The sequence below is a fragment of the Pan paniscus genome, chromosome 13 (assembly GCF_029289425.2).
Source record: "Pan paniscus chromosome 13, NHGRI_mPanPan1-v2.0_pri, whole genome shotgun sequence".
NCBI lineage: Eukaryota > Metazoa > Chordata > Mammalia > Primates > Hominidae > Pan > Pan paniscus.
The window spans coordinates 121536177-121676689 of record NC_073262.2 but is presented as its reverse complement, the minus strand read 5'-3'; the positions used below and the strand labels follow the sequence as shown (position 1 = coordinate 121676689).

The window sequence follows — 140513 nt, the reverse complement described above, 5'->3', positions numbered from 1 at the left end:
TAAGGCCAGCTGGTGTCCAGCTCACAGGTCCATTCTCATGCTCATAGGTGCACACACCTTCCCAATTGTTAAGTATTTTGATTACACTCCTGTTTGTTCCCATTTTACAGATGAGGAAAGTCAGGTTTAGGGAGGTTTAACCATTTTCCTGACATTGCTCAGTTATTAAAAGCTGGAACCAGGATTTGAACTTGAGTTTTCTGAGATTAGACTTCATGTAATTTTTCCTCCTTCCCCCTACTATTAGCTTGTATGTCTTTCTACCCTGTGGTGGAGACAATGAATAGAGGGAGAAAGTTATCTATGGAGCCTGGTTTGCATAGGAGAGTTAGAAAATCCTGGCCGGGCACAGTGGCTCATGCCTGTAATCCCAGCACTTTGGGAGGCCGAGGCGGGCGGATCACGAGGTCAGGAGATGGAGACCATCCTGGCTAACATGGTGAAACCCCGTCTCTACTAAAAATACAAAAAAAAAAAAAATTAGCCGGGCGTGGTGGCGGGTGCCTGTAGTCCCAGCTACTGGGGAGGCTGAGGCAGGAGAATGGCGTGAATCTGGGAGGCGGAGCTTGCAGTGAGCCGAGATTGCGCCACTGCACTCCAGCCTGGGCGACAGAGCGAGACTCCATCTCAAAAACAAAGAAAGAAAGAAAGAAAGAAAGAAAGAAAGAAAGAAAGAAAGAAAGAAAGAAAGAAAGAAAGAAAGAAAGAAAAGAAAATCCTATAGGGGTCCCAGGCAGAAAGGAATGCTTTCCTTTAAATTTTCTTGCCATTTGGCAGTCTATCCCCAAACCCTGACAGTTTTGGGTCCTGGCAACCCTTTCAGGCTGGAGTTGCAACCAGTCTCTTAACGCCCTCCAATACAGTAGCTGCAGGGGACCATGACCCTCTAATGCAGAGAATGTCCTCTGTCTGCTCCTAGATCCAGCCCTAAACTACCCAGTGGCCCTCTTAGCTACAGCCTTTTCTCACTCTCTATCCCCCACCCTAGACTGGGCTGAGAACACTCACCTCACTCATTGCTGAGGACAGGAGCTTCTGTGGGAAGGCCCACCTTCTCTTTTTCTGTTTTTCTTTAAAGGTATACCTTTACATTTTATTTTATTTTATTTATTTTGTATTATACTTTAAGTACTAGGGTACATGCGCACAACGTGCAGGTTTGTTACATAGGTATACATGTGCCATGTTGGTTTGCTGCACCCATCAACTCATCATTTACATTAGGTATTTCTCCTAATGCTATCCCTCCTCCAGCCCCCCACCCCCTGACCGGCCCCAGTGTGTGATGTTCCCCCCACTGTGTCCATGTGTTCTCATTGTTCAACTCCCACCTATGAGTGAGAACGTGAAGTGTTTGGTTTTCTGTCCTTGTGATAGTTTGCTTATAATGATGGTTTCCAGCTTCATCCATGTCCCTGCAAAGGACATGAACTCATCTTTTTTTTGTGGGGAGAGCCCACTTTTTCACCTCCATCCCTCAAGTACAACTTGAATGCAAACTGATTCCAGAACCAACACTCAAAATGGAGTCAGAATCTCAGGATGGAGAAAGGCAAGAGAGGGCTTTCTAAGTGCTGGATCTGGGTGGACTTGTAACTGGATAGCCAGGCACCCTGGTGTCTCCTTTTGTCTTTTTCCACCCAGAGCAGCAAGGTAGGCTCCTTGTTGGAGAAACAAAGGAGGAGGACATGGAGATGGCAAAAACTTCCCACTTCTCCAGCATGCAGCCAAGAGGCTGGATGCTTGTAGGAGGCGCAGGTGTGCAGAAGGCTGAGTGGCTTACTTACAGAGACCTCCCATTTAGTGAATATTCTCTGTGTGCGTGTGTGTGTGTGTGTGTATGTGTGTGTGTGAGAGAGAGAGAGAGAGGTTTTGTTGATTGCCTACCATGTGTCAAGTACTTTACACATACCTTATCACCCAATTTTCCCACCTGCCTTTTGAGAATTATCCCCAGGTAACAGATGAGGAAACTGAAGCTCAGAGAGGTCATGTGACTTGCCTAAGGTCACATAGGCAGTTAGTAATAGAGTTGGGATTAATCTCAGGTCTGCCTGATTTCCCAGCCCTGGGTCTTCTCTATATGATGGGGGGCATAGAGGTGTGGGAAGATATCTGGGAAAAAGAAGCTTAGAAAACGTGTTTGTATGTGTGTCGAAGTTCAAATCATGGAGTGTGCTTTTACCTTTATTATTCCTCACACCAGCTTCCAGGCCAGGAGGATCTGAGGCCATCTCCCTTCCATCCTTCCTCCCTTCTCCTACATCCTGATAATCAATTTTCTGTATTGTCACCCAGCCTTGAACCAAACAGCAAACCCTCCCCAGTGATTTTTTTTTTTTTTTTTTAGATAGAGTTTCGCTCTGTCACCCAGGCTGGAGTGCAGTGGTGCTATCTCAGCTTACTGCGACCTCCGCCTCCCAGGTTCGAGCAATTATCTTGCCTCAGCCTCTCGAGTAACTGGGATTACAGGCATGAGCCACCATGCCCGACTAATGTTTATGTTTTTAGTAGAGGCAGGGTTTCACCCTGTTGGTTAGGCTGGTCTTGAACTCCTGACCAAACTCCTGATCCACTAGCCTCCACCTCCCAAAGAGTGGGCATTACAGGTGTGAGCCACCGCACTTGGCCTCCTCTCCCATGATCTATTTTTGGGTCCAGGGAAAATATGATCAACAGGTCCCAGGACCCATTATTCCACTGGTTCTAGGCTCCTGGAAAGGGAGAGTTTCAAAGCAAACTCAGCTTCCTCTTTTCCCTCCTCAGGCTCAATCCCTTGTGAAGCCTCTTTCCATGTGTGTGCCTCCCTGGGCAAAGTCCAGCACACAGGCTTCTCCCTGGGAGTCCACTGATGTCAGCTGTGGTCACTAGGCATCAGGGCTTCTAGGAGGCAGCTAGACGCCTACAGAAGGAGAGGCTACAGGGGCCCTGCTAAGAGGAGGAACCATTCCCTTTAATTTTTCCAAACCCAGAATCCACCATTGAGCAGGCAAGAGCTCAGGAAGGAGACTCCCCGGTGAAGAGGCACGAGGATGCCTTTAGCATGAGCTGTTCTTCCTCCTTGGGGTTTTCCCACTGAGATTCCTGGGGCCAACACCAAACCCTGCCCCCAAAGTCCCTATTTCATTTTCGCCTAAGAATGAACCAGTTCCTTTCCTTGTCCCTAAGGTCCAGCTGAGTCAGGCTGACCATTTCAAAAAGAATTTGGGGAAAAACAAAAAGGAAATAATTATAGAAACTACAAACAGCATAAAAGTCGTCATGTCCAAAGTACAGGTTTCAGATTCTGAGAATCCCGTTAAATCCAGGGAAAAGCTCACTGAGTTCCACATTCTTTGATTCCCGGAAAACTCCTGATCCTGCTGGCGTAATTTACCAGGCGCCCTGCCTGCCCCTTCCCTCCAGCCCTGCCAGTCTCTGGCCATGTGATCTCCCAGGCCAGCTCAGGCCACTTTGCCATCTCAGTCCATCTTTCACCTTTCACAAGTCAACTCCAGCTCTCCCAAAATGATAGCTTATTTTCTGTGTTTACCCCTAGACTCACTAAGCTCTCTCCCCGTAGTCACATCCCCCCTTCCATCTGAAAGGAAATAGGTTCACTGTCTTGAGGAGCAAAACATCCTTAGTTACCCAAGAGTGAACTTTGAGACTTTCAGCTTCACCTACTAAGGAGTCTTCACAAAATAGGACCCTTCCTCCAACACACATACCAACAAATGAACCAATGGGCTTCCGAAAGTCTACATTATGTATAATAATTCCTTTATACGTTAACCTTCCGATCCCTTCAAAAGAGTTATTTTTCTTGTTGCTGACCAAGAAGAAATGCCGGGAGAAAACGCAGAGGACGCATTCCCTCTCATCAGCAAAAGGGATCTATTTGCAAAGCAATATTCAAATAAGAAATAACTGCGGGCTGCTTTTAAGTTAACAATTGCAATCACAGAGAATGAGCTTCTGTCTCTATGCATGTCAGAGTGCCAAGCCCACAGAGTAGCTTCCTGTGAATTTGGTCGTCAATTAAAGTCATGATTGCTGGAACGTCACGACAACTAGGAGGCTCTACATTACCATGTCGCGACAGGTAGAAGCCCACAGTTACTACCAGCAGGAAAAGTCAGGGAATCAAAACTGAATATAGGAAATAAAATTGGGCGGCGCATTCGCCTTCTATGAATCTTGACTCACTCGGGCTGCCGTCGTTGCCCTGGGATATCTGAAGACGCCGTTTCCTGCGCGTCCTGTATCTATGGAGACGGCAATATGGAGGCGATGTAAGTTCTGAGCGTTAGTCCCAAGGTCCCAGGGTCCCAGGGAGCGGCGCGAGTGGCCAGGGAAGCTATCTGTCCCGGGAGACCCTATCCTTCGGGAAATCGTGGCCAGAGGTCCCCTCCATGCCCTTCAGAGAGCCCCATGGGACTGAGTCTTGGGCGAGATCAATCAGACTAAGGATCCCGAAGAGAAAGAAGAAACAGCTCTAAGTGTATTTTGTCCCCGTTTGTTTCATCTGTTTCTTTCTCCCTCGACTCCATACGACGACCTGCCACTTTTTCTAGTGGTCATCTTGGAGGTTTTTAGATCAGCAATTAGGCAAATAAAGGAAGCTCATGATATATATTTTTTAAAGTCCTCGAAATTGGAAACTTCAATTTAAAACAAAACAAATCCAAAACAAAACAAAAAACCTCGCTTGCCCAGTCTCTTCACAACGACTGCAGATGTGTGAGTCTTTTGGAAGAATAGTGCAGGCTAGTGGGAAAGTTATGGTTGTTAATTACTATAACATGGGTTTGTTTAGTGCTTTTTCAAATCCTCTGTTTCATTCGAGCTGCACACCAACTTTGTGAAATCGTCAGGATAACCCACATTTTACAGGCGAGGAGGCTGAGGCTCCGGGAGATGGAGAAATTTGCCTATCCCCGTAGAGTCTGAGAAGATTCTGGCACCCAGCGTCCCTTGCCCTGGGACCACTTCCCTAGCCCTATGACCTGTGTTGGACCAGCTTTCTACCCCATCATCTCTCATCTCTTCCATGCACTCTCTGGAATAGTTTCATGTGTTGAGTGGAGACTTTTTCAGAGCTCTGAGGCAGGAGCTGTCTGTACAGTCCCCTGAGGTCAGAGGCATTAATGAGTCAGGACAGGGCTGCAAGACCATCCCGTGGCAGAAAAGTAATGGACTCTCTCTGTGTCTCCTCAGCTTACATTTCTTTGATTTCATCTGAACGTGCAGTTCACAATTGGAGGTAGGAGCCTTGCCTGCCTTGTCTGGTGCCTAGCACAGTACCTGGTACATAATAGTAAGTGCTTTGTGAACTTACTATTTGTGAACGAACGACTGAATCTAGATAGTCCCCTCCAGAGGGTTTAGACATGTTGCCAACTAGGAAAACCAGGGTCAACAGAATCTTCTGCTTTGGAAGGGTGTTGGTGGGTGGTGGGGGAGGGATAAGAGAGTGTCTGACAGAACTGTATAAATTCCTAAAGGGTGATCATGAAATTGTTTGCTAAATCTGAACACATTAAAATAAGGAACTGAACGACAAACTTGAAAAAGGATCATTTTAGGCCAAATAAATGGGCAAGTCACACGTAATCATAAACTGTTGTAAGAATTAAAATACCTGTAAGGGAGAATTGCTTGAACCTGGGAGGTGGAGGTTGCAGTGAGCCAAGATCTTGCCACTGCACTCCAGCCTGGGCAACAGAGTGAGAGTCTGTCTTAAATAAATAAATAAATAAATAAATAAATAAATAAATAAATAAAATCCCTCTAAGGACTTTACAACACTGCCTGGCACGTGGATTCTCAGTACATGTTAATAGACATTATTATTTTTGAGATTGTTATTTGAAGAAGTGAGGGAGGATACTGAGTAGTCTGAAAAATAAACATATGTTCAAAAAAGGTATTAAAGTGATGCTGTCCAATGTGGTAGCCAATAGCCATATGTAGCTATTCAGCACTGAAAATATGGGTAGTCCAAATTGAGATGTGCTGTAAATGTAAAATGCACACCAGATTTCAAAGTCTTAATACAAAATAAGAAGGTAAAGTACCTCAATAATTTCATATCGATTACATATTCAATGTAGTATTTTTGATATGATGGGTTAAATAAAATATATAATTATAATTAATTTTACCTGTGTCTTTTTACTTTTTTTAATGTGGCTACCAGAATGTTTTAAAGTACACATGTGGATTGCATTATATTTTGGGGGGCAGTGCCATGTTCTATGATTTCATGCATGATGGCTTCATGTCAAGTGTAAAGGGAAATCAGAGATGAACCATTTGAGGTAAGTCATTATAGGGATCTGCAAACCACTTCCACATGTGCCTGAGTGGGGCTGGCTTAGTCTTGGTGTGTGAGTGTGAAAATTGCTGTCCTTTTGTCGAGGTAACAAAGTCACACTTGCGTGTGTGTGCTAAAGGAAGAGGGGATTCGAGGTGATGGAGCCAGAGCTAGTCTGAGATACTTTGTGTCCCTTAGATCGAGGTCAAGCATCCTCTTGAGCATTTGGTGAAAACTGTGGCCATTCCTCCTGGAAAACAGACATGTATGCATACATAGCATCTGGCATATATACAAATATATGTGTCACATATATTTGCATATGATTTCAGCTACAGTCATCGAGGATCCCTCTGCTCTAGAGATGGATTGACTTATGCTTTGATTGATTTATTTCAGTGATGTTTACCTTAACCGGTTGTAGACTGGTGGAGAAAACCCAGAAGGTAGAGAATCCATCAGTCTCATTTGCCTCTTCTTTCCCCCTTATTCCTCTTCTCACAAGAGGCAAGAGTGTTCAGAAGAAACAAGCAGAGAGTAAAAGCCAGATAAAGGTAATGCACACACTTCAGTAACACCCACTGGAGCTTGCTGAGCAGTGCCAAGTGTGGCCATGGAGGGGCATAGTGGGGTGGGCCTTGTCCCCAAGTCCCTCTTTGGAGTGCCTTTCCTGATGGTGAGTCCCTAGGCTCCCAGGCAAAGCCCTGGATCTCGTGTACAGCCTCATTCCTCATGGTGCCAGGTAGCACCTGTTGCCAGAGCTGGGAAGCAGACCCTCTCCTCCATGACAAGGATGGCCATGAGAGTGTCCTCCCTCAGCCTCTCTTTCTCATGTCACTCCTGTCTCCCCTCCCCTCTGCTCTCTTCCCAGCTCCATACTCAGAGTGCTCCCTTTGGACTGTGTCCCAAGGGCCTGATGCTCACCCAGGCTCCAAGCTCCATCGTGAGGTCCAGGAACAGCAGGAACCACACCATGAACTCTGGTGGATCCTGCCTGAGTGCCAGCACAGTGGCCATCCCTGCCATCAACGACAGCAGTGCAGCCATGAGTGCCTGCAGCACCATCAGCGCCCAGGTAAGGATATGGCCAGGGCAGGCAGAGCAGGGTGTGGCAGGGCCAGGGCGGGGCATGGGTGGCAGGGCAGTGGGGTGGGAATCTGAGAGGCCCTGACTCTTCCCTCTGCATCTTAGCACTAGACCTTGTCTAGACTTTCCTTGTCACCTTTCTTCCATGAGTCACTCAGAAAAGAAAATACTATATTGGCCATCGAACACACTCAGTAAATATTGAAACTGAGAATGTAAGCTCCAAGGGAAAAGGGATTTGTCAGTCCTGTTCACCATTGTTATCACCAAGCACACTGGAGTGCTGGGAGCAGTGAGTGCCTGAGAGGCCGTGGGGTAGGAGAGTGCCAGGGAGGAACGAGTCAGAGGCTGGTTGGATAGCCAGGATTTCTCTTTCCTCAGGAAGTTCTTCCGGCCTTGACCCCTAGGACTTTCTGTTTGACCAATAATGTATGGATACTGTTTATTTTTTGCAGCTCTGTGTAGTTCTCTGTATGTGATGATGCAGCTGTCAAGGGGTTTGACTATGGGTATGGCTTTGTGTATGATGCAGTGTGTGTCTGTGTTGTGTGGTGTATGGTGCCCAGCTCCTCAGGTGTGCTGCCCTTGCCTCCTGTGGACAGACCCTGTGGACTGAGGGTCATGTTTTAAAAGACATCTCTGTCCTCTGTGCCATTCTGGGCCTGTTTGCCCTTGGATTCACTCACTGCCCTTCCCTGCTCTGCTCTGAGCTAGGAGGAGATTGGAAGATGGGATGAAGGGAGAAGCCAGGGCATTTCTCTTCCTCTCTCTGTTGTACACAGTGTCTCTGTCAGCAGCTGCATTTCCCCTGTGGCTCCAGTTCCCACCAGACAGGCCTCAAGGCTGTATTGACCCCACCACTTCTAACCTAGGTGTGGTGGCAGCTTCTTGTTGCCAACTCCCAGGTTCCTTCACTACTCATGGTTATGCAGTAAATTTCCTTGTTGTTGTTGTTTGTTTGTTTGTTTTTCTTTTTTTGAGACGGAGTCTCGCACTGTCACCAGGGCTGGAGTGCAATGGTGCAATCTCAGCTCACTGCAACCTCTGCCTCCGGGGTTTAAGCGATCCTGCTGCCTCAGCCTCCCAAGTAGCTGGGATTACAGGCGCCTGCTACCATGCCCGGCTAATTTTTTGTATTTTTAGTAGAGACGGGGGTTTCACCATATTGGCCAGGCTGGTCTTGAACTCCTGACTTCGTGATTCACCCACCTCAGCCTCCCAAAATGCTGGGATTACAGGTGTGAGCCACTGCACCTGGCCACAGTAAATTCCCTATTTTAAACATTCAGAGTGGCTTCCGTTTTCCTGCCTAGACACTGACTGATGCACCAACTGATATTATAGTAAATTACCTCCCATCATGCATGTCACCTTTCTTCCATAGGTGACTCAGGAAAGAAAATAGTATATTGGCCATCAGACACACTCAGTAAATATTGAAACTGAGAATGTAAGCTCCAAGAGAAAAGGGATTTGTCAGTCCTGTTCACCATTGTAGTCCCAGCACCTAGCACAGTGTCCGGTGCATGATAGGTACTCAAAAAATATTTGTTGAATGAATGACTATATCCTTATATTATGCAACAATATAAAAGCAATACTTGGTCAAAGATAAAATAAAATGCTGGCCGGGCATGATGGCTCACACCTGTAATCCCAGCACTTTGGGAGGCCAAGGTGGGTGGATCACCTGAGGTCAGGAGTTCAAGACCTGCCTGACCAACATGGTGAAACCCCGTCTCTACAGAAATACAAAAATTAGCCAGGCATGATAACGGGTGCCTGTAATCCCAGCTACTCGGGAAGCTAAGGTGAGAAAATCACTTGAACCTGGGAGGTAGAGGTTGCAGTGAGCCGAGATTGTGCCATTATACTGCAGCCTGGGCGATAAAGCGAGACTCTTACAATTAAAAAAAAAAAAAAGATAAAATGCCAATGAATTGAGTGCTCATGGCAGTGACTGTGGTAGGAGGAGGCATCCAGTTCATCCTCCCTCAACCTTACTGCCCCAGGGGGGTTTCCATGCCCCCTCCTTCTTCATCTAGAAGGGGTGATGGATAAGCCTATGGAAAGATTTTCCATTATAGTTGGAAATGCCGCACATGGCAGCACTAGCATCAATCACCAGGAGCAGCACTTGGAGTGGCCCCAGAAGGCAGGGGATGGGTGGGGTGAACAGCAAGCAAATTGGCTCCTCCTCTGCCCCACCAGCCAATTGAGGAATGGGAGAGGGAATGGTGCAGAGGGAAATGTGTTCTGGAAAAGGGCCTGGGATAGACTGCTCTAGCTAGGAGAGGCATGTGTAGCAAGGGGCAGGACTGGGAGGAGGAAGAGGGGAGGAGGCACCTGATGGGGTGGTATCTGAGGGTGCACTGAGGAACAGAACAGAAACCTGCATTTGTGTGTTTGCAAAGAGTGGCTGACGGAGCCTCCCAGGGAAGGCTTCAGGGGCAGGGGCTCTAGTTGCAAAACAGTTCCAGTCTTGGAAGAGGTGATGTCTGACTTCAGGGCCTACCTGCCTCTCACCATCTGTCTCCAGACCATCCCCAAGGGGTGAGGGGTGGTGTCAATCATCGTTTTTCTTCTTGTCTTTTATTTTCTTGGTGGTGGAGGAGGAGGACCTTCACCTGTTCTCTAGGTCTTGGCATCCCACCCTGCTGATACATCCTTTCTGCTCCCCCTTCTCCCTGCCACCTGAACAGCCTGCAAGCTCCATGGACACTCAGATGCACTCCCCAAAGAAGCAGGAGAGAGTGAACAAGAGGGTCATCTGGGGCATTGAGGTGGCTGAGGAGCTGCATTGGAAAGGCTGGGAGCTAGGAAAGGAGACCACAAGGAATCTGGTTCTGAAAAATCGATCCTTGAAACTCCAGAAGATGAAGTACAGGTACCAGTATAAGGGATCAAGGACCCAGTGCCACAGCCTTGAGCCCCGAAAGCAGGCTCTCTTCAAAACAAAACAAAACAAACAAAAAAACCTTTAACATGCCATATAAAAGCCAGTGAGTGTTTAAAACACGTGCAGTATGAATAATTATGCGGCTATAATCCATTATTTTTCATTGTGGTATAGTGTCCCAATGTGTGCCTGTACCATAATGTATTCATCCAGAATGAAGGAAGTTTGGGCTGTTTCTATTTGGGACTGTTACCAACATTCATGTATATGTGTCCAGTTACATAAGTACAAGAGTTTTTCTGGGGAATACCAGGTACTATGAAGGCTCACATGATTTTGGAGTCTTATGAAGGTTTTTGTTTTGTTTTGTTTTGTTTCTGCGTAGTTGTTAAATTGGTGACCTTGCGGGATGGAACCTTCTATTCCACCACCTTGCTCCACCTTCTGTCTTTTCTGGGGAATAGACGCAGGAGTAGAATTGCGGAGGCTTGGGCCATATACCTGTTCACTTGCTATAGATAAACCAAACTATTTCCCAAAGTGCATGGATTTCTTTAGACACCCACCAGCAGCATTAGAGAGTTCCCTTTCCTCCACATCCTTACCAATAACTGCTATTGTCAGAATTTAAAATTTTTGCCAATAATGGTAACTTGTGGTTTTAATTTGCATTTCCCTGATTACTAATGAATGAGGATGAGTGTCTTTTTGTCGGTTATTGACACTTTGCATTTCTTCATGTGTGAAATTTATGATCAAGTCTGTGGCCATTTTTCTCTTACATTATCTTGTCTTTTTTCTGTTTGGTATAAGTTCTTATCCCAATTACAAACTCTTTGCCAGTTATGTGTTGTGGATATCTTCTCTCATCTTATGATTTGTCTTTACTCCCTTTATTGTGTCTTTTGAAGAATAAAAGTTCAAAGTTGAATTTTAAAGGTATCAACTTTATCAGTCTTTTTATTTTATGATTGGTGCTTTTTTATGCTTCTCCTAAGAAGTCCTTCTCTACCCCTAGGTCATTAAGATATTTTCCTCTAGTATCTTCTAAAGACTTTATATTTTTGCCTTTTATATTTGTCTTTTGTCTATATGGAATTGATTTTTACGAATAGTAAGTCTTGATAGCTGGTAGTATACGTCCTCCTACTTAATTCTTCTTCAAGATTGTCTTGGCTATTCTTGGCCCTCCCTTTGATCTTTTATATAAATATTCAAATCAGCTTATCACACATGCACATAAAACACTTCTTCAGATTTTGATTGGGATTTAATTGGACCTATAGATGAATATGAGGATAAATGATATCATTATAATATTGAGTCTTTTAATCCACGAACATGGGCTATTTCTGTATTCATTAGGTTATCTTTCCTGTCTCTCAATAGAGTGTAAAGTTTTCTCCATAGACATTTAGCACATCCTTAGTTAGATTTATTCATAAGTATTTTATATTTTTGCTGTTGTTATATATGACATATTTTTTAGTTGTTTTATTTCTGTTTGTTGCTAGTTTTTAAAATGTCATTTTTATATAGGTATTATGTTCAGTGATCTTGGCAAATCCTCTTATTCTAATAATTTATTTGTTAATATTCTTGTTTTTTCATGCACACATTTGTATTTTAAATGGAAAATGACATTATTTTTTTCTTTCTAGTCCTTACACCTTTTGTCTTTCCTTACTGCATTGTTAAATAGAAAAGTGTTGAACAGAAGTGGTTATAGAGCCATCTTTGTTTTGTTTATCATCTCAGAGTAAAGGACTGCAATGTTTCACTATTAAGCTGTCTGGTAGGATTGATTTTCTGTAGGGTTTCTGTAAAAGTGTACACCTTGTCAGATTATGGGAATATTCTTCTATTCCTGCTTTGCTGAGAGTTTTTCTCATAAACACACATTAAAGTTTATCTAATTTCTTCTTTCTTTTTTTTCTTTCTTTTCTTCCTCTCTCTCTTTCTTTCTCTTTCTTTTCTTTCTTTCTTGTTTTTTTGAGACAGGGTCTCACTCCCTTGCCCAGGCTGGAGTATAGTGGCATTAACATGGCTAACTGTAGCCATGACCTCCTAGGCTCAAGCAATCCTCCTACCTCAGCCTCTCAAGTAGCTGGGACTATAGGCATGCACCACCATGCCTGGCTAATTTTAAAAAAAAATTTTGGTATAGACAGCGTCTTGCCATGTTGCCCAGGGTGGTCTCAAACACCTGGGTCAAATGATACTCCCGCTTTAGCCTCTCAAAGTGCTGGGATTCCAGATGTGAGGCACTGTCCCTGGCCTGTGGAAAGATTTTTGACCACTCATTCCATTTCTTTGGTGTTTTTAGGCAGAGCAGCCATAATATTTATTGTACAATTCTTGGGTCAGTTTTGGTAAATTATATTTTATAGCAATTTTTTTCATCTAAATTTAAACATTTGTTGGTGTAAAGTTGCTGACAATGTCATTGTCTTATTAATGTTTTGAAAGTCTGCAGCAGCTGTGGTTCTGACCCACTGTGGGATGCTACAGCTCTGCTGAGGTCCCTGGAAAGGCATCCCCGGTCCCACCCTCCTCAGCCTTGGTTCCCCCACCTCAGTGCTTGCGGACTCTTTAAAATCCGGGTAACCCTTCACTGTCCCTGTCCCTCTCAGGCCTCCATGCTCATCAGAGGTACAAACACTACTCCCCTTTTGTTCAGAGTGAAGATCTCTGAGAGTAGGAGGGGGAGGGGGAGGGTGGGTCCTCTTGTGACCAAACCCCTGAGTTTCCATCTCCACGTGCTCATCTCCTGAGCTCTTTCTCTGTTGTCCCAGGGACTCAAGCTCCCTTGGCTGCAGGGCTTCCCTCATTTCCTGCCTCTTCCAGTTGTTCTGAGCCCTGATCTGAGGTGCTCCCCCCCGGCTCTCTCCTGCAGGCCCCCCAAGACCAAGTTCTTCTTCACGGTCATCCCTCAGCCCATCTTCCTGAGCCCAGGCATAACCCTCACGCTCCCCATCGTCTTCCGGCCTCTGGAGGCGGTAAGGTCTGCCACAGCAAGTGAGGGCAGGGAGGTACCTGGGAGCAGTGACCTCAGAACAGAAAACAGGACAGAGCAACCAGGAGCGCCCCGGCACACACACATGCTGCCCACTCCAGCAGCAATCCAGTTTGGGAGGCCCCGTCAAGGGCTTAGCCCCTCATCTCATTAGACAGACGGCGTTCCCCAGGAGATGCTGGGGGTAAAGGCTGCGATATTATATTGGCCATCAGAAAGTCCTACATTCTGTGGCCGGGGACGGTAACTCACTTCTGGAAACTCAGCACTTTGGGAGGCCGAGGCAGGCAGGTCACTTGAGGCCAGGAGTTCGAGACCAGCCTGGCCGACATGGCGAAACCCCACCTCTACTAAAAAATACAAAAGTTAACCAGGCATGGTGGCACATGCCTGTAGTCCCAGCTACTTGGGAGGCTGAGGCAGGAGAATCACTTGAACTGGGAGGCGGCTGTTGCAGTGAGCTGAGATCTCACCACTGCACCCCAGCCTGGGTGACAGAGCGAGACTCAAAAAAAAAAAAAAAAGAAAAGAAAAGAAAAGAAAAGAAACCCCTTCTACATTCCTTGGCCTCTTCCTGCCACTCCCCACCCACATTTCCTCAAAATACTTTTTCCACAAAAGAGGCTCTAATGTTTGAGACCAAGACAACATAGGTGCCCAGCTCCCCTCAGAGTCTGACGTGGGTGCCATGGCCTGGCCCTCCCCTCAACAGTTGTGTTGGGGGTGGCTGAGGGTGGGCGGGATGTGCAGTCCCTGAATGCCACTGATGGGTGACTGCCCCTGCCCCGCCTCACACTGCAGAAGGAGTACATGGACCAGCTGTGGTTTGAGAAAGCGGAGGGGATGTTCTGTGTGGGCCTACGGGCCACCCTGCCCTGCCACAGGCTGATCTGCCGCCCACCATCCCTGCAGCTGCCAACGTGTGCTGTGGGAGATACGACTGAGGCCTTGTTCTGCCTGGATAATGTGGGGTGAGGAAGAGGCTGAGGTGCGGCGGGGAGAGCAAGAGCTGTGAGGAGGGTGTCTGGAAGCAGGAGAGACAGGCATACCCTTGTGGGGGTAGGGTAGTCTGAGGTTCTGCCCAGCATCCCTGACTTGCTACTGCAGGAGCAGGGGCCGGGAGCCCAGTGCCCTGACCTGCCCCCCACCCCCAGGGACCTGCCCACCTTCTTCACCTGGGAGTTCTCCAGCCCATTCCAGATGCTGCCCGCCACGGGGCTCCTGGAGCCAGGCCAGGCCTCTCAGATCAAGGTGACCTTTCAGCCCCTTACAGCCGTCATCTACGAGGTACAGGCCACGTGCTGGTACGGGGCGGGCAGCCGGCAGAGGAGCAGCATCCAGCTGCAGGCTGTGGGTGAGGCCCAACCTCCAACCGTCCCCAGACTGGCCCCTCCTGCACCTTCTGGGTCCTCCAGGCCTCAGTTTCTTCCACCTCCCATCTGGCCTGGCCCCCGCCTCCACCGGCCTCCTGCCCTCCCCCAAGCCCCGAAGGCTTTGCCTTTTGTCTTCCATGATGTTACAGGCTAAATTTTCCCTGGGGCCACCTGCCTTCTTTGAGGGGCTGTTCAGCTGGGGCCACAGAGGCCCTGGTGGGTTCCCCCAAGGTTCCCCCAAGACTCCCCCATCTCTGCCCCCAGCCAAGTGCGCCCAGCTGCTGGTGAGCATAAAGCACAAGGGCCCGGAGGACCAGGATGCCGAGGGCTTCCAGAAGCTGTTGTACTTTGGCTCTGTTGCTGTGGGCTGCACCTTGGAGAGGCAGATCAGGCTACACAACCCGTCGGCGGTAGGCACCAGGCAGGAGGGGTGGCAGGACTCACGCCCCCAGGATTGGAGTTTCCTAAAATCACCGCCTTGCAGAATGCCCCCCTTTCTCTCTACGCCTTTGGCCCCAAGCCTCATGTAACCCATGTCAGCTGTCAACAGGTGTGTCCTTCTCCTCAGCTGGGGGCTGGGCTGGGGTATACCCTGGCTCCCCAGAGCCACGAGCAGCCCTAAGACTGTCCTGACCCCAGGACCACAGTTAGCTGTGATGGTACCCTGGGGAGAATTAAAAGGTGCCCCCTTTGGGCAGGCCCAGCGCAGGGCACATGACTCGGTCCCTTCTCTCCTCCTGGTGGAGGCAGTCTGGCCAGTGGGGCACAGGCTGGATGCCAGCTGCCCCCACCCCCTTGGCTGGGCACACCAGTACAATGCGTAGACTGTCCCATCATACAGTGCTCCGCTCTGTGACCTGACCCTTTGTCCTTCTGCTTGGCCCCACAGGTAAATGCCCCCTTCAGGATTGAAATTTCCTCAGATGAACTGGCCGAAGACCAGGCCTTCTCATGCCCCACGGCCCATGGCATCGTGCTTCCGGGAGAGAAGAAATGTGTGTCAGTGTTCTTCCACCCCAAGACTCTGGACACCAGAACTGTGGACTACTGCTCCATCATGCCTTCTGGCTGTGCCTCCAAGACCCTGCTTAAAGTCGTTGGTTTCTGTAGAGGTACTGGTGACCCCAGGGGCCTCCCCTGGGGACAGGAGCAGCCCCTGCTGAGGATTCTGAAGAGCTCCTTCCCTGCTCCTAGGAGGCGGGGCCACCTTGCCTCAGCCTGGGTGTCTGCTGCCCCCTGGTGGCCCTATGGGGAATCATCTGTGACTACCTGGAGATCTCAGTCCCACCGGCATCCAGTGATGCTGGAGTTCTGCTCAGGCTGCCAGGGCTCTGGGCCTGTAGCCTGGCCCTGAGAGTACCACCTCCCTTCAGTGGGACTTTGTCTAAGACATCCTTGGGGAAGCTGATACCCCATATCCTGTGTCCAGGCCCTGCCGTGTCCCTGCAGCACTACTGTGTCAACTTTAGCTGGGTCAACCTTGGGGAGCGCTCCGAGCAGCCCCTGTGGATTGAGAACCAATCAGACTGCACGGCCCACTTCCAGTTTGCCATCGACTGCTTGGAGAGTGTCTTTAGCATCAGGCCTGCCTTTGGAACCCTGGTGGGCAAGGCCCGTATGACCCTCCACTGTGCCTTCCAGCCCACTCACCCCATCATCTGCTTTCGGCGTGTGGCCTGTCTCATCCACCACCAGGTGAGTCGGGGGGAGAGCATGAGGCTGAGGGAGGAGGGGCTCCCCTGGGGCCCACTGATGATGACAAGGCTTGGTGGGCACTCCCCTGTATTCTGGAACTTCTAGGGCTCTCTGCCTGGTGGTCTCCCACTCCTGGGCCCCAGCCCTGGCTTTTGGAGCCAGTGTGCAGCCTGGGCACAGGGCAGAGCACTCTGTGCCAGTCTTGCCCTGCTACCAGGCCAGGCGCTTTGCTACTGCTGTGCTCATGGGCTGGGAGAGGGAGGCTTGGACTCGCAGCCTCCCACCCTCCCGCTGAGCCCTGCAGGCTTTGCCTTTTCTTTGCCTTCCATGACTTCACAGACTAATTCTTCCCTGGAGCCACTCCACATAGCATGCATAGGGCAGAGAGCTTTCAAGTTAGACCCCAACCCTAGGCCCCTGGGCATGATCAGACACATTGTGCCCTGACCAGCAGATGCCTGGCCAAGATGGCAAACGGGGCTGAAATGTAACCCATGATCCCTCCCTGAGCTGGTGCCCAGGCTTGGGCTGTGTCTGTGTACCTGGAGGAATGGGTGCCTTTCTCTAATTCTTGTGACAGTTTAGTATGGGCTGGGGGAGGCCTTGGAAATGGAGGAAAGAACAGAAGCCCAGAGGGAGGCCTGATGAGGCAGCCCCCATATTCTCCTCCCTTGGGAGGGCCTGAATTCTAGTTTGGCAGGCTTCTGGGCTGGCAGTAGGGTGGGTGGGAGAATGCCCAGGGGCCATGGCAGAGAGGAAGCGTGGGTAATGGCTGAGTGTCCTAAGGACCGGGGTGCTCTCTCCTGACCTTCCCTGGACTCCTGCTGTGCCCTGGCTGAGCCAGACCACTGCTGAGTGCTTGCTCACTGGCCACCTAGAGCTTCTGCCCCACTGCCTCTCTTATCCTGTCTGCCCAGCTTTTGTCCTCAGTTCAACCCCCAGCACCCCCCTTGCCCTACCACCCCTCCCATGCCCCATCACACACAGACAAATGTCACAGGACCCGCTGTTCCTGGACCTGATGGGGACCTGCCACTCGGACAGCACCAAGCCAGCCATCCTGAAGCCTCAGCACCTCACCTGGTACCGCACACACCTGGCCCGGGGCCTGACGCTCTACCCCCCTGACATCCTGGATGCCATGCTGAAGGAGAAGAAGCTGGCACAGGACCAGAACGGGGCTCTCATGATTCCCATCCAGGTACAGTGCCCTCCCCAGATGCATATCCCTTCTCTAGTGATTCTTGGGCAATCCCATGCCCCCAGGGTCCCATGGGCACCATTAGTAGTCAGGGCGACTGGTGCAGCCTTTCTAGACAGGAGTGTGCCCAGGAGGGGCAACAGCAAGAGGAATGGCGGTTGAGCCCTATCCACCTGTCTTTCCCCATGCAGGATCTGGAGGACATGCCAGCCCCGCAGTACCCTTATATCCCTCCCATGACCGAGTTCTTCTTCGACGGCACCAGCGACATAACCATCTTCCCCCCGCCCGTCAGTATAGAGCCTGTCGAGGTAGACTTCGGTGCCTGCCCAGGGCCTGAGGCCCCCAACCCTGTACCCCTGTGCCTGATGAACCACACCAAGGGCAAGATCATGGTGGTCTGGACGCGAAGGTCTGACTGCCCCTTCTGGGTGACTCCAGAGAGCTGCGACGTGCCCCCACTCAAGTCCATGGCCATGCGCCTGCACTTCCAGCCGCCTCACCCCAACTGCCTTTACGCGGTGGAGCTCGAAGCCTTCGCCATCTATAAGGTGTGTGCACGCAATGAGAGGGAGGAATGCGGGGTCTCTGCTAGGAGCCTGAGTGGCTGGGTGGGGTGGCAGGAAGTGACCGAGGGCAGCTTCAGGCTCCATCCTCTGCGTGCCAGGCTTTCTCTTGGCTGGACAGTGACCCCTATGGGTTTGTCTCCTCCAAAGCTCCTGGCCTAGCTCGGCCCATCTGATTTTCTCATTCTTATGTAAGTCTCCCCTCCCCTCCAAGGGAGAACTCAGCTGAGATCAAGCTGTTTGGGAAAATTGGGTGCACAGGGAGATTCTCCCTGGGGCTCCTGGCTAGGAGGCCTCCTAGCTTCTCTACTAGTCCTTGAATTAAGAAGTGGTCACTCTAAAGGAGCTTTGAGCGGGCAGGAAGCTGGGCCTAGAGACAAAGTCAGCAGCACCAGATAATTGTGATGGAAAGGGCTTCTGACTCAGCTTCCCTGGGTCGGGAACTCCGAGTGCCGGCTGTCCCCAGCCCTGCTGTTCTGGCCCCAGATGCGTGGTGCCCCCTCCTCATCCTTTAGTCCTGCCCATCCCTTCCTTCTTGACTCTGCCCACCCCACTGCCCTTGCCCAGAGGCCAAGGTCTTGGGACCCAGAGAAAAGTAGGGCTGTGCGGTCAAGATCAGGGTCACTTACCAGCTATGTGACCTTGGGCAAGTTCCTTAATGTCTCTGAGTCCTGATCTTTTCATCTGTAAACTTGGGACCACGTCCGATCTTTTGAGGAGGCTTTCCAAAGTGGAGGCTTTAGTTGCCCCCGTCCTAATGCCTTGGCAGTGGGGTGATGTCGAGGTTTGTAGGAATAAGGTTGTAGATGCCTGGCTCTGCTGAGGCTGAGCCTGTCAGATATTTAGGTTACAGGCTCTAGACCTGCACAGTCCAGTACAGCCACTGACAGCCACACGTGGCTACTGAGCTTTTAATATGTGGCTGGTCCCAATTGAGACGTGCCGTGAGTGTAAAATGCACCCTGGATTTCAAAGACTTAGTATGAAAAGAATGTAAAATATCTCGTTACTAATTTTATATTGGTTATATGTTAAAGTGATAAGATTTTAGATCTATTGGGTTAAATAAAATATACTATTAACATTAACTTCACGTGTTTTACTTTTTTAATGTGGCTACTGAACATTTAAATGACATTTGCGGCTGGCATTTGTGGCTCACATGATATTTCTATTGGCCAGCGCTTCTCTAGGCTCATTCCTACAGAATGAATGGTGCTTTCACATCCCAGCCCCACCCTCCTCCCGGGTTGTGAGGCCTAAAGAGAGCATTGCTATATGGATGCAGGGCCTAGCTCCCCGCAGGAGGGGCTGGGTTGGGATTCTTGTTCTCTGCACTGTCTTCCCAAGGAGGCCCTCCTGTCTGTGTCCAATGTCGGACTCCTGCAGCACAAGGGCAAGGAGGGGCAAAATGGGGTGCCCCACAGGGCAGACACAGGACTCTGAGCTTTTCCGTGGGTCTGGCCCCCCTGCAGGTCCTGCAGAGCTACAGTAATATTGAGGAGGACTGCACCATGTGCCCATCCTGGTGCCTGACGGTGCGGGCACGAGGCCACAGCTATTTCGCTGGCTTTGAGCACCACATCCCCCAGTATTCCCTAGATGTCCCCAAGGTAAGCGTGGCCCCAACAGCAGTGGGAGGGAGACAGGAGAGCCGTAGCTTCTGCCTTGGCCTGCAGATCCCTCTCCCATTCTCTGATGGCCTCAGAAACACATCTTTGCACCCTCCCTGGCTGTCCCCACGTCCGCTGTGCCAATTCTGGGTATCTGGGCCGGCTGAGGACTTGCTCCTGGGCCCCGACACTGGGACTGGGGAGAGTCTGGATCCTGGACAGCTGGCCCCTTGCTGCTCCATTGGAAATACTCACTGGCTCCTGTGACTCTCAGGTTCAAAACCCTCCAGCTCCTGCATTTGTTTGTGTCCTGTTTACTGAATGCCTGGGTGCCCCAAGTCCTGGGCTCAGGCCCAGGGATATGACAGCCGCACCAGCAGCCCCTGCCTTTGGGAAGCACCCTGCCCTATGAGAGGGAGAGCCAGCCCCATCCTCAGGAGATCATAATTCCCAGGCCACCCCAAGGCCCTTAGAAGCCCTGCCTGACCTGACAAGCAAGAGGACATAGGGCTGAAAAGCACAGAGCCTGGGGCCAGACCGCCGGCTTCCAATCCAGTTTCACCTTTGATGTCTCCTCCAGTCTCCATCGCCTGGAGGTTTTGCATTAGACTTCTGGTTGCTGGAAAAGCACCACTTTGGGACAATGTGCTTTGGGTTGATTCTGCTCTCCCCACCACCTACACTTCTGCCCTCCTACCCCAAACCTATACCACCCCAAGATTCAGCTTGGAGGCAGCTGCTTCCCAAAGGCCTTCCTGCCTCGCAGAGTCCCCCTCGATGTCTCCCTCGGCCCCCTTCCCTTGGCAGTTCCTCCTGGTGGGTTGTGGCCTTTATGCAGCCCAGAAGATCTGGCGTCACTCCCTCACTGGCTCACACACAGGCACTGTCACCCCAGCTTGATGGGGACCTCTGGTCAGGGATTGCAGGTTTTGTGTTTTGCAGCCTGCTCAGCTCTCAGCTGGTGCTGGCCACACCCTGGATACCTGAAGAGTGTTGGGAGCTGAGATTATCTGGGCCAGTTTCCATCAGTTACCTGCATGAGAATCATCTAGAAGGGGTTACTTACTTTTTTATTTTGTATTTTCTGATATAGAATTTCGCTCTGTCACCCAGGCTGGAGTGCAGTGGTGTGATCTTGGCTCACTGCAACCTCTGCCTCCTGGGTTCAAGCGATTCTGTAGCCTCAGCCTCCCATGTAGCTGAGATTACAGATGCACGCCACTAAAACTGGCTAATTTTGGTACTTTTAGTAGAGATGGGGCTTCACCATATTGGCCAGGCTGGTCTTGAACTCCTGCCACAAGTGATCCGCCTGCCTCAGCCTCCCAGAGTGCTGGGATTACAGGCAGGAGCCACCACACCCAACCCGAAGTGGTTACTTACTGCAGCCCCAGAGCTTCTGGACCAGGCTCTCTGAAAATGAGTTCTCCAAAGAGTGATGCAAAGACACCCTAAAATGAAACAACTTCTACTTTATCCTTGAGGAGCGGCCTTGGAGGCCTGAGTTTCCCAGGGGCCTGTGGCCCCGGCCCCCGCCCCGCCTCCCCGTCTCCCTGTCTGGAGGTCTCTGGAGAACAAAAGCATTCTTTGGTGTCAGCTCGTGGCCTCCTTCAATTCCCCGTTCCCAGGGCGTTGACTGGGCTGCAGGGCAGCACCTCAGATCTCCTTGGAGACAGCTCCTCCCAAGCCCCCATAGGGCCCTGAGTGTGTGTCCCAGGGTGGAGCTCTGAGCGGGGGGCCGCTTTCCTCCTCTCCCACCCCCAGCTATTTCCAGCAGTGTCCTCCGGTGAGCCCACCTACCGCAGCCTGCTCCTGGTCAACAAAGACTGCATGCTGCTGACCTTCAGCCTGGCCCCCCAGAGAGGCTCAGACGTCATCCTTCGGCCCACTTCGGGCCTTGTGGCACCCGGGGCCTACCAGATCATCCTCATCTGCACCTACCCTGAGGGCAGCTCCTGGAAGCAGCACACTTTCTATCTGCAGTGCAATGCTTCCCCCCAGTATCTCAAGGTAGAAGGCAGAGGGAGGGGACCTGGGTCCTTGGGAATGGGCCATAATCTTGAACCACCCTTTTCAAGGGCATATTCTGGGGTTGGCCCCTAAGATTTCCAGGGGGCTAATTCTCCTCCAGGAAGTAGCATAGTAGGGAAAGAACCTGCTTGACCACTTCTGTGAACAACTCTCCCACCCCTGAGGGCCTTGCCTGTCCCCCTTATGGGGTCTGAGGCCAAGAAAGAGGGTGCAGAGAACCCAGAGGAAGGATCTGGGGGAGGCAAAAGACACCTGCAGGTGGTAGAGGGATATTTGGGTCCAGGCCAGCAATAGACTCTGAGATGGTGGGCCCATGTCTGGCCCCGTGAAATGGTCTATAGATCCTCTCTCAGTCCCTGAGTTCTTTTCAAGAATTATCTCCTGGGCCAGTCACCATTGACTCTGCTTTTGACAGAAACTGCCGGTACACGGGCTGGCAGAGGGCCTTTGACTGCCCGCTCCAAGTGGGGAAAGCTGCCTAGCCATGGCTTCCTGGACATGTTGTGGGGGGCTGGGACTGCAGAGTGAGGTCAGGGCACTGCCCTTCTTCCTCTGGCTCCAGGAGGTGAGCATGTACAGCCGGGAGGAGCCACTGCAGCTGAAGCTGGACACCCACAAAAGCCTCTACTTCAAGCCCACCTGGGTGGGCTGCTCCTCCACCAGCCCCTTCACCTTCTGCAACCCCTCGCGTCTGCCCCTGCAGTTCGAGTGGAGGGTCTCTGAGCAGCATCGAAAGCTGCTGGCTGTCCAGCCCTCCAGGGGGCTAATCCAGCCCAACGAGAGACTTGTGAGTGGCTCCCCTCCTGCCGAGTGACGGCAACCTTCACTTCTGTCATCTCTTATTTGTGCCCATCATAGCCCAGACTTGCCATGTGCAGCCCCCAATTCCATCCACAGTAACTTCCCCCACCTGGCGATGAGGTGTTATTATTACTCTCACCATCCCCCCACCATTTTACAAATAATTGAGGCTTGAGAAGGGGAAGCCATTTACTAAGATCATAAGTTAGGCCGTGCAGGGCTGGGACTGGAACCAGTGTTTCTGATGCCAGGCCCGAGAGGCATGTCACCTCCCCATCCATGGTCCCCAAAGCTGGGAGGTCATTGGGAGGGTGGGTTGCAGCAGCTGGATTTGGGCCCAAATGGCCAGCCACCAGTGAGGGTGAGGAAGGGGACTGTAGTCACAGTGGGGGTGCTGGCTGGGATTCAAAATAGCAGACCCCTGTCCCTAGTCTAGAGCCTTACCGAAGGGTTGGGGAGGCCAAACTTGGGACAAGAAGCACCAGCACAGGCATCTGTAAGAGCCAAGGGGACAGTCCCTCGGCGGGACAAGAGGCCTCATAGCCTGTGGAGTTGGCCTGGAATGTTGACATCCCGCTCCCACCCTCACTACTGTCTGACCCTGGGCAAGGGACCCCACTTCTCTGAACTTTCAGTTTCTCATCAGAAAATGAGGCATGGAAATAATACTACTGACCCCGTGGGGATATAGGATTGAGGGGCTTGGGGAGACTCCATACATGTGCCGTGTACAATGCCTGGCACAGGGTAGATTCTGAGAAAGGGCTAACGTAGCATGACGCCCTGCCATGGGGCCTCGGATGGCCAGGTACCTGTGGAGGGGCTTCCAAAGGCCACTGCAGGGATCATTTCTGTGACCCCAGACGCTGACGTGGACCTTCAGCCCTTTGGAGGAGACCAAGTACCTGTTCCAAGTGGGGATGTGGGTCTGGGAAGCCGGCCTGTCTCCAAATGCCAACCCCGCTGCCACCACCCACTACATGCTCCGGCTGGTGGGCGTGGGGCTCACCAGCAGCCTCTCTGTGAGTGGGAGGGCTCTGGCAGGAGGGGGCTGGGGGAGAGGCCCGGACAGGTGGGAGGGAAGGCCCCAGGGAACCTCCCAAGGTGGGAGGGAAGGCCAAGAGGGCAGAGGATAGGAGTCCTCTGCCCTGGACACCCCAAACTTGCCCTTCCTTGGGGGATGCTCTGAAAATGGGGCTGGGAGAGTGGGGCTGTGGGCCTGGAGGAGCTCCCACTCCCGGCTGGCTGACTGTGGCCTCCAGGCAAAGGAAAAGGAGCTGGCCTTTGGGAATGTGCTGGTGAACAGCAAGCAGTCCAGGTTCCTTGTCCTCCTGAATGACGGCAACTGCACCCTCTATTACCGCCTCTACCTGGAGCAGGGCAGCCCTGAGGCCGTTGACAACCACCCCCTCGGTACTTGGGCCTGAGCTGGGACTGGGGCCAGGGGAGGTGGGAGGAGGTACTGGTTAAGACCGGTTAACCTGCTGGGCACACTGGCACGCGCCTGTAGTCCCAGCTCTTCAAGAAGCTGAGGTGGGGGTATTGCTTGAGCCCAGGAGTTCCACGCTGCAGTGCACTATGATCACAACTGTGAAGAGCCACTGCCCTCTAGCCTGGGCAACATAGCGAGACCCCACCTCTGAGCCTCAGCTTCCTCATCTGTTAAAAGGGGCACCAGGTGGCACCTACCTCACAGGACTGCTAGGTGGGGAAAAGTGCTTAGCAGGTGCCAATGACACAAAGTTAGGTGTGGTCCCTCTAACCCAGGCTGGGAGGAGGGGCTCCACTCCCTGTTTCCTGCCTCAGGGCCTGCTGTCCTCCCCTGGTGCCCAGGGAAGGGTATCTACAAAGGAGCAGGAGGAATGGCTGGGCCTCCTCTACCCACTGACCCCCCGGCATCATCCCTGAGCAGCTCTGCAGCTGGACCGAACAGAGGGGAGCATGCCACCCCGGTCCCAGGACACCATCTGCCTGACTGCCTGTCCCAAGCACCGGTCCCAGTACTCCTGGACCATCAGCTACTCTCTCCTTTCCCGCAGAGGTACCTAGACTGCCTGGCATAGAGAGTCGGGGCCGGGGAAATGCAGGATGAAGGGGGAGGGCTATGTGAGGCAGTGGATGCCGAGCGTCAGGCAGAGCTGGCAGGGTGAGTGGGGTGTGCTGAGGTGTGCCTTTGGTGTCTGGCATAAATGCCACACACCAGACATGTCTGTCCAGATGAGTGTCCATATGTGCATGTGCCCAGTGCAAGGAGTTAGGAGCTGTGCTGACTTTTTGTGAAATCTTAGCCCCCAAGCCTCGCTGGGCCTCATCTTCCTTCTCCGTAAAATGGAGTACTTACTAGCCTGCCCCAGGCAGGTTGGAAGGAGTCCAGGGCAGCACAGAGAGGAAATTAAGAGTGTGGACTGGGGCCAGAGGCTCTGGAACTGGATCCTGGCTCCAGCACTTGTAACCTTAACAAGTTGCTTCACCTCCCTGTGCTCAGTTTCCACATGTCTCAAATGGGGATAATAAGCTGGGCATGGTGGCTCACACCTGTAATCTCAGCACTTTGGGAAGCTGAGGTGGGAAGACTGGTTGAGGCCAGGAGTTCGAGACCAGCCTGGGCAACATAGCAAGACCCCACCTCTACAAAAATAAAAGTGTTAGCTGGGTGTGGTAGCATGCACCTGTAGTCCTAGCTACTTGGGAGGCTGAGGCAGGAGGATTGCTTGAGCCCAGGAGGTAAAGGTTGCAGTGAATAAGCTGTGATTGTGTCGCTGCTCTCCAGCCTGGCAACACAGTGAGACCCTATCTCAAAAATGAAATGAAATTAAATAAATAAATAAAAATGGGGATCATAATGTCACACAGGCCAGAAAAGGGAAGTGAAGTCAATACCTGCCACCACTTGCATGAATCTTGAAAACATTATGCTAAGTGAAAGAGGCCAGTCACAAAAAGCCACATATTGAATAATTTCATTTATATGAAATGTCCAGAATAGGCAGAGAGAGACAGAAAGTAGATTAGCGGTTGCCTGGGGAGGGTGAATGGGGAGGGATGGCTAATTTGTACTAGGCTTCTATTTGGGATGATGAAAATTTTCTAAAATTAGATAGTGGTGATGGTTGCACAACTCTGTGAATATACAAAAAAAAAAACCTGAATTGTGTGTGTTAAAAGGGTAAATTACCCAGTATATACTGGTGTCTCAATAAAGCTGTTATTAAAAATTAGTTTGAAACCAAATCACGGTACACATTAAGTGCAGGCATGTGTATAAGGCACTGAGGACAATGCCCAGTACACAGAAAGTGTCAGACAAGGGCTGGCTGTTGTTGGAAATGCCCTAGAGCCCGAGAGGGGTCCACTGCTCCTGATGAGGGTCCTGGGGCCAACTGCCCAGGACTCCTGCACCTTTGGCCTGCATGCCCCCTCCAGGGAAGGTGGGAGGCAAGCCCACTTCTCTCTTTCTCACCCCCCTCCCCAGATAACAAGGCTGGGGAGAAGCAGGAGCTGTGCTGCGTCTCCCTGGTGGCCGTGTACCCCTTGCTTTCCATCCTGGATGTCAGCTCCATGGGCAGTGCTGAGGGTATCACCCGGAAGCACCTGTGGCGCCTCTTCTCTCTGGACCTGCTTAACAGTTACTTGGAGCGTGACCCCACCCCCTGTGAGCTCACCTACAAGGTGCCCACCCGGCACAGGTGAGCTGAGCCTGGAGTGGGGGTGGGGGCTGGGGTCAGGGCCTATCTAGGGATGTTCATGGAGCTTTCTGCCCAGACTCCCAGAACAAGGAAGCTGTTTCCCATCTCTTTGAGGGAAGAGCTCCCCAGTTCTCGCCCATCCCTGGAGGGGCCCAGGGAAGGGAGGAATTGCCTTGAGGTCTGAAGAGCCAGCCCACCCTTGCCCCTGAGTCCCAGATTCTCCAGTTCCCACTTGGAGGGAGGGGAGTGCCCAAGCCAGCCATCCCTGGGAGGGCCCTGCCCTGGCCCCATTCCCATCTCTGAACCCCTTTCTCTGTTCCTCACAGCATGAGCCAGATCCCCCCCGTCCTCACCCCTTTAAGGCTTGACTTCAATTTCGGGGCCGCACCATTCAAGGCCCCACCTTCTGTGGTATTCCTGGCCCTGAAGAACAGCGGAGTGGTGTCCCTGGACTGGTATGGCTTGAAGGGGGCCACTGGGGGGCCTAGGAGACAAGTGCCTAGAGGCTGAAGGAGAACAAGAGCTGCACTCTCTTGCCCGTGGTGGCCTGGCTGCTTGCTGTCTGTGAAGAGTGGACCTCACATTGACGGCTGTAGAGGTCAGGGTGGAACTGGGGTTGCCAGCAGGACTCGGGGCCTGTCACCGGCTGAGACACGGTGATAGGCTCAGAAGCGGTGGGACTGCCCTGATGGAGCCTGGGCATAGTGGCCTTAATAACTTAACAAATGAGACACATTCACTGGGCATCTGCTGCATGCCAGGACCTGCGCTTTACAAGTCTTTTCTCCTCCAATCCTGTGGGAAACTCCTCCTCTCTAGACTCTTTCACGGACAGGGAGGCTGTGGGTCAGCAAGGTTAAGGACTCAGCGAAGACCATTCAGCCATGAATGGACAGATCCAGGTTCAAAGCTGAATTTGTCCAGTCCAGAGCCCTTGCCTACCCCAGTTAGTCAGCAAGAAGACTGAGTTGCTTCTACATAGTACGCACTGCCTCGTTGCTGGAGCCCGCCTGACGGAGCCCCAGCTTAGTGGAGGCTGGGCCTGAATGGGGGCAAGTTGAGGGTCTCTGGTGGGGAAGGACAGGGACCTGCTGCCGGGGACAGAGCTGCCCCCGAGGGTCCTGGCTGAGGGGCTTTTCTCCCCCAGAGGCTCAGAACTTGTGCCCAGCAAACATCCTGCTTCCATGCATGGACTTTTCCTCTCTCCACCATGTGCCTTTGTTTCCTAGTAAACTCCTTTTGATGACTTCCAACTTTGCTTGGCTAAAGAGAGGTGGAAAAAAAAGTGTCCCCATCTGGGTCAGACTTAGGAGAGGGATCCAGGGGTCTGGCCAGGGCATGGCAGTGAGTGGGGGAGAATGAAAATATGCAGGTGGGGGCTTCTGTGATCAGGAACTCGCTGGCCTGAGCAGAGAGAGCCTTGGGGAATGTGGAGTGAGAGGGGTGGGGTCTGCATCATCAGATGGGCACTAGCAGCCCCTCACTCTCTGACTGTCCCCTTTCTCCTCCATGGTGGAGGAAGATGGGGAAACTGGCTCTTTAGGGGGCTCCTGTCTGAGAAGGGCCAGAACTGTGAGTAACTGAGGGCTTCTAGCTCTGAATGACTGGGAACCTTGGCAGAGCTGCCAGCCTGGTGGGGAAGGCCAGGGCCTGCCTTGAGCTCCAGACCTGCCATTCACTGGGCTCTTTGAGTGGGCCCGGAGCCAGGCCCTACAGGGCTCCAGGGAGAGGGGTGGGGGCAGAAAAAGCGGTGTTGGCCTGTGTCCTGGCGTGGACTGCGCGCTGGTGTTTGGGTAGGAGCAACCAGCTCACACTCTCTGTGGAGAGGGTCCAGGCTGCTGGAAACAGAGGCGGGGGAAACCCAGGCAGCATGCCCGGCCAGCCGGGCCCATCCATCAGGAGATCATCTGAGGTGCAGGAAGGCAGTCCGTGCCTCTTCCAGGATTCTAAGCAGATTGACTCTCCTATGCTTTTTTGTTGTTGTATTTCCTTTCAATTTCTTAGAAGGCTATTTTTGAAAATTCTAGTCCGTCTCTTCTGAGCTCATAAAGAACAGACGGAGGGTTTTATTCCTGCCAAGGCCTGTCAGAGAGGGCCAGGAGGCAGCAGCAGGCAGGAACCCCAAGTGGGAGGGGGAGCTCCAGGGGAAGCAGGGAACCATGCAGCTGCCCCACTCCCTCCACGCCTTCTCCCCTTCGCGCCTCTGCTTTACCTGGCCCTGGCCTTCGTAGGGTCTTGCATTTAAGGGGAGATTCTTTTCAGATGTCAAATATGCTGGTTAACATCATTTGTTCATTCATCCAGTCTTTAATTCATTGGCCACACCTTTACTGGGTGCTTCCTAGATGCTGGCTCTGGGCTGGTCTTCAGGATAGAAATGTGGATGGGCCCAGTCTCTTCCCTCGAGGCGCTGCAGACTAGCCTCCTGTTGCGGGGTCATATGTGCTGTGAAGGAGGTGTGTGCAGCATTTCAGAAGGGCTTCCTGGAGAAAGCTACAACTAAGCTAGACCTACAGCCTCGCGGGAAAAGGCAGAAAGGTTGTGAAGCGCCTTCCAGACAGAGGGCCTGGTGTGTACACCGCATGGCTGGAGCAGCGGGTGGAGAGTCTCAGATGAGGCTGAGGAGGCAGGCAGGGGCCAGGACATACAGGGCCTTAGAATCCTTCTTCAGAGAGTTTGGACTTCTTCCTGAGGACATCATGGGATGGGCATCGGGGAGTTAGGAGCAAAGACAGGATCAGCTTTCAAGACCTGTCACACTGGTCTCTGGAGGAGAATGGGTTAGCAGCTTGAGGCAAGGGGACATGTTGGGAGGCCGTTGTGGTTCTCCAGATAGAGGGGTGCAAGATGGCATAGAAGCCCACGCTAGAGGGCTGGAAGGGAAAGGGGTTGGAATTATTTACAAGGGAGACTGGGCCAGGCCTGGTGGCTCACGCCTGTAATCTCAGCACTTTGGGAGGCCGAGGTGGGAAGATCACTTGAGGTCAGGAGTATGAGACCAGCCTGGCCAACATGGTGAAACTCTGTCTCTACTAAAAATACAAAAATTAGTCAGATGTGGTGGTGCACACCTGTAATCCCAGCTACTCAGGAGGCTGAGGCAGGAGAATCGCTTAAACCTGGAAGGTGGAGGTTGCAGTGAGCCGAGATTGCACCACTGCACTCTAGCCTGGGTGACAGAGTGAGACTGTCTCAAAAAAAAAAAAAAAAAAAAAAAAAAAAAAGGAGGGAGACTGGACCAGGGCAGAAGGCAGTGAGGACAAAGGAGAGGCTGAAATATGAAAGGACCCCAAACTAGCAAGGTCTCCAATTTTGCCACTGCTGAATATCCCCAATAAAATGACAACAGTGGTTTACTCACTGGTAACAAGTCAGACAACATAGGAGATGTGGGAAAAAAGTCAGAAGCTCCGCAGCCCCCTCTCCAAGTCCAGCTGCTAGGGTGATGAGGACTCGGAGTGTGCCTTTCACACTCAGGATTTGCACAACATACAGACACGCACATATTTACAGAGCGGTTCTCTTTCTTTTTTTTACAGTAATGGCCCAATACTATATCTGTTACTTTCAGGAATAATGATGCTTTCACTCAGCATTATATCAATAACATCTCCTTTAGATCGATACATATATCTAACGCATTCTTTTAAATAGCTGTATAATATGCCACAATATGGATGGACTTTAAATCGTTAAATCACTCCTCTATTGGAAACTCCAATTGTTCCCAGCTGCTTTTTTTTCATGACCACTACAAAGAAAGTGGTGATAGACATCCACACAAAGGTGTGCGTTGCGTGCACATAAGCATGCACACATATGTGCTTTTATTCCTATGAATTGGTTTCCCAAACAGACACTTCTGGGTCAAAGGGCATATGCTGCCAAAATTCCGTCCAAGAGGTTGAGCAGTTCCCTCTCCATCCACCTATGCTTGAGTCTGTTCTTTCTGAACTTAGCAGTGTTGAATGTTACTATTCTGCATGCTTCAGATGTGAAAAAAGTTAAGACTGGTTCCTTCTGAGGGTTTGGACTTAGGCCTCCCTGACTCCTACTGAGGCTTCCAGGCCCGTGTTGCACGCTTTCTCTCAGGTGTGCGTTGTGTGCTTTCTCTCAGGTGTGTGTTGCGTGCCTTCTTTCAGATGTGTGTTGCACACTTCCCGTCAGGTGTGTGCTGCATGCATTCTCCTCAGGTGTGTGTTGCACGCGTTCTCCTTAGGTGTGTGTTGCGCACATTCTCCTCAGGTGTGTGTTGTGCACTTCCTCTCAAGTGTGTGTTGTGTGCATTCTCCTCAGGTGTGTGTTGTGTGCTTTCTCTCAGGTGTGTGTTGCACGCGTTCTCCTCAGGTGTGTGTTGCACGCGTTCTCCTCAGGTGTGTGTTGCACGCGTTCTCCTCAGGTGTGTGTTGCATGCATTCTCCTCAGGTGTGTGTTGCATGCTTCCTCTCAGGTGTGTGTTGTGCGCATTCTCCTCGGGTGTGTGTTGTGCATTTTCTCTCAGGTTGCTTTTGTGCACTTTCTCTCAGGTGTGTGTTGCATGCATTCTCCTCAGGTGTGTGTTGCGTGCTTTCTCTCAGGTGTGTGTTGCATGCATTCTCCTCAGGTGTGTGTTGCGTGCTCTCAGGTATGCATTGCACACTTCCTCTCAGGTGTTTGTTGCGCGCATTCTCCTGGGTGTGTGTTGCGCACTTTCAGGTGTGTGTTGCGTGCTTTCTGTCAGGTGTGTGTTGCGTGCTTTCTCTCAGGTGTGTGTTGCGTGCTTTCTCTCAGGTGCACGTTGTGTGCTTTCTCTCAGGTGTGCATTGTGCACTTTCTCTCAGGTGTGTGTTGGGCACTTTCTTTTCCTTTTCTGGATGCTCCCTATCGTATCCTCCACCCGGTTTGCAGCTGGAACCAGTTCTGTGCTATCTCCGAGAGTGAAATGGGTTCTCCTTTCAGATTGTGACCTCAGGACCCTTTGTCACTAGTTTTGTCGGCTACTTAAGGTGCATTATCTACTTTACCGCAGTCCTAGGCATGTCAGGGGCATTAACTCTGTGCACAGCCTTGCTTCTGTTTCAAGAGTGCCAGCCCTGCTGGGGCATCTGTTCTCCACCCTGTGCCCAAGTTGGCCTGGACACCCCACTCCCTGGGGCTGCTGGTTGGTGCTGCCAGCCTTCCTAGGTGTCCCAAATGGCCCTTTCCCAAGAGCTTTGTCACAGAAGGGTTCATGGCCAGCTCAAAGTGGCCCCCATATTCAAGCAACACCTTGACTCCTGGCATCCACAGTGGGAGCCCCACTCTTCACTTCTTGAGTTGCCGTGGCCCAGAGTCTGTTCCTGGGTTTTGGGGCCATTATGAAACAAGAATCCACAACAGCCACATTTGCTCAGGCACACATGGGACAGTTTGCCAAATGGGTGCATGAAGTGCGGGAGTCATGGAAGAAGCCTCCACCTGCCCATCAGGGTCTCAGAGCCCCTGCCTCTCTGTTCTGCCTGACCAGTTTCTTTGTATGGCTTTGCACCCCTCTCCCAGGGCCTTCCTCTTTCCAAGTGACCAGCGGATTGATGTGGAGCTCTGGGCAGAGCAAGCAGAGTTGAATTCCACTGAGCTCCACCAGATGCGCGTGCAGGACAATTGCCTCTTCTCCATCAGCCCCAAGGCTGGGAGCCTGAGTCCCGGGCAGGAGCAGATGGTGGAGTTAAAATACAGGTGTTCCCCACCCCCCAAACCCCCTGCACTTCCAGTCATAGAGGCCCCTACCCCGGGCATTTCATTGTATGACTCCAGGGCACCCCAAATGGCCATTCCCTGGGAGGACCACCTTCTCACCTGCAGAGGAGGTCTAATTTCCTTCTTGCCCCATCCCAACTCAAGGGCGAGTTGCTCCCAGGGGCTGGCCAGCTCAAAGCCCCAGAAATGTCATGTCCATTTGCTCTCCTACTTGTACCAGGGCTCCAGAACTCACTCCCAGACTTATCTGTTTCTTTCTAGCCACCTGTTCATCGGTACTGATCACCTCCCAGTGCTCTTCAAGGTGTCCCATGGCCGGGAGATCCTGGTGAGGCCCCAGCACACTGGCTCTGCCCTAGTTTCAGGCTGGAGGAGGGGGCTGGCTGGACAGGAGCAGGGAGCTGTGTTCTCCTGGGGAACTGGGGTCCAGATCTCCGCTGGCTGTGTCAGTTCCTCCGGGGGAACTTTTATTTCCAGCTAAATTTCATAGGTGTGACAGTGAAGCCGGAGCAGAAGTATGTGCACTTCACCTCTACTACCCACCAGTTCATCCCCATTCCCATTGGTGACACGCTACCCCCACGGCAGGTCAGTGGTCCACATTGTCCTGTTGACCAAGAAGGCCTAAGTGTTGATCTCTAGGTAGGAGTGTCAGCCCTTGATAGGGTGACAAAGACATGGCCCTCTGGAAGCATTGAGGGGCTGGGCCAGCAGGTTGAACCCCCAGACTGGGCAACTGGGAGAGACTTGAAGGGAGAGGCTGCAGTGTCCTAGTGCCTGGTGCTACGCCCTTTGCCAGGCCCAGTTCCAATTAAAAAATGAGGATTTTTTTTTCCTTTAGCAAAATGTTCTTCAAACTTCTTTGACCATGAACCATACTAATATATTTGATGTTATATATGCTTACACCCCAGTATATACATAAACATACAACCAAAGTAGAATTGCTGCAAATTGATAATTATACTACTACATGCAAAGTATACTGATATTTTCTTTTTTGTTCTATTCTGTCCAATTTTTTAAATGCTGGGCATGACCCACAACATTGATTTAGATCTGCTCACCAGTAGGTCTTAGCCACAATTTGAAAATCACTGCTCCAAAAAGGATGTCCTTCTGGAATGTGAAGAACTAGAATGTGAATTCTTGGGAAGCTTTAGACCTTTCTTTCTTTACTGATTGAAGGCAATACAGTTTCCTTGCTCTGGAAATGTAGATTGGTAATCTCCAAGAGGGGGACATAATATTTTCCCAAACATTTCACAGCTGTGCAATTTCTAATCATTTAGAAGCCCATGTGTTTCTGAGCAGGGGCCTCCAGCCATTCACCCTAGAGGCCAAGGAATGGGCTTCCTGGATCTAGAGGGGAGTCTCCTATCCCCAACTCTGTTCACTTCCATACCCACCCGCTACCCCTCTGCCTTCCCAGCAGCCCCACTAGGGTCTGTGACAGTGAAGCTGGTTTGAGCTACTGGGAATACATAGTGCCATTTGCTAAAAGGAGATAAACTGGGAGCAGGAATAGGCTTTAGAATGAAGAGTTTGGTTCTGGCCAAGTTTGAGATGCTAATGAGACAACCAAGAGGGCTTGCCAGGTAGAAGGTGGACACCAAGTGTCTTAGTCCATTCTGGCTGCTAAAACAAGTTACCATAGAGTGGGTGGCTTATAAAGACCACAAATTTATTATAATTTATTGTAATTTAATTTATTATAATTTATCTTAATTAAAAAGGCTGGGGAGCCCAAGATCAAGACATGGGCAGGTTTGGTGTTTGGTGGGGGCCCACTTCCTGGTTCAGTGGCTTCTTGCTGTGTCCTCACATGGTGGAGGGAGCAAACGAGCTTCCACAGGCCTCTTTTATAAGGGCACTAATCCCACTTGTGAGGGCTCCGCCCTTGTGGCCGAATCACCTCCTGATCATCTCTTAATACTATTGTATTGAGGATTAGGTTTCAACATATGGATTTTGTGGGGACACAAGCATTTAACCCATAGTACCAGGTCTGGAGCTCAAAGGGTGGTCCAGGCTAGAGAAATAGAGTCAGCATGCTCAGGAGTGAGTGCTCAGAAAGGGGAAAAGGGGCTGGGACTGAATCCAGATGGACTCTATTCTCTCTGGCTTCAATTTTCTCATCTCTAAAAGGAAGGATTGGATCAGAAGATCTCTGGTTTCTTCTAGGACATTCTATGATTCCCAACCTTTGGAGTTGGTCTTTAGTCCCTCAGACTTTTCCGCCCCCTTACTTGCCTTTAAGCAGAACTCCCTTGGCCAGGCGCAGTGGCTCAAGCCTGTAATCCCAGTAATATGGGAGGCCAAGGTGGGAGGATTGCTTGAGGCCATGAGTTCAAGACCAGCCTGGCCAACACAGTGAGACCCCCATCTCTAAAAATATATATATATTTTTGAAGCAGCTGTGTGTGGTAGTGCATGCCTGTGGTCCTAGCTACTTGGCAGGCTGAGGTAGAAAGATTGCTTGAGCCCAGGAGGTCGAGGCGGCAGTGAGCCATGATTATGCCACTGTATTCCAGCCTGGGTGACAAAGTGAGACCTTGTCTCAAAAAAAAAAAAAAAAAAAAGAAAAAGAAAAAGAAAAAAAAACTTGATGAAGTTAAATTGAAGACAAATAAAATAAGCTACTCCTTTACAAATAAGATTACAGATTATCCTAAAATATCACCGGCTGACCATACAGTTACATACTTCTCGGGTGATCAAGCCACACGGGAGCTCAGACTCAAAGGGTGACATCATGGAGATCAGCCTGCCCTCCCACAGTGGGCACAGCATCCCAGGCTTTCTGATTTGCAGTGCTGAGCTGATGTGGCAATTTTCCTATTCCTGCCCCCTGCAGATTTATGAGCTGTATAATGGTGGCTCAGTGCCCGTGACATATGAGGTCCAGACCGATGTCCTGTCACAGGTTCAGGAAAAAAATTTTGATCACCCCATCTTTTGCTGCCTCAACCCCAAAGGGGAGATCCAGCCAGGCAGCACTGCACGGGTCTTGTGGATCTTCTCACCTATCGAGGCCAAGACCTACACGGTGAGCAGCAACCTGGATGACGTGGGAGGCGGGGTGGTGCTGGCTTCCTCAGCAGGCCTCCCTCTGACCAGTCCCTACCCCCACCCTCCTAACTCCCCAGGTGGACGTGCCCATACACATCCTGGGATGGAACTCGGCCCTCATCCACTTCCAGGGAGTGGGCTACGACCCCCATATGATGGGGGACACAGCCCCATTCCACAACATCTCCTCGTGGGACAACAGTTCCATACACTCTAGGCTGGTGGTGCCTGGACAGGTGGGGAAAGGGGAGCTAGGAAGGCCTGAGGCCTTGGGGGAGAGCCTCAGAGCCCAGGGTGGCCAGACAGAAGGATGGGGAGGCTGGGAGGGACATGAGATGTAGTTGAGGAGGGACAGAGGCAGAGATGAGACCTTGGAACTCACCCTCCTCCAGATTCAGGAGGCGGCACCAGCTCCATGAGAGGTCTACCCTGCCACCTAGTGCCCACAGGTGTTCCTGCTCAAGCCGCTCCACCTGCCTCAGGGCCCTCCATCCCACCCTCTTCACTGGGATGAGGATGTTAAGAGATGGCATAGGAGTGGGGGTGTTGAAAGGTGTCAAAAGGGCCAGGCACAGTGGTCTCGATTTTCTGACCTCGTGATCCTCCCACCTTGGCCTCCCAAAGTGCTGGGATTACAGGCGTGAGCCACCATGCCTGGCCGGTTCTTATTTCTTTACCTCCGCTCTCCACCCACAGAATGTCTTCCTGTCCCAGTCTCATATTTCCCTGGGAAACATACCTGTGCAGAGCAAGTGCAGCCGCCTGCTCTTCCTCAACAACATCTTCAAGAACGAGGAAATTGCCTTCTCCTGGCAGCCAAGTCCTCTAGATTTTGGGGAGGTGAGAGTCCCCTGAGCCCTGGAACTTCCATCAGAGCTCCAGACCCATCCAACCCCACCTGACCCCATCCCATACCACCCCACTCCATTCCATCCCACCCCACAAAACCCCATCCCATCCCATCCCCCCCACTCCATCCCATCCCACCCTATCCCACCCCACTCCATCCCATCCCATCCCACCCCACCCCATTCTACTCCATCCCACCCCACTCCATCCCATCCCACCCCACTCCACCCCACCCCATCCCATCCCATCCAATCCCATCCCATCCCATCCCATCCCGTCCCATCCCATCCCATCTTGTCCCATCCCATCCCATCCCATCTTGTCTCATCTCATCTTATCCTGTCCCATCTCACCCCATCCTATTCCGTGCCATCCTATCCAATTCCATCCCTGTGAATCTCCAGAGACTCCTTCCCCAAATCAACAGGTGTCTGTGAGTCCCATGATAGGGGTGGTGGCTCCTGAAGAGACGGTCCCATTTGTGGTGACCTTGAGGGCCTCTGTGCATGCCAGCTTCTACAGTGCAGACCTGGTATGCAAGGTAGGAACCAGCCCCAGGGGTAAAGTGGGATGGAGGCATGGCTCCCAATGCTGGGGTGGGGTGCGATGGGCTGTGAGATCCCCAGACCCCAGCAAAAGGCAGAAGTCAGCCCTTGGAAGGGAGAGGGCTCACAGCATAGGCCCCGGGCAAGCTCCAGACCTTGGCCTTCTCTCTCTCTGTCCTGGGCCATAGCTGTACTCACAGCAGCTCATGAGGCAGTATCACAAGGAGCTGCAGGAGTGGAAGGACGAGAAGGCGCGGCAGGAAGTGGAGTTCACCATCACCGACAGGAAAGTGAAGGTGAGGAGGGCTGAGTAGATCTCAAACACCCAGATCTTTCTGACTGGCCTTACCAGAGGGGACAGAGGTAGTGGGCCAAGGTGGCCCTCCAGGCCAAACCAGCCAGCCTGCCCTAAGAGATTACATTTCATTCACTGGACTCAGCTTAGCATCTCCACAGCCATCCGGAGAGGCTCTCTGGGTAGAGAAGGCTGGCTGTCCATTCCCTGCCTCGTGTAGCCAGCATTTAATGAGTGGCTACTGTGTGCTGCACACTGGAGATTTAGGGGAGACAAGCAGAGCTCACATTTTATTTTTATTTATTTATTTATTTTTTGAGACAGAGTCTCACTCGGTCACCCAGGCTAGAGTGCAGTGTACTGTAACCTCCACCTCCCAGGTTCAAGCAATTCTCCAGCCTCAGCCTCCTGAGTAGCTGGGACTACAGGTGCCCACCACTATACCTGACTAATTTTTGTATTTTTAGTAGAGATGGGGTTTCACCATGTTGGCCAGGCTGGTCTCGAACTTCTGACCTTAGGTGATCTGACCACCTCGGCCTCCCAAAGTGCTGAAATTACAGGCGTGAGCCACTGTGTCCAGCCTAGAGTTCACCTTCTGGTGGAAGACACTGTGGCTTCGGGGCAGGCTCTGGAGACAGATTGCCCAGGTTTCATTCCTGGAGTTAATGATTTCTAGCTCTGTGATCTCAGTCAACCTATGTAACATCTCAGTTCCTTCAGCTGTAAGAAGTGGGGGTGGGTACTGTGACATCTGGGATTTGCTTCATTATAATCCAGAGGTGGGGCATAGCTGGGACCAGACTGGCTATGAGGTGCTAGTTGTTGAAGCTGGGCAATGGGCAACGGAGAGTTCTTTGTAGCATCCCCTCCACTTTTGTATACGTTTGAAATTTTCCATATTAAAAAGGTTAAAGATAAAAGTCTAGGCTGGGCATGGTGGCTCACACCTGTAATCCCAGCACTTTGGGAGGCCAAGGTGGGTAGATCACTTGAGGTCAGGAGTTCAAGTCCAGCCTGGCCAACATGGTGAAACCCCGTCTCTACTAAAAATACAAAAATTAGCCGGCCATGATGGCGGGTTCCTGTAATCCCAGCTACTTGGGAGGCTGAGGCATGAGAATCGCTTGAACCCGGGAGGCGGAGGTTGCAGTGAGCGGAGATCATACCACTGCACTCCAGCCTGGGCGACAGAGCGAGCGAGACTCTGTCTCAAAAAAAAAAAAAAAGATAAAAGTCTAAAAATATTTTTTAATGTGAGTGAGATATCTGCTTTGTAACGTTGTGAGGATTAAGTGAGTTAATACCGGTGAAGTGCCTAGAACAGTGCCTGGCGCCCAGGAAGCGCTCACTGAATGGGAGCTATTAGTATGTGTTTTGGGAGGGGGAGGGTCTGATAATAAACACGAGACAACACTTCCATCTTGGTTCCTCCCCCAATTTCACAACCTTCCTACACTGGTATTCTTGCTCCTCAATCACCTTGGTGTCTGCCACACTGAACCCCCAGAGACTCACTGCTCCCCTCTGAAGCTGTGGCCCAACTGTGGATACAAATTACTTCCTAAGGCCAGGCGCGGTGGCTCACACCTGTAATCCTAGTGCTTTGGGTGGCCAAGGCATGAGGATTGCTTGAGCCTAGGAGATCAAAACCAGCCTTGGAGAACATAGTGAGACCCTGCCACTACAGAAATAAAATTTTAAAAACTGGCTGGGTGTGGTGGCTCACACCTGTAGTCCCAGCTACTTGGGAGGCTGAGTTGGGAGAATCACTTGAGTGCAGGAGTTTGAGGCTGCAGTGAGCTATGATGGGGTCACTCCACTCCAACCTGGGTGACAGAGTGAGACCCTGTCAAAAAAAAAAAAAGAAAAAGAAAAAAACAAAAACAACAAAAACAAAAAAAACTGTTCTTGGGGGCATGAGGGAAGGAATTTCTGAATTAAATCTTAATGAGGGAGACTGATTTCTCATCTCACTGAACCACAAAGCTCCAGGGCACCAGGGCAAGCTCCCTTGGAGCTGCCCGCCTACATTTGATGGCATTTCCTTCACTCAGGAAACCAGAATTTCCTGGTCTGCAGGCAGCACTTCTCTAGGGAAGGTTCTAGAGGAAAATGTGACTGGGAATTGGGCAGGACCAAGAGGGCAGCAAGAGGATCAAAATGGGGGAGTCTCTTTAGGCCTCTCACATCTTTTTTTTTTTTTTTTTTTGAGACAGAGTCTCGCTGTGTCGCCCAGGCTGGAGTGCAGTGGCGCCATCTTGGCTCACTGCAACCTCCACCTCCTAGGTTCAAGCGATTCTCCAGCCTCAGCCTCCTGAGCAGCTGAGACTACAGGCACATGCTACCGCATCTGGCTAATTTTTGTATTTTTAGTAGAGACGGGCTTTCGCCATGTTGGCCAGGCAGGTCTCAAACTTCTGATCTCAGGTGATCCGCCCACCTTGGCCTCCCAAAGTGCTGGGATTACAGGCATGAGGCACCACCCCCGGCTGGGCCTCTTGTATCTTAAGCAAGGATCTCTCTTCTTCCACAGAAGAGAACATGCTGCACAGCCTGTGAACCTGCGAGGAAGTACAAGGTGAGGTGGCGAGCCCCAGGCCCATCTTCTTGGGACAACTTGGGAGGGTCTTTGCCTGCTCCCAGAGAGACCTCCAACCCCTGGACCAGCCTCCCAGAAAGGAGGGATGAAAGTGCCAATGAGTGGGGTCACACGCCTATGTGGCCCAAAGAGCCTGATGGGGGAACTAGGTCAAGGGACCCCATTGGTGATGTGAGTGTGGTGCCCAAACCCTTGTCATCCATGTCCCTCCCTTCCCAAAGACACTGCCTCCCATCAAGAACCAGCAGTCTGTCAGCCGGCCTGCCAGCTGGAAACTGCAGACCCCAAAGGAGGAGGTGTCCTGGCCCTGCCCCCAGCCACCCTCGCCAGGCATGCTCTGCCTGGGCCTTACCGCCCGAGCCCATGCCACCGACTACTTTCTGGCTAACTTCTTCTCAGAGTTTCCCTGCCACTTTTTGCACCGGTAAGCTCTTGGGAAGGCAGGGGTCACCTTCCTCTTCTCTCTGTCCCCTCTTCCACTCCAGAGCAGGGGCTGCCCAGACCCAACCCATGGTGAGGGGTGGAGCATGGGCAGCAGCAGTGGGGCTCATTGAGCGCCTCTGGGCCCAGGATGCCCCATTACTGCTTAGGCCCTTTTAGGAGGGGGACAAAGCAGCCAGAGCCCCCTGGGGAACACACCTAGGCAGCCCCTACCCCTCTTCGTTCCTTCTTTTTCCAACTGGGAGTCTCTCTAGCTCCCGTGCTAACTCTGAGGGTTTGAGCTTGGTTCTCTGAACCCAGTAGCACTACATTTGGGTTAAGGCTGGGAGTGCCTCAAACTCATCTGTGTCCTCATCACTGGGCAGCTACCACCACTGCTTGTGCCCCCAACCCCAGCATGGTGGCTTGCCCAGGCCACTCAGAATGTCATGGCTGCCACAGGGAGCTGCCAAAGAGGAAGGCCCCCAGGGAAGAGTCAGAGACTTCTGAGGAAAAATCCCCTAACAAGTGGGGCCCTGTTTCCAAGCAGAAGAAGCAGCTCCTGGTTGACATTCTCACCACCATAATCAGGTACCAGCTCACACCCTGGGCCCTCATTGCCACCTTCGCATCCCTCCAGCTCATTCAGCCAGAGCCCCTTACATTCCAGCACTCTTCCTTTCTTGAGAAATAGAACTTGGTGGGGCATGGAGGTTCTTGCCTGTAATTCCAACACTTTGGGAAGCAGAAGTGGGAGGGTGGCTTGAGCCCAGGAGTTTGAGACCAGCCTGGGCAACATAGCAAGACCCCATCTCTACAAAAAAATACAAAAATTAGCTGGACATGGTGGTGCATGCCTGTAGTCCCAGTTACTTGGGAGGCTGAGGTGCGAGGATTGCTTGAGACCATTAATTAGCTTAATTAACTGGGAGGTTGAGGCTGCTGTGAGCCATGATCACACCACTGTACTCCAGCCTGGGAGACAGAGCAAGACCTTGTCTCAAAAAAAGAAAAGAAAAGAGAAAGAAAGAGACAAAGACAGAAAGAGAGAAAGAGAGAGAAAGAAAGAAAGAAAGAAAAAAGAGGAGAGAAAGAGAGAGAAACAAAGAGAGAAATAGAGAGAGAGAGAAAAGAAAAAAAGAAACAGAACTTCTTTGCAAGATCCCACCACGGTCCCCCCACCCCGGCCCCCCCACCCCAGGACAGTGGGGCTCTGATGGAGCTGGCTGGAGGGATTCTCAGGTCTGGATCCTGAGTTCTGCCCCATTCCAGGGCTGGCAGATGAGTCTGGAGCCAGTCCACTATCTTCCTAGGGTTCCTGCCCATCATGTGTGTGAATCTGACCTGCCCTGCCTCCAGCATACCATGTTCGCTTCTAAAAATCCATGAGGCTCAAAGATGTCTTCCTTGAAAGAAGGGACAGGAGGAACAACTGACGAAGGGCTCCCCTCTCCCCACCTAGCAGCCCCTTTCCCACCTAGAACCTAGCTCTGAAGCCAGGGCTCCCCAGGGGCTTCAGGGACCATCAGCAAGGGCCTTCTCCTTCTCCCTGCCACCTAGGGGCCTGCTGGAAGACAAGAACTTCCATGAGGCTGTGGACCAAAGCCTGGGGGAGCAGGTGCCGTACTTCCGCCAATTCTGGAATGGGCAGTCAACTAAGTTCATGGACCAGAAAAACAGCCTGTACTTAATGCCAATCCTGCCTGTACCCTCCAGCAGCTGGGAGGATGGGAAGGGCAAGCAGCCGAAGGAAGACAGACCAGAGCACTATCCAGGGTTGGGAAAGAAGGAAGAGGGGGAGGAGGAGAAGGGTGAAGAGGAAGAAGAAGAGTTGGAGGAGGAAGAGGAGGAAGAAGAGGAGACAGAAGAGGAGGAGCTGGGCAAGGAGGAGATAGAGGAGAAGGAGGAGGAGAGGGATGAGAAGGAAGAGAAAGTGAGCTGGGCGGGCATCGAGCCCACACCACAGCCTGAGTCCCAGGAGTCCATGCAATGGCAGTGGCAACAGCAGCTGAAAGTCATGGTGAAGGAGGAGCAAGAACAGGATGAGAAGGAGGCCATCAGAAGGTGAGCAGCCAGGCCCCAGTGAGGATGGGAGGGAGGCGAAGTGCAGAAGGTTCCTAGGAGGCAGTGGGATGCCAAGGATGGCTGCTGCCTGTATGCACATCTCATCCTAATTCAGTGCTTAGTGAGATCATGTTGGTAGCTTAAGGCCTCTGTGGGAGTATCCGCCCGGCACCAACACTGAAGTTTATTCTTTTTTCTCTGAGAACTGGTTGTTGACATTTATCAACTTACCAGGAGAATTGTTATAGTCTGCAAAGTCTTGTAAATGGGCTTCTAGAGCCAGAAAAGGACCACCTGTCTTGCAGGTGGGACTTCCCACCGGGGCTGCCCTACAGATGATTTATGTCATTGTAGGGATTCCCTAGGCCCCACCCAGTCCCTTCTGCGCCCTCTCATCACTTCCCTACCTTTCTCTAAACTTGGCCCTGAGATGCCTACTACATCGCCTGGGTTTGAATCCCACCCCTTAAACCAGCAGCATATTTGGCAACTCGGAATCTTTTAGCCACACTTGGAACGTCCGTGACATTGAAACAAGAATGCCCCATAGTGTAGTGGATGAGGGGAGTCGAATGAGAATCTCCGTAGAGCTCGCGGCACACTGTACCGCACGGACAGGCGAGCCAGGAGGCGCGCGGGCACTGCGGCCGCGCTCATGCTAGCCCCCGCCCCCTCGCAGGCTCCCGGCCTTCGCCAACCTGCAGGAGGCGCTGCTGGAGAACATGATCCAGAACATCCTGGTGGAGGCGAGCCGCGGGGAGGTGGTACTCACCTCGCGGCCACGCGTCATCGCCCTGCCCCCGTTCTGCGTGCCCAGGTAGGGGCGCCGGGGCCAGCGGCCGCGCAGACCGCGCGAGAGGGGCCACGGGGGCAGCCAGGCTCTGCCCGAAGCCTCGCCCCCACGCCTACCTGGGACTTTTTGTCTTCCAGGAGTCTGACCCCGGACACGCTGCTGCCGACGCAGCAAGCAGAGGTACTCCACCCGGTGGTGCCACTTCCTACCGACCTTCCGTAAATGCCCGCGCCCAGCCTCTCCGACATGCCGCCCTAGGTCAAGCCTGGCCCCCTCTCCACCGCCAGTAAAAGCATCTAGTCTTTTTTCTGTATCTACCTTGACTTTATTTCCCCGACGAGGGGGAACGCGCGCGCGAGCTCTGAGAGGCAAGGATGGCAGGGAGCAGCCCGGGCGGACTGCAGAGGCGCGGCGGGAACTTAGGGCCCGGGAGGATGCACCTCTCCGCCCACACTGCAGCTGGACTGAGACCTGGCCGCTAGCTGCCGGCCGCTGGACCGGGTCTGGCCAGTGGAGGGCGCTCCGGGTGGGGCCTGGCTGGCCTTTGCCCCAGCGCACCTTGGTGCACAGTAACTGAGTGCCAGGCCTGGCCAGCGAAGCAGGTGTCCACTGGGCAGGGCGGCCACCCCTCACCTTTCCGCGCCGCGCCTGCTCGGAGGCTTAGCACCCCCAGGGCCAGCCCCTTAGCATTTGCCGAGCTCCGAGTGCCCAAGAGGCTGGGGAGGAAGAACTGAGGCACGCCGCGGAGGGCCAGGAACTAGGCTGGGGCGGGTCGAGGTCACCACTGGATTTCGGGCCACAGACCCTGCTAAGCGACTCCCACTGTGAATCAGTCCTCAGACGAGGATGGATACCCACCTCTCGGTTCCTCCTAACCCCCGCCCGGGAGCTTCTGTCCTCTGCTTCTCGGCTCCTCCCTCCCAGAGGCAGGTGGGTGGAAAAGTGACATCTGGTGTTGTTCCAGAGGCGCCCAGGTCCCCAGCACCCTCCCCTCCGCCCCCGCCACCAAGGCCTCGGAGAAGCTCCGGTCTCAGAGCCCGGGCGGGAGAGGGGGGGCGCTCCGCCTCCATGAGTCAATATTTGCCCCGAGCAAACGGGCGCCTGGACAGGTGTGAGTGTGTGTGTCTGGGGGCGGGGACTGAACAGGCAGTATAAGAGCACACGGAGCCCGGGCTCCGGGACAAGCTCCAAGGCGTGGGCTGGGGACGAAGCCAAGCTAGGCTGGGCCGGGCGGAGGGGCCAGGAAGGCCGGGCGGAGGGTGGCTGGGAAAGGAGGGGCGGGCCAGGTGCGCACCTGCGGTGGCCGCCGCGGCCGCCGACGTGTCAGCCACAGATGCGTTCAGGTGAGGGCGGAGGCTAGCGGGGCGCTGTGCAGCACTGAGCTCGCGGAAGACCAGGACCAGGAGATGACCGAGAGCGACCGCCAGGCCCCGGGCCCTCCGCTCCCGCCCCGCGACGAGCCCCTCGCACAAACCGGACCTGAGCGTTTTGTTCGTTCGGCTCGCGTGAGGCAGGGGCGGCCTCTCAGCACCAGCCCGGGGGCCGGCCTGATCGCCACGCAGGCACCTGCCGCCGCCACCGCCACCGCCATCTCAACCATACGGGTGGGAGAGGCTGTGCGCCGCTCCAGTGGAGATCCGGCTCCCATCCGGCCCCACCCGCCCTGCCTTGCCCTGCCCGCAGCTTCTGGGCTGCCAGGCTCCATTCTGCGTCGTAATACGGGCTGAGCTGGCTCCAGCGGGTGGCGAAGGGGGCCGTGGCCCAGAACAGAAACCCTTCTGGAGGTGGAAACCGGATTCTAGTCCGCCTCTGTCCCCGCGACTTCTATGGCCTTGGGCAAGTCATTTCCCGGCCTCTTGGTTTTCCTATTTGCTCAGTGAACGGTTGGTCTGGCCTCCCGCAGGGGCTAGGGCCTCCCCAGCCTCCTGTCCCGGTTCCTGGGTTCCTGGTCATGCTGGGGAAGATGCAGGCCCTCACGGAGTTGGAGCCAAGGCTGAGGTGTGGAAAATCTGGGCGAGGGAAGCTGAGGGCCGCCATGGAGCCTCAAATCCACTCCTCGGATCTCTTTGGTGCTGCTGACATCCTGAGATGTCACTCCCTGACACTCCCTTGGTCCCTCTTTCAGTCTAACCACGTCTGAGACAGTCAGACTGACTGAAAAGGACAAGCCCCCAGGCACAGCGGTTCACCACCTTCCTCAAACCTCAGAATCCCACATCCTCGCTTCCATCAGCTGGGGTGGGGTAGGTAGGTAGCCCTCAGCTCAGGCAGAGACAGCCCTGGGAGATGGGAACCAGGGTCAGAAGTCCCTCCAAATTGCATGTTCCTAGAGGTGCTGGATTGTCCCCTCCACCACCACCCGCTCTAGTGCCCCTATGTCACCCAACTACCCAGAGGCCCCAAAGGATCTGCTGAGCCCGAGTCTGTGGCACAGAGAGAGAAGGGGGAGGGGCGAGATGGCGTTGGACAGATCCCAGGCAGGTTTGGGGAGACGGTGGACTACAGCGGGGCTCTTCATGGAGCAGCCCCAGGGGCAGGGGAAGGTCCTTGGGTCCTGGGCTGGGGTGTGTGCAGCCCTCTCCTGGCCCCCCTGACCAGGCTCTGTCCTGGGCCAGCCCTTTACTCTGCCTGGCACTGAAAGATTTGCCTGTCAGGGGCCTGGCATGGTCCTGGTGCACCTTCCCTGTGTCTTTGAGGGCTTCCCCTTCCCTCCCCAACCATGACAGGGGCCAGGATTCCACATCCTGGGTCTGCACAACAAAGAGATCTCTGCCTGGAATGACCCCCTCCCAAACACACACAAACACACACACACAGCCTTGAGGGGAGGGTGGTGAAAAGGAGGCAGCCACCCAGTGGGCGGGGATCTTTCCTGGTGACTGAGAATTACTGCCCCTTCACCCCAGGGCCTAATTTCCCCAGTCCCCCACCCACTATCCATCCCTGGCCATTACCAGGGATCTGGCCTCTCATCCAGGTCCCTCCTCCGCTGCTCCGCTGCCACAGGGCGGAGTCTCCCAGTGCCGGGCAGGCCTGCAGGTGCGGGGCTGCATGGGGAGGGGGGCACTCAGCAGCTGCCATGCGAGGCAGGCCCCCTCCCCCTCCTGCTCAAAGCTGGAGCCTGCTTCCTGTCGTCCCTGTCAGCACCCTGGGTGGGGGAGGGACCAGGTAGTGGGGGAAGTGGAAAAGGGATTGAGCGGTTGGAGTGCAGCAGCTGAGAAACAGCAGAAGAGAAATGGAGAAGGATGAGAAAGAGACCAAGAGCATAGGCTGAAGGAAAGAGGGGTGTGAGAACACAGGGGAGATCCCAGGGGCTGCAGAGGCTGCAGACCCTAGACTGTGAGAGCGAGACCAGAGGCAGAGATGACCAGAGAGAAACCAGAAACCAGGGAAAAGGAACAGAGAGAGACACATGGAGACAATTCAAGATAACAAGAGATGTACACTGAGAGAGATTGGGGATGTGGATTCATGGGGCTAGGGCTCAGGGGACCAGAGGCACGAGGCATTGTGTGTATGGAGAAAGGGGGAAGCTGCAAAACAGCCCCATCCCACCCCAAACTAGGGTGGGAATTAGCCCCAGCAAAGGATAAAGAGGTGATTTCTAGGTGGCAGACAGGTTTGGAGGTGGGGGGAGGGTGATACCCTTATCTTGGAAGCCCATCTCCTCCCATTAAAGGACAGAATGTGAGGGAGGGGCAAGGCCCAGGCCGTGGCTGGACACCAGGGGCCAGTGAGGGGCACAGATCTGACTCCATCTCTCTGAGTTTCCCTCTTGGCCACAGATGGACAAGCCAACAGCTATGGCAGCTGCCCTGCCCCCACCCACCCCAATTATTCTGGCCTAGCCTTGGAATTTCTGGGCTTAGAGGCCGCCCAGGGTCTGTGTGACAGTGGAGGGACCTGGGAGTGGAAGCACTGGCTGGCAGGGGGGAGGCTCACACCCAGGTGCTAATCCCCATCCGGCCAAGGCAGTACCAGAGCCTCACTGACCTTCTTGGAGATTAGTCCCCATGGAGACCGTGGCAACTCGCCCCCTCATTCTGGCTAGGCCAGACGGGTGGGTGGGTGGGGCAGGCTTACGCTGGATAGGGAGGGGAAGGAACCTTCCAGAGGCATCACAGGAGTCAAGGCTGGGAGGCCCCTCCAGGACCCACAGCCAGCTTAGTTTATAGGTAAAAATCAGAGGCCTTAAGAGGGGACTGACTGACCAAAATCCCCAAATGGCGCCAGGACAAGCACCAACACCAGAAGCCAGGTCCTCGGCTCGGTTCCCAAGCATTTTTTCCTAGAGAGCAGAGGCCTGAGCAAGAACAAAGGAAATTGGCACACTCCTCTCTGACCCTCCCAACCTTCCCAAACTGAGGTCATGAACTGAGGAGTGGTTCAAATACGGTGAGGCAGGAAAGCGCTCCGTCCTGAGCACTAGGCTGGCTTCTGCCAGGAACCAGGGTGAGAAGGAGGGTACAGCTCCCAGAGCCATGCTTGCAGCCTGACCACCCACCAACCAGGCCAGCCCCAGGGGTGGTGGGAAGCAGGTGCATCAGAGCCAGTTATAACCACAACCACAGCAACAGCGGCGGCGGACATTTATTGGGTGGACACTGCAGGCCTGTTCTGTTTTACATGCATTTAAATAATCACAACAGCCTCTTAACCCACTCTCTTCACCCTTCAGTGTCTGTATGACCTTGCGTGGGTGGCTGAGCTGATGCCTTCCTGGGTGACTGTGAAGTGGGTATGTGCACGTGTGAAAGTGATGGGGCATATTCGTGTGTGAGTCCAGTGCCCAGTACAGTCCGTGGCACATAGTACATCGTATTAAATCTTTGAGGAATAAGTGAGTGACCAAGTGTCTGGCCATACATGAACATGACATTGAGGTTTCTATGGAATCCTAGAATGAGACTATTCACATGCGAAGCTTGCGGGATCACATCTATGTGCCTGGAACTGTGGATGATTCTGTCTCCATCTGACTGAACATGTGTCTGTGTGTGCCCTCTCCCTGTCACCCTGTGTCACCCCTGTGGCTTTGTGTCTGGGTGTGTGAGTGATGGTGAAAGCTGCCTGCCAGCTCCCTGGATGGTGGCCAGTTCTCTAACCCCACTGAGGGGCAGAGGAGAGGGGCTCTGTTTCTAGTGGGATAGAACAATGGGTCTGTGTGGGTGGGATTCCTAACTGGCCCAAACTGGGCTGGTCTCTGTACCCGTTATCTCTGTCTCCCAGGAGACCAGTCCTGCACAGCCCCAGGGAAGGTGCTCATCTGCTGATTCTGGGCTCCAGACTGGGGGTGGGAGCTGGGGCCAGAGAAGCAGGGGTGGAAAGGAGGGGCTGGTGATGGTGGCAGGGTGAGGGAAGGCACCCTTCCCTGAATTTGCATCTTCAGTACCCAACCCCTGGATGATTTCCCAGTAAAATGAGGGGGGAGGGCTGGGAGGCAACCCGCTCGAGGAGGGGACATTGACCACCAGCCCCTCTCCGCTGCCCAGCAGTACTGAGCAGTCAGGCTGTTCCTGGGGTGGGGCTCTAGGTGAGAGAGGTGCCACTTCTTTGGGATTCTCGGGGCCTTTGCCTAGGACGGAGATTGGGCAGGAGCTTAGGAGTGGGTTTGAGGGCTTCCTTGCGGGATCTATGTGTCCCCACATGGGATGGGAGTCCGGGTGGGATGTGAGGGCCTCATGGAGGGGACTTAGGCTCAAAGGATTCTCTGTGGGATCTTATGGGTCTGTATGGGATGGGGGTTTCGGTGAAATCAGAGGGCAGGAGATGGTGGCTAGGGATGGGGTGAGGTCCTGAGGATTTCCTTGTGGGACTCAAAGGTCCCAGTGTGAGATGGAGAACTGAATGAGGTCAGGGTGGGGGCCCTGAGGGTGATAAGGTCTCTGTGAGATTTTGAGGGCTCTGTGAAGTGTCGACTGGGGTTTCTGGGTTTTGTCTACCTAATTCCCCGCTCCATGCCCCAAGGCCAGGCTGTGGATGTGGAGGGGGTAGGGGTGACTGTGCTGAGCTGGCAAACAAAGCCACCTGGGCACCCATCCTTCAGGAAGCTCTGGGCGCAACTGATCTGGGAAAACAAACAGGAACAGCTGTTAGGGGTGGGGGGGGGCACGGCAGCTGGGGAGAGGAGCAGAGCTGGACCAGCCTGGTAGGGAAAGGAGGAGACCAGTAGGGTCCGTGGTACCCAAGGGGGGTTATCGATCCCAGAGTCCTCTCCTGGCACAGTAGGCAGGGCTGCCTCGAAGCCCCTTCCCCTCAGTGGTTCTTCTCTTTGGTGATAACTGTGAGGCCTAAAGTCAGGAGGGGCCTGAGGGCGTTGGGGAACCCTGAGATGTTTAGAGGTCTTCTGGGCCAGTGACTATGGGTGGCGGTGGTGAGTATGCCCATTTCTGAGAGAGCTGGTCGCAGTTACTAGAACTAGAAGTCATGGGTGAGGGGGTGGGGGGGGGGTACCTCCATACCATTTCCACGGGGAGGGACAAGGTAGAGAAGGGGAGAGGCTGGCTGCCGCCAAGACCAGAGTTTCACACTGGAGGAGGAGTAGGGGCCCTTCTCACACACGGGGTCCACTCCCCAACTCCAAGCGGGACTCCTAATTCCAACCTGGACCTCGGCTGGACGGCCTCCCCGCTTTTCCTCCTCCCCTAACCCCGGAAAAGGCGCGACGCACCACTCCTGCAGAATGCCGCCGTGGGACCCACACGTGGAGCCCGACCCTCGAGAGTACGCCCAGCCCCCAGCCCCGCTCGGTGCACAGTGTCCAGTCTCCGACAGACACCCCCACACCCTCTGACCAACACTTGGCGCCCGCGTCAGGGACAGCGCAGACGCACAGCCTGACGCACTAGCCACCCGGGCCCGCGGCCCCTCCCGATCTGGACCTCCCCTTCCACCCCGCCCTCCGCGCCAGCTTTCGGGCCAGCGCGGCCTGCTCCTGCCCTCTGGTGGCCGAATCCAGAATTGTCGGATAGAGATGGGGGAAGGAGGGAAGGCGAGATCTGATTCTTCACCCCTCACCCCTGCCCGGGCTGGTGACACTGAAGGCAAAGACTGGGACACCAAGGGTCCAGAACTGGCTCGTGCCCCACTCTGTAGTTTGTATTCCCTCCTTGAGGTTTGTGTTTGTTCAAACCCCCGCTAGGTAGGGAATCAGGACACTGTTCTGACCTCACCCCCAGTCAAACCTGCCTGAGGTTGTCCCATCTCTGACCCATATCCTCCTCACTCGGACTCTACCGCCATGCCCAGTTCTAGGGCCCTGTACTGTTGGCACCCATCTTCACACACACTGCGAGCTCCAACAGTAACTCCTCACCAGGGAAAAGAGAGCCCAAGGGATCCTCTGTCTGCCCCCAGCGCCTGCTCTCAGCAACCCAGAACTTCAGAGGTGGGAGAGCAAGCTGCCAAGACCCCCCCCCAACTTCCATTGGAGAATTTTCTCTACACCCCTTTTCCCGTGGACATTTTGCCCACGCCTGACCACCTTGTTCGTTCACTCGTTCAAGAAGTTTTATTGAGTGCCTACTATGCATCCAGCACTGTGCTAGGTTTGAGGATAACAACTGAGAACAAAACACAGTCCCTGCCCCTTCAAATGGAGCTTACACTCTGGTAAGGGAGATGCTGCTACACCCATAAACACAAGATGAAAAAGATAACTTTACAGCGTGATAAATGCTAGAAAGAAAAAGGCTGATGTGATGGATGGAAGGGTGCCTAGAACAGCATCACCGAGGAGGTGACACAGGAGCCAGCCATGCCACGATCTTGTGACCAAGACACTCCAGGTAGCTGGAACAACAAATGCAAAGGCTCTGAGATGGGCTGAGCATGGAACACTGGGAAGAAGGCTTAGAAGGCAGGCTGGTGTGGCAAGGCTTCTGGGAGCTGGGGTGTCCGCAGCTGGCCTGTGAGCACTTTTTGGCACGGGAGCTTCAATGGACAGCGGCGGAGCACAGGCTTTGGCTTCCAAAGGTCTGAGCTCGATTCTTGCTCTGAAACTGGCTAGCCATGTGAGTTTGGACAAGGCCCTGCACCTCTTTGACCCTCCGCTTCCATAACCGTACACACAAACCTAACTCGCTGGACTGTTGTGAGGACCCATAAGGGAAGCATGTGACTCATGGAAGCAACAAAATATTAGCTCCCTTCTCACTCGCCCCTCTCACCTCTGCTGGAATATCCCCACCCCCACCTACCACCATTAAGGAAAACCTACAATTTTGCAAGAAGCCTTTGTGTCTCATTTGCTGTGGTTAGAAAATTCCACTGCAAGTGGTGAGGAAATTTCCTACCTGGAGCTACCCCTTGGGACTCCCAACCTTTTTGGAGCTCCCAACCTTTTCCTCTTCCCCCTCTACCTCCCCTTTTCTCTACACCCCCCACCCCCACCCCCACCGCCGCCTTTTCCCAGCTCACTCTGTCGCCCAGACTGGAGTGCAGTGGCTTGATTTCGGCTCACTGCAACCTCCACCTCCTGGGCTCGAGCAATTCTCCCATCTCAGGCTCCCAAGTAGCTGGGACTACAGGCGCATGCCAACACGCCCGGCTAATTTTTGTTTGTTTTTGCAGAGACGGGGTTTCACCATGTCGCCCAGGCTGGTCTCAAATTCCTGGGTTCAGGAGATCCTCCCACCCGGGCCTCCCAAAGTGCTGGGATCACAGGCGTGAACCACTGCGCCCGGCCCTGGGAGATTTCTTAGCTGTGACCCCTGCACCACATTCCAAAGCCCTCTGGGCCTCCACTTCTTCATCTGCGAAATGCAGGACAATAACAGTATCTTCCTAGCAGGTCAGTGTTAGAATTGATGGAGTTCACGCACCCGAAAGCCTGAGCAGAGAACTCGGCCTGAACAAAGCGCTTCATCCTCAGGGGCTAACTCTCAGGCAGACGTCGAGGCTGGAACCCTTACAGCCTGGAGCTTTGTGGGAGACCCGCAGCGGCACCGGTTGAGCCGAGCTAAAGCCCAACATTCTTCCTACCTCCCGCGGCGAGCCACTCCCTGGGGGGCTATTATACCTAAACACTGAGTAAACCGCGCGGCCCTCGGGGCGGTCGTTTCCAGCGCCCGGCGCCGCCGCGTGGCGAGTCCTGACCACCGCCTCCTCTCCTTCCCGGGCCCGAGGACACCCCGGGGGCATGGCGCAGGATCTGGGAACGCACGCTTGGGAGGAAAGGGGCCGCGATGGACCGATCCCCCAGGAAAAAGAGGACTGAGCACATGAAGCGAATCCTTTGGGCAGAGCCTTCTCTACCTCCGCCTTAGCATCGCCCAAAAGAGAGGCCTGGACTAGGGCCGAGGAAGGCTGGCGATTAGACTCTGGGAAGAACTTCCGCTCAGCGAGTCAGCAGCGCGGTCTTAGCCCGAGGCCCCGGGGAGGCCAGGTCCCTTCGTCCCCGAGGGCCGGGACAGGGAGGGCGCGTTCTGCCCCGAGGCCTGGCGTGCCCTGCCTGGCTCAGGCTGGAAAGAAAGAAAGCGCGGAGTCAGCCTGGGCTGCGGCGGGCGCGGGGTGCGCGCCTCAGCACTTTCTGTTGTCTTCCCCGCGGGCTGGGGCCACAGCGGCGGCTGCGGGAGAGGCCTCGGCTCCCCAGCGGAGACCAGAGCCGACCGCAGCCTGCCTGCTGACTCAGCGACCCCACCCCCGAGGGAAAGGGTGCGGGCAGGGGGACAAGGCCCAGGTATAAAGCTCGGCCCGCCCGGCCGCGCGCAGCCTCGCAGCCCATCCATTTCCCTCGCGTGCCGCGCTCACCCACCCGGTGAATGCCCGCTGCTGGGGTGGGGAAGGGAGGGGAGCACGGGAAGACTGCGAGCCCCTGGCAGCCGGGTCCAGAGCTAGGCCGGGTCCAGCCCCCGCGTTCTTCATCCGCTACCCAGGTTGGGCAGGCTGTGTGTGGCTCGAAACGGGGCTCTTGAGACGCTGAGCGCGTGGTTCCACCCTTCCTGTCCGCAGCGGCATGAGCAGCGCCACCGCGCCGGGCCCGGCGCTCGCTAGCCTCACGCTCTGGGACGAGGAGGACTTCCAGGGCCGTCGCTGTCGGCTGCTAAGCGACTGTGCGAACGTCTGCGAGCGCGGAGGCCTGCCCAGGGTGCGCTCGGTCAAGGTGGAAAACGGCGTGTGAGTGATTGCCTGGCCGCGGCTGGGCTGGGTTGAGGGGCACTGGGCTCCACCGGCCTAGGCTCAGAGCCTCAGCCCCCTGTCCTGTGAGCCCTGGAGAGACCTGCCAACATGGGAAACCCCATAGCCTCCCCAAAATTCCCCACCCATCGCAAGATAAATCATGGGAAACTGTGTATTTTTGTGCTAGCTAAAGAGACACAGGCGAGAAGCGACCCCTTGAGGGTCCCTATGGGACCCCACCGTGAAGGGGTTTCTAGTGTACTTACACCCTTCCCAGAGTTTTTCTCTGTGCAAAATTAGAAGGCTCTGCACTTGGCTTAACAAAAGAAACCCAATCCCTTTCCCTGGCCCCACCCTGGTCTCCCAGAGCCCAGCTTTTCCCACCCTGCCGCCCCCTATCCCTGCCCCAGCTGAGGTCCCAGTTTCCGCTATGATATTCAGGAGGGGTCCTCCAATGTGTCCCCATGCAAAGGCCTAAACCCTTGAGGCAGGAGCACTGGGTCGGGAGATCTTCATAACCAGGAAAACTCTTTCCCAACCTGGGGTCCTTGAGGGGGAAGCCTGGGCGCCTCAAACCCCAGAAAGCAGCAGGTTTTGGACCTTTAGTTCCGAGAGGGGCTGGATTGTCATACAATGGGGGTGTCAGGGGAAGAGTTTGGGGTTGGAGAAAAACATTGTGCTTCTCAGTCTTTTCAATCATGGCCGGCAAGGGGGAGGGCAGAGAGGGTGCGGCTGGGGCAGATACCTCCCAGCTCTTCTCCTTTTCCAGTTGGGTGGCCTTTGAGTACCCCGACTTCCAGGGACAGCAGTTCATTCTGGAGAAGGGAGACTATCCTCGCTGGAGCGCCTGGAGTGGCAGCAGCAGCCACAACAGCAACCAGCTGCTGTCCTTCCGGCCAGTGCTCTGCGCGGTGAGCACAGCCCACTTCTCCTCCCCTGCCTCCTAGCTCCAGGCCCTGGCCTCACCATGGCACCTAGAAAGGCTGTTCAAGCCCTGCATGGGGGGTGTGTAAACAAACTCCGAGATGGGTGGTAGTAGCATTATTTCTCAGAATCAGAAGGGTGTCTTCAAGACAGTTGGGATTGTGGGCGTAGGCCCGGAGCCCAGAAATCATCACCACGGACAGCGCTGAGGCCATCCCAGTCCTGAGCGCCCAGGGTTCCCCCACATTCCATCGTCCACACGTGTGAGTGAGTGCCTCTGTCGTCACACAGCCATGTGAGGTCAGGGTGACTGCTGTTAGCCCCATACACAGGTGTGGAAACGGGGCTCAAAGGGACAAAGTGGCTTGCCCAGGGTCACTGAAAAGAGTCAGTCTCAGTGTGTTTGTGTGTGTGTTATTGTGTGTGTAAGCGTGTTGTTAATGAATCAAATACACCGAAAGAGAGGACCTCATTTTCCATTTGTGCCGACCTGGTTACTAGTAGGGCTGGGAAGTGGAGAGCAGAGGACCCAGCCCAGGCCAGCCCAATTCTTCTGTTCCAAGAGGCTGAAGAACCCTGCAGTGGGAAGGCCGGAGCCAAGATGCAATCAGTATTGATGCCCTGACATGTCTATTCTGATTCTACCACCCAGTACCTCTTAGCTGGGCACTAATCTGTGAGAGGCTGTGCGAAGGGGCTGGGCAAGGGATTGGGTAGTTAGTCAATGAGGACCTCAGGGAACTGTTTTGGTGAATGGGACAGATTTCTCTAAGGACCTCTGATTTTTCTCCTGCAAAATGGGCCCATGTCACAAGATGCTCTCTAGTCCTGACCTGAAAGGGTCTCTGGAAATCCTATCCCCCAATCACCTCCTTATCTCAAAGTCATGGGAGGGGCCAGGTTTGGGGGAGCCTCTGAGCGATCCATTTCCCAGACTGCCAGGGAGCTGATGGGGTGAGCTCTGGGAGTGCCTGTGGGTCCTAGACAGCTTCACAGCTTGTGTGGTGCAGTGGGTGGGGGAAGTGAGGCAGATGATGTATCCGTTAACCCTTTGGAAGCCCTGATCTTTCTGTCCTGACCTTGCTGTGCCTCAGAACCACAATGACAGCCGTGTGACACTGTTTGAGGGGGACAACTTCCAAGGCTGCAAGTTTGACCTCGTTGATGACTACCCATCCCTGCCCTCCATGGGCTGGGCCAGCAAGGATGTGGGTTCCCTCAAAGTCAGCTCCGGAGCGTGAGTTCTAGAACTGGAACCAGGGAGACAGAAGAGCAGGGAGGCAATGGGGACCAAGGAAGAGGGTGGAGAAAAGCGATGTGGAGAGGGCGCTAAGAGAGATATTGGGGACTTGGAGGCAAGGGGAGGTGAGATGATGGAGTCAGACTGGAAGGGAGGAAATGTGGAGGTCCTAGGAGAATGGGGGGCAGCGGGCAATATGGGCACAGATGAAGGGCTGGAAAACCTGAGGGGGTGGAGGAAATAGGGGGTGGATATAGAAGACTGGATGAGAACAGTGATAGAAAGACTGGAAGCAGTGGGCAGGGGAGGGAGAGAGCCACGTAGAGAAAGTTGAAGCAATGATTTTGGAATTGGGGGTTGGGAGCTACAAAAGGGGGGCTGCTGGTGGAGAACATAGGGTGGGGGTGGGGTCAGAGCTTACTCCCCGCCTCTGTACCCTCACTGGCCTAGGTGGGTGGCCTACCAGTACCCAGGCTACCGAGGCTACCAGTATGTGTTGGAGCGGGACCGGCACAGCGGAGAGTTCTGTACTTACAGTGAGCTCGGCACACAGGCCCACACTGGGCAGCTGCAGTCCATCCGGAGAGTCCAGCACTAGGCTCCATGGCCCCAGACACCTTCCCTGAGGACACTCAATAAAGGTTCCTGAATCTTCCTGCCCCTCTTGCCTCCTTGGTGTCTTGCTTTGTGATCTCCATCCTCATCTTTCTGAAGGTCCCTCCCTGCCAAGCTGACCCTCCCCACAGTCTCCAGCATCCTTGGCTACGAAGCGTAAGCTGGCTGAGGTTGTGTGTGGGTAGGCTCTGGTGGGGCTGACAGCAAAGTGCTGGTAAGAATCTTAGCAATTCTGGCTGGGCGCAGTGGCTCATTCCTGCAATCCCAGCACTTTGGGAGGCCGAGACAGGTGGCTCACAAGGTCAAGAGATTGAAACCATCCTGGTCAACATGGTGAAACCCCGTCTCTACTAAAAATACCAAAATTAGCTGGGTGTGGTGGTGCACACCCGTAATCCCAGCTACTTGGGAGGCTGAGGCAGGAGAATTGCTTGAACTTGGGAGGCGGAGGCTGCAGTGAGCCGAGATCGTGCCACTGCACTCCAGCCTGGCGACAGAGCAAGACTCCGAAACAAACAAACAAACAAACAAAAACAACAACAACAAAAAAAACCTTAGCAATTCTGTTAAATGGCACCAGTCCCAAACCTCTCCTTGGTAAGGTCCACCACTATGGGCCCAGGGTACTGCTAGCTCAGATGGCACCTTTGCCACCTTGTGGGTGGGGTGGACACACCCCAGCAACAGGGCTCATAGCTGGATTGCAGCTTCCACACATCTCCTGGCCCAGGTACCATCATGCAGGGCAGAACTTCCTTACCATGCACTGAAGTTCTGGGCTTCCTCTGTAACCCCAGAGCATTTTCAACCTTTATCTTCACCCAGTTCCCTGCCCAGTCAGGGAAGCCTGAGCCTCCTGCGTTGTCCCATTTCCTCCATTCGCAGGAGGGGAGTTAGTGGGAAACCCCACTGCTTCCCAGGGCCTTCAAAGGGGGGACTTCCACCCTCTGAGCCCAGCCCCCAGACCCTTTGAACAATGACAATCCCTTGCAGTGGTGTTGAACTCCAGCATTTACAAAGCATCTTCGTAGCCCCGCTCTCAGCTGCTCCATACCACCCCCTCTTCACTCTTCCTTTCCCTCCCTACCCTTCAGAAAACTGGTGAGCTGTAGAAGTCACCCCTCAGTTGCTAAGCCTGGGTTCTGGGCAAGTGGCAGGTGCCCATAGGCATGGCAGGGCTGAGTATGGTGGCAGCCATTAGAGCCTCTGGCACTAGTATGGGTTTTTTCCCAGTTCCCTCTTCGGTCCAGTTGGTGATGCCCCCCAACCCCCACACAGACAGAGCCTCTCAAGATTCTTGGGACTGCCTTCATCCTGTCCTTCAGGGATTCTTGTGTTTTCAAGTCCCCAGTGGACCTATCAGTGGGGAAGGGTGGCTCTAATTATTGCCCCAGGCCAGGCAGGGCAGGACAATGCCAGGGAGCAGTCAGACTTGGGCCTGAAATCCCCAGAGGTTCAGCTGTGCAAAGTCAGGCAGCTGCTCCTTTGGGAAGAGCTCTGGACCATAAGTCAGAACACCTGGGACCCAATTCCCTCACCTTGTAAACTGGGGCTATTGGCCACTGTCCTGCCTGTCTCACAGGGGCTGTTGGGAGGATTCCATGAGAAACCCCTGCAAATGTTTGTGGTGTTATGGAAAAGCACTGGGGTAGTCAATGTAGGGACCTCCTTCCCCTACCTCCCCACTATGGATCCTAGGGTTGGGTCAGGGAACCAAGGGAGTGAGCTTTGGGTGGCGTATAAATTTTGCTTTACACTCGAATGGGCTCTAGAGTCCATGGCCCTTGTTGCATTCAATCCTCCTAATACTCTCCAATTTCATCTATTTTACCAAACTGGGGGTCCAAGGAGAAGCTTTGATGACATCACCCACTTAATTGGTGGCAAAACCAGGATTTGAACACAGAGTTCTTGGCCCTAAATCCAGGCTGTTAGGTGGAGGCTGAACTGAGCTGTGGCTAAAAGCCACAGGCCTCAGCAGAGCCCCAAACTTCTGTGGGCCCCAGAGGAACCTAGGGTTCCTGGCTGGTCATGGGCACCTCCCCATCCCCTTGTGGAATGGCAATATTTACAATAGCTACATGTATAGAATCTGTTCTAAGCCCTTCACATGTGTTATCTCATATAAACCTCATCATTCTGTATGGCAGGTACTATCATACCCATTTTATTTTTATTTATTTTTATTTTTATTTTGAGACGGAGTCTCGCTCTGTTGCCCAGGATGGAGTGCGTTGGCACGATCTCAGCTCATTGCAACCTCCACCTCCTGGGTTCAAGCAATTCTTCCACCTCAGCCCCTGAGTAACTGGGATTACAGGCACCTGCCATCATGCCAGGCTAATTTTTGTATTTTTGTAGAGATGGGGTTTCACCTTGTTGGCCAGGCTGGTCTTGAACTCCTGACCTCAGGTGATCCACCCTCCTTGGCCTCCCAAAGTGCTGGGATTACAGGCATGAGCCACTGCGCTGGCCCATACCCATTTTACAAATGAGGAGATGCAAGTACAGTACAGAGGCTATGTTACTTCCCCCAAAGTCACATAACCAGGAAATGGGAGAGTCAGGAGTTGAAACTAGAACCCAGGCAAACTGGCTTCAGAGCCCAGCAGGCCACTTCCCCACTGCTTGCTTTGGGGAGCAGGCAATGAGCAAAGGGAGATCTGGAATCTGCCCTTGACTGAGCTGCTCTCCCTACAGGGGTATCTGTGGTTGCTGGGAAGAATCAGCAAGATGGCTTCAGGAACTAGAAGTATGACTCTGAACTGGACTCAGGTCTCTGGGTCTCCGTTTCCCCATCTGTGCAATGCAGAAGTCAGGGGAGCTAATATTTGCTGCAGCCTTTGCCAGCATGGACCTTCTAGGTTTTCTGGACCTAGAGGTCATGTTCTGCTCCCTACATCCATCTACAGCTAAGGAGTGGGGGTCGCAGAGGCAGTCTAAACTCGAATGCTTTCACCTTCTGGTCCTCCATTCATTCTGGGCAGGCTGGCCATCTGCAGAACCACATGGCACCAGCGCTCAGCAGGGTAGGAAGGGGATGAAGGGGAAACTGCCAAGGACTCTCCTGTTGGCTTCCCTAGCTGTACTTGTAGAAGGAGAGGATGGAGAAGATCAAGACTCAGGTGGGTGGAGATGACTGCCCCCCATGCACACATTTCCTGGTGCTCCACCCCCTCAGCAAATGACTTCTGGGTAAGACTGAGGGATAAAGCCTGTACTGTTGATCCTTGCCCAGCTCACAGCTGGGATATTTGGGTAGACCTCACTAGGACCCTCTCCTTTACACCTTAGCCTCCCACTGAGAGCATTAAGTGGGCGAATTTTGATGCCTCCCAGCTTTCCCAGCTCTTACCTCCTGCCCCTGGCTATTTTCTGTTCTTACCTCCTGCTCCTTGTTTTCTGTCCATAGTGGGTGGGGGAAGCAGAAAGAGGAATGAGAAGGAGAGGGATTGGGATCTTGACCCCAACTTCAAGGCCCTCACCTTCTGCGGAGCCCTGAGTTTGGTCCACAGGGAACATTCCAACCTCTAGTCTTTGCTCCCACCAGATTCCAGGTCCACATCCTGAAGGCTTCATCCCTGTCCCAGTAGGATCCTCCCAGGTCCTGGGATCCCTCTTTTTCCCTCCACACTCTGCCTCCCACTCTTCTCCCTGGCTCCTTTGCACCCTCCACGAGCAAAGATGAACACTCCAGAAGTTGCAGCAAATGAGGGTGAACATGGGCCCTGTAGAACCCCAGAAGTAGGAGTTTCCAGCCATCCTCAATCAGGCATCCCAGGACCAGGCACTTAGCAGGAGACCTGCCCATTCCCAGGCCTCCTCCACCCCTGGGCTCAAGCAATGAGAGAGGACTTTGAGAATACCAGTTTTGACAGTACCCGTTCCATACTGCAAGGCTGCAGAAGGTGGGCTTCTGGGCTGGAGCCTCATCTTCAGCCAGCATCCTCCTTAGCCTGCCTCTCCAGAGCCAGGAAGCCCCATAGGTACCCAGAGAGACTCCAGGCCACTTGGGAACCACATCAACATCTTTGCATGAGTTAGAAATAGGAATCCTTTTCTTGGAGTGGATTCCAGCCTTGTACAGTGCACAACCCTGTCTTAACCCCTCCACCTCTCCAGCCTCGTTCAGGGATAGCCAGAATGGGAGTAGTGGTGAGGGTGGGTGGCAGACTGGGAGGACAGGGGATGGGGAAGGATGGGAGTGGAATAGTTGCACAGGGAAGTAGCAGGGGGCTCAGGAACCCATCAGGGAAAGCCAGGACAGATTCTCAACATCTTTAGAGGCCTTCAGCAGTCCAGGCCACTACTAATTTGTGGGGACTGAATGAATGAGAAAAGGAAGGGAGGGAGAAGGATGAGAGGGAGAGAGAAGGCTGGAGGGGAAATGAGAGTCGGAGAGAAAAGCCTAGAATAGCCGGTAAAGAGAGACCTAGAAGGGGGCGGGGAGGACGGAAGAGGGGGCCACCCATCATAAGTTGCCAGGAGAGATGGCCCAGCACCAGGCCTGAGGCTTGGGGGCCCTAGAAAGGCAGGAAACGGGCCAAAGCAAGAAGGAGATAGGGAAGGGGTTCGGGTCTCTAGGGAAGAGCAGAGAGTGGGAGAAGAGGAGGAGGGAGCGGGGGTGCGGGCAGAGATAAAGGGAGCAACGGCTGCAGGGCCGGGCGCGCAGCGACAGGCGAGAGGGAGGGAAGCGGAAATTTAAAAGTGAAGATGCAGATAACGCAGCCTGGAGACGGGAACCCGGGTGGGGATAGAGGGAGGGAGGGGGAGGAGAGTGAGCGGCGAGTGGAGCGGGAGCCGACTGGAAGAAGGGCACTAGGGAGGGGGCTGTGGCTGCTGGGGTCCGAGGTGGGGCCGGGTACACCAGCCCCATCACTGTTTGCAGAGAGTCAGGGAGGCGGAAAAGACACGCGCTCTAGGCTCCCATCAGGGCACATGGCCCGGGCCCATCCCCCGCGCGTCTCCCCGGCTGCGGGGCGCGGGGGGCTGCCGTGTGCGCTTGGCTGTGGCGCGGCGCGTTGGAGACTTTATTGCGATGGGACGATAAGAGGGGCGGGGGCGGGGTCCTGGGGGCCGAGGCGGCAGCGCTTTAATTAAAACGGAAATTGCGGCCCCTGGCCGCGCGGGGGCCGGAGGGTTCCAAGCGGCCCCTTAGCTGGAAGCGTTTCTCCAGGACCCCCCCGCAACCCCCGCCACGCCCGGGCTGCCCCCTCCCGCCAGGCCCTGCCGGACCCGGCGCCGTCTTCTCCTCCTTGTCACCCGCGGTCGCTTCGGGCGGGGATCGGTGCCACCGAGCGCAAAGCCTGCCTCGCCCCCCTTCCCCGTCCCCCCCATCTCCCACCGCCCAGTCCCCGGCGGCGATGAGACAGAGCGGCGCCTCCCAGCCCCTGCTGATCAACATGTACCTGCCAGGTACCAGGGACCAGCCGGAGGCTGGTGGCACCGGAACCTGGGGCGGGAAGTCTAGGCTCAGGCATGGGAAGAGAGTGCTGGGGTCCAGGGGAAGGAGAAGTGTCCGGAGATTCGGGTTGCATGGAGGGCCGATTGTAATTCAGGGCACTGGGGAGACCTAAAGGCAGATAGAGAGCTCTGGGTTTCAGTGCAGGGTCTAGAGGAGTTGAAATGAGCAGATTGGGAGCCTGGGGGCCAAGAGCCGGGACTCAGGGACCCGAAAGAGCCTGAGAGGGGAAGCAGGGGTCTCTGGCGTGGTGGAGTACTCTGTGGCCGAGCCGTACCAGAAGGCTGTGGTCCGCGGGCGTCGCCCCTGCGCTCTCACGGCTCCTCACCTTGCTGCTAAGAGCTTCAGGCCGGCCCTCCAGGCACCCTCCTCTTCTCTCCGCGCTCCAGCTCGGCTGGCGCAGTTCCCCGCTCGGCTTTATAAGGCTCCAGCCGGCCCCTTCGGAAAGCGGATTTCCTTTTTCCTGGACGCGTTTCCTGACTTGGGCTCTATGGAGGGGCTCCGCGCAGCGCGCCTGGACCAGGCTCCGGGAGGAGGAGCCGGGTGGCCCGGGCGCCCAGCCTCGCGCCTGGGGACCACAGCACCCGCCTTGAGCCTTGGCCCGGGGCCCTTTTGTCAAGCCCACAACTTCCGCCCGGGGTTCTCCTGATTCTTTTCTTCTGCTGCTTGCAGATCCCGTCGGAGACGGTCTCTTCAAGGACGGGAAGAACCCGAGCTGGGGGCCGCTGAGCCCCGCGGTTCAGAAAGGTGAGATGGCCGGCGCGCTGGGCGGCGGAGGCGAGGTTGGTTGGGGTCAGGGCACAGGCGGACAGTAGGTGGGAGCAGTGTGGACCCAGGGTTCACACTGAAGCCCGGAGTCCTGGCCTGATTGTGGGGAGGCCTTGGGAAGACAGTCACTTGGTTTTTGGCTCCTGCATCTCCTGAGCACCAGGAAAAGAGTTGCAGGCCAAGGCAGATGGAGAGGATCCCAGCCCCAGGCCCTTTTGCTGCTGTGTATGGTTTTCCAGGCTTTGGGGCAGGGGCTGGGACACTTAGCGTCCTTTCCCTGCTGGCAGTAGGAGCTCAAGGCCGCAGCACCAGCCGGCAATGGAACCGGGGGAATTACTCCCCAAACACAGCGGGCTTCCCAATCACTAGATCCTGGCTACTGCCACCTGCTTCACCCTCCGGCGCTGACTCACGCCGGCTGATCTCTGCTGGCCAGCTCTGCCAGACGATTGCAATTGATTTCCAGGTTCACCACCAGCGCTCCACGGGTAGTCGCTAAATTACCCTTTTGACGGCTGGCTCTTCAAGCAGCGTCTCCCCACAGTCCCCATCTCAGTCGTTACCCTAGATCTCACCAAGAGACAGAAACCACAAAAACGAGGTTGGCGACTCTTTTATCCAGAAGGAAACTATGCCCAACAGGAACGGTCATCCAAGCCGCTGAGGTTGCTCCGCCTTTGGTGCCAGGTGCACCTTTGTACCCAAACCTTCCCTTGCTTCTGACCCTAAAACTTAACTCTGGGGACCAGAAACCAGGAAGCTCTTTGCTGGGCTGGCTTGAAGGGATTGGGATTGAAATTATGGGGGAGGGTAGCGTCTGGATTCTAAGCCAGTGGCTGAAAAAGTAAGAGGGGTTCAAAAGACTACATTTGAGGCAGTAAGCAGACCACTTTGAGGAAAATCCGTTTTATTCTAAAAGGGAGTGGGGGTAATTGTATCGGGATTTTTCTCTGCCTGTCTGCTTGAGGCTCCAAGACAGGGGAACAGGAATTCTGGGACCCCACTCTCTAACCACTCGCATATCCTGGAAAAACCTCCTTGCTGCCTCCAGCAACCGAATTCGGAGGGAGATCACACAAAGACAGGAGGAGGTTGGTAGCCAAGCACAACAGCTGCTCGGTCCGTTCCCCTCCTCAGAGTTGTTCATCAGGCCCCGAGAACGATGGCACCTTCGTAGGCAGGGAATCCCGCCTGTTCCGAAAATAAGAGGCCAAATTCTCAGGGCCAGCGCAGAGGGCCTGATAGAGGCTAGGATAGTGAGCCCATGAGAGCTTGCCCCTCCTGTCACGTATAGGGGGCCACTGTTCCTACTCCTGTCGGATGTGGTGTCCCAGGGGAGCCAGCCACCACTCCACCTCAGGAGTAGCCTGTCCAACTACGTCTTTGGGGACTCGGGACTAGCTGGGCCTTGTCCAGCAGTGGTTGGGGTCGTCCTGCTGCACGCCTGTCCCTTCCCACCCCTGGATGTGGTCCAGCTGGGATGGGGCAGTCCAATCATTCTGCCCAAGGCCGCCCTGTACGGTTGTGCGGCTTTTCCCTAAATAAGGGCGCCCGGCTGAGATGGAGAGTGGCGGCGGATATCTGTCCTTGCTCGCCTTGGAAAGCCAAGTGCCTTGGTGCGCCGCTGCGCTCACGTGGGGGAGGCAATGTTTCCCCTTCCCCCCAACCCCCAAGTTCCACAAAACCGTGCATCCGGAAAGCTACGTGCTCTTCAGTGGAAGCCGCATTTCCATTGTGCAAAAGCGCGGTAAAGGCTACAGACCACTCTGCTGATCAGCCCCTCCCGGGCCGGCCTCTCCCGCCGAAAGCAGCTGCAGTTTGACTTGCACTTTTCCTCCCCCAGTGCCGGTTCCTGCCGGGGTGGGTCGGTTTCCCGCCAGCACTCTTCCCCAGTTCCCGCCTCCCCGCTCCCGCCTGTGGCTGACCGCCCCCCTCCCCACAGGCAGCGGACAGATCCAGCTGTGGCAGTTTCTGCTGGAGCTGCTGGCTGACCGCGCGAACGCCGGCTGCATCGCGTGGGAGGGCGGTCACGGCGAGTTCAAGCTCACGGACCCGGACGAGGTGGCGCGGCGGTGGGGCGAGCGCAAGAGCAAGCCCAACATGAACTACGACAAGCTGAGCCGCGCCCTGCGCTACTACTACGACAAGAACATCATGAGCAAGGTGCATGGCAAGCGCTACGCCTACCGCTTCGACTTCCAGGGCCTGGCACAGGCCTGCCAGCCGCCGCCCGCGCACGCCCATGCCGCCGCCGCAGCTGCTGCCGCCGCCGCGGCCGCCCAGGACGGCGCGCTCTACAAGCTGCCCGCCGGCCTCGCCCCGCTGCCCTTCCCTGGCCTCTCCAAACTCAACCTCATGGCCGCCTCGGCCGGGGTCGCGCCCGCCGGCTTCTCCTACTGGCCGGGCCCGGGCCCCGCCGCCACCGCTGCCGCCGCCACCGCCGCGCTCTACCCCAGTCCCAGCTTGCAGCCCCCGCCCGGGCCCTTCGGGGCCGTGGCCGCAGCCTCGCACTTGGGGGGCCATTACCACTAGACGGGGCGGTCGGGTGCCTGCGGCGTCGCCCGCACGCCTAGAGTCTCGCCCGATCCCATCTGCATCCCGGGGAGGGCCCGGGAGCCTCCGTCAACCGTCCTCTAATCCAGAGTTTACTCCACCTGCCGCACTTAGCAGGGGGACGGGACCGGAGCTCCCTCAATCCTTGTCTGGTACTAGATTTGCTCCTGTCCCACCCCGCAGTCCCCTGAGGAGGGCGATGTGCGCCCTCTTTCACTTTTTTTCTTCTAGGTCTCCAGGTCCCGGAGGGGATTTGTGGACCTCTCTTGTCTCCCCACCACTCCAGTGCATTTCCGCCTGGCTCCTAGAAGCCCCATTCAATATCACTTCTCTTTAACGAGTGCCAAATCTTTTCCCACTTTTGCTCTTCCCCAAGGAACTGCTCCCACCTCAGCACGTGGAGGCCTCTCACGGTCCTCCTTCCTGGGACCTGAGCAGGTTTGGTGAAAGCCACCGTCCTCCGTGACACACGGCCCCCTTCCTCCTGTCCCCACACTCCCAGGAGAAACTCCCAGTGTGTTTCTGACCCTTTCAGCCCCATTAAAGCTCCTGAGCTCTCCGCTGCCTCTTCTCTCTCTGTTCTTTGCTGCGCCAGAACCCGTGGTTAGGGGAAAGCAGGGAGAGGCTCATCTCGGGCCTGAGCAGAGAACTGCCAAGGAAAACGTCCCGAGAAGGAGGGTGGCGCGGGCTTGGGCGCCGCCCGCAGGCAGCGAGAGGCCTGGTTGGTGGGCTCAGCCCGAGGGAGTCGCCTTGCCTCATACCCACCCTGCCAGGCGACCCCAGCTCACCTCACTCCCGTCCAGTTGCCCTTCACCCCACTCTATCCCTACTTCCGTCCCAGCAGACACCTGCACCCCACCCTCCCCATCTCACTCACCCTTCCACCCACCCCTCACCCCACCCCATCCCAATAGGCACCCAACCCCCACTCCCACCCCACCCAACCCTCCCCATCTCACCCACCCTTCCACCCGCCCCTCACCCCACCCCATCCTAACAGGCACCCACATCACATCTTCCCCCTCTCACCCATCCTTCCACCCTCCCCTCACCCCATCTTATCCCAATAGGCACGCGCACCCCACCCCCTCATCTCACCCATCCTTCCACCCGCCCCTCACCCCACCCCATCCTAATAGGCACCCACATCACATCTTCCCCGTCTCGCCCATCCTTTCACCCGCCCCTCACCTCATCCCAACCTTCATCCCTCCTGGCTGAGCTTCACCCCACCTCAGCCTTCCCTCAGCCACTCTATTTCATCCCCTTCCCCAACCACCCTCCCCTCCTCATCCTACTCTCACTTAGACTTTCTCTCCCTATCCTTCACAAACCGTCCCCTCCCCCCAACATCTGTCGCCGTCTTTCTTCTGCTCGGCCTCCTCATTTGCAGAAGAAGGGGTCTCTCTCCCACCCGGCTCCTGCGCTAGCGGCTCGCAGCCTCCCCTCCGAGTCTAGCTCCTGCACCTCCTTCTCGCGGGCGGTGCGCGCCCTCTGCTGGTCGGAGGAGGGTACGCTGGGGAGAGCTTTGCACCTAAGCCGGGGAGGATTTTGTGCACCGCGCAGTGCAAACCGCACGTGCCTGGCCAGACTGAGGACTGCAGGACCCAGTCGTCTCCAGGTCTCCTTTGGCCTTCAGAGAGGAGGGTGAAAAGGGGAACGCTGCATCCCAGGTCTGACCTCTGGAAGCCTGGGAAGCGGGTCGAGTGGATTATTCTCCTGGCTGGGCCCCTTTCCTCACCACCTAGAGGCCCTTCTGAATACTGCGCCCTCCCACCAGGGCCACTGCCCTTAAGTTCTATTCGTTTTTAAACGCCTTCGCTTAGAGGAAAACAACACTGGGGAAGGTGCCTAAAGGGACAGTCCCCAACCTCAAGGCAACTGCTCCTCAAGGCAAGCCCCTGGCTCTCCTTTCCCCCTCTGTCCTGGCTGTTCTTTTCCACGCGCACACCTCTTCTTGGGCACAGGAAGGGGCAATGCAGGCGGGAGGCTGAGCAGTTGGGGGTGTGGGGTGGGCCTGACGCCCCTTCCCAAAGAATTTAGCCAGGGAAAGAGTCTTTATTCATTTTCATTTTATTTTTCGCTTTATTTTTTCTAGTTTTCCAAAGAACACACACTCAGCATAGAAAATTTGGAAACACACACCTAAGGCCTCCATGAACTATTGGTTGGATGAAGCGTGTAAAGACGCATGAAGGGGCCAGGCGCGGTGGCTCACGCCTGTAATCTCAGCACTTTGGGAGGCCGAGGCAGGCGGATCAGGAGGTCAAGAGATAGAGACCCTCCTGGCTAACACGGTGAAACCCCGTCTCTACTAAGAATACAAAAAATTAGCCGAGCGTGGTGGCGGGCGCCTGTAGTCCCAGCTACTTGGGAGGCTGAGGCAGGAGAATCGCTTGAACCGGGAGGCAGAGTTTGCAGTGAGCCGAGATCGCACCACTGCACTCCAGCCTGGGCGACAGAGCAAGATTCCATCAAAAATAAATAAATAAATAAATAAAAAGCCAAACCTATAGTTCTGTTACACAGACGCCACTGTTACTATTGATAATTTTTTGTCAAAATCCTCCCTTCCTCCCTTTCTTTTCTCAATGCCTTTTATTTATTTATTTTTTTTGAGGCAGTGTCTCTCTCTGTTGCCCAGGCTGCCAGGCCGAGTGCAGTGGTGGGATTTCAGCTCACTGCAACCTCCGCCTCTCGGACTGAAGTGATCCTTCCACTTCAGCTTCCCGAGAAACTGAGACTACAGGCCTGTGCCACCATCCCCGGCTAATTTTTGTGTGTTTTGCAGAGGGGACGGGGTTTTGCCATGTTGCCCAGGCTGGTCTTGAACTCCTGGGCTCAAGCGATCCACCCACTTTGGCCTTCCAAAGTGCCTGGTTTTACAGGTATGTGCCACGGTGCCTGGCCGATGCCTTTTAAAATTTGATAATACCCTGCTTTCGTAGCTGAATAGAAAACAAGTATGTTCCACACCATTATGCCTGACAGGCCTCCCGGGATGGGAGAGTGGGCTGGTGCTTTCATCAAGCAGGTGAGCCAGTCTGGCCTGGTGGTCCTCTGTGATTTGCATGGTGGCAATGAGGGAGGGAGTGCAGCATCAGAGAGCCTCTTTACAGCCCTATTTGCAGGGGTCAGGAAGCTGGGAGGAAGAAGAAACACACTGAGAAGATACAGCCAGGATCCAGAAAGATCTGGGTTGCTAAAAATTGTGGGCTGAATGTAGCAAAGTAAAATTTCTGGGTTTTGTTGTTGTTGTTTTGTTTTGTTTTTTGTTTGTTTGTTTGTTTGTTTTGAGATGGAGTCTCACTCTGTTGCCCAGGCTGGAGTGCAGTGATCTCGGCTCACTGCAACCTCTGCCTCCCGGGCTCAAGCGATTCTCCTGCCTCAACCTGCCGAGTAGCTGGGATATAGGTGCTTGCCACCACAGCCGGCTAATTTTTGTATTTTTAGTAGAGGTGGGGTTTCATCATGATGGCCAGGCTGGTCTCGAACTCCTGACCTCAAGTCATCCACCTGACTTGGCCTCCCAAAGTGCTGGAATTACAGGTGTGAGCCACTGCACCCAGCCACAAAGTAAAATTCCTTAGGAAGGACTGTGAGGCCCTGTTCTTACATCTTTAAATGAAACAACAGAAGTCAGAGTCTTGGCAAAGATGGGGCTCAGCAGAGCCTGTGTGTAAATGAGTAATGTCCTAGCCAATGTTAACGTTAAATCGGAACCTGTAGGGTGAAGTGCAGAAAAATCATTGTGATTTGAGGATGCATTGATGGAGCTGTGACACCTAAGATGAAGGAAGTGGTCCACTTGGTTTAATAAGTCTGCCCCCAGGAACATTGTGCACAGTGTTGCTTTCAGGAAGAGACCAAGTGGAGGACACACAGTGTAGTAGGCCCAGAAAGTGAAGAGGAAAAATGGTGGAAAGCCAACAACAATATGAGATGTTTCTGGAAAGTCAACTGGGAGAAAGGGGGATGGGAGCTGTCCTCATTTATTCAAAGTGCTGTCCTGAGAGAGAGGACCTGGATGCCTGTGACTAAGGGCAGTATTGGGACATGTGGTTGGAAGCTCCAGTAAAACAGATGTCACCTTGATCTAATGAAAAGCCTCTGCCATGGAACATGTTGGGTGAGTTCTCTGTCACCAGAGTGTTCAGCAGACCCTTCTGTGAGAAGCAGAGAGGGGAGGTGGACTAGGCGACTTCTCTAACCTTGAGATTCTTGGAATCCTGTGAAGGAGTCAATAAAGGGGGGATTTTAGTCATTGTTGGGGAGCTGGGGGAGATATTGTTAGATTAAGGGATCTTCTTACCTATGAAATTGCATCCTTAAAGCTCACCCCATTACTCTGTTCTTTCCTGTCCACATAGCCAGTTTGGGAGGCTAAGATATAGAACTGGGAACCAGAAATTCTGAGTTCCAGTTGCAGCTTGGCAACTAACTTGCTGTGTGACCTTCACATAATCACATCTCTTTTCTGGGATTTCATTCTCCTCTCATTTAAATAATAAGGCTGAACCAGAGATTTGCAAACTCTGCTCTGTGGAACTTTAAGGGTCAATTAGGTTCCCTCTGTTCCAAAAAAAAAAAAAAAGAAGAGCTGGAAAACGTCTATCCAAGATGACCTACAAGGTCGAACCCAATCTCAGAATGCAGTAGATGGGTATCCTCTTCTCCAGATTATCTCAGCTCTGGGAGCCCCTGCCTTTGTGATGTCTCCAAGCCCTGAGTTACTGTGGTCTTGGCAGGACTGTACTCCACCCAATCCCTGAAGAAGCCACAGTCTTACCACACTCAGCTTCCTGATGATCCAGGCCTGTCCTCATGGACCCTTAACCCCTTGGTCCTTGGCCCTCCAAGGTATTGATCCCACCATTGCTTTCCTCTGCCAATCCAGGGTCAAGCCCCTCTTGCATTTTCTGAAGTTCTGAGCCTTTTCTTTATCACCTCATTCAAGTCGCTAGTGAAAGTATGGTTCACTCCCCTGCCGTATGCTTGCACTACAGTTTACAAATTGCTTTCACACCCATGACTTTTTTGACCCCTCCAAGGTTAGGAAGACAGGGCAGGTATTGCTTTATCTGCTGGGAGGATAAATAAACGAAGGCCCCAGATGTTAAATGACTTGGTTGAAGTCCCAGGGCTTGTTCTAAGACCTGTATCTTCTTATTCCTCTGCCAGACCTTTTCCCACTGCTCCAGGTGACTTTTCCACAGTCCTGAGCAGTCACTGATCACTTTGTTTTTAGGATCATTCCCATGCAGGATGACACAGACCCATATCTCCTCCAGTAACATGCGCTCTGTGCGACTAAGCTCCACACACTATCACTTGCAGATGGAATTAGAAGCCCTGCTAACATGCAGCTTGAGGACATTCATGTCCATACTGTTTGGGACCTGCACAGTCACAGTGCAATGATGCCACTGAAGGCACTGAGACTCACAGAGCACTCTCCTATGCCAGCTCACGTGACCATAGACAGACATCATAATGGGCCACTGTGATGCACTTTTCTCAGAGCCTTCTGCTCTTCTGGCCTTCACCTTTCCTTTAATATGTCTTTGAAATGCACCAAAATGAACTTGTTTCTTTAGCTATTTATAATCCATGTCAAGTGGATCTGCTGATGATAAAAGTATGCCTTACCACTCATTGAACATGACTCTGCCAGGCTCTGCCCTATGCTAATGTTTTACAGGTGGTATTTCCTTTGACCTGGCTACAACCTTACCAGATGGGGATGGTTATCTCTGTTTTCAAATGAGGGAACCAAGGCTTGGAGAAGTGAAGTGGCTGGGCCAGCCCATGACCTGACAACTGAAATCCTTACCATCCCACTAGATCCCCTCTTGCTGGCCTTCCTGGATAGCTTCTTCCTCATGTAAACATGACCTGCTGCTTGCCCAGTACAGGTGCACACCGCCTACAATTGGTTATAAAGGACAAACTGACAGCTTGCCTTATGAGTGTCCTTGGTTAGGTCTCTGTTTGATAAGGAAGTACATTTTGTCCCTGATAAGAAATAGAGACTGTTTTGTTGCCCCAATGCCTTTTGCAAGCTTTCACTTTCCTAACTGAGGCGCTACAGGCTTGGAGAAGATCACTGTACTCTGAGGTGGGGTGGGGCTCTGATTATATATTGACTTGAGTGGCATTTCCTACTTTTGTTTGGTCAGCAGGATTTCTCCATGACACTCCTCCATCTTGGGATGACGCATGTCATGTCTAGAGGTGAATGGTTCAATGTCCCATTGACTGTGATGTTTCCTATTTCTTTTGTTTTCTTTGTTTAGAGATAGAGTCTCACTCTGTTGCCCAGGCTGGAGGACAGTGACATGATCATAGCTCACTGCAGCCTTGAACTCCTGGGCTCAAGAGATCTTCCCATCTCAGCCTCCCATGTAGCTGAGACTACAGGCACGCACCACCATGCCCAGCTGGTTTTAATCTTATTTTGCTTTTGTAGAGATAGGGGTCTCACTGTGTTGCCCTGGCTGGCCTCAAACTCCTGGCTGCAGATGATTCTCCCACCTTGGCCTCTCAAAGTGTTTGGATTACAGGCATGAGACACTGTGCCTGGATGAATCTTTCTTTCTTTCTTTCTTTCTTTTTTTTGAGACAGAGCCTTGCTCTGTCATCCAGGCTAGTGCAATCTTGGCTCTCAGCAACCTCCACCTCCCGGGTTCAAGTGATTCTCCTGCCTCAGCCTCCCATGTAGCTGGGATTACAGGCACCTATCACCACGCCCAGCTAATTTTTGTATTTTTAGTAGAGATGGGTTTTCACCATGTCGGCCAGGCTTGTCTTGAACTCCTGAACTCAAATGATCCTCCCACCTTGACCTCCCAAATTGCTGGGATTACAGGCATGAGCCACTGTGCCTGGCCCCAGCTAACTTTTTCTGTTTCTGAGAATTCTCTCCCACTGGATCCTGTTTGCTGTTTCTTTCCTAGCATACCCTTCTTTGAAAACAAAAGACAACATAGCTTAGTGGTTTGGAGCTTTGGGCTGGACTTCCAGGGTTTAAAAGCTCTGACACTTGCAAGCTATGTGACGTTATTCAAGTTACTTTACTTCTTTGTGCTTCAATTACCTCATCTGTAAAATGATAATATCCATTTAACCTACCTCATAGAGTTGCTATAAAGATTAAATAACGATTTAAGTACCTTGCTACATATATCAGTGCTTTCTATTAAACAAGCAGACAAAACAATCCAAAACAAAGCAAGCACCTGCCTCCTCTCCCTCTCATCCCCATCGGATGCCCTCCACATGCCCTGGAAAGGAACCTGGGCTTACTTTTCCATGCCAGCCCAGTCCTTGTCCTGGGCCCACATGGTGAACTTCACCAAGAACAAGCCTCTTGACTGGCTATGGCTCTGCAAACACTATCACATGAGTTGGACTCCTATACTCAGAACATCCTCCATTTCTTTATGAAGTAACAAAAGAGTGTATTAAATTTCAAATTATAAGATCTCAGCTAGCTACTAGCTATGTGACTTTAGGAATATGTCTACACCATTCTGACACTTAGTTTTCTCCTCTAAAATGTAGATAATAGTAATGCTTACTTCCCATGATTCTATGTAGACTATTACATGAAATTTGGAAGTGGGAAGTTTTCTTGTTACAGCAACTAACATTACCATAACTGATACCCATATTATATTTGATCTTTACAATAATACCCTGAAGTACACATTATTATTTTCTTCATTTTATAGATTAGAAAACTGAGCCACAGAGGGATTAAGAAACTAGTCTAAAGTCACACAGTGAGAAAGGGCAGTGCAGGATGTGGACCTAGTTTGATTTCAGTGGCAGTGAATTCTCTTAACCACTAAGGATGTGAAAGAGGTTTATATGCTCAAGCCTCCTAGAAGTAATAATAATAAGGGCTGATACTTATTGAACCTTTATGTGCCAGGCACTATTCAAAGAGCTTTACATTCATTTAATTCTTACAACCCTCTGGAGTTGGCTCTAGTGTTATTCCCATTCTATAAATTAGGAAAACTGAGGCACAAAATGTCAAATAACTTGCATGGGATCGCAGAGCTGCCAAGTGGTAGAGATGCATTTCAAGCCCGGGCAGCCCAGTTTTCACTCTATCCCCACCCCTTATTCTCTGATCTTCACTACTGGAAGAATGAGCAGATTCTGAGATTCTGAGAGGCCAAGGAAGTAGCAGAACGATATGCCCAAACCCCAGCTAAACCTCAAGCCAGGTGCTCTATTCCAGCATTCACCAGGGGTTCCAGACAAATAGCAAAGTGAGAAATGCATTTTAGAAGTCTTGTGGTCTACAGTGACCCTTGCAAATATCTCGAACAGCATGATGGAGTAGAAGGAACCCAGATGGGCGTGGCTTCAGACTCATCCTCTGCCTATTCCCTGTGAGACTGAGAAGGCTGCTTACTCTCTGTGAGGCTCAGTGACCTCATAAAATGGCAACACTGATCATACCTGCCTTGTTGGTTTGCTGCAAGGACAGAGCCTGTGCCTAGAGAGTCCAGCACAGAAAGCTGCTCTGTAACTGTCATCCCCCACACTGATTAGCCCAGAAGCAAAGACCCGCCTTGCAAGTTCATCCCATTTCCCACCAGTCTAATCCTCCAATTCTACACCCAGTTCTCCCTCCATGAGGCAGAGATGCTCTTTCCTTGAGATTCCTTCCTTCCTTGAGGTCAGAGAAGAAGGAAGTAACTAAAGGAGGCTGGAAGGCCAGACCTTGAGCATTAGGTTCCTTTTTTGGAAGAGGAGGTCAAGTTGCTTAGCAACACAGCAGGAGGTTGTCAGGGAGGCTTCAGGCAGCACTGTCCGTTTTTATCCTGCAGTATGGAGAGATCTGGAGCAACACAAGATAGGGAGATGGATGGGAAAAGTGACAAAAGATCCCAGGCTCCGATGATAACCTCTTGGATTCAGCCTCCTTTCCTATGATCACCTTCCCAATCCCCCAACCTTTCCCCCTGGTTTTCTACTTTTGACACACAGTTCTAGGGCATCTTGCACACACATTTGTGCAATGGCCATGTCTATGATCATGAACATGAGGGCCAGACTCAGGACCACCTTGTATTTATTATATGCTTTACAACTTACAGATCACATCATAGACACAATTTCAGATGATACTCGCAGCAGCCTCATTAATCGTGGGAAAAGGCGAGGCATATGGCTCATGCCTATAATCCCAGCACTTTGGGGACCAAGGTGGGCAGATAACCTGAGGTCAGAAGTTCGAGACTAGCCTGGCCAACATGGCAAAACCCTGTCTCTACTAAAAATACAAAAATTAGCTGGGCATGGTGGTGGGTGCCTGTAATTCCAGTTACTTGGGAGGCTGAGGCAGGGGAATCGCTTGAACCCGGAAGGCGGAGGTTGCAGTGAGCCCAGATCATGCCACTGCACTCCAGCCTGAACAACAGAGCAAGACTCCATCTCAAAAAATATATATAATATATATTCTTATATATAATATATTACTATTATATATTCTTATATATAATATATTACTATTATATATTCTTATATATAATATATTAATATTATATATTAATATATAATATATTAATATTATATATATACAATATATTAATATTATATATATATATGTAGTGGGAAGATGATCATGATTCCTATATAACAGATGAGGAAAACAAAGTCCCAAGATCCCACAGTGAGGAAATAGCAGAGTCCAGATTTGCTGCAAATCTCAGGATAGTTCTACTATACCCTGATGCATGGACATTAGTGCAGTCATTAGCAACGTGTGTGCATGCCATTCTTAGGGCCTAGTGTCCCAAGATGCATCTCCTCTCACCCCTGATCAGCAGGGGAATTGTGAAGGAAGGACTCAGCTGTTCTTCCCTGTTGGTTCCAACCAGCCTGGGGGGATCCCTGGAGTGGGAAGTCCCAAAAGGGGCCTGGCCTGCTGGCCCAAAGACCTAGACTCAAGAATGTTGCTATGTTAGGCCAGGCTGGCAAAAGTATCTACATACTGACAGCAGAAGCAAGTCCTCTGGCTGGCATTCTAAACAGAGGCACGTGGGTCACACTGGGACCAAGGCCTGGCAGTAAGGAGTAAACACAGTCATCCAGGTCACAGGATAGCTCATGGGAGGCCCAGGCCTTCAGGGCTCCCCACTATCTCAGGGGCCAGCAAAGCTGGTTAGAGCACCCCAGGGCCCCATTCTGGACTCTGTCCCTGTCCTGGTCATTGTTTAGTCCCTGTTAATAGTTATTAATAGTGCTGACTACTATAGCAATAGTTCTTACCCTAACAACAGTAATATGTCATTCCTATCATAGGCACCTGATAGACACTAACCCAAGATCTTGTTCCGATCTGATAGGTGAGAAAACTGAAATTCAAAGAGATTGAATTGCTGTCTTCGATTAGTAGCTAATATATGGTAGAGGAGAGACTCAAACCTCTGACTCATAGTCTTTTGTTCCGTGCATCACATCACACTAACTTTAAATGTCAGGGAGGAGAAAGGACCCCCAGGGGAACATTCAGCCACCTCCCACTCCTATATCCCCAAACTGCACATGCTCAGGACCATGTAGTCCAGCATGGCTCAGTTGGTGCTCTCTACAGGACAGGTAATTTGAATAATTATTTTGATTAAAATTGTATCAACTTCCAGAAAATGATTTTACATGACTTACCATATTAAAATGTACATAAAAGAAGATATTCAAATTTAAAAGACAAATTTAAAAAGCCATTGGTAAAATATGAGAAGTATTCTTATAAAAGGGAAAGGAAAGATGTCTTTTTTATCCCTTTTAATTTTGTCATCACTGCTACCACTGAACATTGTACTGGAGAGCCTAGACAATGCAACAAGACAGGAAAAGATATATGCTGTGTGTAAATATTGAGATGGAAGATATTAAAATTTCCTTGTTTACAGATGATATGACTGCCTACCTATAAAATCCAAGAGATTCAACTAGAACACGATTAGGACTAATAAAATTCCAGTAAGGTATAAGATCAACATACCAAAAAAAATAAATAAATAAATACGGCTCACCTATAACCCTGTAAAAAGAAGAAAAGGAATTGAGAATTGCAAGCTTACAACAGCAATACAAATATGCTCCCAGATCAACCTAATGAAAACATGAGAAACATCTAAATAAAGAAAGCTATAAATATTCACTAAGGAACTGAAGTAAGAAGACCTGAGTAAATGAAGAGACTGAGCACGTTCCTGGGTGGAATGACTCAATATTGCAAAATTGCCATATCTCCAAATTGATCTATCAAAGTGATGCAGTCCCAATTCAAGTCACAAAGGGATTTTATGGAAATTGACAGGCTTGGTTCTCAAGTTCTTCTGTACTGTGATTAAGAATAGACAAGACACGACCAGGTACTGTGGCTCATGCCTGTAATCCCAGCTTTTGGGAGGCTGAGGTGGGTGGATCATTTGAGGTCAGGAGTTCGAGACCAGACTGGCCTACATGGTGAAACCCTGTCTTTACTAAAAATACAAAAATTAACTAGGCACAGTGGTGCATGCCTGTAGTTCCAGTACTCGGGAGGCTGAGGCAGGACAATCACTTGTACCCGGGAGGTGGAAGTTGCACTGAGCCAAGATTGCATCACTGCACTCCAGCCTGGGTGACAAAGTGAGACTCCATCTCAAAAAAAAAAAAAAAAGACAAGACAATTTTAGCAAAAGAATAATGAGCATGCTGCAAAACTAGTTATTAAAGAAGTGGTTTGAAACAGCAGTAGTTAAGCAGATTAATGGAACAGAGTAAAGCCTCGAAATAGATTCATATGTGTGGGAATTTCATAAATAATAAGATGGTATTTACTGGGGGTAAAGGAAGACTGTTCAAAGATTGGCACAACTTAGTAGTCATTTGGGGAAAATAATTATATCTCTACCTCTCGCCACATACAAAGTTGAATTCCAAAATAGATTAAAGAATGAAATGAAGACACTATAAAAGCACCAGAATAAAATTCAAAGTGTTTTAAAATGCAAAGTAAAGCCAACCAAAAACCTAGCACAAATCAAGAACAATTGAAAAGAGAAGAGAGGCCAGGAGAGGTGGCTCACACCTGTAATCCCAGCACTTTGGGAGGCTGAGGCAAGCAGATCACCTGAGGTCAGGAGTTTGAGACCATCCTGGCTAACACGGTGAAACCCTGTCTCTACTAAAAAATACAAAAAGTTAGCCGGGCGTGGTGGCGGGCGCCTGTAGTCCCAGCTACTCGGGAGGCTGAGGCAGGAGAATGGTGTGAACCCAGGAGGCAGAGCTTGCAGTAAGCCGAGATTGCGCTACTGCACTCCAGCCTGGGCGACAGAGCGAGACTCCATCTCAAAAAAAAAAAAAAGAAAAGAAAAGATAAAACATCTAGGAGAAGTTAGTTACCATAGGTTTGTTCTAAAAATGTGTATTTGGTGGCACGCTTATTGGCAACCAAAGGTAAACATGCAGACTGTCACCCCTTTTAGTCCATTTATTCTTTTATTCTTTGTTCTAAGGAGGTAAGTGGGCAAAGACGTGACACACAAATGCTTATCATAACATTTATCATAATAAAAAAATGGCTATTACCTGAATAAACATCAGCTCTTATTTACTGAGAGCCTACCTCATGCCAGGCACTGTGCTATTCTCGTTATTCAAAGGATATGAACAAGTTAGTGTGAAGAGAAAAATTTCCCCTAGCTTTATTATTTGAATAAAGGACAGTGGATCTTCTATGGCACTTATGAAAAAGATAGAGAAGTGTTTTTTAAATGCTCTTGGATGGATCCTTGTAAGAGTGTGCACATATGTGTGTCCATGCTCTGTGTGTGGGCATGCACCTTATATGTGCTTTGTGTGTAATAGACGCGGCTGCCAGGCTGGACAGGAGCTTAACTCCCCTTATCCAGCAAGGGACATTGTTAAACCCTAGGGATTTGGAAACAGCTTGGGGTTGGGGGAAGGAGCAAAGGGACTTTGGTGATGTGTGAGAGGGGAGTGGGGGACTTGGCTGCAGAAATGTGTTTCTCCTTTTCCAGACACTGTCCAGTGTCACTTTTTTTCCTGTTCCTCCTTCCTTATCTCTTTCTTTCCCTCTTCCTTCTCTCTCTCTTTCTCTCTCTCTCTCTTGCTCCCTCTCTATTTTTCTCTTTTTCTTTCTTTCCTTATAATTTTCTTCTTTTTTAGGTCATAATAATATATTTTCAGGAAGATAAATGCTATGAAGAAAATAAATTAGGGGCATGTGATTGAGGGTAACTGTGGGACAGATTGAGATGAATTCAGGAGATGATGATGAGAAGGAGGAGTCTATTAAGTCAAGATCTAAATAACAAGAAGGAGACCGCTGTTTAAATCTCTCTCTCTCTCAGAAATGGGATGATATGACAATGTTTTCAATCTCCTATTTCCATTTCATCGTGCCATTTTTGTCATGTTGATAAATGTATATTGATGTACAATTTTTTTTTTTTGAGACAGTCTCACTCTGCTGCCCAGGCTGGAGTGTAGTGTGGCTCAATCTTAGCTCACTGCAACCTTCACTTCCCGGGCTCAAGTGATCCTCCCTCCTCAGCCCCCCAGTAGCTGGGACTATAGGCACAGCCACCATGCTCAACTAATTTTTGTATTTTTAGTAGAGACGAGGTTTCACCATGAGGCTCGTCTCAAACTCCTGAGCTCAGGTGATACACCTGCCTCGGCTTCCCAAAGTGCTGGGATTGCAGGTGTGAGCCACCGTGTCCTGACTGATGTACAATTTTTTTTTTTTTTTTTGAGATGGAGTCTTGCTCTGTGGCCAGGCTGGAGTGCAGTGGTGTGATCTCGGCTCACTGCAACCTCCGCTTTCCGAGTTCAAGCGACTCCTCTGCCTCAGCCTCCCGAGTAGCTGGGACTACAGGCATGCACCACCACGACCGGCTAATTTTTTGTATTTTAGTAGAGATGGGGTTTCACCATGTTGGCCAGGATGATGTTGATCTCCTGACCTCGTGATCCGCCTGCCTCGGCCTCCCAAAGTGCTGGGATTACAGGCTTGAGCCACCACGCCCGGCCTGATGTACAATTTTTAATGGTCCATAATATCCCAGTGAATATCACTTTATCACAATTTACTTAATCTCCTTCTAATGTTCATTTAGGTTGTATCCAATTTTTTATTATGATAAACAATAGTATGACAGGCATCTATGCATCAGATCTTTTCCCACTTATCTCCTTAGGGCAAATTTCTGGAAATGTGGTAGCTAGATCAAAGAGCATGCTGCCTTTCACGTTTTGATCCAGACAATCTCCCCGAAAGACTAATTAGCATGTTCATTTTCCCATGCTTTCCCTATGGTTGGAATTTTCCATTTTGATAATCTGTGTCAGTGTAAGAGATGTAATATCTCATTGCTGCTTTGACTTGAATTTCTTTGGTCAATAGTAAAGGTAAGTATCTTTTTATTTGTTTATCATTTGCTTACATTTCTTTTCTTTCTGACTTTCTTTCTTTTTTTTTTTTTTTTTTTTTCCTGAGACGGAGTCTTGCTCTGTCACCCAGGCTGGAGTGCAGTGGCGCAATCTCAGCTCACTGCAGCTCCCAGGTTCAAGCAGTTCTCCTGCTTCAGCCTCCCAAGTATCTGGGATTACAGGCACACACCACGAAGCCCAGCCAATTTTTTGTATATGTGTGTGTGTGTGTGTGTGTGTGTGTATATATATATATATATATTTTTTTTTTGAGATGGAGTCTCGCTCTGTCACCCAGACTGGAGTGCAGTGGCGCAATCTCGGCTCACTGCAAGCTCCGCCTCCTGAGTTCACACCATTCTTCTGCCTCAGCCTCCCGAGTAGCTGGGACTACAGGCGCCCGCCACTATGCCGGGCTAATTTTTTTTTTTTTTTGTATTTTTAGTAGAGACGGGGTTTCACCATGTTGGCCAGGCTGGTCTTGAACTCCTGACCTTTTGATCTGCCCACCTTGGCCTCTCAAAGTGCTGGGATTACAGGCATGAGCCCCCACACCTGGCCTGCTTACGTTTCTTTTTGTGAATTAGTTGTCTCCAGTTTTAGCTATTTTTCTATTGAAAAATATATTGTGTTGCAAATACATTCTCTCCATTTGTCACTGGTGTTTCAACCTTGTTTTTATTGAAAGGATACAAAATAAGTCAATAACAAAAAAATTATCAGGTGGGAACAAATGCTATGAAGAAAATAAATTGGGTTATGTGATGAACTTTTTTCTTTTTTCTTCTCTATGTCTCTGACATTCAAAAGCTTAAATGGAGTCTCAGATGAATCAGTCTGTTCCTTTAAGGTCTTTTTACTGCTAAAAAGACATTCTCCACCCACCCCAAGATACAATATAATAATAATAATAACAATAAATAATCCATATTTTCTCCAGGTGTTTTGTTTCCTCTTTTGGAATTAGGGTCTCACTCTGTCACCAAGCCTGGAGTGCCGTTGTGTGATCATAGCTCACTACAGCCTCAAATTCCTGGGCTCAAGTGATCCTCCCGCCTCAGCCTGCCAAGTAGTTAGGACTACAGATGTGTGCCACCATGCTTAGCTAATTGTTTATTTTTTGCATTTATTTATTTATTTATTTACTTATTTATTTATTGTTTTGAGATTGAGTCTTGCTCTGTTGCCCAGGCTGGAGTGCAGTGGTGTGATCTCGGCTCACTGCGACCTCCACCTCCCAGGTTCAAGTGATTCTCCTGCCTTAGCCTCCCGAGTAGCTGGGATTACAGGCATGTGCCACCACACCTGGCTAATTTTCATATTTTTAGTAGAGACGGGGTTTTACCATGTTGGCCAAGCTGGTCTCAAACTCCTGACTTCAAGTGATCTGCCCACCTTGGTCTACCAAAGTGTTGGGATTACAGGCATGAGCCACCGCGCCCAGCCAACTAGGCAACTTTTCTACCTCTCATCTATACTCCTATCCTGTGTGTGTAGATATGACCTTCTTTGTAGGTTTTGTGGCAAATGCTGAGAGGGAAGCTCATACTTTTTTTTTTTTTTTTTTTTGACAGGGTCTCATTCTGTTTCCCAGGCTGGAGTGCAGTGGCGTGATCCCAGCTCACTGCACCCTCCACCTCCCTGGTTTAAGAGACTCTCCTGCCTCAACCTCCTGAGTCCCGAGTAGCTGGGAGTACAGGCACGCAACACCATACCCAGCTAATTTTTGTATTTTTAGTAGAGACAGGGTTTCACCATGTTGGCCAGGCTAGTCTCAAACTCCTGGCCTCAAGTGATCCACCCGCCTCGGCCTCCCAAAGTGCTGGGATTACAGGTGTGAACCACCACTCCCAGTCAGGTCATGTTCTTAAATAAGGGCCTTTGAAGTGTTAATCCTGCTGTCTTGAAGCCACTCACAGCAAACGTCTATATTTAAAGAGATCAGAAGTGCTACTTAAAGTGGGGTACCTAAAGAAGATCAGGCCCATACACCTGGCTTCCAGCTGTCCCTGATCATGATGATGTGACTGGAGGGGCTTCTTCAGCAGCCTCTGTTGCAGACATCTTCAAAAGGTGCCCATCTGGTTGCCTGGGGTAGGATCCCAGTAAGTGGAGACCACAGGATGTCCTCTTGAATACTGTTAGATGCTCTGGTTGCTGGGCACCCCGCCTGGCAGGCAAAGCAGTTACCATGACAACTCCCCCCACATGTCTGTGATTTTTTGCATTTCTGCTTTTCTAATAAGTAGCGAGGTATTCCAGGGACAGGGGAACATGGCTCCAAAACAGAATGTCCTCTGTTCCAGGAAGGGGGACAGGGAGGAAAGGAGTAGAGGTGTGTATATGTTATGATTCACCAGTATAAATGCATTTGTGTCCACTTCTGGGTTAAAATGTGTGCCTTTGGTTATGCGTCAGTGTACGCATCAACATGTGTCATGTGAAGGGGTGAATTACCGGTTATCTGTCCATTTGCTTTCCTGCCCTCACAGCTGCTCCTGTGCTGGGAGAGTCACTCCAGCCCTTTGCTTAGGGGAAGTGCTGAGTCATTGCTCCAGCTGGGTTTCTGTCTCCTTTCCTCCACCTCCATCTTTTCCTTAGTCCACCCCTCTTCCTTTCTGGTTTCTCTCTAAAATTCTGGTCCCCCTGCACCACCTTATCAGCAGCTTGGACTCACTTTCCCCAGGTTAACTCAGCGTCAGGAAAGAAGGTACCTTATTCTGTTTCTGCACTTACTCCCTCCTCCCCTTGCCTTCTCAGAAGACTGCTCTGGGTCTTTCTCCTTACAACTTCTCCCACTCAATCCCTGAGAAAACAGGACTCCCATAAGTCTGACCCAGGAGGCTAATTCTTCCATGTATTCTTGTTGATCCTTCTCTAGTCCCTCCCCTCCTAATAGGATTATGGCAGTGTTTCATGCCTTGGGGCATGTCAAAAGTGAGATTTAACTAAATGTTACTCACTGTAGCCTTTTTCTCATTCTACGTCTCCAGGTGCCAGACCACAAGTTCCTGGAGGGGTGTGTGTGTGTGCAGTAAAGGGTGGGTGCTGTGTCTAAGAGTTCAGGGGCAGTATCCGAAGGCAGGATGTTTGTTGGGGGTTGAGGGGGGCGTCTCTGTAGGGTCTCTGCTCTCTTTCCCATCCCCTTTAGGCTCCTCTAATTCAGAAATTCTAATCAAATAGCTAGTCTCACTAGCTAGTTCCAAATAAGGTGGACCAGGATTGTTTCCCCAGCCAGAGGTGGGAGAGTAGAGCGGCTGCCCAGCCCGCTCAGTCTGGTTGCTATGGCGACAGCCGACAGCCGCGGGGTGACCCAAGTGATCCTCCCTCCCTCCTCCCAAACCAAGAGAGATGACGGCACCGCGCTGACTGCGCCAAATTCCAGCCAATGGGCGGCTGCTCCCGCCTTCCGTTCCGCCAGCTCTCCCCCTCCCTCCGGGAACTCAATTCACAAATCTGGACTGGGGATTTCCGGCTCCAGGCAGGTTACAAGGGCGCTGGGCTGAGGCCAGGGGAATCGAGTCCTGTCGTCCCGGGAGGGCAAGTGGGGACCGACATTTTTGGGTTCTGGAGCCAGACTTCTGTAACTCGCCGCCAGAATAGATGACACCCTATTCCCAAATTATCCGGAAGACCTAGTTGAGGCCGAGTCTGCAACTCTTCCTGCCCCTACAAGCCCCGACCCCGCCCGAGAGCGCCATTCAGCACCACGGACAGCGAACCCGGGCCTCGTCTTGGCAGGTCCCCCCGGGTTCTTTCCGGATCTTCTCGGCCACGGCCAGACTAGGGTCGGAGCCGCGGGCACTCTGTTGAAGCCAGGCCTCTTTGGGCCAATGAAACAGTGAACAGGGCGCTTAGCCACGTGGCTAAGAAGGCAATGGGGACCGAGCAGGGATCTCAGGCTAAACAGCGCATTTTCCTTCCTGTTTCAATCCCAGAGAATGGCTTCCTTCTCCCCAGCTGCCCTTGTTTGCCCCTTCTTGGGGATAAAGGGCAAGGGTCTGAGTCTCAAGCAGGGATGGACCTCCCAAGACTCCTGAGTGGGCGTGCGACCAGGGCATCGTCCAAGCAGCCCCATGGTGGTTGGGGGATGAGGAGAGAAGTGTGGCAGACAGGCCCCACTTGGGAGTGGTGAACACAGACTTAGGCCCGACTGTACTCTTGACCGATATATGGTGGGGAGAGATGGGGAGGAAGGGAAAAATAGCAATAAGGACTAGCTAGTTCTGCCTCAATGGGTCTCATCACAGAAAGGGCACAACTCCGCTGTCCCCATCATTCGGTCTCTAAGTGGCCCGGGCATTAATGAGGAGCTAGGTCAGACAAGATGGAGGTGGAAGTGGGGGGATGGATTCAGCCTTATCACCAGGCCTCACCCTCAGCTGCCTCGCTTTGCTCTTTACTCTCTGTAAAATGGAAGCCAATGGCGGGGGTGGGGATGGGGAGGAGGAGAAGCTCTCAGGTACTTGATCTCCCCTACTAGAGCCCCATCTCTTGCCTTTCTGCTCTGTCTGTGACAGTTCCACTACCACTCCCACTCCCTCCCTCCCGGGGCCCAAAGAAAGACCCGCGCAAAACCATCTGCAGGCGCTTCCAGCGCTTTATAGTTCTTTCCGGGACAGACGGACAGACAGACAGTGCGGCCCGCTCTGTCGGCCCGCATCATTGGCACCTTGGACACGGCCCCAGGCCCAACCCAGTCCCTGGTACCCTACCGGGAGGATTCCGGTCCCGCCCCAGCTCAGCACCTCGGACAGTTCCCGGCCCAGCCTACCCCCCTCCCCCCTCCCTCCGCAAACAACCAAATAAATTAAAAGGGGCAGTGGGGAGGGGCAACAAAAAAGCTAAGGATAAGGAAGCGGGATGTCCCTCCTCCAAGGTAAGAAGTTTTCTTTTCCTCCCACCTGTCCACTGAGGCGCCGCGGCCGGGGTGGTCTCCCAGGTTGATTTTGCCTCCAAACCTCAGCCTCCTGAAAGAAGCTGGCAGCCCCTTCCCCCACACCCCCCAGCTCCCAGCATGCAACACGTTGGAAAAGGTGGGGAGAGGCGGTGGGGGTGGGGCGAGGGACCATCCTGGTGGCTGTCTGGATGCCTGGGACTGCAGTTTCTCCTGGCACCTCAGTCGATCCAAATTAAAAACTAATATTCCCTTTGATCAGGGGAGAGGGGTGTGGTGACTCAGTCAGGAATAAAAAAATGCAAGCTGACACAAGTGGAGGAAGAAGGCAGACAGGAGAGAAGATGGTGACACATGACAGGAGCAACAAGAAGGGCAGATGGGGACACAGGTGCAGGAGGAGAAACAGGGGTCTACGGGGTACAGTCAGGCAAGGGGTAAGATGGAGATGCAGACACACAAACCCAAGGAACGGAAAATGGAAAGGCAGGGAGAGGGAGGAAGAAAGAGAGGAACAGGAGAGAGAGGGAGAGAGAGAGAGGAATGCAGACAGGAGGAAAAATGAAGACTAAAAAAGGAGGCAAGGAAATGGATAAAACCGAGGGGGAATGGACTGAAGGGAAGGGGAAGACCCGGGCAGAAATGGAGAAATGGGGGCGCAGACAGACGGGAAGAGTGAGGTTGGAGTGCCTTTCCCGCGCTCATCTTCCGTCCCCACTCCACGCCCAGCAAATCCAAACACCGCGGCCTCTGGTGTCCCGGTCTCCACTTTCCCCTGAGGGGCATGGGCGTCTCCTCCTCCGCCCAGCCGGGGCGCTGAGCGGCGGTAACAGCGGCGGTGGCTTTGTGGTCCCAGGGGGTCCGAGTGTGTGTCAGGGGCTGGGGCGGGGGATGGGCGCGGCCCCTGGGTATCCCTAGCGGTCCAGGTTCATAGTCCAGTGCTTGGTTCCGGCCGCGCAGCTGTCCCTGGCGGCCGAGGATGCGGCGGGCGCGCCCCCGCTCGGTGGGCCCCCGCCGCTGGCGGCGGCCTCGCCCTCGTTCTTGAGGTCTTGAAAGACCTGCGTGAAGAAGTGGGGGTCGGCGTTGAGCCGCAGCATCTGCGGGCTGAGCCGCTGGATGAGGCGCAGGCAGCGCTGCCAGAAGCGCTCCTTGTCGGGCTCCACGAGGAAGGGCTTGAGTGGGTAGGAGATCTCGTTGCCCATGTAGGAGTAGGCGAGGTAGAGGCAGGTGAGGAAGGCGGCCTGCAGCTCGGCGGCCGACGCCAGCTCGTCCCCACGCAGCGACTCGCGGCACAGCAGGTACACGAACACCAGGTTTGCAGGCGTAATGAAGGCCTGGTCTTGCCAGCCCTGCAGCAGCAGCGAGCGGTCCACACCGCGGAACCAGCCCACCAGCTCGCCCGGGCTCAGCTCCTTGAGGCGGTAGCAGCGTCGGCACACGAAGTCGCCCAGACAGCGCAGCAGCTCGCCGGTGGACGCCTGCACGATGACCCGCCGCGGCGAGCCGCCAGGCACCGGCGGCGCCGCCTGCGGGGCTGGGGGAGGCGGCGGCGGAGGCTTTCCCCCGCCCGAGCCCGGCGGCTGAGCGGCCGCGCTGCCCCCCGACGGTGGCTCGCAGGTGGCGGCGGCCGCGGGCACGGTGGGCACTGGCACCGCCAGGGGCTTGGCGGTACCGCCGCCGTCGGGGGGATCCCGGCCCTTGCGGAGAAGGTTCTCGCGGTTGCGTTGCTGGACCAGGGGGTCGGGGCCCGTGGATGCCGGCTTGGGTGTCACCTTCTTGCTGCCTTTCTTCTTCTTGGCGGACGCGGCCACCAGGCGCTTCCAGGTGAGCGCCGAGATGAGCACGGACGGCCGCTTGAGTCGGCTCTCGCCTTTGCCGCCCTTGCCCACTGGCGGCGCACCGTAGCCCCCCAGCGCCTCGTCCCCCGCGGGCGGCGCCTTCTTCTTCTCCTCGGGCAGCCCGCCGGGCCTCCGGCCCTTGGCCGAGGAGGCAGGCGAAAGAGACAGCACCGTGCCCATCCTGCAGAGCGGGGCCGGCGCCCAGGCCCCAGCGGGAGCCGCGGGCGGCGCCGCTGCTACTGCAGCCCCGGGGGACCCGGCGGTGGGGGGCCTAGCCCCGGCCCGGGCGCGCGGACTGGCGGGGGAAGGTGGCTGCTAGGCGGCTCCGCTGCTCTGAGCCTGAGCTGCGCCAGCTGCAGCGTCAGCCCCACCCCTTGGGCCCCTTTTTTCGCCGCGCCGTGCCCCGCCTCACGCGGCCAATCCGCTCCCGAGTTGCACTCCTGATGGGCAGCTCCAATGACCAATAGACTCTCGCACTTCAATTTCAAGTCCCGCCCCAATCCCCACCCTCTGCCCTGAGTCTTTTCCCTTCCCCCGAGCGGAGGAAGGGGAAGGCGGTGGTCGTCGTTCGAGTGGCCTCCTCAGGGTCAGAGTTGAGAAGGGGTGGTGGCTGCTCCTACCTCCTCCGGATCCTAGGGCCTCGACCAGCTCGTTCTGATGCACTGGGTCGCGGTAGCAGATAAACCATGGGAACAGCTCTCCTTCCCTTTGCCTTTGAATTTGTGTGGGGGGCCAGTGTGAGCAGTGAGTGCCCTCACCGGATGCCCAGGTCCCAGATGGGTCGCGTTGCACTGGCTCCTCCAATGTGACTGTCAGGTCTGTTTCCTCTTCGCGACCCCACCTCGCCCCCCACCCCCCAGGTCGCTATGGGGGCTGCAGCAGGCACATTTCTGCCCTGCCTGTTTGGGAGTCCTGGCAGAGCCTTCTTGCAGGTCACAACCCGCCTCCTTGGGAGTTCCAGCTTGAGGGGGAGACGGGGAGCAGCAAGGTCTCAAATATGCCCCTGAGGCTTCTGCTTGCCGTCCTGATTCTCTGCAACTGAGCCTGTGGGGCAGACCCTTGGCTCTGGTCCCTGGGCAGCTCCTCTCTGTTGGTTGTCCCCACTAACACACACAGATCTCATACTTGGGTGGATGATGGATAAGGTCGGTCCCTGGAGAAACGCTAGAAATTGGATCACTTGGTCTACCCAGTCTTGGATAGTGAACGGAGCCTCCTGTGTGGACGGAAGCCCAAGAGGTTTGGACCAACCTCCAGCCCAGCCCTGGGTCCAGGTTGAGGTGGGTTTCATCATTAAATGCTTCCTGCAGGTAAGGTTCCAGCTGTCCCCACTCCCAGGAGCAAGCTGTTAGGCTGGGTCCTGTCCACTTCTCTCTGGGTCTGTCTGTTCCCTCCTGAGTACCCATCAGCCCTTTGCCCTGGATTTTGGACTCCCCAGGCCTTACCTGCAGGTCTTGAGCACAGCTAGTTCTGGACCTATTCTATCTGCCTTGTTAGATCATGTCCACCCTTCTTGGAGCCTGCTCTCTGTGGCTCCCCCAGCACAAGAGCCTTCAGGCTTCTTAAGTAAGTGGACCTTGTAGGTGCATATGGGTTCCATGTGGAGCCAAACCCCTGCCTATGTATTTCAGTAAATTCTAAGGATTGCCCTTGGAGTCACCTCCATGCTCCTCACAGACCACAAACATAGCTCCAAGGATCCACTGCTCTCAGGGTTGGTTTGTGCATATATGTGTGTGTGTGTGTCACTGCAGATAGGCTGTTCTAGAATCCACTTGGGCTGCAGTTCCAGCTACCAGAGGTACAGCATTTCCCAGCCATTCCACAGCCCCTGGTCACTCACACCCTCCTGGAGGCCTGTGGTCTGCCTGTCTCCATTCCCCTCCTCTTTACCACTGTGCACATGCAGCCTTGTACCTTCTCCCTAACTCAGCACCCAATATGCACTTTTTCAACAGGGTATCTCTGCTCCCTAGGATCTGATATTTATTTTCTTGCAGCCCAAGCTGACCTTCCCAAACTCATTCTCCTCATAGTTGTTGAAAGTGTTCCCTCTTTTCAGCTCCTGTAATTGGCCCCACTTCCTCCTACAAGGTGTTCTGAGTCACTCTTTATCTGCCAACCAAGGAATAGTCAGTTCACCTGTAGTTAAGGACAAGCCCTGTAGAGACTGAGTTGCACTGGCGGAAACACTGGGCATGTGGATCTAAATGGCACATGAGTCCTTCCAGCGCTGCTCCCAGGAGTCCCTCACTGGCATAAGGCCTATTGTTAAGGTCATTTAGGACCACGTCTTCTAAGCAGCACCCACAGTGTCACCACTGTGGTACCCTATTCCCGGCCCAGCTCTGACCTCCTATTGTCCTCTTGGTTAGAACCAAGAATTTCCTCCTCTGCTTCAGGGACCCCAAAGCAGGTGCCTCAGAGGGTCCTACTCCCCTTCCTCACTTTCCACCTTGCTCTGCCTCCAACCCTGTTTCTGGCTCACATGCTCCCCACCCTCCTGCTCTGGTTATCTCTCTGGAATCTCTGAGCTCCTTCCACTGGGCCAGAACCCTCTCTCAGAATGTCAAGCTCTTGAACTCCCACCTCCTCCAAGAAGCTTTTTTGATAGATTGGAAGGGACCTAATACTCTTTCTGACTTCAGCCTTTCCAGCCTCTTCCCATCAGCAACAGTGGCTACATAACAACTTGGATAAGGGCTGGGCTCTGGGTCTAAGATGTGCAAGATGGATATGGATGGAATTTTAAAGACAAGCAGACAAGCTAATCAAAGAGATCCAGAAAGAGTAACAACATTGCTGTTGTATATAAGCCGGTGGCATTGAGAGCTGAGAGGGAGGGTTATTATGTTTCTGCAGGGGAGACCAAGGGGAATAAGCCTACTGAAACCAGAAAGACTTCATGGAGGAGGTGGGCTTCATAGAAGGTTGGTGGCTTTCCCACATTTGCAAGTGTACTCTTCTGGTTAGGTTATGTTTGGGTTCATATTCTGAGATTCATCTATCTTCATTATAATAGTATCTCTGTGTTGCTTCTCATCTGTCCATCTCCCTTATATTCCTCTGGGGCAGTGCTGGTTGTATCAGACTTCCTTAGATGGGAAAGCCCCTGAGGCCAGGCTCCTTGTCTGTCTTCATTGCTCTGTAGGTTACCTAGAACAGTGCCTATTCAGATAACTGGTTATTCCTGAAGGTTCTTTAAGGCAAATACTCTAGGCCCAGACCAAGAACTGGAGGGCCTAGACTGAGGTTTTAGCCTGGATAGGATCTGGCCTTATTGATGAGTGCATCCCATCAGATTCACCAGAGATGCTCCTCTCACTCACCCCACCTGGGCAGGTGGGCCCCATCTTTTAAGAGAACATCTCCGAACAATGCTGCTCACACTTTGCCTCCCTTTTGCTCTTCTTATCTCCCTTCTGAGAAGCCATAGTCTGGGAGGCAGGACACGGGAGTCCTAGTCTATGGCTGCCAGTTGTATGACCTTGGGGAAGTAATTTCAGCTCTCTGGGACTCGGTTTCATCATATTAAAATGCAAGGGTTCTATGGATTTGACTCTTATTATCAGATAAAAATGAATATTAAAAGAACAAGATAACATTTTAGGAAATGGACTAGAGGAGGATTCCTAAAGCCTCTTTCAACTCCACAGTTCTGATTCTAAACAAAATCTATCCTGTGAATCTGTTTCACTCTCCAGCTCCAGCCCTGTCTGCTTCTCCCTAATCTGTTTCTGTCTGATGGGCTCAGTCTTTGTGTGCACAGCATCCATGTGAGGCCTGCACTTCTGCGGTTCACCCCAGGAGATGAAGGGGAGGAGAGCTTAGGCTCTCAGCAATGTAAATCTCCCTAGGTCCCTCCAAGCTTTAGAGGGGCCCCTGAAAGGTGAGAAGGCAAAGAAGAGGAGGGCAAGATGGCTGAGGCCCAGGATATCCCCAGTAAACATCAAAGGCCCCAGAAACCAAGGTCATTGCACCTCCCTGTAGGGGCCCCTACGAAGAGGCTAATGATGACACAGGTTCTTAAAACAGCCAGGATGGAGACCCAGCCTGGGCATCTGAGTGCCTGGATCCTGCTGCGCACCCCCCCACCCTGGCACCCCCAACTCCCTTGCCCATCAGTCTCAGCTCCTGAGGTGTGCAGAGGGGGTGGGTATGCACGAGCCCAGACTTCTCTCCCTCTCCTGAGGACCTTACCCCAGGGGAGAAGTGGGTGACTAAAACAAAGGAGGGGAGCAGAACCCCTCTACAGATAACAGTGGAGGGGGGAGGGGGTAAGCAGAGAGAAGAGAGGAATTGACAGAGGAGGTGCTGCTAGCTGTCAGGAGGGAGACCCAAATTCTCATGTCTTCCCATTTCGCAGGCTGTTTGCTAGAAGGACTTAATTAAGGAGCCCAAATATAGTTTCTTTTGAACAGTGAATAGGGCTGGGAGCACAGATGAGAAATGTGATGCTCTGGGGTGGGGAGAGAAGGGACCAACGCTGAGATGCTGGAGGGCCCAGAGTGAAGGGGACAGAGAGGACAGGGGTGAGCTGGTGACTCCTTTTCCCTGCCATAAGCTCTGCTGCTTTCCTTGATGGAAGGGGGGCCACTTCTTCCTTTCCCATCCTCTGTCCTGATCTCCCTCCAACTCCCTGGCTCCTGCCTTCACCTCCTTTACTGTCCCCTGAGAACAGCTCTCTCTGTCCAGTCCTCCCAGCACTCACCAGAAGCTTTAAGTCTTGGTTCACCTTCTGCCTCCACCAAGCCCCCTTTTTGCCTCCTCCCTTTCGTCCCCCACTCCTTCTCCTCCCAGGCCCCGCTGGCGCCCAGCATAGCACTACAGATGTAGGAGCAGATCAAGAAGGGTGGGGGTGGTAGCTGTTGCTTTTCTGGGATATTCTTAGCCTGTCTGGGGGCTGGAGCTGGAATCAGCGTTTCCATCTCAACCAGGCAGGTGGCTGCCAGAAACTGCCACTGTGACTGGGTCTTCATCTAGTTCCATATCCCTTATCCTGTCCCTTCCTCCTCTATATTGATTTCATCTATGAACACAGACCCTCTGAGAGTCCAGCCTTCCCACCCTTGTGCCCTGGATGGAAGGTTTCCTCTGCCTATCAGGCATAGCCCCAGGAAGGTGTGCAAACCTCACTGGAGGCTCTGGGGGGAAAGAAGGGCCTTCGAGAACTCTAGCTCAGATGCTCCCTAGAGCAGAACACAGCCCTCTCCTCTCTGCCCCCAGGCCCTCTTCTTTCATCTGCCCCCAACAACCCCTGCATGGTACTCAGTCCCCAGACTGTATTCACCACCATGAAGGCCTTTCTTATCTTGATTTACAGGAGTCACTCAGGGGCCCTAGAGTTTCAGAAGCTGCCTCCTGAAAGCAGCTGAACCCTGGAGTCCAGGCCTCCTTTGGGCCAGAACAAGGGGCTCACTGACCCAGATCTCTCCCCACATCTTTTTTTTTTTTTTGAGACAAAGTCTCACTCTTTTGCCCAGGCTAGAGTGCAGTGGCATGATCTTCACTCATTCCTGGGCTCAAGGGATCCTCCCACCTCAGCCTCCCAAGTAGTTGGGACCACAGGCATGCATCACCAGGCCTGGCTAATTTTTGTACTTTTTGTAGAGATGGAGTTTCACCATGCTGCCCAGGCTGGTCTCTAACTCCTGGGCTCAAGCAGTCTGCCCGCCTCAGCCTCAAAGTGTTAGGATTACAGGCATGAGCCACCTCACCCAGCCTTCTCAGATGCCTTTATCAGCAGAGGGAGGGGCAAAGAAGAAATCTCACTCATTCACAAATCGCACAAAAAATGTTTGTCACCTTAAGAGGGACAGACAGTGCATGGTCTCCTATGTGGGTTCTGAGGTCATTCGTCTATGTTCAAATCCAGCCCCTCCACTTATGACCTGGGGCCCTTGGGGCAAGTTTCTTAATTCTTCTGAGGTCTATAAAAGTGGACCATCCAAGGTGCAGTAGGAAGAGATCACCATCCACAGCCGGGCTGAGGCTGAGAGCACGTACCAGATCAAGTATGAGGAGCTGCAGACGCTGGCTGGGAAGCATGGGGATGACCTGCGTTGTACAAAGACAGATCTCCCAGATGAACCGGAACATCAGCAGGCTCCAGGCTGAGACTGAGGGCCTCAAAGGCCAGAGGGCTTCCCTGGAGGCCGCCATCGCAGATGCTGAGCAGTGGGGGGAGCTGGCCATTAAAGATGCCAACACCAAGCTGTCTGAGCTGGAGGCCGCCATGCAGCGGGCCAAGCAGGACATGGCGTGCAGCTGGGTGAGTACCAGAAGCTGGCCCTGGACATCGAGATCGCCACCTATGGGAAGCTGCTGGAGGGCAAGGAGAGCCGTCTGGAGTCTGGGATGCAGAACGTGAGTATCCATAAGAAGACCACCAGTGGCTATGCAGGTGGTCTGAGCTCAGCCTACGGGGGCCTCACAAGCCCTTGGCCTCAGCTACAGCCTGGGCTCCAGCTTTGGCTCTGGTGCCGGCTCCAGCTCCTTCAGCTGCACCAGCTCCACCAGGGCCGTGGTTGGGGAGATCGAGACCCGCAATGGGAAATGGGAAGCTGGTGTCCGAGTCCTCTGGCGTCCTGCCCAAGTGAACAGCTGTGGCAGCCCCTCCCAGCCTGCCCCTTCTGCGGCTGCCCCGGAGTCCGGGAAGGAGGCCACTGTGCAGGGGAGCACAGGGAATGGGAGACCCACCTGAGGCTCAGCCCTAGCCCTCAGCCCACCTGCAGGGGAGTTTACTGCCTGGGGCATCTCCTTTGCCCATATCTCCAGCTACAAAACAATTCCGTTTTTTCCTCCCAAAATAAAACTTCAGCTAGTTCTACCAACTGGCAAAAAAAAAAGAAAATGGACTATCATCATAAGGTTGTAAGATTTTATTTAATCATGCAATGCTCAACAATGCTTGTATATCACATGTGCATGGTGTTCATAAATGTTAATTGTTAACAAATTATACTGTCATCATTATTTTTACAGAGCAGGAAAGCTTTGCCTGACCTGTGCCGTTAGCATTTTTTTTTCTCATTAGAACATTTTTCATTAAAGGGCCAGGGTGGTACTATCATTTCTTTTTGTTTGGTTTCTGAAACCCAAATTTATATCTGTGATTTCCTCTCAGATACTGTGCTCATACCCACTGCTACTCAGACTGTTCCTGGGGGTGGCTTGATTTGCTTCCTAGGGTCATGAAGACCGACAGCATATTAGGCACTTGTCCCCTTTTCTGGTCCTGCTGCAGGCCACATTAATTTTCTGAAGCTCTGAGTATCAATTCTGGGCCAGGTTCCATGCTGGCCCCAAGTCCTGACCGTGCTTTCTGGGAGCTGTACTCTGGCTACTCATTCCACACCCCATGGTCTCCCCAAAGCTCCAGAGACTCTATGGAGAGTCAGTTCTGCTTTTCAAGGGCTTTGAGGAAAATGTTCAATAAGATTATTAAACCACATGAGCAGATACTATTTGAGAAACTGTAGCCTACACAGTACTGGGCTAGGTGGTGGGAACACAAAAAGGTGTGAGGTAGGGCTCCAGCCTTCAAAGAATGTACAGCATAGGTGGCAGAGATATGAAAAATAGTGAGAAATAGCAATAAAATGATGTGTCCTAGGGCCAGTTACAGATAATGGGATTTGATGACTCGGCTAATCCTGCCCACCCCCCTCCACCTTCCACCATCACAGCTAATCCATCTCCAGCTTGTCCTAAATTCATATGCACACAGAGTTAGAATCCTTTTTTTTTTTTTTTTTTTTTTTTTTAGATGTAGTTTCGCTCTTGTTGGTCAGGCTGGAATGCTATGGCACGATCTCGGCTCACCGCAACCTCCACTTCCCAGGTTCTAGCGATTCTCCTGCCTCGGCCTCCCGAGTAGCTGGGATTACAGGTATGTGCCACCATGCCTGGCTAACTTATTGTATTTTTAGTAGAGATGGGGTTTTACCGTGTTAGCCAGGATGGTCTCGATCTTCCGACCTCAGGTGATCTGCCTGCCTTGGCCTCCCAAAGTGTTGGGATTACAGACGTGAGCCACCGTGTCCAGCCAGAATTCATTTTTAACTGGGGTCTGGCTCCTGCACCTGGAACTGTGTTTGCTCCAGTGCATGGCCTTCCTTGTCCAACCCCAGGCTGTGATGATAAGCACTGTTCCCAAGGTAGAACCAGGCCTCAGCAACCCCCTGCTCACAGTGACAAAGGGTCCTACCCCCTCTGCATGATGAGGGTTAATGAGTAACTTCTGTGTGAAGATCGTGGTAGGTCTGCTTACTGCTCCGACGTCTTAGACAGGGGCCTTTTGTTGACTTCCTATTTGTCCAGAATTGGGGGAGGGTGGGGGATGGGCTTCAAAGCAGGTTCATTAATTTACACTTGCCTCTGTCTGGTTCCTAAATATAAAGACAATTCTTTATGTTGACCTCCTTTGAGTAAAAAGACATTCCTAATTTATAAGCTAGAGCCCCACATATACTTGCTTTTGAGTAGGGAGCAGAGGCGGGTAAGGTCATCCACTAGATTACTGGGTCCTAAACTACTCTGCCCAGCAGAACCACCTGGGGAATTTTGTAAACATATAATTTCCGGGCTCTACCTCAGACCTATGGAATCATAATTTCTTTTTTTTTTTTTTTTAGGCGGAGTTTGATTCTTGTTGCCCAGGCTGGAGTGCAATGGCGCGATCTTGGCTCACCACAACCTCTGCCTCCCGGGTTCAAGCGATTCTCCTGCCTCAGCCTCCCAAGTAGCTGGGATTACTGGCGCAGGCCACCATGCCCAGCTTATTTTGTATTTTTAGTAGAGACAGGGTTTCTCCATTTTGGTCAGGCTGGTCTCGAACTCCTGACCTCGTGATCAACCCGCCTCAGCCTCCCAAAGTGCTGGAATTACAGGCGTGAGCCACCGCGCCTGGCCTGGAATCATAATTTCTTTGAGTGGGCTCAAGATGAAATCCCTGTAGGAAAAAAATTAAAAGGGAGGAGAAAACTCTAGGAAATGGCTGGGTCCCACCTGTTCTTTCTGGAGAGCACCACTGTTGTCTCTGGCCAAGCCTCCCGCCCCACCACTCCATGGTAGGAATACCCTAACTTCCTCCTGGGAAACCACTTCTCCCACATTCTCAATCCATGTGGCTTACATGGGGCTAAGCCCTCCACAAGACATAGATTAAAGACATAGACTTTGCCAGCTCCCATCCTAGTGACAAGGGTTCAGGGAGGGGCTGGTAACCCAAATCAGGCCAATGAGACTCAATTCTTGGAGTTTTAGAGAAACTGTTGGGAAAGAGAGGCTTTCCTTCCTCTGAGGTTGTCAAGCTGGTGGAATGAAAGCCTTGAGCTGCTGGTGACTCTCTTGTCCCTACATGGAGAAAGGCCACCTGAAGTCATGCACAGGAAAGCAGAGTCAACAGATGGGGGGGACAGATTCCTGACATAATTTTAGCCCCTAGATCCAGCTAAACCTGATACAGTTATATGACGCCATAAATCCACACTGCCCCCACCCCCTGACCTTTTATCTAATCTTAAGGTAATTTGAGTTGCAAATCTAATTCTTGCAAGCAAAAATATCCTGATGAATGGAACTTCCTGCCTGGAGATTTTCCTTGTGGAAATTTGTAACTTCAGGGGCGTACGTTTGGTCTGAATAAATGAGGAAGGCAGTCCCTAATATCTGGTTGTCAGTTAATGACAAAATCTGGAAGAGGCACTGTGGACCACAACCCGGGTTCTGATCCTCTCAAACCTCCCAGTCCAAACCATAGCTGGTGTTTGGAGTTCATCAGGTTCCAAGGACCCTTCCTTAAAGGAAAAGTCGTTTCCCTGAGGCCTGCACAATTGTCAAGTCTTTCGGGGCTGCTGCAAGACTGCATTCCTTAGGTATCAGCTTCCTGCTCAAATAAGAAATTTGATGCTTTACCGTCCATCATGCTTCTGAATCACATTTGTCCACAACAAGTGTAATAGGCAGCTGTAGCCACACAGAGCTGCTTGTTATCATCAGGGCTATTAGCACAGTGTCTCTGGGGAAATGGGGACAGAGGTGGGTTTGAGCTTTAAGCTGCCTGAGTTCTTGTTGGCTAAGACTACAGGACCTCTTGTCTGGACTGCCTTTGGGGAGCTTTCTCAAAGGAGTGATTGGGGCTCTGATCAAACCACAATTACCTGGTTACAGCATGGTTCACACCTGCCTTTTAAAGAAACTCCAAGGCTATTTTCAAGTAGTTTGTGTATTATTCTGCAATGGGACAATGTTTTTCTATCCCGCCTGGTGGAATTCAATGGGTAATTGAACATCCAGTCATAATTCATCTTTTCATTTTTTCCATTCATTCATTTAATCCGTACAAATTTGTACGAGGAAGTGTCTTAACTTTTTTTTTTAATTAAATCTGACTTTTAGACGAATCCTATTGCAGGTGGAGGGATATGCTGTCTTAGTTGGTATGGAGACTTTGTTCTCCCTCCAAAGACTATACATTTCCAGAAAATGGACATTTCCAGAAAATTTCCTATTTTAAGGCCAACCGATTAATAACTTTAATTACATCTGCAACAATCTCTTTCATCATATAATGTAACATAATTATGGGAGTATCGTGGGGCAAAAAAAACATGGAGGCCACCTTAGAATTCCAGCTGTCACTGTATCTATCTCTTTACCTATCAATTAGGAGAAAATTCTTCATTTTGTTGTTGTTGTTTGTTTTCAGACGAAGTCTTGCTCTGTCACCCAGGCTGGAGTGCGGTGGCATAATGTCAGCTCACTGCAAGCTTTGCCTCCCGGGTTTAAGCGATTATCCTGCCTCAGCCTCCCAAGTAGCTGGGATTACAGTAGCTCACCACCACACCCAGCTGATTTTTGTATTTTTAGTAAAGACGGGATTTCACCATTTTGTCCAGGCTGGGCTCAAACTCCTGACCTCAGTTGATCCACCCGCCTTGGCCTCCCAAAGTTCTGGGATTACAGGTGTGAGCCACTGTGCCTGGCCTGTTGTTGTTTTTGAGGCAGGGTCTCAAAAACCTGTTGCCCAGGCTGTAGTGCAGTGGTGCAATCACGGCTCATTGCAGCCTTGATCTCCTGGACTCAAGCAATCCTCCCGCCTCCGCCTCCAAGGTGCTGGGACCACAGATGTGTGTGCCACCATGCTTGGCTAATTTTTTAAACTTTTGTAGAGATGGGGTCTCTATGTTGCCCAGCATGGTCTTGAATTTCTGGGCTCAGGCTATCCTCCCACCTCGGCCTCCCAAAGTGCTGGGATTACAAGCATGAGCCACCACACCTGGCCAGTTGTTCATACTTTATGTAAGTGAGACCATACTATATTAATCTAATACTTGCTTTTTTTTTTTTTGCTTTACATTAAGTTTGTAAGATTTATTTTTGTTGATAACCTTGTTGATTTTTATTTTTCCTGCTGCATAACATTTCACTGTATGAGTGTAGTAAGTTTTACTTATTTGTTCTCTTGGTGATGGATAATTAGTTTGCTTTCAATTTTTTATTATTACAAACAATTGTGTTATAAATATTATTTTATATGTCTATGTCTCTGGTGCACATGTACAATCATTTCTCTAGGAATATGCCCAGTGGAGTTGCTGGGTTATTGGGTATACATATTCAACTTTACTAGATCTTGCTAAATTGTTCTCCTAAGGTGTTGTACCAACTTACACCCTACAATACATACAAGTTTCTTTTTTCTTTCTTTCATTTTTTTTTTTTTTTTTTGAGATGGAGTTTTTGCCCTTGTCACTTGTCACCGAGGCTGGATTGCAATGGTGCGATCTCGTCTCGCAGCAACCTCTGCCTCCTGGGTTCAAGAGATTCTCCGGCCTCAGCCTCTGGAATAGCTGGGATTACAGGCACATGCCACTACACCCAGCTAATTTTTTTATATTTTTAGTAGAGACGGGGTTTCCCCACGTTGGCCAGGCTGGTCTGGAACTCCTGACCTCAGGTGATCCACCCACCTCAGCCTCCCAAAGTGCTGGAATTACAGGCAGGAGCCACGGCGCCCGGCCTGTGCATGCAAGTTTCTATGGCTCCGTATCTCCACCAACTTGTGATATTGTCAGGTTTAAAATTTTGGTCATTCTGATATATGGGCAATAATTCACTGTAGTGATATATAAATTTTACTTATTCAACAAATAAATATTTATCAAGTGCCTCTACATGCCAGGCAGTGAACAAAATAGACAAAGTCCCTGCCCTGTAGAGTCGGAAAGGCCAACAAATATATATTTTTAGATATTGATATAAGTATTATATAAAAGTATTAATATTATAATTAATATTTATATATATTAATCACATGTGGCTTTTCCACTGGCTTACAAGACCCAGAATGATCTTCCCTCTGCCCTTACCACTTCAACCCCACCCCTTACTCTGTCCCCACCACACTGGCCTCCCATTTTGGCTTTGCACTGGCTGTCTTTGTCTACTTGGAACACCCTCTCCCAGTTACAGGCAAGGCTTACTTCCTCACCTCATGCAACTCTTTGGTCAAAAGCCATCATCTTAATGAGGTCTACCCTAATCAGTCTGCTGTGGACTATTCGTGGCCCCCAAAATTCATTTGTTGAGGCCTAACACCCAATGTGATGATAATGTGATGATATTTGGGGCCTTTAGGGGGTAATTAGGTTTAGATGAGGTCCTGAGGGTGGGGCCCTCTGATGGGTTTAGTGTCCCAAGAGAGCTTGCTGTCTGTCTGCCAGGTGAGTACACACAAAGCAGGCAAGCCTGGAAGAGATCCCCCACCAGAATCCTGCCATCCTGGCATTCTGACCTCAGACTTCCAGCCTCCACAACTGTAAGAAATAAATGTATGTCGTTTCAGCTACCCAGTCTATAGTATTTTGTTGTGGCAGCCTGAGCTAACTAAGACACAAATTGCATCCTGCCCCTGGCCCCGCCAGTCTCTCATCTCAATCTCCTGTCCCCTGCTCCATTTTTTTCTCTGGAATTTGTGATCTGCTAAACTACTAGATAATTTTATTCATTTATTATGTTTGTTTCACCACATACATACTAGAATATGAGATCCAGAATATTTGTCTTTTTTGTTCATAAATGTATTCTAAGTGCCTAGAATTCAGTGAATACTTGCTGAAGGAATAAATGCTGTGGAGGAGGCAGCATTCTATTTCATATAGCATCTGGGAAGGCCTCTTTGATAAGGTAGACATTTCCCAACTGTTACTGGAATTGAGCTTTTTTTTTTTTGGACAGAGTTTCACTCTTGTTGCCCAGGCTGGAGTACAATGGCACAATCTCAGCTCACCACAACCTCCACTTCTTGGGTTCAAGCAATTCTCCTGACTCAGCCTCCCAAGTAGCTGGGATTACAGGCATGCACCACCATGCCTGGCTAATTTTGTATTTTTAGTAGAGATGGGGTTTCTCCATGTTGGTCAGGCTGGTCTCGAACTATGACCTCAGGTGATTCACCTGCCTCGGCCACCCAAAGTGCTGGGATTACAGGCGTGAATCACTTCGCCCGGCTGGTATTGAGCATCTTTTTGTGGTATTTCTTCCTTTTGTGACCATCTGGGATTTCCTCTTTTATTAACTACCTGTTCATCTCTTTCGATTTTTTTTTTTTGTTTTTTTTTGAGACAGAGTCTCGCTCTATTGCCCAGGCTGGAGTGCAGTGGCGCGATCTCCGCTCACTGCAAGCTCCACCTCCTGGGTTCATGCCATTCTCCTGCCTCAGCCTCCCCGAGTAGCTGGGACTACAGGCACCCACCACAACACCCGGCTAATTTTTTGTATTTTTAGTAGAGCCAGGGTTTCACCGTGTTAGCCAGGATGGTCTTGATCTCCTGACCTCGTAATCCGCACACCTTGGCCTCCCAAAGTGCTGGGATTACAGGCGTGACCCACCATGCCCAGCCCTCTTGCTTATTTTCTATTGATTGGTTTATCTTCTCTTTTAACTTGTAGATTTTTTAAAAATAAATCTTGAATGCCAGTCCCTTGTTAATTACATGTAGTTTATATCTTCTCCTAGGCTACATGTTACTTTTTTTAAAAATGGTGTCTTTTTGCCTGTAATCCAGCACTTTGGGAGGCCGAGACGGGCAGATCACCTGAGGTTGGGAGTTCGAGACCAGCCTGACCAACATGGAGAAACCCCGTCTTTACTAAAATACAAAATTAGCTGGGCATGGTGGCACATGCCTGTAATCCCAGCTACTCAGGAGGCTGAGGCAGGAGAATTGCTTGAACCTGGGAGGCAGAGGTTGCCGTAAGCTGAGATCACGCCGTTATACTCCAGCCTGGGCAACAAGAGTGAAATTCTGTCTCCAAAAAAAAAAAAAAAGAGTGTCTTTTGATGAGTGGAAGTTTTTTACGTGTTATGTATCTTTTCCTTTAAGGTTTGCATATCTAATTTTAGAAGTCCTTCCCTCATTTGAAATCAATATTCTCCTAAACCTAGAACTTTAAAAGGTTTTTAAAAGTTTTAAGGCTTACATTTGTTTATTGAAGCTATGTGTTTTTATTTGAGTGTGAATTAGGGATTTTTTCTTCTTAAACAATGGAAAGCCTCTTTTCCCAGCACCATTTATGGATTAGCCCTTTTTCCCACTGATTTTCAGTGCCACCTCTCTCATGAATACATTTTCCACATTTGTGTGGTCTATTTCTGAGCTCTTTTCTCTTAGACTTGTCTATTTATCTAATCAGTACAGAACTTTTTACTAAGGCTGGGAACCCCAAGGGGTCAAGTCTGGTCTGGGTGACTCTTTGTGTAGCCTTCTTCCTAGATAAGAGCCACACTCACTCTCTCTCTCTCTTTTTTTTCTTTTTTGAGACAGTCTTGCTGAGGCTGGAATGCAGTGGTGTGATAATGGCTCACTACAGCCTCAACCTCCTGGACTCAAGTGATCCTCCCACCTCAGCCTCCTGTGCAGCTGGGACCACAGGCACGCACCACCATGCCCAGCTAATTTAGAGCCACTCTCCTGATGCTCATTAGCAAGCCAGCCTCTGGCCCCTCCTAGGCTTGGTGTTATCACCCCTCACCTGTCGCAGCTCCTGCCTCTCTCTTCCCAAAAACCTCTGCAGCTTTCACTTCCCCAGCATGATCTTAATTAGTTTAGGCTTTCACAAAAGACTGGAAGAGCAGTGGCCTGGAAGCAACATCTGAAATATCAACTTTTTTGTGACCAGAGACACCAAGGGGGATTGGCAAGAGGAAAAGATGGAGTCGGAGGCTCCAGGCTCAGTCCTTGGAGCTCTTCTCTCTGTATCCTCTTTCTAGGTGAAATTCACCCATATGTTGATGACATTCAAATTTACGTCTCCAACCTGGATCTCTCTTTTAAACACCAGACCTACTTGAGATCTCCACTTGGATGTATTATAGGCATTTCAACATGGCCAAAACCAACTCCTGATACTCCCTGCCCACTTGCTCCTGCTGCTGCTCCCATCTCCGTTAACAGTAATTCTAGTTTACTAAATCTCAGATGAATGTTTTGGAGTTATCTTTGACTCCTCTTTTTATTTCACACCCACATTTAATGCATCAGCAAATCTGTATGGTTCTGCCTGCAAAATATATCCAGAATTCAACCACTGCTCACTACCTCCTTTGCCTCCACCCTGGCCCAAGCCACCACTATCTCTTGCTTGGTTTATTGCAATAGCCCCCTAACGGTTCTTCCTACTTCTTCCCTACCTGCAGTGCTTTCTCAAAATGGTAGATAGAGTGGTCCTGTTAAAATGAAAGCCAGATCATGTCACTCTTCTATTTAACACCCTCCAACGGCTCCCATCTCTGATAGAGGAAAATCCCAAGTCTTTACTATGACCTACAAGGGCCTATTGGTAGATTAAAGATAGTCACAAATTATTTGACACTCTTCCCATTGAAAGGTATATTGCTATCTCCCCTTCCATGACTTCTTTGACCAATGAAATATGGCAGAAGTGGCCAGTCGCGGTAGCTCATGTCTGTAATTCCAGCATTTTGGGAGGCCAAGGCAGGTGGATCTCTGAGGTCAGGAGTTCGAGACCAGCCTGGCCAACGTGGTGAAACCCCGTCTCTACTAGAAATATGGCAGAAGTGCCACTGTGTCTGTTTCTGTGTCCAGGCCTTAGAAGACTGGCATTTTCTATTTCCTGTCTCTTGAAACACTTGCTCTTGGAACCTTGAGACACCATGTAAGAAATCCAGCTATTCTAATAGAGACCACATGGAGAGGCCCTGAGACTACATGGAGAGGAAGAGGGGCCTAGCTGAACCCAGCCTTCCAGCTATCTCCCCCAGGCACCAAACATGAGAGTGAAACCAAGTGGAATCCTACAGACCAACCCATCTGCCAGTGAACATCAGAGTGACCTTATTTGATGCTAGTAGAGCAGAAAAAAATGCCCAGTTGAATTTTGTCCAAATTCCTGATCCACCAATTGTGAGATACAAAAAGGTGGTTGTTTTAAGCCACAAAACTTGAGATAGTTTCTTATGCAGAAATAGAGAACCAAACCAGCTAATCCGACCTTGCCCCCTTCCATCATCTTCATGACCTCATTTACTGCCTTTTTTTTCCCTCATGCCTCTCTAGTCGTTGCTGCTTCCTTGCAGTTCCTCAAATCCTCCAGACCAGCTTCTGCCCAGGACTTTTGCATGTGCTGTTCCCAGTGTACATTCTTCCACCTGCACATAAATAAAGCAGTGTAAACTGTAATTACTGTTTTGAACCCTACTTTTTTCAGTTTATATAAATCTTTCTGTTGGAATAGTCTACTAAAACATTTTTTTTTGAGACAGTGTCTTGCTCTGTTGCCCAGGCTGGAGTACAGTGACACAATCATGGCTCACTGCAACCTCACCTCCTGAGCTCAAATAATCCTCCCTCTTTAGCCTCCTGAGTAACTGGGACTACAGGGGCGCATCACCACGTCCAGTGAATTTTTAAAATTTTTTTGTAGACACAGGGTCTCACTATGTTGCCCAGGCTGGTCTCAAACTTCTGGGCTCAAGCAGTCCTCCCACCTTAGCCTCCCAAAGTGCTGGAATTATAGTTGTGAGCCACTGTACGTGGCCTAAAACATTTTTTAGTGGATGCACAGTGTTCATTTGTGTGGCTATTTGTTTTACCAACATTTAATTATGAAAACTTTCAAATATACAGAAAAATTGAGAGATTTGTACAGTGAAAACACATCTATTTGCCACCTCAAGTCTATAATCAACCTTTTACTATATTTGCTTTATCACATATCTATTCCTCTATCCAACTTGCTCTTTTAAATACATTTCATCCTATTCAACATAGTACTGGAAGTCCTAGCCAGAGTAATCAGTCAAGAGAAAGGGAAAAAAGGCATCCAAATAGGAGGAGAGGAAGTCAAGCTATCTCTCTTTGCAGATGATTTTATACCTAGAAAACCCCATAGTCCCTGCCCAAAAGCTCCTAGATCTATAAACATCTTCAGCAAAGTTTCAGTATACAAAGTCAATGTACAAAAATCAGTAGCATTTCTATACACCAACAACAGTCAAGCTGAGAGCCAAATCATGAATGCAATCCTATTCACAATAACCACAAAAAATACCTATTAATACAGCTAACCAAGGAGGTAAAAAATCTGTCCAACAAGATAACACCGCTGAAAGAAATCAGAGATGACACAAACAAATGGAAAAATATTCCATGCTCATGGACTGGAAGAATCAATAGTGTTAAAATGCTCATACTGCCCAAAGCAATTTGCAGATTCAATGCTATTCCCATCAAACTACCAAGCACATTTTCACAGAATTAGAAAAAAAAATTCTAAAATTCATATGGAACCAAAAAGAGACCAAATAGCCAACGCAATCCTAAGCAAAAAGAACAAAGCTGAAGGCATCATACTACCTGGCTTCTAACTATACCATAAGGTTACAGTAACCAAAATAGCATGGTAACAAAAACAGACACACAGACCAATGGAACAGGCTTAAGAACCCAGAAATAAAGCCACACACCTACAATTGTCTGTCTTCAACAAAGTCAACAAAAGCAATGGGGAAAGTACTCCCTATTCAATAAATGTTGCTGGGATAACTGGCTAGCCATGATTGAAACTGGATCCCTTCCTTTCACTATATACAAACATCAACTCAAGATGGATTAAAGACTTAAATGTAAAACCTAAAACTATAAAAACTCTAGAAGAAAACATAGGAAATACATTCTGGACATAGGCCCTGGAAAAGATTTTATGAGAAGACACCAAAAACAATTGTAACAACATCAAACATTGATAAATGGGAACTAATTAAACTAAAGAGCTCCTGTACAGCAAAAGAAGCTATCAAAAGAGTAAACAGATAACCTAGAGAATGGGAGAAATATTTGCCAACTATACATCCACAAAAGTATAATATCCATAATCTATAAGGAGCTTAAATCAATAAGCAAAAACAAACAACCCAATTAAAAATGGGCAAAGGACATGAACAGACGCATCTTAAAAGAAGACATACATGTGGAAAAACCATATGAAAAAATGTTCAACATCATTAATCACTAGAGAAATGCAAATCAAAATAATAATGAAATACCATCTCACATCCATCAGAATGGCTATTAAAAAGTCACTGGGTACAGAGGCTCATGCCTGTAATACCAGCACTTTGGTGGTTGAGGTGGGAGGAGTTCAAGACCAGACTAGGCAACACAGTGAGACCCCATCTCTACAAAAAAAAATTTTTTTTAACTTAGCTAGGTGTGGTAGCATGCACCTGTGGTCCCAGCTACTTGGGAGGCTGAGGTGGGAGGATCACTTGAACCTAGGAGGCAGAGGTTGCAGTGAGCTGCAATCATGCCATTGGACTCCAGCCTGGGTGACAGTGAGACCCTATCTCAAAAAAAAAAAAAAAAGTCAAAAAATAACAGATGCTAATGATGTTGTGGAGAAAAGGAAATATTTATACACTGGTGAGAATGTAAACTAATTCAGCCACTGTGAAAAGCAATTTGGAGATTTCTCAAAGAACTTAAAACAGAGCTACCATTGTAACCAGCAATTTCATTATTGGGCATATACCCAAAGGATATAAGTTGTTCTGCTATAAAGTCACATAAATTCATATGTTCATTGCAGCACTATTCACAATATCAAAGACATGGAATCAACCTAAATGCCCATCAACAGTGGGCTGGATAAAGAAAATGTGGTACATATACACCATGGAATACTATGCAGCCATAAAAAGAATGGGATCATGTACTTTGCAGCAACATGGATGGAGCTGGAAGCATTATCCTAAGTGAATATACACAGAAATAGAGAGCTAAATGCCACATATTCTCACTTATAAGTGGGAGATAAACACTGAATACATGTGGACACAAAGAAGAGAACAACAGACACTTGTTGAATAAATAATAAAGTGGTTAAGTTATCTTGAGTGCATACCATGGGGCATATACTGTTCTTTGTGTGTGACATAGATAGATAGATACATAGATAGATAGATAGATAGATAGATAGATAGATAGATAGATATACAATGTGCCTTATGTGTATCATGTTACTTCACCAGGTAAACAACCCTATGAGGCAGATAGTGCTACTGCCATTTATATTTTACGAAGGAAGAAATTGGGGCACAGAAAGGCTAAGTAACTTCTCTCAAGTCAACAGCTAGATAGTTGTGAAATTGGGATTTGAACCCAGGGTGTCTGGCTCCAGAGCTTGTCTTTGCAACACTACACTGCTTCCTACACCGAGGCAGCTCTTCTGTAAAATGTATTAAACATAAGCTTCAGGGACTCTCCCTTGGCCGGGCCCCTTCTAAGGTCCTGGAAGGGGCCCTAGTCATGTGTTCAGAGGTTGTGTGCTTTTTCTAAAATTTGCAAGACCAGTATTTTTGTCCAAACTGGTTCAGACTGCTGTCTGTTTCCACACCAGCTTCCCCTGTTACAATTCTCTTATGCTAGAGGGTGTTGAAACACTACAGCCATTTCTGGTATCAAGCAAAAATTGGGATACTATTTAATTTGGATTTACTGGGTGATGTTTCCTACGGTTGCCATAACAAATTACCACAAACTTGATGGCTTAAAACAATAGAAATTTCTCTCTCACAGTCCAGAATCACAGTGTTGACAGGGTTAGTTCTTTCTGGAAGCTCTAAGGGAAAATCTGTTCCATGCCACTCTCCTAGATCCTGGTGGCTGGCAGCAACCATTGGTATTTCTTGGCTTGTAGATGGATCACTCCAATCCCTGCTTCTGTCTTCACATCACTTTCTCCTCTGTGGCTCTCTTGCCTGTCTCTAAAAAAAATTATTTTTTATTAAAAAAAGATTTTTAAAGACAACTGTCACTAGATTTAGAGCCCACTCTAAATCCAGGATGATCATTATCTCAAGATAATTAAATCTACAAAAATCTTTTACCAAGTTGGGTCACATTTGCAGGTTCTACAGGTTAGGACACAAATGTATCCTTTTGGGAGGCCACCATTCAATCTATATAGTGAGCTCTAGTTGTATATTCTGCAAATGTTCCTATGTGTAGTTAATTATTGCTTGATATACTGGTATGAGAGTGTCTTCTAGGGATATGACCAGTGCCTACTCGCTTTGCCACCTGACCCAGCATCATGAAGCAAAGTAGGATAAGAGGTTGTGTTGCAAAATGGGTATGTCCTACAATGCCCAGCACCAGAAGTGTCTGAGTAAGGAAGGCAAACAAGGTTTGAAATGTGTGGCGCCAGACACTTATCTGTGGAAGGCTCCTTTAATTATTGGGTGCGTAAAATTGTACATGGAGAATTCAGTTCTCATACAAAAAAATGGAACTTCTTACTTGTCAGGAATATAGTCGGTTATGTCTTTAAGTCATACAGCTCATATATGGAAGAAACTTGGTAGCAGTTTCCCAAACTAGATAACAATCTTAAACATTTATGTAACATTATCAATGAGTTTTTGAAACCAAAGCAAATTTTTTAAAGCTATGAATAATAATTTTTTAAAACAAATTTTGATTGCCCATGCTAGAGGAAAGACTGAATTGTATTTTTAGTTTAAGATGCTGATATTATCAAATTGATATCATATGAAGATGTAATCACAGAGTATGAAGCCAAGAAATGTGTTTAAAAAAAAGTGTTACAGATCAGGTACAGTGGCTCATACCTGTAATTTCAATACTTTGGGAGGCCAAGGCAGGAGGATCATATGAGCCCAGGAGTTGAAGACCAGCCTGAGCAACATAGTGAGGCCCTATCTCTACAAAAAAATTAAAAAATTATCCAGGTATGGTGGTGCACACCTGCAGTCCTAGCTTCTCAGGAGGCTCAGATAGGAGGATTGCATTAGCCCAGAAAGTCGAGGCTGGAGTGGTCTGTTATCCCACCACTGCACTCCAGGCTGGGCCAAAGAGCAAGATCCTGTCTCAAAAAAAAATGAAAACCCAAAAAGTATTATAGAGGGATAGGCTAAGCAGTTAACCAATCAAAGAGGGTTTTTTTAAATGGATTTTGTGGTGTTTGCAATATTTGTGAGCTTTATAGAAGTTATAATTTGACATGATTTCTTTTCTTGTCCTAAATAAATAATCATTTTACTGCCTAATATTATACTCGTAATTTTATAATCTCTTTCTTAAGAAGAGCCCTCCTGAATGTATAACCTTCAGGCCCCACAAAGCCTATTCTTTCACCTTTAAATAACACAGGCCCTACCCTCAAGGAATTCAGTTAGAGCCTGCACAGATTACAGTAAAAGCATCATTCTGGGTAAGACTTCATTCCTCCAGGAAGTAATGCAGCCCTCCCTGCTTCATGCACCAGCACATCAGATAAACATTCTCCCAAGTCCAGAATAATTATATCTTTCCTTTTTTTTTTAAACAGTATAAAGAACATTTTTGCTTAACCTGTTTGAGGATAAGTTGTCAACATGATGCCTCATTATTCATGAATATTTTAGAATGCATTTCCTACCACAAAGAATGTCTTAGTTCATTCAAGCTGCTATAACAAACTAGCATAAATTGGGTGGCTTATAAATAACAGAAATTTGTTTCTCAAAATTCTGGAGGCTGGGAAGTCCAAGATCAAGGTCCTGGCAGCTTTCTTGTCTGCTGAGGGCCCAATTCCTCACAGACAGCTATCTTTCCATTGTAACCTTATTCACCTCCCAAAGGCCCCACTTTCTAATATCATCATCTTGGGGGTTAGGATTTCAACAAATGAATTTGGGGGCCGGGGGAACATAAACATTCAGTGCATTGCAAGGACTTTTTCCTGCCAACCACAATGTAACTAATGATCAAAACAAGAAACTGACTTTGAAATATTACTGCTAAATAGTCTACACATCTATTCAAATTTCACCAACTGTCCCACTAATGTTATTTTTCAGTTCCTTGAACCAATCCAGGATCCCACATTGCACTTAGCTGTTATGTCTCTTCATTGGTGATTTTAACCTTGATCACTTGATGAAGATGGTATCTGCTAGCTTCTCCACTGTAAAGTCACACTTTTTCCCTTGGCAAGATGCTTTGAAACTAAGTAAAATTACTCATAAAATTTTGAATTAATTTATTTATTTTTATCAAATGGATTCGTGGATTCCCATTTTATTTAATGTGTTATAATCTCTTACTATCCTTATTTCAATGCTCAAATTGTCCCAGATTTGGCCAATGGGAGCTCCTTCAAGCTGGTTTCTATGTCTCTTTGACAGAATAGATATTATTCTTTCAGCATTTCTTCATTCTCTGGCACAGTAAAGTATTCTAGGTTTATCTTGTATTTTTCCTTCCTTCAGGCCTAGAACCAACCATTTCTCTAAGGAACCCTGGTTCCTGTTAGGAAAGAAAGGTGTTTAGAAACTAAGATCTGGATGCTAGATATGCTCATTGCTATTGGGGTGTTGCTCTTCCTAGCCCCACTCAGTGGACAGACCTAAGAAATATACTCCACACACACACTTCTATATCCATCTATGTATACTGAAAACTTTAAGTTCACACTGATACCTCTAATTCTAATCCAATACTCCAGCATTCACTCTAGTTTCATCTCTTTCCATTTTGGTGGTGGAGGGGGTGGATTGTTTTTTGAAGCAGGGGTTCTCTCTGTCATCCAAACTGGAGTGCAGTAGCATGAACATGAATCACTGCAGCCTTGATATCCTGGACTCGAGCCATCCTCCCACCTCAGCCTCCCAGGTAGCTGGGACTACAGGCATCTGCCATCCCACCCAGCTTATTTTTATTTTTTGTAAAGATGGGGTTTCACCATGTTGCCCAGGCTGTTCTTGAACTCCCGGGCTCAAGTGATCCTACCTCAGCTTCCCAAAGTGCTGGGATTATGGGGATTAAGACGTGAGCCACTGTGACTGGCCCATATTTTTCACTTCTTTCTCCAATAGTGAGAAACCTGGTTCCCATTTTCTTCAATCCATTTACTCACTATATAAATCCCTTTGCATGTTACCAATATCCTGTCACTGCCACATTCCCTCCTTCCCAAAACTTCTATAAATGTTCTTCTAATTCCACTTGGGTTCTGACACCCTCTGCTGGGTCATCCCTGATGTCAAAGCTCTCCTCACTCCTTTGGTGCCTGACACCTGTGTCACATACGAACATCTTCTTTCCCTCTTGGTGCATCAACATACTACCCAAGACCACCTAACATGTAGATGTCCTTGTCCATCATTCTGGGCTCTGACACCCTGTCCTGGATCGCCCTTCCATGGAGATGACCTCCTCACCCCATTCAGGCTCCTACATCCTGTGCAGATGCTCTTCCCACCCCTACTCAGGCTTGGACACCCTCCACATCAAGCATCATAATAGTAATAAGGTATTGTAAGATATCCCCCTGATATTAGGACCAAGTCAAGAATATCACTATCATTACTTCTGTTTGACATTATACTGGGATCTGAACTGAAAAGAAATAAAAGGTATAAGTACGGGAAGGAGAAAATGAAATTGTTCATTATTAAGAGACTACATGACTGTGCATGCAGAAAGTAAAAAGTACTGGACAGAAAGAACAAATGAGTTTAGCAAGGTCACTAGATACAAGGGTCAGTATTTTAATGATTAATTGTATTCTATATATGAGCAATAACAATTGGAATTGAAATTTTAAAATATTACTGATATAGCATCAAAAAAATCAAATACCCAGGAATAAATCCAGTGAAAGATATTCAAGATTCTACACATGAAACCAGCAAACATTACTGAGAAAAATTAAAGAAAATCTGAATAAATGGAGAAAAAAAAACCATGTTAGTGAATTATAAAACTCAAGAGTGTTAATTTTTCCCTAATTTATTACTACATTAAATGTAATCCTAACAAAAATCTTAGTAGGTGTTTCAATGGAAATTGACAGGCTGATTCTAAAATTTATATGGGGCTGGGCGCAGTGGCTCATGCCAGCACTTTGGGAACTAATCCCAGCACTTTGGGAAGCCGAGGAAGACGGATCACTTAAGTCCAGGAGTTTGAGACCAGCTTGGCCAACATGGTAAAACCTTATCTCTACTAAAAATACAAAAATTAGCCAGGCATGGTGGTACATGCCTGTAATTCCAGCTACTAGGGAGGCTGAGGCACGAGACTTGCTTGAACTTGGGAGGTAGAGGCTGCAGTGAACCAAGATGATGCCACGGCACTCCAGCCTGGGCGACAGAGCAAGACCCTATCTCAAAAAAAGAAAAGAAAAGAAAACAAATTATGTGGAAATAAAAAAATTATGTGGAAATCAAAGAGTCACAATAACAAAGACAATCTTGAAGAAAAATCAGCTGGAAGCCTTATTTACTAGATATCAAGGCTTATTATACATCTGCTATAATTAAAACAATATGGTATTGGTCCAAGGATAGACAAGTAGAGCAGAAGAGAGAGTCTACGAATAGATCTCCAAACTTATGGGCACTTGATTTATGATAAAGGTATGTTCCAATGCCCCCAGGAAAGGATGATTTTCTTCCTTTTCAATAAATAGTGCTGGAGTGGCCAGGCGCAGTGGCTCATGCCTGTAATCCCAGCACTTTGGGAGGCTGAGGCAGGCGGATCACCTGAGGCCAGGAGTTCGAGACCAGCCTGGCTAACATGGTGAAACCCCGTCTCTATAAAAATACAAAATTAGCCAGGTGCAGTGGCAGGTACCTGTAATCCCAACTACTTGGGAGGCTGAGGCGAAGGTTGCAGTGAGCTGAGATCGCACCATTGCACTCCAGCCCAGGCAACAAGAGTGAAACTGCGTTTCCAAAAACAAACAAACAAACAAAAAACAGTACTGGAGTAATTGTAAATTGTCATCTCTAGCTCATTCCATACACAAAAATCCATTCTATATGGATCATAGACCTAATAAAGCTTCTCAAGGATACCATAGGAGAGTATTTTCATGACTTGGCGTAGGCAAAAATTTCTTAAACAGATCATAAATCACCAGCCATCTCAAAAACAATTGATAAACTAGGCTGGGTGCTGTGGCTCACGCCTGTAATCTCTACACTCTGGGAGGCCAAGGTGGGCAGATCACCTGAGGTGAGGAGTTCGAGTTCGAGACCAGCCTGGCCAACATGGCGAAACCCCATCTCTACTAAAAATACAAAAATTAGCCGGGCGTGGTGGGTGCCTGTAATCCCAGGTACTTGGGAGGCTGAGGCAGGAGAATCACTTGAACCCAAGAGGCGGAGCTTGCACCGAGCTGAGATTGTGCCATTGCACTCCAGCCTGGGTGACAAGAGTGAAACTCCATCTCCAGAAAAAAAAAGAAAAGAAAAGAAAAACAAAAAACAATTGATAAACTGGACTACATTAAAATGAACTGTTTACCAAAAGCCACAATTTAGGAGTAAAAACGAAACCCAAAGAGTGGGAGAAGAAATTTTATATATAAGCTGGGTGCGGTGGCTCACGCCTGTAATCCCAGCACTTTGGGAGGCTGAGGTGGGCAGATTACTTGAGGTCAGGAGCTCAAGACCAACTTGGCCAACATGGTGAAGCCCCGTCTCTACTTAAAAATACATAAATTAGCTAGGCATGGTGGTGCATGCCTGTAAGCCCAGCTACTTGGGAGGCTGAAGCAGGAGAATCGCTTGAGCCCGGGAGGTGGAGGTTGCAGTGAGCCAAGATCACACCACGGCACTCCAGCCTGGGTGACAGAGCAAGACTCTGTCTCAACAACAACAACAAAAAAAAAAAAAAAAAAAAAAGAGAAAGAAAAAGAAATATATATACTAAAGGACTGGCTCCAGAATATGAAAAGAATTCCAGAATTATAAAAAGAATAGATCCATTAGAAAAAGACAGATAACTCAATTTTTAAAATGGGTAAAGGGCTTTAACAAATGTTTTTTAAATGGAGATGTATAAATGGCCATTGAGCTTTTGAAAAGGTACTAAACCTCATTAAACCTCAGGAGAAATGTAAATTAAATCCATGATACAATTCCACTACAACCCATCAAAATGGCCAAAATGAAAAAGACAGAAAATATCAAGTGTTGGTGAGAGTATGAGCAATCTTATACTCTGCTGGTGAGGGTGGGAACTGATACCAACCCTGTGGAAAAGACTCTTTTGCAGCGTCTACTAGGGCTGAACATGTATATATCCTGTGATCCAGCATTTTCACTCCTAGGTTTATACCCAACAGAAACGCACACATATTCATCATAAGACACATATTAGGATGTGTTTAGCAGGGATATTTGAAAAGGTCTCATACTGGAAGTTTCCTTAGTGCTAATTTTATTAGTTATCTATTGCTGTGTTAAAAATCAAAAACAAAAACAAAAAACAAAAAAACACTCCAAAATGTAGTGACTTCAAATGCTAAACATTATTAATCTGATAGCCTCTGAAATCAGGAATTTGGGAGTAGCATAGTTGAATGGCTCTGGCTCAGGGACCTTCATGAGGTTACAAAAGGGCTATAATGAAGGGATCACAATCATTTAAAGACTTGGCTGGGGCTGGCATACCCACAGGCAGACCTCTTCTGGGGGACTGTTGGCAGGAGGCCTCAGTTCCCTACTGATTGGAGGGTCTGGGGACTCAGTGCCTCACCACACAGGCCTCCCCATGGTATTCAGGCTGTTCCCTTGTTTTGATTTTCCCCTTCAGGGATTTCCATTTACTGTGTGCTGAGTCTTACTTTCCTGTGGTGGTGAATATTAGGTGTCAACTTGATGAGATGGATGCCTAGATAGCTGGTAAAGTATTGTTTCTGGGTGTGTCTGTGAAAGTGTTGCCAGAGGAGACTGACATTTGAGTCAGTGGACTGGGAAAGAAAGTCCCACCCTCAATGTGGGTGGGCACCATCCAATCCGCTGCCCGGTGGCTGGAACAAAGCAGTGGGAAGAAGGTGGGATAAGCTGGCTTGCTGAGTCTTCTGGCTTTCATCTTTCTCCTGTGCTAGATGCTTCTGTTCAGTCCTCCTGCCCTTAGACATCAGACTCCAGGTTCCTTGGCCTTTAAACTCTTGGATTTACACCAATGGTTTGCTGGGGGCTCTAGGGCCTTCGGCCACAGACTGAAGCCTGCACTGTCAGCTTCCCTGCTTTTGAGGCTTTTGGACTCAGACTGAGCCGCTACTGGCTTCTTTCTCCCCGAGCTTGCAGACGGCCTATCATGAGACTTCGCCGTGTGATGGTGTGTGCCAATTCTCCCTAGTAAACTCCTTTTCATATATATATATACGTCCCCTGGAGAACCCTCTGGAGAACCCTAATACATTGCCTATCTTCATAAAATTACAAATATTTGTAATTTTCTCTTTCAATTTTTTTTATCTCTTTTAAAATTTCATTTCAATTTTTCATAATTTCCTCCTTTTCACCTTCTATTTCTCTTAAGGCATCTGCTGTGTTAAGTCACTCCAGTGTTCTTTTAATTTAGTCTTCCTTTTTGAAATTACTTTTCCTTCCATTTCTAAATTTTTTCTGAATCCTGTCAAATCACATTTCAGAGTTTTTCTAACTCTGATTTATGGTTCTCCCATGTCTTGCATTATTCTTGATGTGTTTTATCTTTTTTTTTTGAGATGGAGTTTCGCTCTGTCGCCAGGCTGGAGTGCAGTGGCATGACCTCGGCTCACTGCAACCTCCGCCTCCCGGGTTCAAGTGATTCTCCTGCCTCAGCCTCCTGAGTAGCTGGGACTACAGGCACCCGCCACCATGCCCAGCTAATTTTCGTATTTTTAGTAGAGACAGAGTTTCACCATGTTGACCAGGATGGTCTCGATCTCTTGACTTCATGATCCACCCGCCTCAGCTTCCCAAAGTGCTGGGTTTACAGGCGTGAGCCACCACACCCGCTCTTTTTAAATAGTTATGGTTCCAGAGGTTTTTTTTTTTTCTTCTTCTTCTTCTTCTTCTTTGAGACCAGGTCTCTCTCTTGCCAGACTGGAGTGAAGGTGTGCCATCATAACTCACTGAAGGCTTGATCTCTTGGGCTCAAGCAATCCTCCCACCTCAGGCTCCCAAGTAGCTGAGATCACAGGCGCATGCCACCATGCCTGGCTATTTTTTTCAAATGTTTCACAAAAATGGGATCTCGCTATGTTGCCCAGGCTGGTCTTGAACTCCTGACCTCAGGTGATCCACCCGCCTTTGCCTGCCAAAGTGCTGGGATTACAGGTGTGAGCCACTGCACCCAGCCAATGTAGGGATTTAGAGTAACACATTACACCACTGCTATAACTTTCTTCACAGAATTCTAATATTCTAGATATTCTTGTAAATGGTGGTTGTGTTCACTTTGTAAAGGTTCACTGAGCTGTGCCCTTCACGTGTGTGCAGTTTGTTCTATGTATATAAATTAATAGGAAGTTAACCTCCATGTTAGTCAAGATTCTCCAGAAACACAGAATCAATAGGATGTGTAAATGTGTATGTATCATATTTGGAAAGAGAGATTTATTTTAAGGGATTGGCTCATGTAATTACAGAGGCTGGCAAGTCCACAATCTCCAGAGCAGACCATCAGCCTGGGGACCCACGAAAAAGCCAGTGTTGGAGTTTGTCTGAAGGTCATCTCAAAATTAGTCATCACACCCCCAAAAAAGAACCTTAATTTGGGTTTATAAATGAGACTTAGAGATGCTTAGTAACTTGTTCAAGGTCACTCAGCGAAAAGGTAATGAACCCAAAAGCAGAACTTGGCTCTCACTGAGGCCAGAGTTTGTGCTATTTCCACTATATGAGGCAAAGGATGTTCTAATGGGGTCCGGTCCCATCTTCATGGCTACTTTGCCGGTAGGTTCAAGGCACCATCCTCCTCAATGGGTAGCGGCAATAGCTCCAGATTGAGCCTACTGCTTTTACCCTCCATACAGCAGCTAGAAGTGTATCAGTTTGTCACATGTGGCCTGAGTTTAATAGTCCAGGGCTGCAATGACTGTTCCATGGTGAGGGGAACCAGTTTCCCTCTATTTTGTTGCCTTGCCATCCTCAACATATGGCTTCCATCTCCTGGCCTAGGATGGCTCCTCCAGCCCCCACCATCATGTCTGCATTGGAGCCAGTGAGAGGAGAATAGGAGGAAATTGAAGCCTGCACTTACTTCTCACAGCCCATTGGCCAGAGCAATTGGCTAGGTTGTTTTGGTCACATGGAAAAGCTTATATGCAAAGGATTCTGGGAAGTGATTTTTAATTGGATAGCCGCATGCTGAGCCTAAACTTAGGGGTTCCAATATTAAAGGAATAAAGGGGGGAAATGAATATTGGGGGACAACTGACACTCTGTACCACAAATGATTTTCTGTTGCTCTTACAGAAATACTTTCTATCTCCTCCGTGGCTTTGCCCTGCCTGGCGCCTGCTTGCTGCTCCAGCCTCCCCTCCCAGCTCACTCCCCCCACTCTCTGCCCTCCAACCACATGGTGACCTTTCAGTTCCTTGAGTGTTCCATGCTCCCTCCCACCCCAGGGCCTTTGCATGAAACATTCCTTCTGCCTGGAATGCTCTTCTCCTGTATCACCTAGTTAACTCCTACTCATTCTTCAGATGTCAGCTCAGCTGTCATTTTCTCTGGCAGGGCTTCTCTGATTCCATTCTAATGTATGTATTTTTTTTAGCCTCTGATCTGCCATGAATCTTTCCTCTATAACATTCCGCTCAGTTATAATTGTATACCTATTTAATAACCATTTAACTAATTACCATCTCTTTCTCTAGACAGTAAGTCAATAAAGGACAGATCATCTTGGTTTTGCTCATTGTTGTATCCCTAGCACCTAGCAGAGTGCTGGGGACAAATATTTGTTTTTCTTGAATGAATGGACAAAGACTCCTTAAAATTATCTGGATGATACTGACAGGACAATTTCAGCTATGTGGACAAGGTCTCAGACTACATGGCTTGATCCAGAGATCTGTTTTTAGTCACTGTAGAGACTCTGGGCTATCTAGGGCCTCCTGTGGACAGAGCGAGTTGTTCAAGTTCCACCTCATAAGGCTTGATTCTAACATTAATTGCATTGCACTCTTGCTCCCTGACTGCAAATAGATTCTGCCAGGCTTTTAGCTTGTTGCTCTGATGAGGTTGTATTTACAAAAAAAGAAGTCAGGCAGGTTGAATCCTGCCAAATTGCATCTCTACATAGAAAGCCCCACGGCTACATCATGTGAATGCCTGGCTGCTCTGCAGTTCAGGGCTTGGAATTTCTAGAGGGGAAAGCACTTGAGAGTGCCCACTAGAGTTAATACGGAGTACACTGGGGAATTTCTGTAAGTCAAAGATTTACCTCCTGCCTCTGCATTTTTCTAGGTCCAAACACAAAGGCCTCCCGACCTTAGAGTTCTGTGTCTGGATGTTTTTGGCTACAAAACCAGAAAACTCCTTCTCAACTGGCTTAAACAGTGAGTTTTGCATCACACATCACAAGGAGGCTGGAGGTAGGGCAACCCAGGGACTTTTAATTGAGCAGTTTGCATACTCCATGGAGGACTTGAATTCTTTCCATCCCTGTTTTATATGTGTGGTTCTGCCCTTGCTTTTTTCATTTGACAATGTATCCTTGAAATCATTTCCAACAGGACGGAAAGAGCTATCTTATTGTTTTTAGATTGAATAGTGTTCCATTTTAAAGAGATATCATAATTTACTTAACCAATTCCCTTGTAATGAGCACTTACTTTTTTTCCAATCTTTTGCTGTTACAATCATGTGATGAATACTCGTACATAAGTTATTTTACATGTGACTGAGTGCATCCAAGGATAAATTCCTAGAAGTGAACTTGCTGGGTCACAAGCTATATGCCTTTGTAATTCTGGCAGATGTTGCCAATCTGCCTTCCACAGGAGTTGTACCAATATACTCCCCTCCCCAAATGTGTACAGGAGCACTTCAAGTCTTTTTGACACCTTAACTTAAACATAGGCTAGAAAAAATATGGCAGGTGTCTGGGTGATTTCTGCTTAGAGAAACAAAGGTGGGTTGTTTATTAACTCAGTCTTTTTAGCTGGCACCAACACAAGCCTCAGTGCTTTTTCAATAAATTAGTAATCTCTGTGGACTCCCCTGCCCTCACAATTGTGAGGGTACTAGGCTGTCCATGCACAGTCCACATTTCAGAACTTAGTATCTGCAATTAGATCATTCTGTCCACAAACTACTCCTCTCTAGAGGTCTTTTCTCCCCATCTCCACCTGGCAATCTCCTAGTCCTCCCTCAGGCCCAGTTGAGATGCCCCCTTCCTCCATTAAACATTATCTGACACCCCTAGGCAGAATTAGTCACTCTTCTTTGCTCCTGTGGAATTTTGTTCACACCTCAATCATGGCACGAATCACTTGTAATGTAATTATCCACTTACCTGTTCATCTCCCACATCGCATGCCTTAAGGATAGAAACTTCATCTTCATCTCTGGGCCAGCGCTTCTACACATGGTGCCTGGCACATAAACACTTCACAGTAAAGCTTGCTGAAATGAAATCAGGCAAGGGCGCAGTTTTGTGGTGCCTGGTGGCAAAATCAAACAGTATTTATTTTTTCCCTTTTCTGGTAGTATCAATGAAAAGGTAAAAAATATGGCACTTCTGAGTATTTCTTTCTATCTTTTTGTGTTCCTGGACTTCTCCTTCTCCTGGAATCTGTCCTGTTCTCAGTGCCTAGAACAATGCCTGGGAAACAACAGGCATTTCATAAATAAATGTTGGATGAATGGGTATCTTTGATCAGAGGAAGCTTCCAAAATGCAGCTGATTTTTTTTTTTTTTTTTGCCTGCTTGATGTGCCCAAAGGGTATTTCCAAGTCTTTCCAAACCCTCAAGCATGGACCCTCATTTGCCAGTTCTGTGTATTTGGGTTTTATTTCACCTCGAGTTAATGCATGTAAAAGTGCTTAGAACAATGCCAGCCACTTAGTAAGCATTCAATAAATGCTGACTATTATTTTTTATTATTATTCCCACTAGCCCAAACATGCTCCCATCAGTCCACCCCTTGTGCTGGGCTCTTCATTTCTCTCCCCACCAGTTAATGCGGCCTCAATCCCTGGAAAACATCCATGTAAGCACTCAGGTTTCAATTTACCAACTGTGTGACCTTGAGCCAGTTACTTAATCTCTTGGAGGCTCAGTTTCTTCATTTGAAAAATAGGCATTATCTTAATATCTACCTCTAGATAGACATTAGATAGACATTGTTATGAGGATTAAAGAGCCAATCCATAGACACTGCTTACCATCATGCAGGGCTCAGAGTCGGCATTTAGCCAGCATCATGATCATGATCATGATCATCATCATCATCATCACTGCAGATGCCAAACACCTTCCATCTCTTCTTTCTGGGAGGCTCATTCCCACAGCTCTTCTGGCTGATGGTAAACCTTTAACTGGTTCTGAAGTTTGGGGCATCACCAAGAAGCTTGTGTTGACCATGTGATATGGTTTGGCTCTGCATCCCCACCCAAATCTCATCTTGAATTTTAATCCCCACATGTCAGGGGAGGGGTCTGGTGAGAGGTGATTGAATCATGGGCATGGACTTCCCCATTCCTGTTCTTGACTGTGAGTGAATTCTCATGCGATCTGGTTGTTTGAAAGTGTGTGGCACTTCCCCTTCACTCTTTCTCTCTCCTGCTCTGCCATGGTAAGACATGCTTGCTTCCCCTTTAAGTTCTGCCATGATTGTAAGTTTCCTGAGGCTTTCCAGCCATGCTTCCTGTTAAGTCTGCAGAACTGTGAGTGAATTAAACCTCTTTTCTTCACAAATTACTCAGTCTCAGGCAGCTCTTTATAGCAGTGTGAAAATGGACTATACAGAAAATTATTTATAACAGCTATAAAGATATCTGAAAATGTGGAAGCAACTTTGGAACTGGGTAACAGGCAGAGGTTGGAACAGTTCGGAAAGCTCAGAAGAAGACAGGAAGACGTGGGAAAGTTTGGAACTTCATGAAGATTTGTTTAATTGTTTTGATGAGAATGCTGATAGTGATATGGACAATGAAGTCCAGACTCAAGTGGTCTCAGATGGAGATGAGGAACTTATTGAGAACTAGAGTAAAGGTCACTCTTGCTATGCTTTAGCAAAGATACTGGTGGCATTTTTTCCCCTGCCCTAGAGATCTGTGGAACTTTGAACTTGAGAGAGATGATTTAGGGTATCTGCTGGAAGAAATTTCTAAGCAGCAAAGCATTCAGGAGGTAAACTGGCTGTTTCTAAAAGTGTATGCTCATATGCATGAACAAAGAGATGATCTGAAACTGGAACTTATATTTAAAAGGGAAGTACAGCATGTAAGTTTAGAAAATTTGCAGCCTGGCCATGTGGTAGAAAAGAAAAATCCATTTTCTGGGGAGAAATTCAAGCCTGCTGCAGAAGTTTGCATAAGTAAAGAAGAGTTAAATAGCCAAGACAATGGGGAAAATGTCTCCTGGGCATTTCAGAGACCACTGAGGCAGCCCCTCCCATCACAAGCCCAGAGACCTAGAAGGAAAAAATGGTTTCATGGCCCAGGCCCAGGCCCCAGCAGCTCTGTGCAGCCTTGGGATGTGATGCCCTGGATCCCAGCCACTCCAGCTCTAGCCATGGCTAAAAGGGGCCAAGGTACAGCTCGGGCCATTGCTTCAGAGATTGCAAGCCCCAAGTCTTTGGCAGCTTCCATGTGATGTTGGGCCTGCAGGTGTGCAGATGGCAAGAGTTGAGGTTTTGGAATCTCCACCTAGATTTCAGAGGATGTATGGAAATGCCTGGATGTCCAGGCAGAAGTCAGCTGCAGGGGCAGAGCCCTCATGGGCAGTGCAGCGGGGAAGTGTGGGATTGGAGCCCTGACACAGAGTCCCCACCGGGGCACTGCCTAGTGGAACCATGAGAAGAGGGCCACCGTCCTCCAAACCCCAGAATGGTACATCCACTGACAGCTTGCACCATGTGCCCAGAAAAGCCACAGGCACTCAATGCCAGCCCATGAAAGCAGCTATGGGGGCTGTACCCTGCAGAGCCACAGAGGCAAAACTTCCCAAGGCCTTGGGAGCCCACCTCTTGCATCAGCATGCCCTGGATGTGAGACATGGAGTCAAAGGAGATTATTTTGGAGGTTTAAGATTTAATGACTTCCAGCCAGGGACAGTGGCTCACGCCTGTAATCCTAGTACTTTGGGAGGCCGAGATGGGTGGATTGCCTGAGTTCAGGAGTTCAAGAACAGCCTGGGTAACACGGTGAAACCCTGTCTCTAATAAAATACAAAAAATTAGCTGGGCATGGCAGCATGTGCCTGTAGTCCCAGCTACTCGGGAGGCTAAGGCAGGAGAATTGCTTGAACCCAGAAGGTGGAGGTTGCAGTGAGCCAAGATAGCACCACTGCACTCCACCCTGGGTGACAGAGCAAGACTCTGTCTCCAAAAAAAAAAAAAAAAAAAGATTTAATGACTTCCTTGCCAGGTTTTGAACTTGCATAGGACCTGTAGTCCCTTGGTTTTGGCCAATTTCCCCCTTTGCAATGGGAGCATTTACCTAATTCCTGTATTTCCATTGTATCTTGGAAGTTACTAACTTGTTTTTTATTTTACAGGCTCATAGGCGGAAGGGGCTTGCCTTGTCTCAGATGAGACTTTGGACTTAGACTTTTGAGTTAATGCTGGAATGAGTTAAGACTTTGGGGGACTGTTGGGAAGGCATGCTTGGCTTTGAAATGTGATGACATGAGATTTTGGAGGGGCCAGGGGTGGAATGATATGGTTTGGCTCTGTCCTCACCCAAATCTCATTTCGAATTGTAATCCCCACATGTGGGGGGAGGGGCCTGGTGGCAGGTGATTGAATCATTGGGGTGGAGTTCCCCCTTGCTATTCTTGTGAGAGTGAGTTCTCACAAGATCTGGTTGTTCAAAAGTGTGTGGCACTTCCCTCTTCACTCTCGCTCTTTCCTGCTCCACCACGGTAAGACATGCTTGATTCCCCTAACCCTTCCACCACAATTGTAAGTTACCAGCCATGCTTCCTGTTAAGCCTGTGGAAATGTGAGGAAATTAAACCTCTTTTCTTCATAAATTACTCAGTCTCAGGTAGTTCTTTATAGTTAAAATGGATTAATATATCATGTGTTGATGAAGTTCCTGTTATTCCCTCCTTACCCTCCTACGTGGATTATCTAAAGATATTTATTTCACTCCCACAAAAATGTTTTGTTCTCACCCATTCCCGAGAGCTGAAAGTAGGCTGTGGGAACTTGAGTGAGAAAATAAGAGCAGCCTACTCCCCCTGACCATATTCCTGCCTGATGGCCAGTATTTGGGTGACACTTCACCCTGCCACCAATTTTTTGAGTCCTATTTCCCACAGACTCTGTGTTAGTCCATTCTTGTGCTGCTATAAAGAAATACCTGAGACTAGGTAATTTATAAAGAAAACAGGCTTTGATTTGGCTCACGTTTCTGCAGGCTGTACAGGAAGCATGGTGCCAGCATCAGCTTCTTGTGAAGGCCTCAGGAAGCTTTCAATCATGGCACAAAGTGAAGGGGAGCCAGCACATCACATGGTAAAGACAGGGCGCAAAAGAGAGAAGGGGGAGGTCTCAGATTCTTTTAAACAACCAGTTCTCATGTGAACTAACTGGGAGAGAACATCACCAAGAAATGGTGCTAAGCCATTTGTGAAGGATCCACCCCCATGATCAAATCACCTCCCACCAAGTCTCACCTCTAACAGTGACGGTTACATTTCAACATGAGATTTGAAGAGGACAAACACCCCAAACATAACAGACTCACTTGTGACTTTGCCCTGTAAACTTTCAGGGAAAATGAGGTCACTTCTGACCCAGAGACTCTGTCATCTTACCCTCTCCTGGGGGTCTTCATCTAAAGAAGTGTAAATTCCTTACTGATCCAGTTTTGTATGTGTATGTGTGTGCATACACAAAATTTACTATATAGAAAGTAAATTCTTCTACTATATATATGCATTATATACACATTATAATGTATATATATAATGTATATATAAATATATATAATTGTGTGTGTGTGTGTATATATATATATACAGTAGAAGAATTCAGAGGTGTTAGAAATTATGAAGAGGGGCCAGGCACGGTGGCTCACGCCTGTAATCCCAGCACTTTGGGAGGCCGAGGCGGGCGGATCACGAGGTCAGGAGATCGAGACCATCCTGGCTAACGCGGTGAAACCCAGTCTCTACTAAAAATACAAATATTAGCCAGGCGTGGTGGCGGGTGCCTGTAGTCCCAGCTACTCGGGAGGTTGAGGCAGGAGAATGGCATGAACCCAGGAGGCGGAGCTTGCAGTGAGCCGAGATCGTGCCACTGCACTCCAGCCTGGGCGACAGAGCGAGACTCCATCTCAAAAAAAAAAAAAATTATGAAGAGGACTATAAGATAACTACCACAGAAGGCAGGTGGAAGTGGTCTCTGTGGAGAAGGAAGAATTGGGGAAGAGCCCACAGGGAACACACGAGACCATCGTTATATTTGTTTCTCAGCCTGAGTAGTGGGTACATAGGCGTTCACTGGACTATTAATCTTTAAAATGTACATATACATTTAACACATGGAAGTGTACATGATGGATTTCATAATTTTTTTAAAGTAAAATATTGTGAAAGGGAAGGGAAGGAAGGAAAGGAAGGCAAATGAAAGGAAAAGAAAGGAAGAAAGAAAGAAGGAGGGAGGATGGGAGGAAGAAAGAAAACTGGATTTGTTAATAGGAAAGAATATATCAATGTCAAATCCCCATTCTGGGCCAGCATTATTCAGCATCCAGAAGGATCATCTCAACAATTACTCAGTGGATCAGCTTATTTAACTGATGACTGTACAGTTAATTCATGCTCAAAAATCAAACATTCTAAGCTTCTTTCTATGAGTATCTTCCAGATCAAGATTATTCATCTCATGGTTTTAAAGGACAGAATTTCCTGGAGCATGTTGGTCCTCTTGTAGGTGCTACTGCAGCAAAGTTGAAACAATCATACATCAGACCAAAATACAAGTCAGTTCTTCAGTTTTCACCAATTAAAATTAACTCTGTCTAAATAAATCAACTCTTGCCACCTTCAGGATTCATATCTCAAGTAAGAGACATTCTTACTGACCAATAACACAAAATATCCCACCCTCAGCACTAGGATCCTCAGTTTTGAATTCTTTCAACCATTTTTGTCAAAAGCCTTGCTGTAGCCAGGTGTGGTGGCACATTCCTGTAATCTCAGCTACTCGGGAGGCTGAGGAGGGCAGATCCCTTGTCCCTAGGAGTTGAAGGCCAGCCTGGGCAACATAGCAAGACTCTGTCTCAAAAAAAAAAAAATACATGACAACAATAACATGAAAGCCAGGAGAATGCTAAAATGAATTAAAGTGTCTTAAGGTCCCTAGAGTTATTTAGAAAAGGGTGAAAGTACTAATTCAAGGGTGACCTAATTAAGCCAAGGATGCATGCTATAATATGTGGGTAATAAAATAACAATAATAGCAAACACGTGACTACTAATTTATAGAGGATGAAAATGAAATAATTAGGAAAATATTGATTGATCCAAAAGAAGGCAAGAAAGAGGTAAAAAGAAACAAAAAACAGATGTGAAAAATGGAAAAAAATGGCAAAATGGTATACCTTAAACCCTACAGTATCAGTAATTACCATAATATAAATCAATTAAAGGCAAAGATTTTCAGACTGGACAAGAAAAAAAAAACCAACTATATGCTGTTATAGAAGACACACCTTAAACATAAGGATGCATAAAGGTTGGAAATAAAGGGATTTTTGGCCAGGTGTGGTGGCTCATGCCTGTAATCCTAGCACTTTGGGAGGCTGAGGTGGGTGGATCACCTGAGGTTAAGAGTTCAAGACCAGCCTAGCCAACATGGTGAAACCCCATCTCTACTAAGTATACGAAAATTAGCCAGGTGTGGTGGCACACGCCTGTTATCCTAGCTACTTGGGAGGCTGAGGCATGAGAAACACTTGAACCCGGGAGGTGGAGGTTGCAGTGAGCTGAGATTGTGCCACTGCACTCCAGCCTGGGCAACAGAGCGAGACTCTGGAAAGAAAGAAAAGAAGGAAGGGGAGGGGAGGGGAGAGGAAGGGGAGGGGAAGGGAAGGGGAAGGGGAAGGGGAAGGGGAAGGGGAAAGGGAAGAGAGAGAGAAAGAGAAAGAAGGAAAGAAAGGAAAGAAATAAAGAAAAAAGAAAGAAAGAAAGAAAGGAAGGAAAGGGATTTTTTTAAAAAAAGAAAAAAATAATAAGTCATGAAAACACCAAAAGGAAGCTGGTGTATCTGTACTGGTATCATAAACATAAGGAAAAAAGTATTGCTAGAGATAATGAGAGACATTTCATAATAACGAAAGGGAAATTTTAATAGGAAAATATAAAATCCTAACTATATATGCAATTAAAAACAGCCTCAAAACATAAAAGTAATAACTGACAGGTCTAAAAGGAAAAAGAGAAACCCATAATAATAGTTGGAGATTTTTTAACATATAGCTCTCAATAACTGGTAGAATAAGTAGACAAGAAATCAACATTAGGATATAGGAAATTTTGAATAACATGATTAACAAAACTGATCTAGATGACATATAATTATCATACCCAATAGCTGCAGAATGCCATCTTTTCCAATATACATTGAACAATGATCAAAATACCTCCACAGGTTTTTTTTCTTTTCCTTGTAAGCATTTTCAATGAACTCACAATTTTGATATGCCATTTCTCTGTTATCATTTAGTTTTAAACATTGTCTTATTTCCACTGTGATTTCTTCTTTGGCCCATGAGAACATTTTTAGCAAGTGTGTTGCTTAACTTCCAAATATTTTGTAATCTTCTAGTTGTTTTTTGTTATTGATTTCTAGTTCAATTTGTCAGAGATTTCAATCCTGTAAAATTTGCTGAGATTTCCTTTATAGCCCAGCTTAAAACAAAACTCAAAAGGATCAAACCATTTCCAAGTAACTGCGTCCCAGAACAAAGTTCAAACATAATTAAAGGAATACAAAATAATCTAGCACCCAACAAAGTAAAATTTACAATGTTTGGCACCTGATCAAAGATTACCTGGCTTACAAAGAAGCAGAAAAATATCACCTATAAGGAGGAGAAAAATAAATCAATGGAAGCCAACCTAGAACTGACATACGTGTTAGGATTATCAGACAAGGACAGTAAAACAATTGTTACAACTATATTTTGTATGTTCAAAAGTTAAGTAGACACTTAGAAGGTGTATAAAATTAAAAACCTAAATTGATCATCCAGAGATGAAAGCTACAATGTGTGAGATGAATTATACACTGAAAGGGATTAGCAGATTAGATTTTAAAGAAAAAATGATTAGTGAACTTGAATACATAGACTATGATAAATTTAAGATGTATGCTATAAACCATACAGCAACCACTAAAATAATGAAATTAAGAGTTACAGGCCAGGTGTGGTAGCTCACTCCTATAATCCCAGCACTTTGGGAAGCCAAGGCAGGAGGATCACTGGTGGCCAAGAGTTCAAGACCAGCCTGGGCAACAGAGCTAGATCCTGTCTCTAAAGTAATTTAAAAATTAGCAAGGTATGGTGGAGCATACTTGTAATCCCAGCTACTGGGGAAACTGAGGTGGGAGGATTGCTTGAGACCAGGAGTTGGAGGCTGCAGTGAAATGTGATCACGCTGCTGCGCTCCAGTCTGGGCAAGAGAGCAAGACCCTGTCAAAAAAAAAAAAAAGAGTTATAGCAAAAAGCCAATTAAGAAAATAAAGCAGAATTTTTTAAAAATACAAAAATAGTCAACCCAAAAGCAGGTGGAAAAGGAAACAAAGAATAGATAGGACAAATAGAAAACAAATAGCAAGGTGCTGACACACCTAATCATATCTTTAAAATCACATTAAATGTAATTTCATTAATTAAATGGCACAGATTGTCAGTTTGGATTTTTTTTTTAAAAAGACCCAACTACATGCTGCCTAAAAGAAACACACTTTAAATATAAAGAAACAAATAGGTTAAAAGACATATGATGCCAATACTAAAAGAAATTCACAGTGACTATATTAATATCAGATAAAATAGATTGCAGAGAAAATAAAGAAGGACATCTTACAATGATACAAGGGTCAACTCACCAAGAGAACATAATAGTCCTAAATGTTTATGCACCTAAAACCAGTTTCAAGACTGGTTTTGAAAAACTGAGAGAACTGTATGGAGAAATAGACAAATCTACAATTATATTCAGAGGTTTCAATATCTCTCCCAATAATTGACAGAACACATAGACAGAAACTCATGAGACTATAGAAAATATGAACAACACTGTCAACCAACTTGACCTCATTGACATTTATGGGACACGCCATTCACAACAGCAGCATACACATTCTTTTCAAGTGCACACGGAACAATTACCAAGATAGGCCATTTTGGGGGCATAAAACAATTAAAATTATTGTTACAATTATTCAAGACACACAATGTATATTCTCTAAACTCAATGAAATTAAATTAGAAATCGTTAACAGAAAGCTCTCTGGAAACTTCCCAAATATTTGGAAATTAAATAACATACTCCTAAATAACTTATGGATCAAGTAAGATATAAAAAAGTTAGAAAGTATTTTGAACTGAATAAAAATAAAAATCCAGAACAGTGAAGTTTGTGGGGTGCTACTAAAAGCAGTACTTAGAAATGCATAGCACTAAGAACCTGTATTAGAAAAGAAGAAAGGAGACCAGGCATGGTGGCTCACGCCTGTAATCCCAGCACTTTGGGAGGCTGAGTTGAGTGGATCACCTGATATCAGGAGTTCGAGACCATTCTGGCCAACATGGCGGAACCCTGTCTCTACTAAAATACAAAAATTAGCCAGGCATGGTGGCGGGCACCTGTAGTCCCAGCTACTCGAGAGGCTGAGGCAGAATTGCTTGAAACCTGGGAGGTGGAGGTTGCAGTGGGTGAGATCGTGCCACTGCACTCCAGCCTGGGCGACAGAGTAAGACTCCATTTCAAAAAACAAAGGTCCAAAATCCATGATCTCAGTTTCCAACTTAAGAAACTGGAAAAAGAAGAGTAAGTAAAACTGCAAGTAAGTAGATAAAAAGGAAATAATAAATATCAAAGCAGAAATCAATACATTTTTTAAATGGGAAGTTTAAAAAATTCAAAACAGACACCATGGATTCAATCATGCTCATTTCAGCAGCACATATACTAAAACTGGAATGATACAGAGATTAGCACGGTCCCTGCACAAGGATGACATGCAAATTTGTGAAGTGTCCCATATTAAAAAAAATAAAGTAATTCTAAATTCAATAGAATAATTTATTTTTATTTATTTAGAGATGGATCTTGCTCACTCTGTTGCCCAGGCTGGAGTGCAGTGGCATAATCTTGGCTCACTGCAACCTCCGCCTCCTGGATTCAAGCAATTCTTGTGCCTCAGCCTCTCAAGTAGCTGAGATTACAGGAATGTGCCACCATGCCTGGCTAATTTTTGTATTTTAGTAGAGACAGGGTTTCACCATGTTGGCCAGTCTGGTCTTGAACTCCTGACCTCAAGTGATCCACCTGCTTCAGACTCCCAAAGTGTTGAGATTACAGGCGTGAGGCATCATGCCTGGCTAAATTCAACAGAATAATTTAAAAAGCAATAGAGAAAACCAATGAAACTAAATCTTGTTTCTTTGAGAAATATCAATGAAATTGATAAACTTCTAGCCAGAATGATCAGGAAAAAAAGAGGGAAGACACAAATTACCAATGTCAGAAATAAAACAAATGACATCACAACAGACTTTAAAGATATTTAAAAGTTTAAAAAGGAATTTTGTGAATAACTTTGTGGCAATAAATTTGACAATTTAGATAAAATGAACACATTCTTTGTGTGTTTCTAGTAGAATGTCGTATAGATTCCTAAAATGCAACGTGGCCACAGCCTTTATCTTTCCTTACCCACAATTCCAATCCTGCTTAACCTTCTATTTCAGCCTGTTGCCCCAAACCTGAAATCTAGGCATTGCCACACATTCTTTGGGTTCATTTACCAAAAATCTCAAGAAACAGAGAATCAAAGTAACTGGATAGCTATCAAAGGGATTGAATGTGTAGCTAAAAATCTTCTCACTAAGGACACTTCAGGTCCAGTTGGCTTCCCTAGTGAATTCTACTAAACATTTAACAAAGAAATAATACCAATTCTACACAAACTCTTCCAGACAATTGGAATGGAGTCAGGGCAGGTTCCAAGTGTTCCCATGCGGCATTAGGCCAAGTACCTCTGCGGAGCTTGGCCTAAAACTGCACTCTTGGTTGACTTTTACCTCCATGTTTTGTCCTGCTTCTCCCCTGGGAGTACTCCCTTGACAAATCACTTGCATACTAATCTTCATCTCAGGGTCTATTTCTGGGGAAACTGATCTAAGACAGACAATGCCTGGATTTTGGGTTTAGGGCAACAGGTTGAGATAGAAGGTTAAGCAGGATTGGGATTGGGGGTAAGGAAAGATAAAGGCTGTGACCACGTTGCATTTTAGGAATCTATATGACATTCTACTAGAGGCATCCAGTAGGTAGTTGGATATGCAGCTTAGGAAAGCCATCTAGGTAGGAAACAAATTTGAGAGTCATTAGTCTAAAAATGGTCATTAAAGCTCTGGTAGTGGAAGCAAAGAGTGTGAAGGGTAAAAGGAGAGGAGGGCCTGTGCCCAATCCCAATCCTACTTAACCTCTGTCTCAACCTGCTGGATAAATAAATGAAAGGGAACCAGCAGACAGACTGAGGAGCAGCTGAAGAAGTAGGAGGAAAAGCAGGACGTGGGTATTCTCAAGGCCAAATAAAGAGCATTTTGGCCAGGCACAGTGGCTCACACCTGTAATCCCAGCACTTTGGGAGGCCAAGGTGGGCAGATCACCTGAGGTCAGGAGTTCAAGACCATCCTGGCCAACATGGTGAAACCCCATCTCTACTAAAAATATGAAAAATTAGCCAGGCGTGGTGTTGGGTGCCTGTAATCACAGCTACTCGGGAGGCTAGGGCAGGAGAATCACTTGAACACAGGAGGCAGAGGTTGCAGTGAGCCAAGATCATGTCACTGCACTCCAGCCTGGGCAGCAGAGCAAGACTCTGTCTCAAAAAAAAAAAAAAAAAAAAAAAAGCATTTCATGGAGGAAATGGTCCACAGAGTCAACTCAGCATTTATTCATTTATTCATTCAGCAATTCTGAGCACCTGCTCTGCTACCAAGCCATCACTGTGCTGGGAGATAGGGACAGAATGGGAAGACAGACACCTGACTCGGACCCTACTCTCTTGGAATTTACAGTCCAGAGGAGAGGACAACTAAACAAATCTCACTCAAAAAAATTTATAATTGCAAAGAGAGTTTGCATATATTAAAGAAATGAAATCTTCCCCGAGGAAGTGGCATTTGAGCTAGAGCAAGACAGAAGGGGACTAGATACAACAGCAAAACAAGCAATAAAGTTATAAAATAGATAAATTGGACTTCATCAAAATTAAAAACTTTTATGCTTCAAAGGACACCATCAAGAAAGTGAAAACAGGGCTGGGCTCATTGGTTCAAGCCTATAATCCCAATAATTTGGGAGGCTGAGGTGGGAAGATTGCTTGAAGCCAGGAGTTCAAGACCAGGCTGGGCAACATAGTGAGACTCCATCTCTTAAAAAAAAAAAAAATTAGCCAGGCCTGGTGGCACACCCCTGTAGTCCTAGCTACTCAGGAGGCTGAGGCAGGAGGATTCCTGAGCCCAGGAGTTTGCAACCTCAGTGAGCTCAGTGAGCCATGATAGTACCACTGCACTCCACCCTGGGTGACAGAGGAAGACCCTGTCTCTAAAACAAAAAAAGAAAGTGAAAAGATACCTGAGCATAGGAGAAAATGTTTGCAAAACATATATCTAATAAGGGACTTCTATCTAGACTACATCAAGAACTCCTAAAATTCAATAGTAAAAAGACAACCCAATTTTTTTAAATAAGCAAAGGATTTGAATAGACATTTATCAGAAGATACACAAATGGTTAATAAGCACATGAAAGCATGCTTAACATCATTTGCATAGGGAAGTGCCAATCAAAATCAAATGAGATACCACTTCACACCCAGTGGGATGGTTATAACTACAAAAATGGAAAATAACAAGTGTCAGAGAGTGTATCAGTTTGCTAAAGCTGCCATAACAAAGTACCACAAACTGAGTGACTTAAACAACAGAAATTTGTTGTCTCATGTTCTGGAGGCAAGAAGTCCAAGACCAAGTTATCAGAGGGCCACGCTCCCTCTGAAGGCCCCAAAGAAGGATTTGTTCCAGGTTTCTCTCCTAGCTTCTGGTAGGTCCTTGGCTATGGCAGTATAATTCCAGTCTTCACGTGCCATTCTCCCTGTGTGCGTGTCTGTGTCCACATTTCCCATTTTTATAAAAGACACCAGTAATATTGGATAAGGGGCCCAACCTACTCCAATAAGACCTCAACTCAGCCTCACTAATTGCATCTATAATGACTCTATTAATATAATGACTCCAAATGACTCCAAATAATTTCACATTATGAGGTACTGGGGATTAAGACTTCGACACATGAATTTTGGGGAGCCACAATTCAACCTATAATAGCAAGGATGTAGAGAAACTGGAATTCTCATATACTATTGGTAGGAAGGTAAAATGGTACGGCCACTTTGTAAAAATCTGGCGGTTTCTCAAAAAGTTGAACATAAAGCTACCATAGGATCCAGCAATTCCACTCCTATGTTTATACCCGAGAAAATGAAGACGTATGTTCATACAAAAAATTGTACATGAATGTTCATAGCAGCATTATTCATAATAGCCAAAGAGTGGAAATAACCCAAATGTCCTTCCACGAATGAACAGATAAACAAAATGTGATCTATCACAATGGAATATTACCTGGCAATAAAATTGAAGTACTGATACATGCTACGGCATGGCAGCGTGGACGAAGCTTGAAAACATTATGCCAAGTGAAAGAAGCCAGTCACGAAAGACCACATGATTCTATTTATATGAAATGTACAAAACTGGCAAATCCATAGAGATAGAAAGTAGACTGGCTGTCTAGGCTGAGGAGTTGGGGGCAGTGACTACTAATGGGTTTAAGGTTTCTTTCTGGGGTGATAAAACAATTTCAAAATTGATTGTGGTGATGGTAGAATCAATATTCACAACTCTGAATATTCTTTTTTTTTTTTGAGACCAAGTCTCACTCTGTCATCCAGGCTAGAGTACAGTGGCGCGATCTCGGCTCACTGCAACCTTCGCCTCCAGGGTTCAAGCAATTCTCCTGCCTTAACCTCCCAAGTAGCTGGGTTACAGGCACCCGCCACCATACCTGGCTAATTTTTTTGTATTTTTAGTAGAGACGGGGTTTCACCATGTTGGCTAGGCTGGTTTCGAACTCCTGACCTCAAGTGATCTACCCACCTCGGCCTCCCAAAGTGCCAGGATTACAGGTGTGAGCCACCACGCCTGGCCTACAACTCTGAATATCCTAAATTGAACTGCACATTTTAAATGGGTGAATTTTATGAGTTTTAATGTGTGTGCATTATATCTCAATAAAGCTGTTATTCTAAAATAAATAAATAAATCCTAAACTCCCTATGAAAAAACAAACACAAAAACACAAAAACAAAACAAAACAAAAAGGTCAAGAACATTCCAACCAAAAAGCAACCACGAGAAAGTGAGCTCTAGAATGGCAGGAATGTTTGCCTGCTTTGTTCACTGTCATATCCCCAGCACCAAAACAATGTCTGGAAATAGCAGGTATAAATAAAAGGACCATGTGCAAAAGCCTTGTGTCAGGGAGGTGGATGGCCCATGGGAGAAATGAAAGATCAATATGAGTGACTGGGACTACACTGGAGATGACTGGGTTCAACTGAGTCTTTATCCTAAAAGCAATGAGCAGCAATGATGAATTTTTAAGTGGAGGTGGATCAGATTTACATTTGAAAAGACCACTGGTAGGCCAGGTGCAGTGGCTTACTTGTAATACCAGTACTTTGGGAGGCTGAGGTGGGAGGATCACTTGAGCTCAGGAGTTCAAGACCAGCCAGGGCAACATAGCGAAACCCCTGTCTCTACAAAAAATACAAAAAATTAGCCGGACATGGTGGCACGAGCCTGCGGTTCCAGCTACTAGGAAGGCTGAGGCGGAAGGATCGCTTGAGCCTGGGAGGCAGAGGTTGCAGTGAACTGAGATTGTGCCACTGCACTCCAGCCTGGGTGCAGAACACCCGCAGCAGGGGAGAGCTGATTAAAGATAAAGACTGAAATGTTCGATTTAACAAAAAGAAGTTGTTAGTGACCTTGGAAAAATCAGTCCAAGTGGAGAGATGGGGTGACTAATTTGGGGAATTGGAAAGGAAGTAGAGCTGGCAAAATTATACTACACTTGGTAAGGCCTCTCCCTATTCCCTATAAGTCTCCAGGGAAACAGACCAAAAATACACTTGGCTTGAGAAATAACAAAGACATGTTCCCATGCATATTCACGCACAGCCGGTTCACCAGCGGATTCTGTTTCTGTTCAAGGATTCCATACTTCCCACCCTGATACAGAGAGAGGTCTCATGGCTGAAGTTCATCAGCGGTTGTCTCCTACCAGATGCTAGCCTTCTTTCATTGCTGGGGGAGAGGTGGGTGGGAGAACACAGAGCGGGCTGCCATCATCTGAGATTTGGGAGGCACTTTAGAAACACAATTCGTTCCCTTTTAGCTTCATTGCGCTAGGTACAATCCAGAACCCAAAGGCAGGCCAAGTAGACACACTTCAACTCCACTCCCTGAAGATGGCGAAATGTTTTAGATTAGGACATTTCTCTGGTGTGACCAGACGTCTGAACTGAACCAAAAGAGCTGGGTTCTAGTTCTAGTTCTGCTGGTCTCAGTAGCAAAGCCTTGGGCAAGAGACTTGACCTCTCTGGGCTTCCATCTCCTCATCTCAAAAATTAGGAGAATAAACACATGCCCTGCCCTGAGCAGAGTGGTTAGGAGGGAATAACAACCATGCAAGGGCAGATGTAGATTTGGGGGCCTGAGCTTATATAATCTCATGGTATTCGTTAAGAAAAAGAATAGAAAATTTAAAATACAAAAGTAGGTACAAATATAAATATTTAAAATGAGAAAAGAAATTACATCACTCTACAAAATTGAAAAAGCTCATACCAAAAACATCACACATAAAAAATTGAAAAAACACTATTTGTTAAATTAACTGCCTGGCATATCGCTAAGCACTTTCTCACTACATTTTTTGGCTGTGTATTCTTTCATGGCCTCTTTAACAACATTTTTGTCATTCTATGGAGAGAAAAGGAAGATAATTGAGTCATTCCTCTCTCTAATGGTGGATCAAAATTTGTTATCGCTGCTAGCTTAGAAAAGATCCAGTTGTCCAACTCCTTATTTTAGGATGACTGTCAAACTTGGGAAACTACCAAGCCTTTTGTTATGAGCCATAAGCGATCAAGAAACTTCACATTACCTTGTACTGTGACAAATATATCTCCCCATTTTTTTGATGCTGGACATCTATGACCAAAAGACTTCTGACACACTCAGGTCACTGTGCTTGTAATTCAGCACAGTGGGGACTAGGGGTATTCCTGGAAGGCTAGCAAAAACGTAAGTATACACACGAGCCATATAAACTCAAACTCAGTGTATTCCCTACTCCAAAATGCCTAAAAATGCTCACAGCCACTCCAATGCCTCCAGATAGGCAAAGTCACAGTGGAAAAAGACAGTGGTCTCTTTAAACCTGTTAAGAGTTAAAATCTTTAAATCTGTTAAGAACAGATTTGGTTTAAAATATCTTAGTTTTGCTACTTATATATATTTTTTAAACTGTGATCGTGTGAACACGTCGCTAAGACCTCTTGCATGTCCATAGAAGAGGCCTGGGTAAGTTTGAGGGCCCAGAAGAGGAAGCTCTCCTAAGCGTCGGGGTTATTTACCGTAAAGGTCCTTTAAAAGGCGGAGCCAAAGGGAGGTTGCCGAGAGGCTGGGGCTGAGCTGAATTTCTCGGGTGAAGGAGCACGGTGGAGGCAGGGGAGCGTCGCCAGTCCGGCTCACGGCGCGTGGCCGGCCCAGGGTAGCTTCCCAAAGATGAAACTGTGGCCTCTCTCAGCCGAACCCCACTCAGAGGTCCCCGCTGACCCATCCCCGCCCTCCTGCGACCCCTGCTTGGTTCCCAGAAAGGACAGCGACCTCCAACCAGCCCTCGCCCTCCGCAGGTCTCCGTCTCAGGTTTCAAAAGGAGCGCGCCCCCTTAGGCCCGCCCCTCACTTCCGGCCTGTAAACGCGTGGGTCCCACCGATCTCGCGATAGCGCGTCTTCTCGCCGCTGGCGCTCACCCTGGGCAGCCTCGCCTACGTGTTGGTTGAGGTTGGCTGAGGTCGGCTGCTCTGTTGGCGCTTGGGATCGGGGCTTTCCCCCGGGCCCATTATGTGGCAGCATCGACTGGACTCTTAAGGCCACCGGCTCCTTTAAGTCCACCCGTCCCTGAAGGTTCCTATCGAGAGGCTAGGCGTAGGGAACCGCCTTCAACCCTGTGCCCACGGTCGTGTTGTGCTGCGCACGAGTGATAAGGACTCAGACATCCTAATGACTGTTCCAGGCTCTCACTGGGTGCCGGACACCGGGCTCCACACACACGTCTTCTCAATGAATACCCACAATAACCCTGAGAGAAAGGCGTGGTTTTTTACCCTCGTTATACAATTGGGGAAACTGAGGCTCAAAAGAGTGAAGGAACCTGCTGAGGGTCACAGAAAAGGATGCGGCCGAAACTCGAAGTCAGTCTGGCTGCAGCTCTAAGGCCTCTTTACTGTCGTAGAGCAGTTTGTCAAGAGGTCCTTCGGTTCCTAGATTTCTAGAGGACGCTGGAGTTCATTGTGAAGTGCCGGGGCTTTGGGTCCACACAGATACAGGTGCATAGGAAAATCCAGGAACCTTCTTTGTTCTGTGACTTTAAATGACTTGCTTAACCTTTCTGGGTCTCATTTTTCTTCAACTGATAGATGGGGTTAATAATAATACTTCATAGAATTATCGTGAGTGTTCAGTGCCTACTCCATAGTAAGCTCTCAATAAATGGAAACTGCTACTATTAATAATCTTTTATCCTCTCACGTGTTGTACAGTGTTCAAAGTGCAGGAGGTGCTTAATAAACCAGAGTGAATGGTGAATGAATGGAGGAAGAGAAATGTAAAGTCTGGCCAGACACCATGTGGTCCTTGCCTCCAGCCCCCTAATCTTATTTATTTATTTTTGAGACAAAGTTTTCACTCTTATTGCCCAGGCTGGAGTGCAGTGGCGTGATCTCGGCTTACTGCAACCTCTGCCTGCCGGGTTCAGGCGATTCTCCTGCCCCAGCCTCCTGGGTAGATGGGATTACAGGCACATACCACCATACCCAGCTACATTTTTTGTATTTTTTTTACTAGAAATGGGGTTTCACCATGTTGGCCAGGCTGGTCTCGAACTCCTGACCTCAGGTGATCCGCCCACCTCGGCCTCCCAAAAAGTGTTGGGATTACAGGCATTAGCCACCGCACCTAGCCAGCCCCCTAATCTCTTACCCACTTCACTATGTGGTGCCACTTCAAAGGGCTTGAACTGGGAAATGATTGTTTCTCTTCTTCCCAAAACGGCTGTGTGTGTGTGCATGTGCACGTGTTTTAACTTGGGTTTGTTTGGTTTTTTTTTTAGGCAGAGTCTTGCTCTGTCACCCAGGCTGGAGTGCAGTGGCACAATCTCGGCTCACTGCAAGCTCCGCCTTCCGGGTTCACACCATTCTCCTGTCTCAGCCTCCCGAGTAGCTGGAACTACAGGCGCCCGCCACCACGCCCGGCTAATTTTTTGTATTTTTAGTGGAGATGGGGTTGCACCGTGTTAGCCAGGATGGTCTCGATCTCCTGACCTCGTGATCCACCCGCCTTGGCCTCCCAAAGTGCTGGGATTACAGCCACCACACCCAGACTTAACTTGTTATTGAAGTAAAGTACAGAAAAATACACAAATCCTACGTGCACTTAACTTTTAACACAATGAACAAAGTAGTGTAATCAGGTCCCTGAGGAAGAAACAAATCATTACCAGCTCCCCAAACCCTTCTCCTGTTTCCCTCTATTCACTGCATCTCCTACAGGGATAACCACTATCATGCCTTTTTATTTCATTTTATTTATTTTATTTTATTTATTTTATTTTTTGGAGATGGGGTCTCACTTTGTCACCCAAGCTTAAGTGCAGTGGCATGATCATAGCTCACTGTAGCTTCGACCTCCTGGGTTGGGATTACAGGCCACTATACTGCCTTCCAACTGCATAAGTTAACTTTGCCTGTTTTTGCAGCTGCCACTGGGATCATACAGTGTGCTCTCATCTGGAACTTCCCACATCTCCACGTGCCCTCACCTTCAGTGAGAGTCTGAGAAGAAGCCGGGTGGGGTTGCTGCCCACATGGTCGGGGCTGCTGCCAATTCCACTCATCTCACCGTCACTTGCTGCCTCTCTGCCTGCCCCCTGGTCCATGGTTCTCTGACATCTCTCTCTCCTTGAGGTGGGGAAGCATGTTCTGTTTCTCATTCTTAGCTCTTTCATAAGGAGTTCCCACAGCAGAGATGTCTGTGCCCTAGTGAGCCCGTTCTTGCCCTATACCCCAAATGTTTCCCTTTCCACCAGGAAGGCCCTGAGGCCTGAGGGAGTGGGGGTAGAGGTGCACCGAGCCCCAGTGGTCATGCCCAGCCTCACAACATTCCAAATAGCACTCCTCCCTCTGCCCTGTTCGGCGGACCCCTTCCCTGTCCAGTGAAACCTTTTTCTCACTCAGGGTGATGAGCTCTCCGGCCTCTGTTGTTCCTCCCCTGCAGTCTGCCATCCACTACAGACCCCCAGCCCACCAGACACTGGGGAACCCCAACTGTGGCCATGGTTTACTTCCTCTTCCAAGGATTTCTGATGCCATGCCGGTTAAGGGACATGGCTTAAGGGTCTAGGTATGTTACATATGAGGAGAGTAAGGCTCAGAGAAATTTAAGGAATTTTCCAAAACCATATAATTTATAAGTGATGAGAATTAGACCTCAGAAGTGCCATCTGATGCAAGGCTAGAAGGCTAAGTGTCTGCTAAAGGCCACCATTCAGTAAGACTAAAATGGGTGAGACGTCTAGGTACTTTACATATATTACATCTAGTCCTCAAAACAACTTCAGCAGATGAGTGTTTTTATTTCAATATAGCAGATACAGAAACTGAGGTCCAGAGAACTTAATGACTTTGCCTTAGGTCACAGGGATAGTGAGAGACTAAACTAGGATTCAATCCCTCCCGCCGCACAGGCTGACCCCAAAGCCTGGCTCTTTCCTCTGCACTGTGCCATGCTCACTGGAAGGATTTTGACAAGAGCAGATATGAGTGGACATGGAGCTAAGGCAGGACAGTTGGGGTACATTCCAGAGAGAGGGAAACATGGACCACAGAGGGGCTGTTTCCATTTTCTATTACTGAGTAACAAACCGCTCCAAAATTCAGTGGCTTAAAAATAACCATTTACATCCCACAGTCCTGTGGGTTGACTACAGTCAGCTGGGCAGTTCTCACGTGGGGTCTCTCAAGCAGTTCAGTTAGATGGTGGCTAAGGCTGGAGTCATCTGAAGGCTCAACTTGGCTGGATATCCAAGATGACTTTTTAAAAATTTATTTATTTATTTATTTATTTTTGAAGACACAGCCTCACTTCGTCACCCAGGCTGGACTGTAGTGGCACAATCTCACTCACTGCAACCTCCACCTCCCAGGTTCAAGTGATTCTCATGCCTCAGCCTCCCGAGAAGCTGGGACTACAGGCATGTGCCACTATGTCTGGCTAATTTTTTTGTATTTTTAGTAGAGATGGGGTTTCGCCATGTTGGCCAGGATGGTCTTGAACTCCTGGCCTCAAGTTATCCGCCTGCCTCGGCCTCCCAAAGTGCTGAGATTACAGGTGTGAACCACTGAGCCCAGCCCTAAGATGACTTTTTAAAGTCACATGTCTGGCACCTCATCTGAATTGGCTGGAACTGAAGGGGCCTGCCCAGGCATTACTCTCTCTATACAGCCTTCCCATGTGGCTTGTTTCGGGTTCCTCATAGCATGGTAGTCTCAGGGTAGACAGACCTCATACACGGTGACTGGCTTGCCCCAGAGTGAACATTCCGAGCGACTGAGGCAAAAACTGCAAAGCTTCCTATTCCCTCTCTTCAGCAGTCATGCAGCTTCGCCTCCACAGCACACTCAGTGAAAAGGAAGCATGGACTGGCCCTTTCAAGGGGAAGGGACAATACACAGGTGTGAAGCATGATTCAAGGCGGACCATCTTTGGGGCCCAGCTATTACAGGAGCTGAGGCAGGAAGGGACTGCTCAGGGAACTGCACACAGTCATGCTTCAGTGGAACATGGTGTGCAAGTGAGAAAAAACTGGAGATGATCGTTTGTGGCAGATGGTGGAGGGCTTCAATGCTCAGGAACCTGCATATGGATACACACTGGAGTCTTTAGCTGCCCAGCATCTGAGCCCCCTTCATATGTTCGTGGAGCCTCCCTAATGTGAGTCTTAGTGAGAAGTCAGATACTTGCTCACCTGGCCCCTAGCAGGAAGATCACAGCCAAATCAATGCTCCCAGTCAGGACTCTAAATCTTCAACAGTGACCCAAGGAGGAAGAGGACTGTTTATAATTCATCCCAGAGGTGGCAGCAGCAAGTGCTCAGGGTGGTGGTAGCCATGTGGGAAGCAGCCCCCAAGCCCCTTAATCAGGCTGCACTTGGGACAGGATTTAGCTAAAGTTCTAGCTGCCTAGCTTCTCTTGGCTCCTGCTTGCTTCCTGAGCCTGATTCTTGAGGCTTCCTGTCAATTCTTTGAGTTCCCTGATGTCATCCCAGTAAATTCCTCTTCTACTAAGTGAACCAGAGTCTGTTTCTGTTGTTTGCAATTAAGAACCCAAATTGGTACAAAGATCCATTGAGAGCTTTAGTCAGAGGAAATGACATGATCAGAGCACTTCGTGGGAGAGAAAAACAGAACAATAGGATAGGGATGGATTGAAGAGGAAGAAAGAGGAATGACAGAGGCTACTTGGAAGGCCGTTGTGATGTTTGAGGAGTGTGGTGAACTAGGATATTGACCGTGTGAATGAAGTGGAAGAATAAGCAGATCTTGGCCACTCATTGAATATAGAAAAGAGAAGAGAAGGTGAGAGTCCAAGTTTACACCAGTTTTGAGGTTCAGTGACTAAGAAAATGATGATGTGACAAAGAGAAACAAGCAAGTTAAGGAGAACTTGTTTGGAGGGGAAAGTCATTCATTCACTTATTCAACAAATATTAAATGCCTGGTCTATGCCAAGCACTGTGCTAGGCATTGAGAAAAGAACAGTAAACAAAACAAAGTCTCAGCCCTTAGCAAATACATACATAAGATAATGAATCTGCATTAATAAAGCTTGAGCCGGGCATGGTGGCTCACGCCTGTAATCCCAGCACTTTGGGAGGCTGAGGTAGGTGGGTCACTTGGGGTCAGAAGTTCAAGACCAGCCTGGACAACATAGTGAAACCCCATCTCTACTAAAAATACAAAAAATGAGCTGGGCGTGGTGGCAGGCACCTGTAATCCCAGCCACTCAGGAGGCTGATGCAGGAGAATTGCTTGAACCTGGGAGGCAGAGGAGTCGGAGGTTGCTGTGAGCTGAGATGGCGCCATTGCACTCCAGCCTGGGCGACAGAGCAGGATTCTGTCTCAAAAATAAAATAAAATAAAATAAAATAAAATAAAATAAAGCTTGAGTGGGTGGTATCACAGACATACAGCAAAACATGCCTAGCTGGCAGCTGGAACTTCAAGAAAGATCACAGGAGACCAGGTGTGGTGGCTCACGCCTGTAATCCCAGCACTTTGGGAGGCCAAGATGGGTGGATCACCTGAGGTCAGGAATTCAAGACCAGCCTGGCCAACATGGCGAAACCCTGTCTCTACTAAAATACAAAAATTAGCCCGGCATGGTGGTGCACGCCTGTAATACCAGCTACTCAGGAGGCTAAGGCAGGAGAATTGCTTGAACCCAGGAGGCAGAGGTTGCAGTAAGCTGAAATCACACCACTGCATTCCAGCTTGGGTGACAGAGCGAGACTTGTCTCAAAAGAAAAAAAAAGAAAGATCATAGGAAGGAAGTTTGGGCCTGAAGACAGAAGTTAGTAGTGATTTCTGTAGACATTTATTTATTTATTCATTCATTCACTTATGTTTATTGAGTTCCTACTATGTACTTAATACCATTCTTGGCATTAGAAATACAGCAAAAAACAACAGAGTCTCAGTTCTCATAGTTTCCATTATAGAGTGTGGAGGCAGAGCATAAAGAAATACACAAATATGGTCAAATATGTGATCTATACTATAAAGAAAAATAAAGCAAGGTAAAGGTAAGAGGAAG

General features: G+C 49.5%; 4 protein-coding genes, 1 long non-coding RNA gene and 1 other non-coding gene across 12 annotated transcripts; 4 read left to right on the top strand and 2 right to left on the bottom strand.

Moving 5' to 3' along the window:
- The first annotated feature begins 4201 nt into the window (after positions 1 to 4201).
- On the top strand, positions 4202 to 42933 carry CFAP65 (cilia and flagella associated protein 65). Of its 4 annotated transcripts, XM_055109123.1 has the most exons (35): positions 4202 to 4274; positions 5200 to 5245; positions 6804 to 6852; positions 7170 to 7373; positions 10087 to 10271; positions 13180 to 13282; positions 14101 to 14270; positions 14454 to 14653; positions 14937 to 15082; positions 15562 to 15784; positions 16102 to 16367; positions 17368 to 17568; positions 17760 to 18119; positions 19610 to 19747; positions 21512 to 21757; positions 22341 to 22565; positions 23443 to 23601; positions 23842 to 23992; positions 24492 to 24620; positions 26052 to 26265; positions 26592 to 26720; positions 31783 to 31959; positions 32242 to 32308; positions 32458 to 32568; positions 34838 to 35029; positions 35130 to 35288; positions 35749 to 35892; positions 36329 to 36442; positions 36635 to 36742; positions 39278 to 39322; positions 39565 to 39767; positions 40226 to 40354; positions 41324 to 41827; positions 42507 to 42644; positions 42758 to 42933. In XM_055109123.1, the coding sequence occupies exons 1-35, from the start codon at positions 4250 to 4252 to the stop codon at positions 42840 to 42842; spliced, it is 5745 nt and encodes a 1914-aa protein (XP_054965098.1). In that variant the 5' UTR covers positions 4202 to 4249; the 3' UTR covers positions 42843 to 42933. The 4 variants fall into 4 exon arrangements, with proteins under 4 accessions (XP_054965098.1, XP_014199550.1, XP_054965100.1 ...); XM_034955179.2 differs by lacking the exons at positions 4202 to 4274; positions 5200 to 5245 and having other exon boundaries at positions 5470 to 6852; XM_014344064.4 differs by lacking the exons at positions 19610 to 19747; positions 21512 to 21757; positions 22341 to 22565; ... (17 more) ...; positions 42507 to 42644; positions 42758 to 42933 and having other exon boundaries at positions 17760 to 19222.
- An 8765-nt stretch (positions 42934 to 51698) lies between these two features.
- On the top strand, positions 51699 to 55563 carry CRYBA2 (crystallin beta A2). 4 transcript variants are annotated; one of them, XM_034953853.3, is made up of 5 exons: positions 51699 to 52377; positions 52572 to 52736; positions 53509 to 53650; positions 54758 to 54900; positions 55354 to 55563. In XM_034953853.3, the coding sequence occupies exons 2-5, from the start codon at positions 52576 to 52578 to the stop codon at positions 55499 to 55501; spliced, it is 594 nt and encodes a 197-aa protein (XP_034809744.1). In that variant the 5' UTR covers positions 51699 to 52377; positions 52572 to 52575; the 3' UTR covers positions 55502 to 55563. The 4 variants fall into 4 exon arrangements, with proteins under 4 accessions (XP_034809744.1, XP_034809746.1, XP_034809745.1 ...); XM_034953855.3 differs by having other exon boundaries at positions 51717 to 52130; positions 55354 to 55558; XM_034953854.3 differs by having other exon boundaries at positions 51717 to 52299; positions 55354 to 55558.
- Positions 55564 to 60315: 4752 nt separating this feature from the next.
- FEV (FEV transcription factor, ETS family member) lies at positions 60316 to 64904 on the top strand. The gene is made up of 3 exons (XM_034953852.3): positions 60316 to 60933; positions 61652 to 61726; positions 63690 to 64904. The coding sequence occupies exons 1-3, from the start codon at positions 60882 to 60884 to the stop codon at positions 64277 to 64279; spliced, it is 717 nt and encodes a 238-aa protein (XP_034809743.1). The 5' UTR covers positions 60316 to 60881; the 3' UTR covers positions 64280 to 64904.
- Positions 64905 to 83348: 18444 nt separating this feature from the next.
- On the bottom strand, positions 83349 to 85868 carry CDK5R2 (cyclin dependent kinase 5 regulatory subunit 2). The gene has a single exon (XM_034955177.3). The coding sequence runs from the start codon at positions 85679 to 85681 to the stop codon at positions 84578 to 84580; it is 1104 nt and encodes a 367-aa protein (XP_034811068.1). The 5' UTR covers positions 85682 to 85868; the 3' UTR covers positions 83349 to 84577.
- Positions 85869 to 103490: 17622 nt separating this feature from the next.
- On the bottom strand, positions 103491 to 134131 carry LOC106634536 (uncharacterized). Its single transcript, XR_001337905.3, has 3 exons — positions 133997 to 134131; positions 117334 to 117481; positions 103491 to 105791 (listed from the first exon to the last, which is right to left on the bottom strand). It is a non-coding gene; the product is annotated as an uncharacterized LOC106634536 (long non-coding RNA).
- LOC112439118 (U6 spliceosomal RNA) lies at positions 127171 to 127274 on the top strand. Its single transcript, XR_003027424.1, has one exon. It is a non-coding gene; the product is annotated as a U6 spliceosomal RNA (small nuclear RNA).
- Positions 134132 to 140513: the final 6382 nt, after the last annotated feature.

What these genes read in the sequence shown, in the direction of transcription:
- CFAP65 (XM_034955179.2), top strand. Translation starts at nt 6,700, where the DNA reads ATGTTTACCTTAACCGGTTGTAGACTGGTGGAGAAAACCCAGAAGGTA. An exon ending in TCTTCCGGCCTCTGGAGGCG is followed by an intron (nt 13,283 to 14,100) that starts GTAAGGTCTGCC and finishes CTCACACTGCAG; the next exon opens with AAGGAGTACATGGACCAGCT. An exon ending in GGAGTGGTGTCCCTGGACTG is followed by an intron (nt 26,721 to 31,782) that starts GTATGGCTTGAA and finishes CCCCTCTCCCAG; the next exon opens with GGCCTTCCTCTTTCCAAGTG.
- CRYBA2 (XM_034953853.3), top strand. Translation starts at nt 52,576, where the DNA reads ATGAGCAGCGCCACCGCGCCGGGCCCGGCGCTCGCTAGCCTCACGCTC. An exon ending in GTCAAGGTGGAAAACGGCGT is followed by an intron (nt 52,737 to 53,508) that starts GTGAGTGATTGC and finishes CTCCTTTTCCAG; the next exon opens with TTGGGTGGCCTTTGAGTACC. An exon ending in TCCGGCCAGTGCTCTGCGCG is followed by an intron (nt 53,651 to 54,757) that starts GTGAGCACAGCC and finishes GCTGTGCCTCAG; the next exon opens with AACCACAATGACAGCCGTGT.
- FEV (XM_034953852.3), top strand. Translation starts at nt 60,882, where the DNA reads ATGAGACAGAGCGGCGCCTCCCAGCCCCTGCTGATCAACATGTACCTG. An exon ending in GATCAACATGTACCTGCCAG is followed by an intron (nt 60,934 to 61,651) that starts GTACCAGGGACC and finishes TGCTGCTTGCAG; the next exon opens with ATCCCGTCGGAGACGGTCTC. An exon ending in GAGCCCCGCGGTTCAGAAAG is followed by an intron (nt 61,727 to 63,689) that starts GTGAGATGGCCG and finishes CCCTCCCCACAG; the next exon opens with GCAGCGGACAGATCCAGCTG.
- CDK5R2 (XM_034955177.3), bottom strand. Translation starts at nt 85,681, where the DNA reads ATGGGCACGGTGCTGTCTCTTTCGCCTGCCTCCTCGGCCAAGGGCCGG.